The sequence below is a fragment of the Coloeus monedula genome, assembly GCF_965178545.1.
Source record: "Coloeus monedula genome assembly, chromosome: Z".
Classification (NCBI taxonomy): domain Eukaryota; kingdom Metazoa; phylum Chordata; class Aves; order Passeriformes; family Corvidae; genus Coloeus; species Coloeus monedula.
In genome coordinates, this window is record NC_138822.1 from 45,728,908 (window position 1) to 45,850,998 (window position 122,091).

At 39.8% G+C, this 122,091-nt stretch overlaps 1 protein-coding gene and 1 long non-coding RNA gene across 2 annotated transcripts; one reads left to right on the forward strand and one right to left on the reverse strand.

Moving 5' to 3' along the window:
- Window positions 1-13,950: 13,950 nt before the first annotated feature.
- Window positions 13,951-100,577, forward strand: DAPK1 (death associated protein kinase 1; the record flags this gene model as incomplete). The annotated part of the gene is made up of 26 exons (XM_082300902.1): window positions 13,951-14,018; window positions 14,427-14,573; window positions 56,746-56,967; window positions 67,455-67,593; window positions 69,448-69,577; window positions 69,863-69,911; window positions 70,056-70,082; window positions 70,641-70,793; window positions 70,934-70,979; window positions 72,645-72,734; window positions 73,142-73,234; window positions 74,805-74,924; window positions 75,857-75,955; window positions 76,753-76,851; window positions 78,016-78,114; window positions 79,503-79,700; window positions 80,686-80,883; window positions 84,205-84,303; window positions 87,047-87,124; window positions 89,172-89,394; window positions 91,770-91,958; window positions 93,757-93,954; window positions 96,082-96,220; window positions 97,116-97,236; window positions 98,561-98,749; window positions 99,345-100,577. Exons 2-26 carry the CDS (start codon window positions 14,512-14,514, stop codon window positions 100,575-100,577), a joined length of 4,293 nt encoding a protein of 1,430 aa, XP_082157028.1. The 5' UTR covers window positions 13,951-14,018; window positions 14,427-14,511.
- Window positions 100,578-105,272: 4,695 nt separating this feature from the next.
- On the reverse strand, window positions 105,273-112,499 carry LOC309585332. Its single transcript, XR_014227289.1, has 3 exons — window positions 112,407-112,499; window positions 107,065-107,312; window positions 105,273-105,380 (listed from the first exon to the last, which is right to left on the reverse strand). It is a non-coding gene; the product is annotated as an uncharacterized lncRNA (long non-coding RNA).
- Between the last annotated feature and the right edge of the window lie 9,592 nt (window positions 112,500-122,091).

The window sequence follows — 122,091 nt, forward strand, 5'->3', positions numbered from 1 at the left end:
AATGACAGAAGAGAAAATGAAATAAACAGAAATTTTTGGTTACCCTGTCTTGTCCTGCTTGGTCTCTCTGTGCAATAGTTGGCATTGTGGTAGATTATCATTTCATAGGAAAACTGTTAATGAAAGCATTTTCTCTTGCATAGAAGTTTCAGGGCCAAATGGAAATGTATCTTGACCAAAAGTTTTAAGACCAAGGAGTCATGCTGCCATTATTCTCCTACATAGACAGCATTGTATTCCTGTGTTGCTATGTAAGAGCAAATTTCAACACCACCTTCTATGTGTTTACCTGCCAAAGCAGAGGGTAGAAAAAGCCTCACTGCATCAATTTCACCCCTTTGCTTGCTTGGTAGGCCTGATTTAAAGCAAAATCTCTGTTCCCTAATCCTACTGCACTTGTGAGGGAGGAAGTAGAGATTGGTGAGGGGTGTGTAGACCTGAGGTTCCCTTCTCCAACCTGAGAAGCTCATAAGCAAAGCAAATCGCTTACTGTCAAGTGCTACAGGAATTTTCCTTCTCTTGACTTATGTTCTCCTGAGCAGTACTCACACTCCTGACTGGTGAGCACAAAGAAGAAGGCTAGCCATGTGGCTTTACACCGTGCAGGCACAATAACTCCTTAAATTCCTAAGAATATTCCTAAGAATAAGAATTCTTAGAAAAGCACATTTGGAAAGCATTGTTACAAGTGTTATATCTTTATTTTCTGTGGCATTGCAAAACCAAGCCTTTTCATTATTCAAGCTCAGCGTGCGCAAATGTCTGTACAGGCACCGAGCACAAAGTGGTTCCCACCACAGCAGACTCCCCGTGACTCACACTGAAGCTGGTAGGACCACTTTGCACTCCTTCTTTTCACTGCAGTGAGGAGTAGAAGGGCAGGACTCACATTGACAGTGGTTTTTATATAAACAAGTCTCAGAAACAAAGATCATCACTCATGGATGTTGCTATGATACCAGAATCATGTAGGCTCAGTGTCATTCAAGGGAGTGCAATCCCTGAATGTACTGTAGGGTTTCCTGCAGACAAAATTCCGGCGTTCATGCCGCAGTATTTATTAAAACCTACCAATCTAACAACATGTTCATTTACGGAACGCTAAACAATACTCAGTGCTGAAACAGAGTAGCTGCACTATATAATGTGGGTTATACCATTGTTTTGGAGTTAAAGACAAGAATGAGCATCCTATTTATCTTCTTTCTACCATGTTAAAGCTGTGATGCCACCCCACTTATTCCACCTTTTTTCCCCTGTTATAGTGGTGCTGTTGGGTAAGTGCACCACTATAATGGGATTTAAGTTTCAGATTGTCTTGTGGTCCTAGAAGAATTACACCTTTGTAAGGCAGACTAAATAATAGCTTTTAGTAGTCCAATAAAATGGTGGTGCTTGCTAATCCTTAGCATCTACTCCCAATCCCAATAGCTCAAAAACCAGCATTTAGGGGCAATTCCTATGGTGTTTAATAGGGAATGACAAGCTTTTGATGGAATGCTTAGAACAATCCAGAGAACACTATAACAGGGTAATGTAATTCTCCATTCACAGCTATTAGCTGCACTAAATTTCTATGGAATCTTACTGGTTTCTTCCTTATTCAATAAGACTTTTCCATGGAAAAAACCTGCACACTAACTGCAGCCTACACAGATACAAGGCAGAGTATATCGGTATTGTTTAATAGGAGGTAAAATTGCTACTGTTCTGTTACATACAAGGTGGGAGGTCTCTGCTGCATAAATTCTGAGCATTTGATATTCAACAAAAATCAGTTCATACTAAACACCATTTGTTTCAAAAAAAATTATAAGTTAGGCTTAACTAACAGCAACATAAAACTACTCCACATTATTCACAGAGGTCTCTAATGATTATCAGCCTTAGAAGCACACAAAGAGTGGATTTATGCCTGCCATATATTATTGCTTAGGGCATAATAATAGCACAGGTGAATTTAGGTGCTTGTGGTTAGTACTTAAAAAAAAAAGACAAGTACAACTCTGAAAAAAACAGCGTGAAGTTCTGTACAAACATATAGAAAAGCCATGCTCATTTTAAGCTCCATTAGCAACACAAAGGGATAGAGGAAGCTGATACTCCACTTGACAGTAGCAGCAGTGCCAAGGCTCACTCACATCAGAGGGTCTGGGGTTCCTGCCAGAGGGCTTGCCAGCAGGAAAACTGGTAGTGGTGTTGTGAGAACAAGAAGAGCAAATAAATAATAAAAGCAGATACCAGGCCAAAAAAGCACATGAGGTTGTCCCTGTTCTTTATGCAGTAAGAATTCTGAGACCAATTTTTCCTTCTTCAGTGTCATGGACGTATAATTCAGTGCCTTTCCATCCAGATAAGAGTGTTCCAGTTTCTGTGAGCAGTAATTATGTGGCAGAATTTTTGTCTGCTGGACAGAATCCTTTGATTGCAAATTCATAATTTTTAGGCAGGACACTTGAGGAGAGAGTAAAAATTGGTCTCAGAAAATTTCTCAGCAGCACTGGTCCTTGAAGATGTTTTTTCTGGACAAAGGTTGACAGATCTCAATTTGCCCTAAAAGGACTTCCCTCTTTGCTCTATATTTTCATCTCAGGACACCTAACACATGCTAAGGTTTGTTTGCGGCCTTGTTTGCCAACGAAGATGAGGAAGTGGATGCTCCAGAGCTGTCTGAGTAAGGTCAATGCCAACCACAGGTTTCTGTATTCAACAACCACAGATCCCTTTATGCAACTCAGGTCCCCAACAGCTTTCTGAAATGGTCCAAAGGTGAGCAATGCCTGCCAATCTAATCTGCTATAGATGTATGCTAAATATAGTGAAAATGTGGTACCTCAGTATTTCCACACCTCCCAGCCTCATAGGTGCTTCTAAACCAAGTTTTTAACAGAACAGCATCCTTGTCTCATCCTATTGGCACATTGGAGGGGAAAACCCCTTAGGGTCCTATCTCTGTGTTTAGCTTTGTATTCTGTCAAATTGAGTCCCTGATTCTTATTTGCTCTTCTCTGTTCTTGTTTTAATTTTGGATTTGATTTGTTTGTGTTTTGTACAAACTACTCATACAGAGAGAAATTGCTTTGTTTGAATCAGTGTCTCTTGCTGTAGGTGTGCTTCTTTTCTTCACTAAATTTGTATTTTAAGTATCAGTATTATTGTAGCTTGCAGAGGTTTTTGTTCACGGAGCTCAGAGTATCTCACAGCAGCAGCTACCTCTTTTGGAAGATCTGTGTCAGAAAAAAGGTGTGGAAAAAGATTGTTTTAATATTCTACAAAAAGCTTGCTGGTATTTCAAATACGTGATCAATCTAATGAAAAAAAATTACACCTGATGTAGAGCGAAAATAGCGTAAACATGAGTGCGCAATTGAAATTAACATAGTATCTGAGCAAAGAAACAGCAAATGTGATTTCCATAGTGCAGGCATTAGGAAAATAGAGTGAGATGAGGCCTAAAGTCATGAAATGAAGACGTCTCAAAGGGAAAACAGTGGAGCAGATCTCCGGTACAGGCTAATCCTTAGCTCATCTAGCTAGGAGATCACAATGCTCATTTAAACCCCGAAGAGGGAAAGAAACCCAGAACTAGCCACTCGTCCCTGTATCATCAGCTTGTCTCCAGCAGGCAGAGTGGTGAACCCAGGGCTTTGGCAGACACTGAGACACTGCTGGCACAAAGCCATGCAGTATTAATCTGGCCTTCTGACAAAAGGCTTTACTTCTTCCTTTAGAGGGGTGATTAGCACTGTTCCTTTATTTAATGTTACTGCAAAGCTATGACCTTTCTCACACAGAAAATGTAGAAAATTGTCTCCCCAAGCTCCTATTCACCATCTCAAGGTGCTGCAGTTCCTGAAGTGAAATGCTGCTGCCAGGGTGTCTTGTAATGGCTGTCAAAACCTACTTCAGTAGCTTTAACCAAAAGTAATTATTTTCATTAATTTTTTATCTGTACAGACTGGAAAATGGTGCCAGCCAAATCCTGACCTCAGTTACATCTTGTTATATCTGGAGGAACGCTTCCATTGCTGTAAAAGGAATGTATACTCTAAGTGGTCTATAGCCTGAACATCGAGAACATAAACAGGAATTTTGCTGTCACTTCACACCAAGTCAATAAAGCTAACACAACCATACTTTATTTCTTTTAAGAGAAATGTTAGTGGCCACAAACATTCATTTTTCATACTTACAAATATTCCTGTAACAATACAAATGAACAAAATACAAGCAAAGAGGGGAAAAGGGTTGTCAGAAATGTGATGTCTGCTTTTGTGATACTTTTGTATTGAATCCTATTAAAAAAAAAAAAAAAGAAAAAAGAAAAAAAAATCTGTTCTTTGTTGCCATAGCAATAGATTCCCAGGGTGAAATTATATCATACTGCCTTTCTTGTAGGTTTCTGCTATGTGTTATCACCACCCACTCTCCTTCATTACAGTCAATAATCAGCAAAACCTCCCCACCCCCAGCCTTTATTCATCTGCATGTTTTGGGGTGGAGGATGTACTAGTTATTGTTTTGGCAGGTGTAGAGAAGCCAAGTGAATTCTCAGTGTGCTGAGGAAGCACAGGATGTGCTGCCTGAAATGTTTCCAGTCCAGTCCCCTTTGACAACGCCTGTGAGCAGCCGTCCATCCGCAGTCTCATATCTCTTCTGCACATGCACTAACTGCTGGTGTCAGCTCTACAGCACTGTACTGTGTCTCTTGGGAGGGATGGGAACAAGCACCTACGCTAGCCTGGCACTGCCAAAACAATGTCAAATGTGAAGTAGAGCCCCGATTTTCTTAGGTAAAGTGCTGTTGCATTAACTCAGTGTGTCACCTTTCCCTTGCACCACAGCAACTTCAAAATTAACACCTCCATAGCAGACCAACAGGCCAAGAGGAGCTTGCAGAACACACTCCAAAGTCTGAACACTGGAACACAATGTAATCTAATTTTAACAGGCTTGTACCGGGAAAGAAAAAAAAAAAGCATCCTGGCTTCCATGTAATTATTCTGAAACAATGTACAATTTCCACTCTCACGCTCAGTATCTAGCCCTGCATTTAACTGTATGGATATTTCTCCAAGACTGGATTCACACATGCCTTTTCTTTAGCACTAAATCCCCCCAAGTCAAAGTAAGTGGTTAAGTTAAACAGTTGATTCATGTTACATACTGACCTTGTTTAAATTTTCCTGGTTCCATTACTTTAGAGGACCAAACCAATTTATCATACTAATTAACAGCAGATGAAGACCTAGCCCTGCATGACTTTCTGACATTTAATATTACAGAATAATTTTCACTTCATTTGAAATAGAGGTTAGTGTTCTCTGGTGTTTCTTCATGTTCTCACTACTCGCAAAAGGCAATGCAGCTGCAGATTTACTAAGGCCATTGAAGAGACAGAAGCTTCCTCCTTCCTCCTCCTCTGGTCCCAATCCTTTTCCATTACCACTCCTTTTGCTCCAGAGCCAGAGGTCCTGGTTGTACAGCTGAGTCACCAACCCACCCACGTCCCTCACTTGGATTCAATGCGGTCTCTCCCCTTGAGCAACATTCATCATGTTTTAAATAGTAATTTCTAGTATTTAATCTGAATTTCTTCATATGTCTTTGTTGTTCTTTCATGTACCCTCACTAGATTTTTCTCTCATTCGCAGACTGTACAATACCTTTGTTTTTTAAATACTGGTATGTAATGTTAAAAAAAAAAGAGAAAGAGAAAGAGAAAGAGAAAGAGAAAGAGAAAGAGAAAGAGAAAGAGAAAGAGAAAGAGAAAGAGAAAGAAAGAGAAAGAGAAAAAGAAAAAGAAAAAGAAAAAGAAAAAGAAAAAGAAAAAGAAAAAGAAAAAGAAAAAGAAAAAGAAAAAGAAAAAGAAAGAGAAAAAGAAAAAGAAAAAGAAAAAGAAAGAAAAAGAGAAAAAGAAAAAGAAAAAGGTGCTTTGAAAGTGCTTTGCACAGTATTATGCATTAGGCCTTTGCAACAGCCTGATAGCTGAAGGTCATGTCTGCATGACAGAACTATTTCTCCTTGCCTGTCAGTTAAATTAGTTGCTAAATATGGTTTCAGGTACAGGACACATCATTGTTAATGCATGTCTCTGTTAATTCAAGAATAAGATGTTTTGAATGCTTACTTCCCATTTAGTAATTCTTTGTGGATACAATGGTATCTATTTGACCATATGAATAGTGTATAATTTTTATAATGTGATTAGGAATTAATCATGACGCTACTTTTCTTCTGAGAATACTAGAATGACATTCTGTATTTTAATAGTGGACCCAATCTACTCCCTATGTCTTGAAGTTGGGGTGAGATTGTGGATTTGAAAAGCAGTCCCTTTATTTAAGCATGTAAGTTTGACTTTCACCCTTCATTCTACAGGATGCTGCACACTCAGGCGCTCTCCCAGCAGAATAATAAGAAACTCTCCAACCTGTACCTATGTAAGCGGTGTTTTACTCCACCAGATTAAGAGTTTTTGTTGTTATGTCTAGCATCTAGACCTCCAGACCTGCTTTGGTGAATCTGAGCTTCAGATTCCTGCAAGAAGTTCCCATGTTAATGGGGGACTGTGACAATCACTAATAAATAATAAAAAATATATTGGTTTTTGCAATACAGCAGTACCCCCACTTGTCAGACCTGTTCTGTTTGTAGTGGACAAGCCTCTAGGGTACATGGAGAAGGAAAATCCTGGACTCAGGATATAAAATCCTACTGGCACTGTTGAATATGTAGGTATATGGCTGCTGCTTTTCCTTTGAAAATTGTACAGAAAGAAAATAATCACTAAAATATAGAACAATATATTGAACCCATCCGTCCTAGTACCGGAACTCATTAAGTCACTTGTTCAGCTTTATTTGTGACACAATAATAAATCAATTTAAGGGATAAAATACTAAATTAATTGAAGTCATGCTGGAAAGGATTAATTCAGCTGAGTAAAATGGTTTTGACCCTCCTTTTAACACATTCTGAACTACACAACATGTGAAGTGCTCATTACTGGCCCTCAACATCACACATACAGACTGTCTTAATTTGGAAATTATTGTTTTGTCTCAGAGTCCTTCCTCCACCATTTTTACTCCCATCTTACCACCAGCAAAGAGGTGCTATGAGGTAAACTGCCAGACTCCCTGATCCTCAGCAGGCTGTTGTAACCATCCATAGCAAGGTAGGACATACTTACATTGTGTTACTTTGAACTAACAATGCAATGAGGGGAAATAAAGTGGAGGGGGAGGGTCTCGGGAAATAAAATTCTGCAGGCAATGGCTGAGCATCACAGCCAGTACCACTTATACCACCAGGTAAACTTCAAAATCAACCTCAGAAACCAGAATTTCATCAGGACAGACTTTTTCCTATACCACAGGAAACTTCAACTGACTTGATTAGAGTATTTGAACAACATACAGCATCTCTTCATCAGCTCTCCAAGGTTATGTGTCGTTTACATAACAGAAGCCTCTTGTAGTTTTTTTCCATATCCTTTGGCTTGATGAGTCTGCCAATTTGCAGAAGTTTAGTTGTGCTTCTGCCTAGGTCTCTGCATGGCATACACACACAGACAAAAGCACTTGGCACAATCAGAGTGTGTTGTGGGCAGTACCTGGGCAAAGGAATCACACACAGCAGAAACTGAGCACAAACTTCCAATTTCTCTCTTCAGAAATTAAGCACAATTGTTTTGTTGTCTGCTGTACATGTAAGCAAGATAGGCAGATGGAATGTATGAGCATGAAACATGCCAAACATGATTACTTTATCTCCCTAACATCCAGATGACAATTCTATACAACTCCTGTTTGTTGTAGATTCATGCTTAGGGTTGTTTTGTTTTCAGAAATGCCCAAATACACAGTGCAAATGCTGCAAAGCAGTCAAGCAGACAGCTTTTTTTTCATATGCCAATGATTGCACACATAGGCATTTCACAAATAGCTGGAGAGTGCTACTCCTTTAACACTCCACGTATAGCTTGTCAGGCTGCCAGGTAGCTGATGCATTCATCCCAGTTCATGATCTTCAAACTGCTGCCCCTGATTCCCCAGTATTTTGAGGAACCTGGATCATGTACTAATCCCACAAAAGAAGTCTCCCACACTTCTACCTTTAAATATCACCTGCTATATCTGTTCTGGTTTAGCACAGTTCAAGTCTTGTGTTAGGAGCTTTTCTCTAACAAAAATTCTGACAGGCACATGCAAGCACCAGTGTGAAGACAGAGTTTTGGATGAGTGTAGAGATTTTGAGATTCCCTTGGTAAATGTGCTTTCAAAACAGAAGACATAATAATGTTTCCTGTAGTAACAAGGTATTTAATGTGGACTCCACGGTGGTATATCTGTTATGCCAGACCTGCTGAGACAGGAAAAATCTGGGGCAGCAGTTAAAAGCATTAATGACTTTAAATCCAGATTTTCACAGTGCATCCTCAAAGGAAACACTATCATGTAGGTGTCTTGTCTCACAGTATCTGACGGAGACAGTCTTAGAGTCTAACTGGAACAAGGAGTTAAGTGTTAGGATAACATCTTTTTTCAGTCATCATCACCTGCTTCAAGTCTGATACCATGCAATTCACACAGATCATACAGACATTCTTCATGTATAGTTTAGTCATGTTTAGCTAAAAAAGAAAAAATATTTTCAGCAGCTAAATATGCATCCATGGTTTGGGGATTAAACCCTATATCCAGCCTGCAGTTCCAATGCCTTATCTGTGAAATGATTACATTAAACACTACTCAGCATTTATTTCTAAGGATAAGGTTATGACCACCACATTACAGTACTGTGCCAAAGGAATTTGAACCACAGGTGGCTTTGGCAGGCAACGAGCTAAGGCCACGTGTCAGCAAGCACATTTACCTTCTAACACCTGACATCAGCAGGAAAGTGGTGTGGGAAGTTTGGTGGATTATAGCACCAAAATAAACTGCCACAGGCACTATCCCACCAATCTCTTCTGCCCTTCACATGGTTCTAAAAATGGTTCTCATCTATGGTGAGTACATGGAGTACCTGTTCCACATCTACAAGCGTAGTTACTTCACCCCTAGTTGTTACAGAAGTGTAGGAAAGGATAATTAAAGGAACCAATATTTGCAAGTTATTTGGGGGGCATTGAATGAAAGTCATTATATAAATTTAAGTTCCCTTATTTACTTTTTTTTTAATGTATATGTGTACTTTGATTTCTTTGTTTCTGTACTGACTGGAATTGTAGAGCCTCTCTTACAAAAGGAAAAGAGAATAAATAGACAGAAAGATAGGACAGGAAATGCTGCCTCATCCTGTCATCCATTACCCCATGAAACTTACTGATCCGAGTAAATATGTTTTTGTTGTATCATATATTACTGATCGGTCTGATGAACTTTTATATTTCAAAGCTGAGTGGCAGGAAATCCAGTGCATATTGCGTAAAAGTTGTTGCAAAGCTCATTGTTTCATCACAGCAAGTGTTATAAAATTTATTATTAAACAAGCATATCACAATACTGAGATGCCAATCAAGTTCAAGGTTTATAGTGCAATATACTGTACAAATAAGTCCCTCAATGTCCCTGTAAATTTCTTGAAGTAGCATGGGAATTAAAAAGGATTTCCAGCAAGTGCTTTCTTGACTTCTTTCAAATGTAAGTTTAGAATATTTTTTGGCCTGATTGAAGAAAATTTATGAAACATGCAGTTACATATTTGATTGGTTTTGTTTTTGTAGTAAATCAAACTCTTTGAGCTCAGAATTAAAAACTCAGAAAAACAAAGGATTTAGTAATGCTACTTTAGTACATATATATTTTTGTGTTCCAGAATATGTAATCCTATATGCAACAAAAAGATGTACTATTAAAAGTTATATTTTAACTAAAGGTAAGAAAATACACATCTACCTTACTGAAATTATACATTAACACAGTCTTTGTCAAAATGTTTTGACTTGGAGTAAACATTCTTTTCAGAAAGAAACAGTTCTGCCAAAAATTTAAAATCAATCACTTGCAGATTATTTTCTCTTAAATAAACATACAATAACATAGAGACCAAACCTACATGTGAGAATTATTGTAACTTAAAGGAGTGTAATTGCTATTTAGCCCTGATTTTGGTTAGTGATTTTTCTTGGGTCATTTGTCAAAGGCTTTCATGGTCGTAGTTCAGCTTAAGGGAAAAAGATACATCCACCGCAAATGTGAGCCTTCCTGTTTCCATCAACAGCTTGAGTTTTTCAGTGGAGAAGAGCATGTGTTGGAGTATGTACGTGGTATGGGTCCCTGATGAATAAACACGAGTTGACAGATCCTAGGTTAGCTGTAAGTCTCTTGGGAGATGAAAAAGTTCTTTATGTTTTTTTTTTTTTTCTGAGGAACCAACATAAATACCTAGACAATAAAAGAGGCACTAATCATTCTGAGATGCTTTCAGACCAGTGATGATGATAATTTTCTATGAACTTTGCGTCTATGTGTCTTCCAAAATACATCAATTAAATGAATTTTTGCAATTTTAAACAATGTAGTGTTTTGTTTACTGATTGAAATGCTAAGGATTTATTTTTCCACCTAGAAAAACTTACTCTGCACCACTTAGCTGAGTCTAGTTATTGCACTAAAAGTACTGCCTTGTGAGGCTAGAGGTCCTAATTGTCAGCAGGACAATTTCAGGCCTTTGTGAGTCAGTGTTTTCAGTCCACTTTCTGAGTGATGCAAGACCTAATCACAAAAGTCACTGGCACAACTGGAGCAAAATTTCTAGGAAAAATGCTTTGAATTTACTAAAACTGAGTGGCTCTGTGACACCAACTGCCACCTTCCAATTATGATATCATCCCTGATGTCTATGATGGATAAGGAAGGGCAATTTTCGAGGGCAGTAACTAGACTGCTTTGTGAGAAACTAAAATAGGGATGAAAAAACTATGAATCAGCAGAGAGGATATCACACATAACGCAGGAAATTGCTTCTATAGTCATGTTGGAAACAAATGCTGATCTCTTGAAAACTATACATGGAAGAAATAATAGCCAGCCTAAGTAATTTATGTTCTTTGCCATAATTAGGGCCTTACGTTATTAGGAGAGACGTATTACCCGGATGTCAGAAAATAATCTGACAGTGATTTAAAAAAAGATTTATCCTGAAACAATACACTTAATATGCCTCCTTGTCTGTTAACTTAGTGTAGAAAAGGCTGTGTAGGCTCAGGAGCCAAGTGGCTGAAGAGTGCAATAAATCACTTGACTTGCAGAAACAATGTAGCTTTCTTTTCACTTAACACTGCTTGGGGATACACACACTCTGCAAATTTGATTCTTTGTAATATTTACTGAGAAACAGAACACTTGCTTTTCAGCACAACAAAATGGACATGAGACACTTTACGTTGTAATCTGGTAGGCACAAATCACTCCTTTGAAAACACATTTGTTGCTACTAATCTTGCTCCTGAGCCTCTTTGACACTGAAATAATCACTGTCACTCCTGATTTACAATGGTGTAAGTAAGGAGTTAATCTCACTTTAGTATTTCTGTTATATTACAATAAGTGAAAAAACCACACTGGCTTGAAATCATGGAACCATGAAATCATGAAGATTCTGCTACCAAGTTTATTAGGGCTGGATTTCATCCAATGTGCAATTAAACCTGTAAGCATAAACCACAATCACAATTGGTGAATTATATTTGAGAGCAATTTAAAATTATGTATTCCATTCACTGTATGTACAATCCAATACAATTCTCATGAAAGTCAATGACCATTTTGAGGGCACAGAAATGGGACTGGGTTTTCAACTAGACTACCTGTTACCAGACTGCAAGATGAGTGCCACCAGGAATGGGCAAGCCCTTAAAAAGTGGACTGCATCAGACAAAACAGATGACTACTTCTCTGAAGAAACAGGAAGAGTGCTTCTGTTGGCAAACCTCTTCTTTTGCGCCTGTTTATACCATGGCATGGATGTGCCATTGTGGCTGTCTTCACTCGAGTAGGACGACTCTGCCTCATGCGTACAACACGGTGACCTGTGCTGCTGCTGCTGCCACAAGAGTATTCAAACACAACTCTCAGGTCACTGAGGGGCCTGGACAACAGAATTCAGGCACCCCAAACCTAGATGGGCAGGTGACCATTGCAAGATTTCCACCTTCTAATACAGTTTTTTAATGAAAGGGAAAAGAGAAATGTTCAAGCAATTCCTTTTTCTGTTGTTCCTTTGCGTCTTGGTAATAATCTCAGTCATTATGTATTTATTCCAATGTGCATCTGCTTTATTTGAATCAATAGCAAAATTTCATTTGCTTCAGATGAAGCAGGGCTGGGACATAAAAGGTAACACTGAATTGCATGTTTGAGCACTGCTTGCAATATAAAGTACATAAAAGGTACAAAAACCATTACTCTTGTATGAGCTCAGGGCCCCCATAAAATATATCAAAATAAAGAAGTGAAAAACCTCTGAAGATTGAGTAGGGCTGGAGTGCTGGAATTTTCATGGGCTGGCTACACTGGTCATCCTCATTTTCAGCAAAGGAACAATCTCCAAAACCAAAAGGAACTTTTGAACCCGTACCCAGTGTTTGTTAAAAGCCTGGAGCTGTGTTGACAGCCTAAGCTGCGTGAGTCATGACTTTGAAAACCTGTTAAACATGTAGGAGATGGGCTGAAGAAAAGGCAGAGCATCCATACTCCTGCATCTTTGGTTATATATGAAAGAGGGGTGCATGGCTCTTAGTCTAAACTCAGGCTGAGATGCCACCATGCTGGCCTATTAGCAGGTTGCCTCATGTAACTTCACATCCAGCAAGCCATCGAAATACCGTCCCTTCAATTTACAGATGACCTCAGTGGAGGTGAAAAACCATTTCTGACACCTGCCCAAGGTCATGCTGTAACTCACTCAGAAAATATCAGAGATTCTGTACTTGTTGACCTGTACCTGAATGCTAGGCTCTTTCAAGTGCTAAATCAAGTAGGTGTGAAATCATATGAGTGCATTGAACTTCCTTTTACCTTTGATGAGCAATTCTCCATCTGAACACCTAAAAGTTCAGATGGAACTTAAAAGTTGCTCAGTTACCTGATATCATGCACCCTTTCAAGGCTGAACAAAATGGATGGGAGGAAAATAGAACTACTAGGAAAAACACTTGCCTCCAGAATATAATCAGTACTCAACTTGGCATGGCATCAATACACTACAGAAAACATAAAGCGCTGGGGAAGCTGAGCCGGAGAAGCAGCAGCAGCACTTAAGAGGACAGGAAACATCAAATATAAGGTGCAACACTATGTAGAGAGAGTAGACTGTATCTTGTATTTTAAAAATAAGAGAATACCTCCAAACAGCACGTAAGCATTTGCTTTCTGAGGTGCCTGAGAGTGCTGCCAGCGGCAGAGGCTCCCTTCTCCGTGCGGGCCGGGAACACTCGGTGTGCCCGGGGTGGGCGCGTGTGCCAGGCTACAGCTGCCCTTCTGAGATCGGAGCTGCTGGCGCGGCCCGGGGCTCCGCACGGGGCGAGCGCCGGGGTGGGGACCGCTTTTTTGGTAGAGCAGGGTGCCAGCAGCGGGTGGCAGCAGTCTCCAGCCTCTCAGATAGCCCGGCCCCAGCTCACCCTGCCCGGGGCGCGGGGCGGGCGGAGGCGCGGGCTGCGGGAGGGCGCGGCCGGCGGGCGCGCACACAATGGCCGTGCCGGGAGCCGCCCGCAGAGCCGCGCTGGGCGGGTCCCGCCACCGCGGGCTCGCCGTGCCGGGCCGTGCCGAGCGGGGAGGGGTGGGGCGGGCGCACCTGGCCGGGGCGAGCGGCGGCGGCGGCGGCGGCGGGGCAGGGGCGGGAGGCCGCGGCGAGGGGCGGAGGGCGGCGCGGCGGGCGGGCCGCTCCTCATTGGCCGCGCCGCGACTCCGCGAGTGCCTGCGCGCCGGCCGGGAGCGGCCGCGGCGCTGTCGCCGCTTCCCAGGGCGCGGAGCGGCGGGAGCCGCGGCAGCCGCAGGAGCGGCGGGAGGGTAAGCGGGTGGCGCCGCGCGAGCGGAGAACCGGTGCCGCTAGCCCCGGCCCGGCGGCGCGGAGGGCATCCCCCGCCTCGCCCGGCGTCGGGTTGCGGGGATGTCCGGGGGGGCTCCTGCCGCAGGCCTGGAGGCACGTCCCGGTTGACAGGGCAACGGAGCCACTGAGGAATGCAGCGGGCGGGCGGCTGGGCTCCGGTGGCCGCCAGGGCAGCTGGGGGCTGCCGCTGCCGGGGAAGGGGCGGGGGCGCCGGGAGCCGCTTTCTTCTCCCGGCGCTCGGGCAGGGGCAGGGGAGGTGCCCTTCGGCCCGCGGGTGCCGCTTCCTTCGCGGGTGAGGAGGGCGGGGAGCGCCCCCGGCGCCGGGAGGGACCGCAGGCAGGGGCGTTCACCTCCGCGCTCCTCCGCAGGGCGCGCAGCCGAGCGCGGGGCGGCTCCGGGGCGCTGGTGATGAGGGCGCCGAGCAGGGGCTGAAGCCGGCGGCGGGCGGCGACCATGACGGTGTTCCGGCAGGAGAACCTGGAGGAGCACTACGAGACGGGCGAGGACCTTGGCAGGTGGGTGCGGGCGGATGGAGCCGTGGCTGCTGAGCTCGGCGGGGCAAGGGGTGAGGACAGGCTCGCACCCGCGTTGCCATTCCACTTTGTCTGAGATGCCCGAAGATGGAAAAGGGCGTTGGATTTGAAGTTAGCGTGTCTTTGCCTTTTTAATACGGGTTTGATGAGATTTTTGGACAGGGACATTTCCTAAGTGGTGCCTGCTCAGCTCGACGCCCTCCCGGGTGCTGTGCGGCGCGTAGGGGCGAAGCTGCTGCCGGCGGCGCAGCTGTGGCACTGCGAGGCTCGCTGCTGTTCGCCGGGCGGGGAACTGGAAACGGGCTGGGCTGAAAGGAGAGAAGTTTGCATTGTTCATAGTGTGAAGGACTATGTTTGTAGTGCGTGTTGGGTTTTTCTTTAAGAACGGGATTAGAGAAGTGAGAGTAGTATTTTATCGATACTATTGTGGTGAAGATCGCTGTCTGAGCATCGCTGTTGGAGCTGGAAGTCGGATTAAGGGATGTGAGCAGAGTGCTGCAGATGCAGAGCTGCCTGCTTGAACCTTGATTCTTGAACGCTGTGTAGTTGTGAGCTCCTCCGAGCTCACACTATTAATCATGCCTTGTTTTTTCAGTGCTTTCCGTGTTTTAAAACTGTTTAAACACTGGATTGTGTTACATGAGAGTCCTTTTCCTCTTCTTTGCCCCTTCTAGAAGCCAATGGCATTCTAGCAAACCAACATGGCAGAATCCTTTTCAAGTGTTCATCTTGGTGATTTCAAAGCATAGGATCAGTGTTCAATTAACACAGGGCATTCAGTATACATGGAGCAGATGCTCCCATATCTACCTGCGCATACCTTTCCAGTGAAGTGTCCAGTCATAGCAAATGTTGTGAACGAGGTGCTTGAATAGGCAGGAACTTAGAAATATTTCATGATTTCTTAAAATCAAAAAATAACCAAAACACCCAACCCACAACTAACCAACCAACCAAGAAGCCCCCCACATTATAAGAAAGTTAATTGCACTGTATTTCCAATAAACTTCATCCCATTTATATACAAGTTTGTTGATGTGACTTTGGCAATAAATATGTACTTCTATTTCCACATAGTGTTCTGGGTTGGCATTTTCATACATCCAGAATGTGAAGTAATACTAATTTGCTGGATAACTTGATAGGAAGAAGTGTCATCATGCTAAAGCATAAGTTTGGATTTTGTGGTCTGTGGTGTTTTTTGGTTGGTTTTTTTTTTTTTGGTTTTTTTTTTTTTTTTTTTGGCATGTAATATTGTTTTATTTGATTTCCATTCTTTGTGACAAGAATACATAGTGTTCCAAAATCAGGTTTAGGTTTCTGGACTATTAAAAATAAAACCATTGTTGTACTTACAGGTACTGATAAATGATTGACTTTATAGAAGAAAATGAAGACACAGATATATTGTGGGGTTTTAAGGCTCTTCAGAGAGAAGACAATGTCAATATGCAAATTTAGAAAGTGTTAAGGTTTATGTAACTTCTCTTGTATTTTTTTTAAAGAGGGAGTGTCAGTGCAATGTTTGGTCCCTAATACATATTTATGAAATAGAGCAATTGCCCTTAGGCCAATTACATAAGAAATGTTTAAATATGTAGAGTTCTTTTCCAAATAAATGTTCTTTGCAAGTCACAAGCTCCAGAACACAGCAGTGGAGAGCAGGCATTTCATTTTTACAGTATGGGAAGTGCAAACACTGAAAACATTAGGTAGTAAAACAACAACCAAAAAACCCAGAACAAATGGAGGGTTTCAAATTTGTAGAGTGTTAGGTAATGGCATTCAGTTTAAAAATGGTATCTTCATTTGCTCACTTACCAACAGGGTATTACAACACTGAGGGGTTGATCCATCCAATGGCTATATAAGCTTGGCATGCAGTCTAAACTTGCCGAGTTTTATGAATTTTAAAGAATGTTAGAATCTACTCTAGTTTTCACTTGAAAAAGGGTAAAGGCATCTAAGAACCTCATCAATTTTATCTACATATGTGAGAAAATACCAGTGGATGGTTAAACATTGTGAAATGTTTGACAGGGCTTTTGCTTTAAAAATGGAATTTAGTTACTTAAAAGGGCCAAAGCTTTCACTTCAGCATCATTTTAAGAAACCAGGATTATCCCAGTGTGAAACGTTGGCATAAAACCGTAAGAGTAAGCAAACCTCAAGAGGGTTGTTGTATGGTTTATTTCAGTGGTGTTTTAAACTTGTTTTTGAACTTCAGTTTCTAGGGTTACACAAACTACTTTCTTGTAAATCTGTCACTTTCCATTCCTCACTACCCCTTAGCATGTTTCTGACGGTTAGGTTTACATATAAATGTAGTTACCCTGAGGCTCAAAACTCAAAAACCAGTGAATATTAAAAACACCGTTGACTTTAAAATTTCCTGTATTCATTTGGGCACACAAATTGTGAATTAATACTTCAAGCAATGATGAAAGTTTCCATTTTGCAAAATCAGCTGATTTTTCTCCTTCTCTTGGAAGAATGCTTTTACTTCTTCTTACTTAGCTGCAGGCATGAAACAAACAAGGTGAATTAATTAACAGGTGAGTTTTCATTGACAGAGTTGTGTTTGAATGAAAAGTTCCTAGGCCAACCTGCCTTTTGAGAAAGCTCAGTGAAGATGCAAATACTCAGGTATTTTAATAATCTGCACTGTTTTCCCTTGTAAATTATTTAAGTCTTTGTTACATTACAATACTTCTGACCGTCACTAGAATAAAAAGTCATTTGAATAAGAAAGGTGTGTTGAAGAAAGCAAATGGGCTGTGTAAATTAAATTTTTGATGGAAAGCAGTAAAGGAGGTTTAAGTATTGCTTAGCGTAAAACCTAGGGTTGTTGGAAATAAGGAGAAGGGGATGATGGTGTTCCTGGACCAAAAAAAAAAAAAAAGTGTTCTCTAGTTTTCTGATATTTTACCATGCTTTTGCAGAAAATGTAATAAACAATCACAGTCCTGTTACCGACATGTCTGAGTTTTGTTCTGGTCATTAGTTCATTTTCATTTATGTCTAGGGAGAATTAGAAAAAAGAAATTTGGGATTGTGAATATGGATAGAATCTTCCTTATTTATTTTTCTTGCCTGTACATGATTTCCTCTGACAAGTTCATGGCTGTTCAGGTTGGTTTATCTTGAGATTTTGTACCAAAGCAGTCTTGTGAGACTTATGGATCTAATGCTATCTTTAGAACATATAAGAAGATTTCTCTTGATTGATGTATGGTGCATTGCATACACTTTTTTTTGTTTTCCATCTTAGAGATTTGAAATTACATGTGTTACTTGTTCAGATGCAGGCTACTTGCAGATGCGTTAAATAATCATCTAACCATGAAGTTTCAAGGGGTGGTAAACATTATCATGGAAGAGCAACAAATTTGCTAAAAGCTATTTTGTCATTTTAATTCTGCCTGCAGTTGCAGGTGGTGTGACTGCGCATTTTAAATACCCTGCTGCAGTGTTTTTACTTCAGTCTGCCCAAAAGTCAGGAATTCAAGTTCAGCAGTATTAAAAACCTTACTATGGTGAGCAAGCAAGTAAAGACCTTCAAAGCACATGAAAGTTTTCAAAGTATGTTTTTACCTCCCATGACTGGCCTTACTTGGGAATTCATACAGTATATAGAAATGTGATGTTGCTTAAAAAATTTTAGGGAGAAGTAACTAAAGCTGTGTTATAAATACACACTGTGTTTGTCTGTGAGTTCCTGATTGTATAGACAGCTCCTTCTTCCTTCATCACCAACACCCACATTTGGTTTTTTTGGTTGTTTTATTTTCTTTCAAGCTTTCATGTGCTTTCTAAAAGAGATGCAGACTGCTATGGTAAAGTTTTGGAATTGAAGAATGGTATTTGCATTGCACTGTGGTTCACACTTTTTAGGTTCTTCTTGATTCAGAAAGTAGGAAGAGGTATCTAACAATTTTGAATGTTAAACTTATTTGGACCTGTTGGACTCACTAGGGGAACACTCGTAACTTGTTGAAGGAAAGCTACACTGAATCTTGCCAGTTTCAGAGACTGCTCTGTCTCTGCTTGGTAGCTCACTAAGCAGAGGTGCTAAGAGTAGAAAGCAGCAAGCTAACCCTGCTACCTAATGTACCCAATCGCTTTATCAGTTGTGAGAGAAAAATGCCTAGGATAACATGCTGAAGATGTTGATAACAGAGAATAGAGAGCTATGCAAGTATGTATTTACATTCTGTAAAATGTTCCTCTACCTTTCAGAGTTGAGTGAAAAAAGATTATTTTTTAATTTTTCCCTGGAAAATTATTTCCATAGTAAGCAAGGAATATATTCAAGGCTGAATATACAAATATATAAATATATATATGTGCATGAATGTATGTGTTTTTCGTTATTCAGATACCAGTTTTTGGTAGCACTGCTTTCTACAGCTGTGGAGGCTGCTTGTCATCTATCCAAACACCGTAACTGTAACTACATTGCACCTCTGTATTGGGAGAAAAGTAAAACCTCTGAAAAAAACCCAAATAAACTTGGATGGCAACCAGAATTTGACCTTTATGGCACTTTTCAGGCTTGACAACCTAAGCTAACCTTGCTGGCTATCTCATGTACTAAAATTGTGTCAGTATTATCAGGCTCTGTTGTGAGATTTATAGGATGTGAAACTCATTTCAGGTGATACTTCCTTTCAAAACAGTCACATTTAAAACCCTGACAACCATCTTTAATGATGTTATAGTGTAACATTTTTTCCTATGAATTATCAGAAAGTCGTGTGGGGGAAGGGAAGGAGCAATGTGAAAGATGGTGTCATAAGGCTAAAACTGTTGCATGTAAGCTATAAAATTCTTAACTGTGGTACATTGAAATTTCCAGTTTCTGTTTCCTTGGGTTTTCTTGCTGTAAGTTCATCTCCATTGCTCCATTTTAAGCCATTGTTAACCTTCCTTCTCATACAGCAGTTAAGTGGTTAAACTCTGAAGAAGCAGAAGGTGCAGACCTCTGCGGTGCCATTTCCTGTGTTATTCATACAGGCACGGTGATAAATATTGCAAGTATGTAATTCACTGTTTTTATAACTACTTTATTCAGATTTTAGTAGTACATGATAATTAATTAAATTGAGTGGACTATATAAGTTTTTCAGGGAAAAGGACCTCACCTCAGAAGGAACTCTGAAAATGTTCACAACAAAGCCCCTATTTGACCAGGAAACCTATTTGATTGATGCCTTTGTATGCTCTTTTGTTTTTATTTGAAGAATTGAAAGTTGTAGAATTCAAATTACATCAAATAACCCTTTCTGTGCTGGTTGTGAACCATGTACATGTTTTATCAGTCTTGTCAATCCTCAGAGGAGAAGTTGGTTGTTCCATGCTTTTCTGTAAGTCCTGGCTTTGGTGGCTGCATGGATATTGAAAAGGAAGGTTTCTTAACTGGAAAGCATGGTTGCAGAAATGATGCATCTCAAGTCACTTTGCCTTCCAGACATGCCTCAAAATGTTTCCTTTTCACAAATGCACAATAACCTGCAAGCTGCTGATGACGCAGGGTGCAAGAGCTGTCACCATACAGTGCCACTGGTGACAATTACTGCCGTATAAAATGTGCTGAGAGGTTTGCTTTGTGAAAAGCACAAGAAATGCTGATGCTTTTTTGGGTATAACTTGGTCCTGCTTACTTTATTTCTCTCTCTGGGGGAAAAGAAGGACTGCTTTGTATGTCTTTTAAAATACAGTGTAATAAAAACTACAGCTTGCTGATTATTCTGCAGTTTAAATGCACAAATCTTTGTAAATCTAAACTCATCAGGAAGCAGATAAAAATGCTTGTCTGATTTTTCTTCTAGCCAGGCTCAGTGAGGCATGATCAGTACCAGAGCAGGCATGTTAGGGGCGTGCTGAAACTTCAATCTGTCCTTCTGGGCTTTCCTTCTGTGCTTATGGGGTTTTTTTGGTGTTTGTTTTTTTTCCTCCCCATTTTCTCCCTTTACAGATGTTTGAGTATGTCAGTTTCTCTGCTGGAGTTACGTGTACTGAACAGAAGTTGGCCCTTTTAGCCTAGGAAGGGGAGGCTGACACTGCCTTTTCATGAGAGCTTTGTTCAAAGCTCAGGCTGCAGAGTTGGTGGTTGAAAGGATCAGTATCTCTTTCCTCTGCTGTGTGTTTCTGTGTAGGTTGTTTTGTTTCAGGCTGGGTTCCTTTTATTAATGTAGTGCTGCTGTCAAACAGGAAAAATACCCCACCTTATATCTAATTTATGGCAGGTGAATACTCTCAGATCAGCTGAAAGCACTGAACATAAACCGACAACAAGGATGTTTAAGCTGGAAATTAGGAGAACTGTGGGTGGTGCAACAGTTCTGGAGTAATCGTCACGAACGGTTGTTGCAGTTTGTCAGAGGTATTCAAAGCTGTACAAGGAGGAGATTGCGTGTTTCTTGTGAGACCCTGGCTTAATGTCCACGTGTCTTTCTGTTTTTAAATGGCTTGGTTAAAACAAACAAATTGTGCAACTTGTTGATACAACTTTATATTATGAAGAAATTATGCTGGTTAAAGCAGTGGCTCAGCAGCTTGTTTCCTGGATGGTAGTGGCTTTGTAGGAGCTCTGTCTCAAATAAAACTTGTTTCTCAAACTGTGTTTTGACCCCCTTGCAGGAAGATACGTGACACAAAGGAAGATTATACACTAAACCTGAACAGCATTCATTGACTTGCCACGCAGTATAGTAGGTCATACTTAACTGTGATGAGTTCATGGCTGAGATGGGTGAAGCTGAGAAAAGTGTAGACAAAGCCTAAAGATCTTCAAGCCTTTACTATTTTGTTGCATGTCTACCTTATGCAGTGAATTTTGGCATAACGTGTGAAATTTTGCAGAACTGGGTACAAAGTCCGGTGCCAAGCAGTCTAATATAGGTGATGTTGCTAAACTCTCAGATCTTGTCTAGGAGATGATACAGGAGGAGTGGAGCCTGCACATTTTGGTCAGTTGTTGGGTGACATTCCTCTTGCTTTTGGTCCTGTTATGGAACAGACTAATGACAGAGATGAGTTGTAGGGGCAGGTATGTCTCCATATCCTTGCAAACCTTGCTACATCCTCCTTCACATGTTACTTGCGGGTCTTGTCCCTTCATTTCAAAGAGATTGCTGCTGTCTTTTTCTAAAGTGAAGAACAGATGCTAAGCTAAGGTGGTGAAGCTGTGGAAAGAAGACTTTAGGCTTCAGTACATTTAGCTTGCACCACTATGCTTGGAGTGGTATGATATTCTTAATATGCTGGAAAAATTAAAATGATGGGTGAAACAAAGAAACTTTGGAAACTACATTTACATTCACAGATGATTCTGCAGGCTGGAATTGAAAGGCTGCTTGCCTCAAGGAAAATGACCTTATGGGACCTTTTGAAATGAGACCAGTCTGAACAGGGAATCTAAATTGTATCAAGATTTAGCTTGTAACATTAAAGGAAAGAATTGCATGATACTGTACTGGAAAAGGAGAAGGTTGATAAGGATACAGTCATTGTTGATATCTTAGATCAGTTTTAACACTCTCTTTCAATGTTTCCAGGCATATTGCAGTCCTTGAAGATGTCCTATTGTACTAGAAGTGCAGTATTATTGGCATGTCAGAGTTTTGTGGGTTTTTTTTGGTTGTGGCACACGTCCATGTTGGAGGGAATATCTTGTAATAGATGCATTTCACCCAGTCCCAGAATAGCTCACAGGGTTTAGGATTGCTGTAAAACACTACACTGAGTAATCCACATGGTGGTCTGCAGCCTTGTTCTCTTGATTTTAGAAGTTTAATTTCCTTCCCCTTATTCCCTCCTGTTTGTGCAAGCTGATGTGCCAAACCATTTCTGCTTCCAGAGGCAGTAGTGTTGAGGAGGAAGCATGGTTGTGTGGCTGCCCAGCCAACGTGGGTGCCTTGACCACCAGCAGCAGGGACCCTGTGCAGTGGTGTGCCACTCTACTAGAGCAAGTCTTCCCCAGTACCGTCTGCTTGCAGGTGCATGTCTCCATTTGTTATGAAGCTCAGATGGTCCTGCCTGTATTTAACAGAAAGGAAAATACCTTACTGGGTAGTCATGAACTTATGGGGAAATGTCCAAAGCTTTGGAAATTTCATAGTCAGTGTAAATTATAACTGTCTTTACATACTGATTGAAAGGTGTAGTTTGAGATTTTTGTTTTGAATTATGCAGAGGAGTGAGGTTTTGGAAAGAATAAAAATTACTTGGGGCAATAGCATTTGTCTGTGCACTTCTTGCCTAAACGGGATGCTAAGAGCCTGTAACTGAACCTGTGTACTGGAAATATTTTATTTCCGCTATGACTTTATTTGTCAGCAATTAATGGTGTGCTTCCAAATTTTCACAAGTTACTTGGAGTCCTGCTTTCTGCCTGGTATGTAAATTGGCTTCTGGGCCCTTGTACCTTTTCCTCAGTCTTCTCTCAAGTGTCAGTGGTTGTCCTAGCTTTAAGGTACTGGCTAGGTGTGCCTGTAGAAGTATGCACTTAGAGTACCTGCTTTCATGCCATGGGAACTGATAGCAGAGGGACGTTTTCCCCAGATCACAGTCTGTTGGACCTGTAGTGTTCTGAAGTTGTTATTCTTATGGGACAGAGAAAGGCTGTTCATTTTCTGGAATCTGGTGAGTTTTAACTGTCTGGTGCTTATAGAGAAGTGGTATGGAGACACTCATCTCTTCTCCCCTATTGTCTCTGCTGAAGTTTTTAGAGAAGAGGACTGAACTGCACTGCTGATATGGTATTTCGTAATCCTGTATTTCTAAAGGAGACTAAGAAAGCCAATTCATAAAACTTCAAATCATGTGTATCCTTTGTGGTGTGTGTTATTTGGCACTGTGCTTACTTTGCCTGGCTGTGTAGGTATAACTGAGTGCAGCTAACTTCTGTGTTTAGGGATAATGTTGTATTCTGATGTGGTTTACAATTAACTTATTCTGCCAGGTTAAATTATTCTGCCAAGTTTAGTGGGTGACAAGGTGTGGGTTTTCCCCCCTTGTGTTGGTTTTGCACAGCCTGGTTTTTGGTAGCAGGGGGCCACAGAGGTGGCTTCTGTGAGAAGCTGCTGGAAGCTTCCACCATGTCCAGCAGAGCCAATCTCTGACGGCTTTGAAGATGGACATGCTGCTGGCCAAAGCTGGGCCAATTAGAGAGATTGGTGACACCTCCGTGATAATGCATTTAAGAAGAAAATCAAAACAAAGTGCACAAGAGGAAGAGGTGAGAACATGTGAGGGAAACAACACGGCGACACCAAGGTCAGAGGAGGAGGGGGAGGAGGTGCTCCAGGTGCTGGAGCCGAGATTCTTCTGTGGGCCGTGGTGAAGACCATGGTGAAGCAGCTGGGCCCCTGCAGCCCATGGGGATCCACAGGGAATGCAGAGATCCATCCACAGCCCATGGGGATCCACAGGGAATGCAGAGATCCATCCACAGCCTGTGGGGGAGGTGCCTGTGCTGGAGCGGGTGGATGCCTGGAGGGGGCTGTGATCCAGTGGAAGACCCGGTGGAGAGAGGGGGTCCCTGCTTCCAGGCTGGAGCAGCCTGTCCTTGGAGGGCTGCACCCCGTGGAAAGAGAGACCCACGGTGCAGCAGTTTTGGGAGGACTGTTTGCCCATGGGGGGAGTTCACATTGCAGCAGTTTTGGGAGAACTGTTGCTTGTAAGATTGGAGCCACACTGGAGAAGTTCACAGAGAACTGTCTCCTGTGGGAGGGACTCCATGACGCAGCAGGGGAAGGATTTCTCTCCCTGCACAGCGGAAGAAAACCTTGGGTGACAAACTGACCAAACCCCCCCTGCCCTGTACCCTATGCTGTCAGTGGGAAGGAGAGAGGGGCTGGGGGAAAAAGGTGTTTTAAGGGCTTATTTTACTTCTCATTATCTTCCTCTGATTCTGTTAGCAATAAATTCACTTTGTATCTCTACATTGAGCCTGTTTTGCCCTTGAAGTGTTTTCTCCCAGTCCTTAACTCATGAATACTTCATTGATTTTTCTCTCCTTTGCCCAGCTGTGGCAGAGGAGGGTGAGTGAGTGACTTTCATGGGTGCCTGGTGTTTGGCCAGTGTCAAACCACAACACCTCTTTGTCCACAGGGGAAAATAATACGTGTGTGTGTGTCTTACTTGGGTCCTACAGCTTTGAGGCCAAGAACTCAACATTGAATAACTCCGTCAACAAGACTGGGAGTTTATTATTATATAAGAAAACAGTATATGAGAATCTTGAATGGTAACAAATTTTATCTTTCGATACCTCTCTTCTTGCTAACTCAGACTGCTTTGTTGGGACACTTGGCTCCTGTTACCTTTAAGGAAGCTGATGCAGATGTAATCCTAGAGATAGATATTTCAACTTCTCTCCTTCAGCTTTCTTTTTCTATTAGGGATTTTGTTTTGTTTGCTTTGGGTTTGTGTGCATGTGTTTGTGTTTTGTTGTGGTTTTTATTCCTTGCAAATACAGACTTCAAACATTTTGGTATGGAAGTGCTGACTTTGTTGGTATATTATCTGTCTGGCAGTATTTTCTTATCTCCATGAGCAGGGCCATCTGTGTAGAATTGCCATTGATTCCCTGGGAAAGGAAAGCACATCAGGGAATGGCTCAGTGCCTTATGTCTCATCTTTTCTCATGGCTTTTTATTTGAAAGGGCCTTCTGATACTATTTACTTCACATTCTTGCCTAAAAGAAGGATATCTCTTTTCCTGGTTTTGCTGCCAGGTCTAACATTAGGTGAAGAACAAACCATTCCAGATTCTATCTTGCAAAGCTGGTCTACTTCTGCAGCCTCTTTTGTTCCTCGAGAAAGAAACTTTTACATTACTGTTCCTCCTAAGGGTGTGTTAGTTCCTGGTCAGTGCTGCCCTGCCTGCCTGCAAGCCCACCCGGGGAGGCTAAGCCAGCCTAGTGCAAGGGTCAGAGAATGGGATGGTCCTGTTCCTCACCCAGTGAGCGGCATTCTCCTGTGCTAGCACTGGCACCATCGTGAGCACAGCCTGGAAGCGGGAGGGAATTAAGACTGAGCTCCCCAAACTGGGTCAACGTGGGCATGTCAGACAAGGATCAGTGCCAGCCGCCAGCACAGCATGGGAATGCATGGCCAGTGGGATGGGGAAGTCTCTGTTTGTGACAGTTACTGGCTCAGCCTACTAAAGCACGCTGTAAAGCCTGAGCCCTCTGTGCTCTGCATCAGCACCGTGCAGGTCTGGCCAGCTAAGACCTCGTGGAAGAGCTGCTCTGAACTGGGAAGCAAAACCTGACTGTGATTAACCCTGGACAATGAGACTGGTGACAGCACAGTCTGAGTATGTTTTCCTGTGGCAGCTGCCATAGGGTAGCCAGACAGGCCCTCCTTTGCTCAGGGGTCAGAGGGGACAACTTGGATTTTTTTTTTTTTTTTTTTTGGTGCTCTAAATTCTGAGGTGCCCATGCTTGTCTTTGAGAGTGAATAGCTGTGAATAAAAGCTGAAGATATGGGGAAGCAGACAATTACTTGGCTGTAAATAGTGGCTCATGAAACCATAATGTATATGAAAGTTACTAAGGCACTTAGCATGAGATTTGTGCTTGTGACACAAACTGCTTTGTTTGTAATGCTATATCATCTTTAAAAGCTGCCTTTAAGTCACAGAAAAGCAGTATTTTCATCACTGGCTTAAGTGATGTGTTTACAGCTCAGTGAGTTTCTTATATATTTAGCTAGCATCAAGTTAATAATTGGAGGAGAAAATCCAGAACTTTTCTACAGAAAAAATTACTCTGACATCCTCTGTGGAGCATAAGGAGGTTGTTTCTCCTTATGCTCTAATACTAAAAGGTTAGTGACACACCTGTGGGTTTTAGTGATTCTTCATACCTGGAAGAAATAGAAAGTAACCAAACTTTAAATCCTTTCCATGCCTTTAATATGTATAATTTCTAGGGAAAACTGATGTATAACCTGTTGGGAGCTTTGCAGTCCATCCTCACTCCTGCTCTTAGTGATTAGATTTCATCCTTTTTCTAGCAAATGTTTGACTGATCCATACACCATGACTGTATTAAATTATTTTTTTCAAGTATACTGAAAAAACCATTTTCTTACACTAGCATTGTTCAATGTATTTAGCAGGTGCAGCTGAGCTGTAAAGATGAGGAATTTCTGTGGGGTTTTTTTGTGGCCATTCAACACAGATACTTTCCAGAGTCAAAATCTGCATAGGAATGCTGCTTATAGGCACAGTGTTATTGCTCATTAAGATGATAGGTCATACACTACTAAACAGAGAATTTCTGAAAAGGTGAAATGAAGAAAGGCAGTTCGTTATGATGAAAGAGTGGATGAGACAAGTGAGGTCTGATAAGCATTATCACTAGACTTTTCTTCCCTAAGCTGAAGGACAAACAGCCCCTTAGGAATGTTTCAGAACCCGTTGCTGAAAAGAGAAGTGTGTAACTCAAAACACTAGTTATGAAACATCAGGAAGAACAGTCTTTATCATCACCAAAATCATATGTTTGTTCTGCTCTTATGTTTTAATATTCACACCAGTCTCCTGGTTTAAGATTTTATGAGCTAGTGATAACTGAACTTTTATAATCAGTTCTGAGTCAGAGTTACGTCACATGTGTCTTTAAACATTTAGCTAGATTAACTCATGATTTAATGTTAATTGCTGAGTTGGTTTACAAATTTCATGAAAAGCCCAAAAGAAGGGGAAAATGAAATACTAAATAACAGTAGAAGCATTAAGACTCTACTTAAGTGCTTGCAAGGTATAGTAAGTTCTGTATTTATATGGCTATGGTTAGGCATTGATTCTTAAAGTACCTGTATGTGTACATGTACTTTTTAATACCATGAATGGCAGTTGCTTGAAAATCTGTGGCTTTCTTGCTTTCTTTGCCTTATCTCCCCTTTTTTTTTTTTTTTGGCATTTTCCTTTATGTTATAGATGTAGTTATTACTTCAACTGCTTCCAAGTGTGAGTACTCAGCTTTTCATAGTATAAGATGTTTTCTGAAAAGGCTTTAGCAGATGTACATGTATTCAGACCAAATGGGTTTCTACAAGCTCTAGCCCAGGCATCATTAATAGGAAATGGCTGACATACAGCTGCCTTGGAAGTTTTGCAGCCATACGCATTCCTCCAGCTTATACATTAAATACCACTACATTTTGACATGGACTTCATATCAGTATTTTAAACTTCTGTGTCTATGAGTAGACTTTGGTTGTATTTGGAAGTATTTTCTTGAGTGCTGTCCAGCTCTTCACGTTTTGTAGTTTGATAATCTCTGGAGTACTTTTGTTAAGGCATTTGACGCACAGGAACATCTCCGTTTTCACTTTCGTGTTGTTTTTACCATCCTCAAGTTTTACCCAGAATCATACATTAAGACTACTGCTGTTCAGACTGAGTTCACTCTCACACTGATTGTGTTCATCTTACATTTGTCATGTCACCACATTCAGTGAGTTATTATTGTTCCCACTGTCACTGCAAAGGAGCAGCTCCAAATTCCTCTAGAAGGGGTCAGTACTTTTTGCCTTTTAGCAATGCACATGTCAAGATTAGTGACTCAGAAGTGTCCCTTGAGAGAGAACCAAGAATACCGAGATTCACTCAATCTAACGCTACATTTCCTTTTGTGAAAGTGGGAGAGACAGTGTGGTTGTGAAAGTGTGGTGTAGCACTACTTTTCTCTTTATGCTGGAAAGCTAAGAGCTCTTGAGCTTTGCAGTATTGCTTAGTGTCATGTTAAAAAGAAAAATTAAAAAAAAAAATTGAACATACCATGGAGAAGACTGTAAAAATGACTCTCAGCTTCTCAAACTGTCTGTGTAACGCCTGTGTGTCACATTGAACTATATTAGATAAACTTTAAAGTAAAATTTAATCCTATGATAAAATGAATTCTCAACAAGGAATGATGGAAAAATGTTTATCGCCTGAGCAGTGAAAAGTTTTACTGCACAGCCTTTAGATATTATGCTTTTGCTTACAAAAGAATAGCCAACAACTTTTTTTTTTGCACCTTCCTTCCCCCCAATAATGTAATTGCTGTTCTTACTAGGCAGTAACTGGATTGGACAGCATAAAAATAGTGTCTGACCATTACTCACTGTTTTGTGTAAAGTTTCAGCAACGTTGATAACTTGCATTTCTTGTCTTGTCTACTGGCACAGTGACAAGTATGCATGTTTGGTGTTACCCAGACTGTACAAGTGACTGCTGGATAGATAATATTAAACTGGAGACAGAGCTGAATTGTTTATATACATACAGGAAGCAGGGAAGGTTTTGTCTCTGCCTGTCTAGTGTTTGCCTCTCACCCACCTATTCAACCGTTCAAAGCACTAGAAAAAGCAGGAAAGAGAATTTAGTCTTTGGCTACTTCCAGAAAAATAGTTCTGTCAATTTCTTACAGCCATGTGTAAAGCTGATAGTATGTCTCTGTTTTGTATCTGCAGTAATCCATGGGTTTCCAGGAGAACAGAGTTATCAAACCTTCAGTAATGCTTCCAGCTTTTTCAGTGTGCCTCTTCCTCTGAACATCTGCTGTCAACATAGACCCAGAGTACTTTACTCATTCAAATTTGCATTCCAAAACTCAAATGTGAATATAAGAAAAAGAATCTGACGTCAGAATTCCTGCTTACACAAAAGAATCTGTTTTTTTAAAAAGAATTACAGAACTCTGTAAAAGCATGTAATATCTCTTTGTTCTAGTTAAAAGTAACAAAAATCTACTTATTTGCCTGACAACTAAGCCACATCAATCCATTGACAAAACAGTAATTTAGAATGAATAAGACAGTACTGGTGAGCACATGGATGTGAAGAAGTTCCTTTTTGTTTCTGTGTACAGCTTGTAACTTGGAACACTTTTTCTATTTGTACACAAGATGCCAGTTTTTCAGTGCCAAGAATGTTCCTTTCACACACTATAAAGTTCTAGCAACAGTGCAACTCCTCTTTCTGGCAAGGGCTTTGCATGTGCTTGAGAGTTAAATCCTTCTACTTCTTTTCTGCTTCATCTCCCCCGCATGCTTTCATTCCTAGACCTTCAGTTGCACTTAACTCATTTTCAAGAGCACAGTTTGACCTAATTGCTTAGCAGAGTATGATCATGGAGAAACCCATATATTGTCTGATAACCCTGTAGTCATTACTTCTTTAAAGTCATATGCTCCTTTGAAAGAAGACCGCTTTGACTGGAAGGAGGGCTGTGTGCTGGTGCTCTCTGTGGAGGATTTAGCACCTGCAAGACCTTTCCTTTCTCATTCTTTCATAGTCTGAAATACCATTGCCATGCCACCTTTTCTTCTTGAAAAACCCTATCCTTCTTGCTGCATAGCACTTCAGAAAGACAAACTCCTGAATCTCTGCCTGTGTTTCTGCACATTGTTTTTTATAAGGCTTATGTGCAGGCACCATGTAAATTTGAAACGCTCTCATGATTTGGACGTGGGTAACTGATAAGAGACCAGAAGTAAAAGTAAAGCAAGAGATGCAATAGCACCTATTAACCCCCTTGTTCTGAAAAGTTTCAAAGCACAGCAGCAAGCAAATGTAGGAGGAAGAGAGGGAGCATGATTGCCTCATGCCAGCAGTGCCTTCCTTAGCTGCACCTTGTTTCAAACCTTCAGGTCCCTTTTCAATACTGGTGGTACTTTCTGTCTAGCCCATCAGGGCGATGTCTAAAAAAACTTGAAGCTGTGTGCTGCTGTAGAGTGAAGCTTTCATCTGTTGAAACCAGTGTTACCTGCCCTTGTTCACTGCATTGATGACTGTGGGGCTACACTGTGAAGAGTCTCTTAGCGCACTTCTGGTTTAAGCTGTGTGTAATGGTAACATAAATGAGAGAGTCAAGTGAAGGAATGTTTTCTCTGCCTCCTTTGTAAGGCAGATGGAGATTGCTTTCAAGTTCCTTGTGTATGTCTATCTGTACTAAAACAAGCCACAAATTAAGTGGAGGCACAGGAGTTTTTCAATCTTATGGAGTAGCCTAGTGACAGGAAAATTCACTTGCTAAAATAAGACTTTCACTGTCAAGTGGGAAGTGTTTTAGGATTATTGAAGTTGATGATCTGCAAAGCATTGTGCAAGGAAGAACATCATTGTTTCCTAGCTGCTATTGGATTCATTTGCTAAATAAAATAATTGTGAGATACTAATTTTTATCTTTCCTTGGAGGATTGATTGTGCCTCTGTAGGAGATTTCATTGTGTGAATCCTGCAGAATTCAAAGCAGGAGCTTTGACTGGTAGCACTTAATAGTATCTTTTATGCTGTCATCAGGGCTGCTTTTTGCAGGGAAAAAGAAAGCTGAGGTGGGAGAGCTCTTCTGACTGTCACTTTCAATTGAAATCTAGTAAGCAAACAATATATATATTTTTTTTAATGTGTTCCAGTATTACAGTTTTTCTGTCTTTTTTGTAACTTCTTTTTAAAAAAGTTAGGGACAATGACTGCATTGTAAGTGTCATGTGTGTATTGCATGCCATGTCTTTTCAAATTAATATTATTCATTTTATACAATTCTGTTGGTCTGTAATTGATGCTATAAAGTTTACAGCCCATGGCCCTTGAGCATACAACATTAAGTACTCTTGTAGCAGGTCTTTTAGAAGTAATGAGAGGTAGAGGCAAGTGAGAATATATATGTGAGGGAGATGTGTTGCTGTTATCCCCAGAGAGACAGCGAAAATCACGACATACGTCCAGGTTGTAAGGTATGGCCGAAGTACCCTCATTTAATCACCCATAACCTTTACAACATGGTCTGCAAAAGAGAAATTACATGATTGGCCTATTGACCCACCGCCTCTCAAGGTGATAGGTTGAGCAGTAAGCCACCCATTTCCAAATATTATTCTCACAAGACAGAAAACAATTCTACTGTTCTCACAACAACCTGCAGGTGCAGAAATGGTTTACAGTTTCTCAAACTGTTGCCCATCCAGTTCTCATGAAACGAAAGCTTTCACAGAGAAGCTGTGAGAAGCTGGATTTCTGTAGCTTCTCTCTTATGACAAAGAATAGTTTCACCGGAAAATTCCTCTGCTCCTGCCTTTTAGCATCCACAGTGATGACTCCCTTTTTTACTTAAAAATAAAGGTGGAGGGGAAGAGGACTGTGTGCCTGTTTCTAGAGACATGCAGGATGTATGGCAGTTGTGTTTCTGTGCTTAGTTTTTCTTCCATTTTTACCCCACATGTAGATTGTACTGTTATTGGCATGTTTTGAGATGTCTAGTGTTTAGTCAGCTGCACAAAATTACTTAATAATGAAGTTCTGCTCCTTCGCTCAATTCTCCTGTTCATTTGGGAGGACTATGAATTTTTAAATGACTTTTAACATGTTTCATTTGAGCACAACTTTATCTGCTAAGTAATGTTATCTTTAATACTGTTTATGGCTGGCAGTTTTTCATAGATTGCCAAGCATGACCAGTAGCTGCCATAGAGAAAAAGAAGGCTCTTTGGAAACTGTTTTCCAGCTCAGTTAGACCTGGAACACTTGAAAAAGCAAGATAACATAATGTGATGTTTATTGGACTGAGAATTGAATCCACCCTGTAGGGAAGGGGATAAGGTTTATGGATATGGTTACTGTCACCTTGTTGGTAGTTATGAAACGTGCATGAGAGTGTTTGGGTTGTGGGTACCTGCATGGAGGTAGTTACTGCACGTTTCTCAGATACATGATGTAGCCTTATGCTGGCATGAGAGCAGGTTTGCTCTAGTTTTACTATAGGTATTTGTAATGGCTTGTCCTGTGTGGTGAGGAATAGGGTGCTTGCTTTAACAAAAGCAAAGAGCTGAAAGTTTCAGGTACTGCCTGGAGTGCTGGTCTTCACCTTAATTTTTCAGTAGCTTCCCTGTATTTCAAGATTGCACAGGGAAGAAACTGGTTAATCTTTGTAAAGCTCAGACCAGGTTGTTCAGTGCATTTGACAGTTTGTTTGAATGCGTAGCTTTTTTAAAATCAATTGTGTTCTACCCATTGTTCTTCCTTCTCTTTCTTCCTCCTTGAATTAAGGTTCAGTTGTTTCTGTACACCATCAGAAGCAACACATCACTGCCTTCTGGTCTGTGTTGGATGTTATCTTTGCTTACATTTGCTTTTTGCCCTCTGCACTTTGGCAGCTATCCAAACTCAACATGATATTCACTTCCTGCTGCCTGTTGGATGTTTTTCTTGACTTTAACTCCAAGTGTCAAAATGCACCATGCTGTCCTTAATCACTCAATAAACACACAGGAGCTGAGATTTTCCAGGATGTTGAAAGGTTGAAAACATCTTCAGGTTTAGTCTGAAAGTATCTTCTTTGCCTGTGCTGTGCTATTAGCCTATTATTATCTGCCTCAGAATGTTGGCTTATGTGATTACAAGCTCACCTTGGTACACGGTGAATTCTTGTCAGTTGACTTTTGTGGTTGCCTTTTTTTCTTAAAGTTATTATATCTGTTTTAACCAAAAGTTATTGGAATATAAAAAAAAAAATTTAAAAAATCCAAGTTCCCTCCCCCCCCCCCAACCCTCAACTTAAAAATCAGTCACAAAACAGTAATGAAGCTGGGATCATTATCATCAGAAGACATCTTACAGTGAATTTTTATGTCTATATTGATTTTTAAATTGCTAATTATTAATATTTATCTTGGTTATGCATATCTAACTGATGGAAAATTTCATTTCTCTGTAAACATTTAGAATTTTTATTCTGAAAATTGGACAGTAACTTTTTTTATAGGGTAGGAAGATGCTGAGAAAAGAATTTGTGTAAATATCTTAAAATTTTTCATATTCATATGCATTTCATATTTTTTACATGCTTTTGAGAGGTCTCTAAAGGTCCATTTACAATCTCTTCTTTGCCATTTGCAGTAGCTGCGTTGCTTTTAAGCAATGTTTGGGATGAGCATTTCATTGTGGTTTTGGTTAGAGGAGGTTACTCTGAGTCTGACTGAAGAACTATTTCAGAGATTGAGCTATAAAGTGGCCTTTGGATCTGCTCATAATGAAGCAATTCTTGAATTAATCACTTTTTTCCTTTGGAGACACCAAAGTCGGTCCTGCATACGACATCACTATTGTCTGTACAAGCTTTCCTGCTGAAGTTCCCAAGCATTCAAGCTGCACATCAATACTTCTATGAGATGAGAAGATGACATAGTAAAGGGGTATCTTTATTACATTTTGTATTTCTATTGGATTTCATGTTACAGGGACAGTTGTGGGGTTTGACTATTCTGCTCACTTGAAAAGGCCTCCACAGCCATTGCAAGGTGGCCCCTTTGTTTGTTTTCTGTGGAATTTGGGTATAACTTGTCAACAATGACAGTTGATGAAAATATGTGGAGTTGACTTTGTACTTTTTAACATAGGTGGTTTGATGCTACTGCTGTAAAATTAGTGTAACAAAGTGTAGTGTTTCCAGTTCTGTCCTCTCAGCTTCATAGTTCAGGGAGAAAATCATCTACAGGGAAGATTTTCTGACCTGTTTTGCATATTCTGTCAGTCTTAATTTAAAACCATGAGCGGATATTTGATTTTAGGTGATCCATCTCTGTAACTCTCCTATATAAAAAATCAAATTTAATGTTTCCATAATGGTATCCCAAATGTAGTGAACTAGCTATAATTCATTTCACTTTTGTTTCTTAACCTGAGAGTAATTAATTTTCTGTGGTTGGAAGAAACTGAGCAGCCTGGGCTGCAGTGACCATGCAATGGTGGAGTTTACAGTTCTAAGGGATACAGGTCAAGTAAAGGAGCCAAGTTAACCTCCTGAACTTCAGGAAAGCAGACTTCCAGCTCTTTAGGGAGATAGTCAGTGGACACTTCTGGGAGACTGCCCAGATGAACAAGGGAGTGGAACAGAGCTGGCAGATCTCTAAGGAAGTCTTCCACAGAGCACAAGAGCTGGCTAATCCCCAGGAGCAAGAAATAGGGCAAGGAAGGCAAGAGACCAGCATGGCCGAGTAGGGAACTAGTGGTCAAACTAAAGGGAATTAATCAAATGCAGAGGCAGTGGAAACAAGGACAGGTGAGCTGGAAAGAGCACAGCAATGAAGTTCAGTTGTGTAGGGATGGGGTGAGAAAGGCTGAGGTGTACTGTCCCTGATAAACAATGCTGGCAAACTGGTGAGAAAGGATGAGGAGAAGGCTGAGGTACTCAACAATTTTTTTGCCTCAATATTCAATGGCAACCTTCCTTCCTTCACCTCTTGAGTGTGTGGATAGCAGGACAGGGACTGAGGGAACAAAGTTGCTCCCACTATAAATAAAGATCTGGTTCTGGACCATCTGAGGAACCTAAACATACATAAATCCATGGGACCTGATGAGATGCACTCCAGAGTCCTAAGGGAATTGGCTGATGTAGTTGCAAAGCCACTCTTCATGATATTTGAAAAGTCATGGCAGTCAGGGGAAATCCAAGATGAGTGGAAAAGGGGAAGCATTGCACTCATCTTTAAAACGGGTAGAAAGGAGGACCCTAGGAACTACTGACCTGTTAGCATCATCTCTGTGCCTGGAAAGATCATGGAACAGATCCTCCTGGAATCTGTGCTAAGGTACATGGAGGACAGGGAAGTGACTCAAGCCAGCATGACTTTACCACGGGCAGGTTCTGCCTGACTAACCCAGTGGTCTTCTGTGATGGAGTGACTACATCAGTGGACAAGGGAAAGCCTACAGATATAATTTATCTGGACTTCTGTAAAGCCTTTGACCCCACAACATCCTTCTCTCTAAATTGGAGAGAAATGGATAAAAAACTGGTTGGAGGTGCTAATCCAGAGGATAGTGGTCAACGGGTCAGAGTCCCAATGGATATCATTGACAAGTGGTGTCTCTGGGGGTCCGCACTGGGACCAACTGTTATTTAACATCTTCATTAATGACACAAAGGAATCAAGAGCACCCTCAGCAAATTTGCAGGTGACATCAAGCTGAGTGGTGCTGTTGACACACCTGAAGAACAGGAGGCCATCCAGAGGCACATGGACAAGCTCAAGATCCAGGCCCATGGGAATCTCATGAGAGTTAACAAGACCAAGTGCAAGGCGCTGCACCTGGATCAGGGCAACCTCTGGTACCAACACAGGCTGGGGGATGAACAGATGGAGAGCAGCCCTGGGGAGAAGGACTTGGGGGTGTGTGGGCAGCAGGGCCAGGGAGGGGATTCTGCCCCTCTGCTCTGCTCTGGTGAGACCCCACCTGGAACACTGCATCCAGCTCTGGGGTCCCAGCATGGGAAGCACTTCAATCTTTTGGAGTCCAGAGGAGAGGAAAAGCAAGAGTTAGGATTGTTCAGCCTGGAGAAGGCTTTGGGGTGACCTAATTTCAGTCTTCCTGTACCTGAAGGGAGTCTACAAGAAAGATGGAGTGAGACTTTTTACAAAATCGTGTAGTGACAGGACAAGGGAGAATGGCCTCAAACTGAGAGAAGGTTTAGATTAGATACTAGGCACAAACTCTTTGCTGTGAGGGTGGTGAGGCACTGGAATAGGTTACCCAGAGAAGTTGTGGACGCCCCATCCCTGGAAGCGTTCAAGGCCAGGCTGGATGAGGCTCTGAGCAACCTGGTCTAGTGGGAGTTGTGCCTGCCAGTTTTAGGGGGCTTGGAGCTAAATGATCTTTAAAGTCCCTTCCAACTGAGGCCATTCTATGATTCTGTGACTTTTAGGAAGAGTACAAAGCAACATTGGCGTGAAGAACTTTAGCTCATTGCTATTTCATCCTAGGACATGTGGTAGCACTTCCTGCCATGCCTTGTGTGAACAGGGTTTGGGGTTTTCTTAATTATCTTTTAAGGTGAATCATTGAGCCTTAATGGTTAGAAGTAAATCTTATTTTGTGAGACCAGTTTAAGAAGAGATATGGCAACAGGAAGAAGTAGCTGGCCATGCAGGGGTTAAGTAGGGTATGCACCGATATTTTTGTACCAGCTTCACTTCTAGACAGAGAAGGAACATGTTAGAGGCCCTTTCCACAATGCCATATGCTGCAGAATTGTCACTGTGCTAGCAATCTAGCTCAACAAATGTTTATGATGCTAATATGAAAATTAATTCAACTGCATTGTGGAAAAATACTATTTTGGGAGGACTATGAGTGTAAAAATTATAAATTGATAATAAATTGCATAGAGAAGTCTCATATTGTTCTCAACAGTACTACTTTTTACACTAATTTTATGCACTCTCCTGATTTACTTTAGATATTTGTTTAATGTATGGCCTACATAGGCTTTAACTTTGGAGCAGATCTTTAAAATGCAAAAGAGCTACAATCAACCTATTTTTTGAAGTTCTGGTGGTACTACTCTGGTGGTGTTGACTGAAGTTTATTCCTTCTGCTAGTCATGTGGCAGGTGGGGAAAAGAGTCTCAGCATTATAGCATGCAAAATCATGTGAGGCCAGAAAAAGTGACTGTGTCATGGTGACTGCCTGGTTTCCATGTGATTGTCAGTTTCCTGTAGCATTTGCAGAAGAGGGCAGTGACCCTGTTCTTGCAGTTGTGAGAACACTGTGTCTGTGCTTAGGTAATGCTAGTGGTTCACATCTGCAGCCTGCTCAGCATGTTATCTTTCATGTGGGTGCCACTTCAAGCCCTTCTGTCATCTAGTTTAATCTTATTATGTTCCCATCTCTGATAAACTGTCTTCTTTTAGCCCCATGCTGAAATAGTTGTGTGCAGGGGTGTCTTACAGCTGGCTGGTACCTTTCGCCATGCAGTGGCTACTGCATTACATCTTCCAAAGGGACCTGGATTTTTGAGGAACCTTTGTTGGGAGGTGTTTATACTCATTGTTAAGTCAATTTATATTTGCATCTGTGACAAAGGTTGTGTCTGGCTGTTTGCAGCAATGCCTGTGCTTACCCTGTTCACTCTCAAGTGGAAGCCTAGACTCACACACGTATTGGGATTTCAGCTTGTTTACTCAAATGTTCTTTGCCTCAGAGTTTGAGATAAACTTTCTCTGATGCTGAAGTTTGGTTTGGTTTGTTTTTGGTGTTTTTATATCCATGCTTTGACAAAACTTTCAAAAAGAGCAATAAATATCTGCAGTTGTACATAGTGAATGCATTGAGAATGGCAGTGAATTTAAGCCTAAAGGCTGTTTATAAAACAGCTGAGACTCACTGGTGGTGTTGCCAAGACAATGAAAATTAATTCAGAAGCTTTTCTGACTCTGTGTGATTGTACAGTTTCAGAAAGGAAGGTGTTGGAGGATTCCCTATTCCATTTGACTGATTTTCATGTCAAGCCTACAAGTTGATTTTTGACTGCCAACTCTGCAGTAGTGTACTTGCAGCAGCTGAGCTGTACACTTGCAGCAGCTGAGCTCAGCTCTCTGCCTGTCACCACCAACACAGTATCACTTCTGCCAGCTAGACAGTCTTATGGTTACACTTGGAGTAACACCTGTGCAAACCCATTAATTGCTAGAAAAATTTCACTGCTGTCACTCTAGGAAACAGGAAGAGAGCAGTCTGTATTTTCTGGCAGTCTTTTTTTGTTTTGCCTCTGAAAACTCGTTTTCCTTCCGGCACATTGTTGGCGTTCAGCCACAACAAAGCTGTGAGGCCAAAGCAGCTCTTGCTGTGAGAGAAACACCTGACCTGTGAGGAGAAGGAAGAATTTGACATGCAACTGTTGCTCTGCAGATGCAAACTTAGGTGCCACCAGGTTTTCTGGGCAGTCTACCAAGATCATGAGTGTCTTCCATTAGTTTTTTTGTGGCTACCAAGGAGTAGCCACATGGCTGCTCACAGCTGGTCAGAGTAAATGTACTGCACAGGTTGCCATAACAAAGCGGTCTTTCCTACAGTGACAAACAGTCCATCCTGAATCATGAATTGCACGTCAGCACACTTGCCTTCCTGACATGTTGTGAGGCACTTTACTTCCAAGCACAAGACAGTCAAGGGCACTTAAGAGACCAAGACATTCTGGGAGCCTAGTCTTGCTTTCTTTGGGCAAATGGGGAATGTCTTTTTGGCTCCAGACTCCCAAACTACGTAACAACAAAGCTGATCCCCTGTTGTGGGAGGTGTGTGCCACCTGGCATTGAGGGCCGTGGTCTCAGTGGCCTGCTGCACCCTGGGCTTTTGCCAGCCAAATTCTTCATTGCATTCTGTGGTGCATGCTGGGCTCTCAGCAGTTGTCCCAGCAGGAGGGAGTGATCCAGAGGTGATACTGACCTTATCTGCGCATTGTCTCCCGTCCACCAGTCGCTGGACCTGCCTCAGGACTCCCAGCTCCGCCAGAGGGATGCTGCTTCATCAGTTCCTTATCATTGCAGGGAAGAAGCAACAATTTCTGGCATCTAGCATCTTGGAACTTTGTGAAATTGACTGAGCAGCCCAAGTAGTTTCAGAAACATGATGTTGTAGAGGGATAGCAGGATTCTGGTTTGAGTTTTGCATGCTGAATAGCTGAGAAGTCCAAAGTGGCGTTCAGGCAGGTTACTGAGACATTGTTAATAGGAAGGGAGCCATCCTGCAAAATACTGGGCTGTCTCCTGGCTTCGTGAAGCTACGTATGAGTGCTGACTTCCTGACAAGTAGCTTCTGGTGCCTTCTCCAGCTGGGCAGGAGAACCTTATGGGAGGTGAAACAAGGAGATGCTACTTGCCACGCTCTGTCTTCAGCAGCACAGGTTTTCTTACCCAGTATAATAAATCCTTCTTGAAAGACCTCTTTCCCTAGAATAAAAATGACTATTAAAATTTGTTGTTCTTCATCAAATTATTTTGCAAGGTCATTTGTGGCAAATGTACTACCACACTGGTCTCTTTCTGGTAGTTCCTCATTGACATTTCCCTGTGTAAAGAGCTAAGAGAAACCTCCCAACAGAGCGATTTTTTTTTTTTTTTTTTTTTTTTTTTTTTTTGACATTTTAACATGAAAAAGAACAAAATGAAGCTTGTCACCAGGGGAGAGCACATTGTGCTGGCCTCCCTGAGACAATTTGTATTGGACTGGAAAGCTGATGGCTGGCAGTAGGAAAGGCAGGCTGCTTACAGTAGTGGCACAGGGGGTCTGTGCAGAAAGCAGTCCAGAGGCACATGGTCGTCTGACTTAGTGCTTTTATTAGGGAGTTGGGCTTCTGTGAAAGAAGCAATAGCAGTCCCTGCTAAGGGAAACCCTGCTGCAGGTACTGTTTCAAGTAGATGAAACTTACACAGATAAACGTTGCTTAATGACAGAAAAAGGAAGGAAATGCATAAATGGGATTTGTGTTCTCAAGGCCAAAATAAAATGCCTTTGTGAACTGGGTTTGTTACAAATTCAGCAAAATTAATTACATCTTTGTTGGCACTAGTAGAGCTTGTGTAATTTCTATGTGTTTCCTTTGTTAAGGAGGCAACAGATACAAGAAAATTTTGGGAATATGTGCTGTTTAGTTTTCAAACTCTTAAGCTTAAAAGTCTGTGTCTAGAAAATCAAAGATCGAAGTAGGCTGTGGTTTGGGAAATGAAATATTTCAGGATTGTTTGTCTCTTATTTGCATGTGCACAACCATGTAGTAACTACAACAAATATATCTACCATAAAGCAGACTGTCAATTGTGGGCAACTTTTTTTTAGTTGGAATACCATATACTACAGGAACATCTGACCAAAGCTTTCCAAAGACAGCTTCAATGCAGAGCTAAAATCAACTAAAACTCCTTTATACCCTTCCAGCATGTCAAGAGTACTCATCTCTAAGCCTCTGAAATGTGTTACATAAAAAATTAATGCTTTCAGGAAGTGAATTAGTAGTTAATTTTTGAGGAAGTCATGACAGCAGAGGGTGCAGTGAAATATCTCTGGAAGGATGGAGAGGGAACTGATATGCAGAGGAAGTTCGTTGGAAGTGCTGAAATGCCACTGGGTGACTGGTTCTGCTTTTTTTCCAGGGCCTTGCTTATCTTCAGTCTGCATGCAGGGGGGTTCCTGAATAGAAGCAAGATGAGGAACTGAATCTAGGGACTCACTGCTGGCAGTAGCAATAGGAAAGAAGCTCACATCTCCTTGCTGATACCTAACTCTCAGGAGTGATGGACTTGGATACTGCTCTCTACAAGGGCGCCTTTTGTTTGAAACCTGTAATGAAAAGACCAGGTTTCTGGAAAAACATACTAATTGAAGCTCCATTTACAAAGTAATTTATGAATTCAAAAATCATTGCTTTGTTTTGGAGCTGTATTAGCAGACTCTATCTCTCCCCCAAATGTCCCCAGGTTACTGCACTTGCTTTATATCTGGTGCAGAATTGCTTGGCCGTAAAATATGAAGCACAAGGGTGGAGGGTGGAAAAGCCAGGTTATGTAAGTCACTTACAATTGTACAGTGCAGAATTCTACAGAAGTACATCTTGATTAAGGCCATAATTTCTAAAGTGCTTCCTGTAGTTTGTGCAGTCCTTTTCTTTCAGCCTTTAAAACGTGAAGAAAGGCTTTCAACTGCCCCCTGCAGTGACTGTTAAGCTGAAGTCCATGAGAATGTGTTTTTATTCTGATGCCTAACTCTTCACCTGAGTAGGAAGAGCTGAACCACTGAGAGCTGGAATTGATGCATTAGAATCTCTTGGAGACTGACTAAATTACTACAGAGAGTGAAACTTAGCAGTGATATTAGTGATTCTAAGTACACAACTGTTTGGATGACACGTCTCCTTAGTCAAAACCAAACACAGAAAAAATATCTCTATTTTGACAAAGAAGCTGAATTTTAGAAAACCACTTATTTTTAATAATGCTGATATGGACTTGCAACTTTTTTTTCCCCTTTCTTTCCAGTTGTATTAATTATCACTGCTAATATTCATTGAGCATGCTCCTTGCATTAATAAAAGTGTCTGCATTGGTTACAACAGTCTCCAGCCTTTCCTTCAATGTACTAGTTTTCTTAACTTTCATAAAGATCATCAAAGTAGGCATGTGAATTTCTGACTTCTTCAAAACACTGACTGCTGAAGTCAGAAGTCGAGGTGGTGTTTCGTCAGAGCTGACACAAAGGGGAGAGCTTCTGTGCACAGCATCCGGTTGCAAAGTGGGATGTCTTCATGCTCTAGCTTTATACTTTATATAAACTATCTCTAGAAATCACTTAATCCATTTCTCTGCTTCAAAAGAAGATCAGCTCAGCTGCCTGTAAATATAAAGAAAGGTTAATGCATAGCAGCACTAACACTGAAAAATGAAACGTTCAATACTCTTTTCTTAACTAAATGCATACTGGTAGCTTTTTTTATGATGAGTCAAAGTAAGTGCTTGTAGGCAGAAAACATGTTAAAAACCATGCAAGGAATATTTGATGTATTTTGAGAGAAAGTGTAGACTACTAAGAATCTGGAACACAAATGGATGGAATCCCAAAGCATGGTGGTAGTGTTGAGATTTTATTTCATGCAACAAAGAAGTTCAAATAGATGAATAATAAGGTGATGATGCATCTACTTCTCATATTAATTTGATGCAAGCTTTTTAATCTTCAGTGATCTGTTCTTATTTCTCATTTAAGTTCTGATAAAGTTAGATAATCAAACCTCCAAAAACTTGATGTTTTCCTGTCTTCTCAAATTCCATCTAGAAGTCTAACTGGAAACCTCGTTCTTGTTTCACAAGGAGCACTTATGCAAATAAAATGCGTTCTTAACCTGAGCCCATGTAATTATTCAGCAGTCATGCTCGAGATTTGCTGTCTCTCTAGCGCTGTACAACATCACTTCCAAATCCTACCAAAGGAAGAGAACACTGTGTTTTTAATGAAGTGAGCTGGTTTTGGCACCGATGATTTTCATCCATTAGTTTGAAAAGTATGCTGTGATTGTTGCTGTAGTGCAAAGTTCTAATAGAGTGTATTTCCACTTTAAACAAAACCAATATCAAAGTAATAGCAAGCAGCAATCTTCAGTTCAGCTTGTTTTAACATAAAGCCATGTAGATTGACTTGCTAGGTCATAAGCTCTATTTTTCCTTTAAGGAAAGGGGTTGGAGAGAGTTACAGGGATTTGGCTAGAAGTTTGCTATATAAAAAGAAAAATAAAATTCTTGTCACTGTCTTTTCTCCCCCCTCCAGCTATTGCATCTGTACTATGCTCTCACATTGGACAGCACACAACTGCTGCAGTCTTCTCTGTCTTCAGAGTTCGATCTAGATGCATGCAGTAAACCCAAGAAAAATTATTTTAGTGTGTTTTTGGATAATTGTGCCATTTAGTTCAGTTGTGGTGAGACTGTTGATAAAGAGAGGAAGTAAAAAAACCTAAAGCTAGCCTAAAGGAGTTATATGTGCCTCTTCAGAAGAATAGTGGATTGAAATTAGAAAAGAAATGTGAAACTTCAGACATAATAGAATTTCAGTGAGTGAAATATCTTGGCAAATACAGAAGCTTCAGATGGTTTGTACTTTAAATTGGGCAGTACTTAAAATGAACTGACTTGGACCCAAAAGCAAATGGGTAGGTAAATGTCCAAGAATTTCCCACTGAAATACTGTTGCTTAAGGAACAGAATTTTTTTTTTATACATGTGATATGGGGAGGATGGGGGGTGGGGAGGCAGATAGTTTCTATATTGACACTAGTTATACAGCAAGATTTGTAGATTAATCCTTTTGTCCATGTTGCAGATTGATACTGCATGTAACTGCATGATGTGCCGTCTGCCGCTTAACTGTTAAGTTAAACTTAGTCTTTCTGCATATATGCTTTTAAATTTATTTCATTAAAAGACTTCTAACAAGTGCAATTAAGCTATCTAAATAAAAGGGAGTAAATAACCTTGAAAGCAGCAGAATTATATTTTTAATGAGGTATGTAGAAGCTTCAAATTAATAACTCAAATTACTGTTTATTCCTTTTTTTTGTAGATTAAAGGCTTTGTTTAAAGCTGTGTGTGTTAACTTGAACATGCAATGAGTCCATCCATTTCATACATCCATAGCTGAGAACTTAATAGGTTCTGAAGAACTGTTTCTGTCCAAATACTGAATAAGCCCTACTGAGCATTAAAAGTATGTGAACATCATGTTTGGGATGCAGCACTCTCTTTAATCCAGAACAGAAGCATAATTGTCAGGGTGGTTTGGGTTTGGTTGGGGTTTTTTCAGTTATGTTTTTGGCATGCTTTTCCATTTTATTGCGAAGGTGAGCTAGGTAAATTGGAAGGAAAGCAAGTGTCAAGCAGAGAACATAGTATAGGTAGCAAGAGGGTGATTTGAAGAAGGGCATCTCTCCTGGGAGAGACTTTGTGGGGGGTACTGATTCATTTATTTAACTGAGCTTCAAGATCTGAGTACCTGGCCTCCCTGCTGGAGTCAGGTGAACGTGTAAGGACAGGAGGAGCAGTAAAGATGAGAGCAGAGGTGGAAGGAATGAGGAGAAATTTGTAATTTTTCCAAGCTTTGGACAACAATGGCTTGAAGACCGAGATTTAGTGAGGTACCAGAGAAGATGGACTTACTTGCAAGTGCTGAAGCTGCAGGTGAAGGTGGAGGTTATAAAAATCTGGAACTGAGATAACTGAGTGAGGAAAATAAATACAGGGAGCTGACACTGGTGAAAATCATGCGAAGGAAGGCTTTGTGTTGTATTAAAAGAGCACAGTGAATGGGATGAAGAGGACCGAAGGTGGTAAACACCAGAGATAAACAGCCAATGAAACCATACAGCTTTTATTCAAAAGTTAGTTTTAATAAAAAGTGAAAGGCAAACAAGTGGTGTTTCATTTGTATTGCAGAATTTTGACCAAGAAAGGCTACAAACCATAGAGCAAAAGAAATGGAGCACATTACACAGTGTCGGGTCAGTTGCCACAGCAGCCAGAGAGAACAAGTCTAGTGTATCCTATGGATTGTAACCAGGAAACCCAGTCACTACCACGGGGGGAGAAAGGACAAGAGAGTGAATACTAGAGGTGCTATGCTCCAAACTCTTCTGAATCTTGGACTTGTCAGGTTTTAGTTTTATTGATCCCTCTTTTATTGAATACGAAAATTATAAAGGTTATTTTTAATGTGATAAGAAATTTGAAGACAATTTGGGAAAACAGAAATTAAATTAATTTTACAATTATCTAAATGGAGGGAAATTGAGTCATTGGAAGTTTTTCATGAAAAATCAATAAAAATGTTAACCTGAATTTAAGACTAAATAATAAAGTATATAGGAACACAAAATTTAGGCAGCAATAAAGGTTAAGCTTAAGGACTGATGAGAGGATTAAAGATGCATCTTTCTTGCACAGCATTTTCTTCTGAGCAGGTGGTTTCCAAAGGATTTAGTGAAATTTCTGTTACATTAGTAAATCGTTACCTGCCAATTTGAGTTTATGGATGTTAACTCTCATTTAAAGTCCTGGTAAACATCATTGTCTAATATTTTTAAACAATTATGAAATGCCTTTATAAGCCTTGACTGTCTCACAATTACATGCTTTGTGTGGCAGTTCTGTTTAGATAGTAAATATTTGTTGAAATATGCATATATTGGAAAACAGAGATTTCCATTCTTTGCTGTAACTCCCATATTCTTCTTCCTCATTCTTTTGAACAAGAGTATCTTTAGAGATAAATTTGAGTTCAATGCAAATAAAGTCTTCAGAGGTGATGTTTTTATGATTTGTTTATATTAAATTTCCGATACATGTTTCTGTTTTAATGCTTTGTTGTAATTTAATATATTTGCCTTTATTTTGGCAATTGAAAGGGTCTTAAACATTAATAATGTTCATAGAATCATGCAATATGCTGAGTTGGAAATGACCTATCAGGATCATTGAATCATACTCCCGGGCCTGCACAAGACATCTGCAAGAAACACACCATATGCCTGAGGGTTGTCCAAATGCTTCTGGAGCTCTGTCAGGCTGGTGCTGTGACCACTGCCCTAGGGAGCCTGTTCCAGTGCCCAACCACCCTCCTGATACCTGACCTAAACCTGCCCTGATACAACTTCAGGCCATTCCCTTGGGTTCTGTCACTGGTCACCACAGAGAAGAGATCAGTGTCTGCCCCATCTCTTCTCCTCATGAGGAAGTTGAAGACTGCAATAAGGTCTGTCCTTAATCTTCTCCAGGCTGAACAGACCAAGTGACCTCAGCTCATCATTCAGCTCCCCCTCAAGGCCCTTCACCATCATCATAGCCCACATTTGGACACTCTCTAATAGCTGAATGTCTTTCTTATATTGTGGTTGAACATCATTTACTTGTTCCCGTTCTGTGCCAGGCTGTATACTGACAGAGAGAGTTGCAGCTGTTCAGCTTCAAAAAGAGAAGGTTCTGAGGGGACCTTACAGCAGCCTTTCAATACCTGAAGGGGGCCTAGAGGAAGGCTGGAGAGGGATTTTTCACAAGGGCATGTAGTGACAAAACAAGAGGAATGCTTTGAACTGACAGAAAGAATGCTTAAAAGTAGATATTAGGAAGAAATTCTTTACTGTGAGCGTAATGAGGCACTGGAACTGGTTGCCCAGAGAAGTTGTGAATGCCCTATCCATGGAAGTGCTCAATGCCAATTTGCATGGAGCTTTGTGCAGTCGGGTTTAGTGGGAGGTGTCCCTGCCTATTGCAGGTCAGTTGGAACTCAATCTTTAAGGTCCCTTCTAACCCAGCTGTTCTGTGGTTCTATTAATGTGTGATGCATCATGACTCAAATACTTACCTAAACATTCCTTTGAAGTGGTGAAGCAAACCACAATTCAGCCACAATTAAATACCAAGGAGGTGGACTACATAAGGAAAATACAAATAGCTTCTGTATTGAACTGTGAATCAACACAGACAGGTGACAGGGCAACCAAAACCACCAAACTGAAACGCAAAGAATAGATTTACTCCATTACCTCGCTGACTGGAGGATCCTGAAACAAGGCTGGGCAGCAGAGACACACAGAATGAGGGCACCGGCACTGTCAGGCTCAGTCCAATCCTAGCGGGCAGCAGGGCTGCTGCTGTGCCCGTTTATCCAGGGCCTGCGCATGCGGAGTTCAGCACCGTGCTGTGATCTCCCGGGGCTTTTTATGGTCTCTGCTTTGATCTCTCTCCCAACAGGGAGCTCAAGCATGTCTGGGATAGGGTCTACAAGTCTCTGTAAACACCTATGTTATCTCTACACAGAAATTCTACTTCTTCAAACTATCTATCATCCAGATAGAGGATAAACAGCAGTAGGTTAAACATATGGTTTCCCACATTGTTATTCTCCAGGCCTTGGCACTCACATCTTGAGCAAGTCCACCATCTTCCTTGCCATTCTTTCTCTTTTAACCCCTTCCTCTGAACACAAGCAGAACTTATATCACTGTTTGTTCAAGTGTTTTCATAACTTCTTTCACATTGAATCACACATCTCTGAATTTACTTTTCATAATTCCTTCCACTCTTCTCCCCATCCCAAGGTCCCATGCCAACGCTTGGGAATCACACTGAGCAGATATACATGTAGCTACATGGGGAGAATTGGTGTAACGCAGTCAGAACACCGAATTTCACTGAAATCCTGTTCAGTTTCAAGCTGTGAATTGAAACAGAGCCATTTTTAAAAGGAAAAAAATGTGAAGGCACTCTCCTTGGGTAAAAGAGAGGATTGCATTCTTATCTGGTTACATAGCAGCCATACTTGGCAAGGGCTTTGCATTAGCCTTCAGACAAACTACACCAGCAGGATGGAAATATTACAGGCATTTTGACTTTTAATTTCTTTTTCATGGTGCTATGTTTCTAATTAAAACCCTTTTCAAGGACAGAAACTCATTTACTTCTTATGATAAAATATATCAAATATCTGTTCACTTCACAATATAGTGTGTATAAAACAAAACATCATCCATTCATATTTTTTATCGTGTTTTTAAAATCCTCATATAGTAGTGCATATTTATATGTACGCAGAGAGTGGCTGAAACGCTTGGTTCTACTTCATGAAATTCAGCCTAATCATCGCGAGACTGCATTTTTTTCTAAGCTTCTTATTTCTAAATGCGAAGAATTATTCAGTCATCTGCAGTTGATGTTTACTGCCAAATTGCTGATACACAGGAACCACTTTCCCTCATCTCTGCATGATGGACTGTACTAGTTAATAACTGCTTTTCAGCTCAAAAACAGGTGTGTGCATGCATTCACGCTCCAACAGTTTAGCTTGTTTGACATTAAGTATGTTGGAAAAACTTTATCGTGGTTCTCTTAGTAGAATAAGAAAGTCCCAAGCAGATCGGCCCCTTTCCTTTGGGTTGGAAAGTTGTACAGGCATGCTTGGTCTTACTCTCAACATAGAGCACGGTACATAGCTGTCTTTCTTCATCCCCTCTTCTCTGAGTCACCAGAGCCATCTGATTAATCTGCTCCTGCTTAACTAATTGCTGTACTGAGGAGCTGTGTTCAGTGAGATGCGATCTTGACCAAATCCAGAAATGGATAGACGGTCTCCATAGGGAGCTTTGGCAATGACAGGCACTTGCCTTTTTAGATGTGTGGCACAGAAAGCAGTTTAATTCTATGATAAACCATCCTCACAGTAAGGAATTAAAACACTTTGTAGAAGTCAGTACTGCATACACATGCATATCTGTACACAGACAAAGTAATAGTCTTCTGTCTTCTCATCTCTTTCTCTCTCCTCCTCCCCACCTCCAATATAACTATTCTTCTAAAATTTTCCATACACTACTTGGAACAATACAATGCATTTAAGAATTAATAATAAACAACAGTAAAAAATGTGTATTTTTCTGAGATACCTTATTTAGATCTGTCATACATTTTTTTATCATGCTGTTATGTCCTCCCTTAGGACTACTGGCTCTTCTGGGTATCTGAGAAAACAGTGAAGAAAATCACTTTTCTGTAGGCTTACCAAACATCTAGAGGAGTCTGTTAGCAAAATAATGAAATTACAGAAATCGGCAGAGCAACAGAAACCTACAATTTCATCAGTGTTGTGTGCTGAGGTTGACAGCACAAGAGGATTTCTGCAGGAGATAAATACATAGCTAAAAGGCATGATGATGTATTTTTAAATTAACCAAACCACAAAAATATGAGGCCCAAGCTTTAAAATGCTGGAGAAAAGAATAGATTGGACAAATGCTCTACTTCTCCGTGTCTGTTTTCAGCTGTAATAGAGTTAGTTTTCTTCTTAGGAACTTAGTAGCTCGCACAGTGCTGTGGTTTGGATTTAGCCTGAGGATAATGTTGGTAACACACTGAGGTTTCAGTTGCTGCTCAGTAGTGACTACCCTAAGGCAAAGACTTTTCAGCTTCCCATGCTCTGCCAGCTAGCAGGTGCACAAGAAGCTGGGAGGGTCTGCTCAGCCACGACAGCTGACCCAAACTGGCCAAAGGAATATTCCATACAATGAAAATCATAGCCAGTATATAATCCAGGGAGAGTTTTTCCATAAGAGAGGAGCAGTCACTGCTGGGGGATGGATTTGGGCATTGGTGAGTGTGTGCTGAGCAGTTGTATTGTGCACTGCTTCCCTCTCTTGGGTTTTACTCCTCTCTCTCTCTCTCACCCTCTCCTTTCCATTGCTATTGTTATTGTGATTGGTATTATTAGTTTTTTTTTTTTTTTTTTACATCATTGCAGCTATTAAACCGTTCTTATCTTAACCCTTGAGCTTCAAATTTTTTTCCTTATTCTCCTCCCCTTCACACCATGGAGGGGCTGGGAAGTGGTACTTGATTTCCAGCTGGGGTTAAATCACAGCACCATAATTCTTTATTTTCTGGTCCATCATGCAATCTGACTTCAGTTGCACAAAGTTGTGGTAGGTAGTTTAGTCTATAAATACTCTTAAAAACTGAACTTACCCCACTGCTTCTTACACTGCTTTGAAAACTCAAATTCTGACTGCTTCATGTGGTCATCTGTTATGGATACGATCAAAGTGCTTCTACAAATTTAATTAAAAAGATAACAGTTACACTGTTCCAACTGTCTTTGAATAGGTAGTACAACAGAAGTTCTAATTGATCTGTAGAGATGAGAAAAGTATCTAAATAAATTATACAGTAATAACAGAGTTCATTTTGAAAGTTGGGGGGGGTTTTGCTTAAAATATTATGTAAAGGAAGAAATTTTTTTTATACTTCATGTATTTTGGTAAAACAACTTTAAATGAAATATTTGATGTATTCATAGTGAAGGATAATCAAACTTAGAATCACATACATTGAGTCACTATGGTGGAAATCACAGTACTTTTGGAACTTTTGGGAAAAAAGTTATTCTAAGTCAAAAATAAAGAAAAATCATTTAAAAGATGTGGAGTTTAGAAGTGTGTAAATTCATCTGTGCATAACAAGGAATTTGGAAATTGGGAATTATCAGAACTCAAAAATACCAGGTGTCAATACATTTGCGTTTTTTATAAATCTGATTTTCCCCTTTGCTTCCCCTTCCATGCTGTTGTTCTTTTTGTCTTTGCTGCTCTTCCAAAATAATTCTAAGTAAAGTGTATCAGCATGAATTATATTGATGGGTGTAAATTGCAACTTTGTTTTAACCCCGCATCTGTTGGAAATGTACTGCACAATTGCCCAACACAATTACTTTCCTGCCTGTATAGTTGCAGCACTCAACTTTTTATAGTTTTTACAGTCAAGTCTCGTTTTCTATACTAGTAGTACTTGAAAAAGCCAGTTCTTAACAGTGATCTCTGTGGTCCACCATCAGATTCCAGCTGGTTTATTCTTCTGCTTAGTCACTCACATACAATTCGAGGAGTATTTTTTCTTTAGCTTAAATGCTGTATCATGTTCAACTCCTCTTTTTTTGCTTTAATACTGCATTTTTCATTTGACTCCCAAAAATACTACTTCTGTTACGCTATGGCCACCATGCCGGTTCCTGTAACAAGTGTTTATGTGCAGCCTGAAACAAGTTTATGGTGATCAATAGGCTTCAGGTGCTTCCAGCTCCTTCTCCTACCAGGTATATAGATGCTATTCCTTCATATTACCAAGTAGTCAAGTACTTTGAGTGCTGCCACTTGGACTCAGTGTGGACTGTGAAAATGCATTTGCTCACCACGACCACAGAGCAGACACCTCCACTACCAATTGAAAGGTGTGTGTCTGTGTCAGCACTGGAAGTGCAAACTTGTTACTTATATTGAAAACTGCTTTTTCAGAGCTGTTAAAATTGAAAAATATAGATATAAATAGACTAATAATTATATATTATATTATTATATATATAATAATCTATAGATATAAATAGACTGTTCAGTGTCCATGTGTCTTTCCTGGATCTTTCAGCTGTCCTGTGATGTTCTCATCTTCATATTCTTTGTTATTTCTTTTCAGAGCTCTCCAGTACTTGGAGAGCTGGCAGATAAATAGCATTTCTAGCATTCTCTCAGCTTCTGTGCTAGAGAATTAAACACTGTGGGGCAAGAGAAGGAGCACAAATATGGTGAGCACTGTACTCTGACTTTCCTACTTTCAGAGTCTAAACAAATATGGTAGGACCTCATCAGTCAGTCCTGCAGCCATTCCTCACCTGCCTGTACTGTTTAGTTTACTGCAAAATTAAAAATGTGATTTGGGAAAAGAGCCTTTATGTTCTACAACATTCCCTCTGTGGGAAAAAGAAGATAAGTGCATGCATACTTAGAGAAACTGCCTGAAAAGAAGCCTTGTTTTAGACTATCCCAGTTTCTTTATCTGCCAAGATAAATGAAGATTTTTTTTTCTTGCACGCAGAATGCTGGTAGCTGACACTAAAGCTGCTATTCCATACAACAGTATTCTAAGACAACAGGTTGTCTTTTTAGTGTGCTACTCATGAAAGACAACTGCTCCCCAGTCGCATTTTCATGTAGTACTCTATTATCCTGTCAACCAAGACTTACCCCAATTTTGCAAGACCATAAAGAAGAGAGAGGAAGGCAGAGAAAAAGTTTGTGTCCAAACTGTCTTTGCAGCAAAGCTGAAAATATTATTTTTCTTTCTTTGGAAGGTAGAGAGGGACTTAATGTAGCTATAGCCCTTCAGAGTTTGTGGACAAGTCTTCCTCTTCTTTGGAAAATCTTGGATACTGCTGCCTCACCAGCAAGTCTCGGGAGAGCATAGCAGAAGCAGGTCAGATGCCTTTGGTGACAGACAGGGCTAATGGATAGCTGTGGTTACTGATGGAGCTGACTGATGCTGGGATGCTTCTGGGGCTGCACATCCCCTGCTCCACTGGTCTTCCCTGCAGCAGATCTCTGAGGAAAGACAGAAGTGTGTACAGTATGCTAGTAGGTGTTCTGTTGGAGAAAACAAGTAGTTCCCTCGTTAAGTTGCAGTTTCTTTCACAGGCTAATCTAATAGTATTACGTAAATCTCTTTCTGTTGGATTAGCATAATTTTAAAAAGGGAAGTAGTCAAACAAATAGTAGAAGTAGTTGAATCTCAGTACATTGTGTTTTCAGAGTTCTGTACTGAACACCAAATTTTTAAATAGGAAAAAAGTGCCTGCATGTCAGAAACATACTCAAGCATCCTATTACTCTGATGGCAATTTAATGCCTTTTCCTTACTCCTATTTCCCACTCCCATTAAACTTCGGAATGCAGAAGATGGCATGAAAAATCGCCCCATTCTTGGCCTGTTGTGGCAATAACTACTAGAAAATTGGTCCCTGGCAGTTACTGGGACAGTTGACCAACTCTCTGTCCAGCTTAGAACTCTTTCAATGGTTTCTTGGGGCAAGAATTTTACTCCCCACAGAAGAAACTAGCCAGGAAGGGCTGGAGCAGACCGCTGGGAGTGGGAGGGAATACAGGGTGTCAGCCACCCCTAATTGCTGTCATCATCCTTGTGGAAAAAATGAAAGGACTTTTTTGTGTTTTCCCTTTGATTCTAAACCAGCTGTCTCTGAATTTAAAACATTCCTTAATTCATGCTAATGAGTAGTTGTTTTGTGATCCCATTAAGCCAGGACCAATAAAGGTTGACATATAGGTGTTTTATTGGTGCTTCCATCCCATATCTGCATAACTTTTGCTTATACATATATTTATTTTAAAGGGCAGTGTGTCTCATGATGTAAAAAGGATGCAGAAAAGTCATGATTAGGTAATGGGTAAGTACTTGTTCTGAAGTGAGTCTGAAAAATCACTGGATGTGGAGGTATGCCAAGTGTCCCAAAAAGAGCAGGTTTAGGGTAGTAATTAAGTGCTGCTTGAGTAAGAATTACAAGATCACAAAACAAATTACTATTATTAGCAGAAGTATTTGTTCTTACATCAAGCTGTCATCCTGCCTTGCTGTTTAACCTGATTCTGCCACGTGGAAAAAAATGATGTCAGATACTTTATTAAATGTGAATTTGTGATTTACTTAGGGGAGAGAGTGCAGGGTGGTTGGTGTAATTTTCTCCTAAAACGGCAGTCATTTTTTGACTCCATGCACTTTAAATCTAACCTACAAAAGCAAGAGATCTTAAAAAACTAAAGGGCTTTTCTGGCTTTGAAGATGCTGTATGAATGAATGCTGAATCTGAAAATTTGGGATCTGTGGGAGGATATTACTGGATATTCTATGAATGTTATATGCCTGTTCAAAGCTGGTTTATACCAGCTTGTTGCTGCAGTTCTACAAGGGGAAGCCCAGTAAATACCCTTTGATTTATACATCTCCTCTGCTTTTAAAACAGGAGTTTAGAGAGAGTTGTAAAATGGTGTGGCTTAGGGATCCCAGGCATGAAACAGCCCCTTTGATTGCAGCTGAAGTGTGATCTGCGTGTACAGTGTTTAATAATAAACAGCTAATTGTGCAGTTATGTGCTGAATAAATACCACAACAGCAACAATAAGAAGGTTATTTGGTGTATAACTGACACTTACTCAAGATACTTGTTAGTTGATAACTTTCTTGCAATCTTAAGCAGTGTCACAGATTTTTGGAGCCTCACATCCTATTAACTGTGGATGAGACCAGTCTTTAAAGTTATGTGGTTTTAAACAATGTAGTGGACTTCTGCTAACACTTTTATATTGAATAGTGATAGATCAGGGCATCCTTCCAACAGGTTGTTGTGGACAGAAAATAGTGAAAGACTGAAAAAACAAATTGTATATCTCAGAAGAGAAAGAGAGAGGAGATCTACTTGTCTTACGCACCCCCCTTTGTTCCAGTAGGTCAACCTCATGCTGTAACATCACAGTTGACTCATTGCCAAAATAAGATTAAACAGTCTTAGCCTTAAAGGCATCAGAAGCATGAAATGGCTTTGGGGAATGATGTAATTCAGATATGAATAATACCATGGAAAAATCATCAGCACAGACAACTCTTAATCCCCACCAACTTTTATAATTAAATCTTCTCAGATATCAGAATATATTGTATGTCTGTGTAGTTCAGATTTATGTTTTTGCTTTTTTACTCCAGAGCTGATGTTAGATGTAATTTTGGTTTTAATATTATATTTTGGGGTTGGTTGTTTCCGGGTTTGTTTAATTTGTATTGTAGGGTCTGGGGGTGGGACGGGGGTGTTAGGGGTTGGGTTGGGGGGAGGGTTGTTTCTTTTTTGTTTTGTTTTGTAGATTTTCTATAATGCAGTAGCTTTTGCTAAACTTACAGACTGAGCATTGGTAAGAAAGTGGTTAACCATGCAGCATTCAAGCCTGTGGATGAATCCTAAGCAGAAATATTTTTCTTCCTATATCAGGCATCTAGACTTCTAGCCTGAAAGCTTTTGACTTCCTTGTAGTCCATGAGCTTGAGTTTGGAGTTGTGATGGTGTCTACATCTGTCTACTGCTCCACTTTGTAGTGTCTCTGAAGCTGTGAATTTTCTGGGAAACTGACTGCTTTTTAAATAAAACTTTGTATCTCTGTGGAGATGTGCGTGCTGTGGGGGAGAGTGTGAGACGATCACTTGCTTTTCCCCCTGGGAGCAAGAGCCACAAAGGCTGTGTTTTCAATTCAGCTGTGAAAATACCTCTACTCTGGCAGTCCAAAATTGCTCATACCTTGGAGATCAAACTCAGAGGCACTGTTGCAGGAAACGTTTTTGCAAAATTGGACTGAATCAGGCAGAAAAGGCTGGTGAACCTTAGGACATCTTGTCTAGCTCTCTGCTGCCAGTTTAGGCTGACACAGGTATTCCAGTGGTCTTTCCCTTTCAGTCACATATGATTGTCTTACGTGTTAAAGAGCATCTCTGATTACACTAGCAGTCTGAGTCCAGGCAAGTGAAGCAGGTCTTCAAGCCTGTGTGTGACAGAGGATATGGTGTGATCTGAAGCACTGCTCTGTCCACTGCAGTTTGTAATAATATTGTGGGGGTCCCCATATGGTAAATCCGATCCTTGAAAACTTTGTGTGGAATTGGGAGCAGGTGGAATTTAAGGCAAAGTTATTTTTCACACACATAACATCTTCTCACAAGTTCATGAATTGATTTCATTAAACAGTGAAGAATGAAACTTGAATGGTGATCATAATACTGGAATAAATATAAACCTCGGCTTAAGACTGTTGACTTAAGACTTCTCTCAAAGCTTACTTCTCTCACTACCCATGGCTGTATTCAAAGGTTTCCCAGGTGGTGGTGCCTACTCTATAGTGTCTTTCTAGGAGTTCATAGGAGAGGTCCTGTCTTTGCCCTGCCTTCTATGAGTGACAGTCATTTAGCCTTGCCCAACTGCAGTACCCAGTTCAAGTTTGTCACTCAGGATACTGTGTAGGGTCAGAGTAGTAATGGTGGCATGAAATGAGTAGATCTGAATGTTATACAGGTGTTTGAGTAGTCAAATCTACTAGGGCTAGCTCTGTTCTAAGTCTGGTTTAAAGAACAGCTTTTCTTCAGTTAACAGCGTGGGCTAGCTTTGAAAACTGTTCTCATTAGTATCATTCTGTAATTCTATGATTCCTTCATATGGTGAAAAAAGCAGGAGCAGAATTTCTAGAGAATCCTCAGCGAGAGATTAGGGAAACTTAAAAGAAAAACCAGTTTTAGAAATCCTGTTCTTGCTTTAACTCAACATTGGACTCCTGGAGATACTGATCTAGATCAGCATGTACATCTAGCAATAGCAGGCTTGTACATCAGTGATAGTGTGCTGGAGTCAGCAGCTTCCTGGAGTTTCTTCTGGTTTGTAAGACAAACACAGGTTTTTGTTTCTCAATGCCTCAGTACTCTTCTCATCTTCGAACTTGTATTTAACAGGATGATACAGTAACAGTTGATGCTTTGAGAGGCTACCTAAATACAGACTAGACAAGAATAAGGGAATAAAGGTAGGTATTTATTTGAAGGGCCTTAAAATGTACCCCCTGGGGAGCCAGAGGCTATTGCCAAAATGGACCCCAATGTGGACGACAGGTCACGAGTTCTTCACACCTTTATAGGTTTGGTTCATTTGCATATCAGGGTTAATTCTCCAATTAAAGCTTCAGTTTAATGATGTAATTTCCCCTCAGCTTGCCCCGCCCTTTAGAGGCTTTTGGTTTACTTATTTTGGGCCCAGGACAGTCTGAGTGTCCTTGGAGAACAGGCCTGGAGAGGCTTTGTTATGTCTACCTGGCATGAGAGAGCAGAAGTTAGCAGCCTACAAGAAACTTCAGAGTTACACACTAGGCAGTACAGGATTTGAAAAATATGAAAGTTAAAACCTAAAGCACCACAATAATTCTTGATACTACTGTATTTAGTCAGTGCTTTAAAAATCTAAAGCAGTGTCATGAAACTGTTTTGTTTTAAAAACTTTTTAAAAAACAAACTTGAGGATAGAATAAAGTGAATATTGACAAATCATATAGATTGTAAGAAAATACAAATTCTCCCACGTGCAGAAGGAAAAATGCTCAACATGCATATGGAAGGAGAAATCCAGAAACCATTACTTTTGTCCAGTAATCCCCAGTAATCAAAAATCCAGTGGTCCTCACTGATAAGGTGTTACCTTTTGCTTACAGACATGGTGAAATGTGTACATTTGTGTGATACAAAAGCCATATATTAAATTACCTTTCCTGTCTCGTCTAGGTTTTTTTCAGATATTGTTCTAGATGGCATAAAAAGGGGCAATATACTTTAGTCAAGCAGAATTAAAAGCTGATTTCCCCCACCACAGTAAACAGGCTTCTCTTAACTCTGAATTTTCTTGAACTGAACAGTCATCATCTATTTTTTTTAGTGGGCAGTTTGCCGTAGTGAAAAAATGCCGGGAGAAAAGCACCGGTCAGCAGTTTGCAGCAAAATTCATCAAGAAAAGGAGAACGAAATCCAGCCGCCGTGGAGTGAGCCGGGAAGACATCGAGCGAGAAGTTGGCATACTAAAAGAGATTCGACATCCTAATGTGATTACACTTCATGACGTCTATGAGAACAAAACAGATGTCATTCTTATTCTGGAACTGTAAGTAACTCTAGAGACCCATGAAGGAGTAGCAGAATATTTGTTTCTTTGTTTTTCAAAAACAGACACTTTGAGAATTGCAGTGATTTAATGGAAGTTCCTTATCATCCCAAAAGAAAATAGACAATAGCCTTAGAAATCTTCATTTCTAAGTCAGTGTTGTAGCTTCCTGATTTCTACATATATTTTTCACTCTGAATGCACTACAAAGTTTTAAAGAAATAATCAGCATCTTTAGGATTTTTTTTTTCTGATTGTTACTTTAATCACTGTTGGTGTTACAGATCCAGAAGAATAGCCTGGAACTAAATAAATTGATTTGAAGATAAGAGCAGAGAAAAATAGAGATTCCAAGTGAAGATTAATTTAGCAAATTTTACTGTGTTCTATATTGGTGTAAAGTAGCCTCAGTGAATGCTTTTTCTCTTTTTCTAATGCACATAGAACAGAATTTTCCCAGTTCTCTCTTGCTGAAATGAGAACTGAACTTTAACATTGTTTCATACTGGTTTAGTTCCCAATTTTTCATCCAATGTCATTGCTAATAGGGTGAAGTAAATATGTCAGCAGAGACTACTTCTGCATTTTTTCAAGTCTGGCTTCCAGTTCCTCAAAGACTGCAATTGTAGGAGCTAAACGTTATTCACTTGTTAAGAGTTTGTCAGTGCCTTCTGCTGGAATGTGCATGTCTTTATAGATTGCATGCCTGGCACTTTATTATTGCCATACTTGTTCTGTATTGGTTAACCATGCTTTACAGTTAGTATTTCATGCCAGCAGAAGTCTTGGTACCAGAATCTTTGTGCCTTTTTCATGGCTGTTCATGTGTTTTTTCTTGTGTAGGTTATGTCTTTCTGTTTACTAGCTTTGATAAATGGTATTTCCACTTACCTTATAAAGATACTTCAGTTTTGCATGGTTTCAGTAACCTGTAGGTTTACAGTATAGATTTGAAAAGAAACCTGGGAAGTAACTTTTGGAGTTACTTCTTTTCTATGGTCTATATATGCATGATAATACTTTGTTATGTTTATGCAAACATATTTTTATACTTCTAGTCCAGCATATGATGGTTTATTGTAATAGTTGTAGTCTGGCTTGGTTTTTTAGTTCCAGTTGTACACACTTGCATTAATTTGCCAGATTTGGATAATTTAAACAAGTCTTTTTTTCCAAACTAAATTATCATCCTGTATAACATAGAAGTTCTTTATATTCTTACTGCTTCTGGGTTTTGCTCAGAATTCTTTGAAGTGTGATGTGAATACATGGCAAAATTAGTGTGATGCTTCTTCCTCTCCCCACTTGATACTAAGTCTCACGTTCTCTTGCCCTATAATCTTACTGTCAGAGTATTGTTGCTTCTGCAGCTCTTCTGCTCTGTAATCTGTCCAGATGAAATCAGGCCAGTGTCTGTACTTGAAAGCTGTGAGGGAGACTTGGTAATCAAAACAGTGGTAGGAGAAATGGGACTATTCCACCCACCCCCACTTTGCACATGGAATGGGAGCCCTTTTGGCAGAAGGGTTGCTGTGTGTGTCAGTATGTCCCCACTACTGTCCATTGAGCAGAAGAATGACAATCTGCATATTTCATAAACTTGATGGCATGAAGCTCAGCAAATTATTTGCATTGCAATTTAGGTAATTGTTTTGTGAGGCCAGCAATCCATATGTTGTTTCAATCAGAGATTTTTTTTTTTTCACTTTTCCAAACTGCTTTATGAGGCTTTCAAGTTGAAGAAGTGCTATTTTGGATATGACAAAGGTAATGCATTTATTTATTTAGACAGTTGAAGAGGAAAAGATGACATTAGCAATCGCTTTGTAAACTTGAATATGCTAACTGCTACAAAGTTTTGTAGTTCTCAAAATCACCATGATGTTACATAAAGCTATTGAAAGGACAGGATTGTCATTTTAATCGCATGCTTAGGCATTAAATATGTAATCCTTTTTCTCTAATGTTCTAATATTCACATTTTGCCTAGGGACCTACCCTCTTGACAGTCTTTGTTCTTACAGAACAGTTTCATACGAACAGAGGTAAAGCTGCGATCTCATTAAATAACCTGTTTTGCTATCCTCAGAATCTATCCTAAGTGTCCATTTTCCATTCTGATTAGAACATAGTATATCTCCTGGCACTTGTGTTCTGTTCTGACTACAATAATGAGGCAGTATACCACACAGAGACACAATTTTGTATAACTGAGCAATTGCAGCTGCCCTTTTGTTGCCATGTGTCAACATGCACAGTCCCAGGGCAACAGGGTCTATGGCCTGTTCACTATTGATTTTTATTTTCTGCTTCAGCAAGAGCTTTGCCATATTACGTACAGCCTCCTAGACATTTTTCTGCCTTACTAAATGGCGGTTTCTTAGAGGTAAGCAATTGACTGGAGAAGGGGGAATGGCATCAAACTGAAAGATGGTAGACTCAGATTGGATATTAAGAAATTCTTTACAGTGAGTGTGGTGAGGCACTGGAGCAGGTTGCCCAGAGAAGTTCTGGATCTCCATTCCTGGAAGGGCTCAAGTCCAGGCTGGATGGAGCTCTGAGCAATGTGTTCTAGTGGGAGGTGACCCTGCCCATGGCAGGGGAATTGGAACTTGATGATCTTTGAGGTCCCTTCCAACACAAACCATTCTATGATTCTATTCAAGGTCATGATTTATATGCAGGAATATGTGGGCAGTTGGTTAATTATTGCAATGGCAAGGTAGGTCCTCACAGCACGGAATACAAAACAGAGTGGCTATATCCACATAGGTGTTTGGAATTTTTTCTTTCAACTACCTTATATCAGGAAACTGATCTACCAAAAAACCCAAGTTCTATGAAACATTTAATTTATGAAACTTTTAAAACCAAACCCTTCCTTAAAAGATTCAGCAGCCATGCACAAGCATGAGATGTCCTTGAAGAGCCTTACTTAATTGCAGTCTTTTGGTATATTTAGAGCATTCAGACATATTTTCATAACTCTCGGTCTTAGGTGTCTCCTTTCTTGACTTGGAAATAACCTTTTAAATTCCCACTCTGTGAACTCTGTCATCGTCTTGAAAGGAGTCTTATGCATATTACATACAAACTGGAAACCACTGTCTTTTCCTCATCTAACTTAAAACCTTAATAGTTTTCTTATTTTTCCTTTTATCACACAAATAATGGAATTAGTCAGAATTTCACAGTACTTTTTTCTATCCAGCTGCAGCAATTAGAGTCTGTTATATGTTAGCAGTACTAAGTTATTTCTAGTGAGCTCTGCTGAAGCCATCATTTTTTTCAGGCTTCGCAGGCTAGAAAACACAGATGTCTCTGCACAGTGATAATTATTTTTTTCCTCAAGCATGTTTTGCACCTACTTGGTTCCCCTTTTTCTGGCCTTGGATGCATAATTTCTGTCTTCCATTTTATTTTCTCTTTCACTTTATTATGTCTTTATTTAGACTGCAGACATAAACTATACTAATTTTTTGGTTCTTTGTGGTACCTTGGTTATGGTTTATTGCTGCAACACAACGAATAAATATTTTCATCCTATATTCTATAGTATTTTCTTAGAATTCACAAAAACAATGCAGGTAGTCTCTTTTTTAAAAATGTCTTGATAGCAATACCTGACTCCTTTCACTTGGAAGCTGTGGATGGAGTTAGGTTTTCATACTTTTCTCTGCAAAGAACATAACTTCATTTCTGAATTTGAAAGCTTAAGATGGTTAGCTTTTGTCACATGGTTCTGAGTGATGATTATCTGTTTTACATATTTTTAATAAATAGAAAGCTTTGAAAGTACTAGAGTGAAATGACATTAACTTAGAAGCATTTGTACGTTAAATACTAGGATTTATGCTTCATTTGAAAGCATAAACTTTCTTTTAAACTTAGTCCTATGCACCCCATTGTCTCCAAGTTTCTACTTTGTTGGTAGCTTCATATTACTAACCAAAACAGGACAGTGCAAGGAGAGGATGAGACATCCCTGTATAAAAAATTATGACCATTTCATTAGTTGATCATTGAAGAGTAAATAAGGGCAAATAATTATGAGCTCTTTAAATTCCTCTTCTATCTTATTGGGGCTTTAATTTAACTGTTTACAGTTATGCTCTGGAAGAGAGTTATAGCCTGTCTTCCAGAGAAGCTTGAAGTCGTCACAGGGTTTCTTTATTTTTCAGTTGTCTTTTGGCTGACATACCTCTGAGATTTTTGTTAATTTTACCTGTAAGTAAATAAGAAAGTTATTCTCCAGTAGCTTTGCACCAAAATTTGAAAGGAGGATTAAATATTTTGTGCTTCTGGGATGTAACAAGAGGTTAGAAAACCCTGTGACACTAATTTGTAGATCTTGTGCCCCCTTTGGATTTCAGAATCCTGGATTCCAGGCCCACAGATAGATGCACAGAGAATACGTAGCCAGGTTAGAACAAAGGCTTGACAGGGCTGAAAGAACAGGCTCAGAGCCTATGTGACTCTGCCACACACTGAGCACATCTTGAAGGGAGAGTTGGTTTCTATGTGCTGCAGTCCCTGAGCAAAATGCTTGTCCCTCTTGTTTGCTAAACCTGAATGCTCCTCATCCATTAAATCTGAATGTTGTGGATGAGATCAAAATACTAAGGCACTCTGCTGGGCCAAAGTAACCAGCTGCTGTATCCAGATTCCAGGCACTTAAGGAACTTCAGTGATGGAAACCTATATACCAGCAGTGTTTGGGTGCAGGAAAGATTCACAGGAGTGTTCAGGCTTCCCCCTTAGTGGGACTTAACTGCTTAAGTTATAGTCCAGGTTTTGATATGTGTGTTCTGGCTGGGCAATGAGGCCAATGCTTCTTGTTCAGTATAATTGAAGAATTTAGGCACACTAAAGAGAGGATTTCGTGACAGTCAGTGTCTCTAATAGAAGCTGGACAAATGAAAATGAAAAGGCATGGTGATGCTGTAACATGTCTTTGTTTTACTGATAGCTAGATAAATTGAAATGCAGTGTTGTTCAGCCAGTCGGTAGTTTAATGAGCTAGCAGCCCTGTTCTGCTCTTTCAAAATGTTTGGTACACTTTGTACTTCTGAGGAGTGGGTTGGTAACTGCACAATTCATAAAGGCAGTGAAATGAAGTCAAATGTAAACCCTCTTATTCTTACATAAAAAGAAGTAATAATATATGAATCTAGTCTTGGGCTGACAACTGCGTAACTGGCTGTCATACAATACACATTTGACCACAGAACAGGAAAAACATTTCTTTTACAAGCTGACAGAATAAATGTTTGGACTAGAGAAGAATTTAGATAATTTATCAAATTGATTCTGTTTTAAAACTGGAATAAATTGATGGCGTGCTTCTTTAACTTAGTTTATGTTGTTTTGAAATCTAAGCAAGATAAATGTTTCTTCAAGGGGCTTGGGCCTAGATTTTGGGGTTTGTTTTTAGATTTTTAAATCCATTAGAAATCCTTAGATAATAATTAATTATCATGTAGGTGCTATTGCATAATAAGCAGTGTGATCATAGCATATGACTGAGTCATTAAGAGGTGACCACGCTGACTTTGAAGGTTAATTGATTCTAAGTTCCCTGGGTAGGTTCCCATAATGACTTCCTCTGAGATCTGGCGATAGTTCTGTTTCATGGTTAAGAAAGCCTGGCAATTTGCAAAAGCACTATCCAGAAATCTTTTTTCCATGGGCGTGATGTATTTTCTTTCCCAGAGGGAGGTGTGTGGGTTGCAATCACATCTGTCAGCCTTCCTTTGGGAAGGCTGGGAAATGCTTTTACCACTATTGCATTTTATAAGAAAGAATGAAGTCAACTGAAAGCTTTAATTTACTTCTCTCATTTCAGGAAAGCTAGCACTTCTGCCTAGAAATATCAGTGAAATAACACATACCAGATTTGCTCTTAGTGAAAATGTTTATACAAAATACTTCTAAAAACATGTGCTCTGCTACTTTAAAACAATATAAAAGGTCATGCTATAACAATTAAAATAGATTTACTCAGCGCTTATGACTTTCTGTGTTATACATGGTCAATAGTACATTAGAATTAGGTAGGACTAAGATGTGACTGCCGTAAAGCACAATTTTATTGAACATGATATTTGAACAACATATTATGACTGCAAAATTATTACTTCATTTAATGTAAACAGAAAGTTTTTATACAGCAACGCTAAAATATGAATGCTTTAAAGGAAAACAGTATGTGAAGATGAACATGGAGGCTTTGCAGTCGTAAAGGAATTTAGCTGTGACTTAACTTGTAATCAAGTTTCTCTGTCAATCTGAATGGGTATAGGTTGCTGTCCATCCTCTACTTACTAGTATTTTGGCAGTTAGAGTTGTCTTAGGGCACAGAGGAACGGGTCAGGAAGCTGTCTGGTAATTCCTCCCAGCAAACAGAGGAATGGAACAGAACGAAGCTCTGTGCTTCCTGGGGATACCGGGTAGAGACACTTCACAGTCCTGTACAGGAAGAAGCACTGGTGCTTGGTGAACCTCTAGCCTCCACTCCCTTCAGAAAGCATCTTTCTCCATCTGGTGGTTGGGGGCAGCAGTCTTTTAGATGTTGGCTGTGTGGGCTGCTCTGTAGAGGACCAAAGGTGGGCTGGGAGCAAGTTTGTGTGGCTTGGGAAACCCATGCAGTGGTCTGGTTTCAGTCAGGTGTCAGCAGAGAGTTTGTGCATCAGCAACCCCAAAGCCAATTTAGAAACAAGGGCCCGTTGTAATGGAGGTGGAAACAGTGTACTTGGTAGAAGATGATGTTCAAAAAGACCAGCTGAAAGGGCTGATGTATGGAATTACCTGTGCTTTCTTCTTTAGATTAACACTGTTTCTGTGTGTGAGATGGGATGTACACAGGTTCCTTGGTGGTATGGGGCTCTGCTTGCCTTCTGGTTCCACTCTTAAAGGTGACTCTGGGTTACTAAAATGTGCAATGTTTGTGTATTGTGGGACTGTGTTACACTGGCTGAGGCACAGGACTAGACTTGAAAACTCAACAGCATTTTAGGACACTTGTGAAGGCTGCAGTAGCTTACACAGCCAGTGTCTTTACTGGCTTCTTCTAACCCATTTCTTCATCTGTAATATCTGGAAGTCTAGTCAAGATCATCTAGTTATTCTACATATATAATCCAATTACAAAATCTGTGAAACCATGCTCTGCTGATAAATCTGAGGACATTGTAATTCAGTCAATTAATTGTGGAAGTCAAACTTATAAAGGATGTTGAGTGGGGACCTGTATTAACCCTCCATGACTCACTTGAAGATTGCCTTGCAGTGATACAATGGATTTTTGTGTGCCCATGGTAGTACAGCTTAATATCAGACCTTCCTGAGTCAGCAAAATGGTAAGGAATAAGTAGTCTCCTGAAGAGCATGAAGAGGAAGCTGAAAAACACAACCTCCCATGGGGACATGGGTCACTGCCTTACATGTGTGAGAAGGGCCTCTTTAGAGGTTGCTGGGTGCAGAGGGACCTTTCTGGGAAGCCAGGTGTTTCTGAGCTTCCAGGTGAAGCTTTTTATGCATGCTAGTATAACCTTTTACTCATCATTGCTATAAAAACCCTTTTCTCTCATGCCTTATGTCCCTACCAGTAGAAGTAAACAGCAGGAGCAGCTAGATGGGCACTGTGCTTGCCAGCTATGGCAGCACACCAGGGGAGAACACGGGTTTCTGAGCTCGCCCCCACAGCTGAGGAGTTACCAGCAGGAGAATTCACAGTGGCCCCCTCTCTGAGGTGAACCCACGCAGGATCTCCTCCTAGACATCAAGAGTGAGATGTGTAATATGAGGGGGCACACCAAAGTCCCACAGACCAGAGGTACAGCTCCTTCTGGAACAACACTTTGAGTGCATTACAGCCCATCCCTCCTCACTCGCCTACTCATTCAGCAAGAGCTGCCAAGTCACTTAGGGTGGCAGTACTTAAGAATCACACAAAGAAGCACACAACAGATTGGAAAAATCTACCACTTTTTCTAATGAACTTACAGTTTTAAAAAAGAAAAAAACATTTCGAGCTTCTTTGACCCTCAGTTTCGAGATTTGCAAGCACTAGGTATATTACCTGTGAAATACAGATAACATTTTACTGCACACAATTACAAGGCTTATGATATGTCATTAAAGAAATGTCACTACAATTAACCTGTAGCAAAGACAGTAGTACTCAGCAGTACAGAATCTGAATAATTCCAGATAAAGAGAAGCTGAAGAGGCTCTTTCCATTTTACAAATGCAGATATCTCTAAAAGTTGCAAACCTTGGGAATTAAATCTTTCTTTTGGTTCTATAAGGAATGTGTATAATCAGTGATAATCATAGATGACTATTAAGTCATCTTTAAAATACCAACAGGAGTAAGAGCGAGCTTTACCGGCCATAAAGCATGACACCACCTGTGTGACACTGTCACAGTCTGAGACTGCAGGGCGGGCAGCACAGTACTTGGAGAGGGCATTGCTGCAAATGCCTGCCTGAGTGCTTCTCTTGTATTTGTGATTGCTGATGACTGACTTAAGCACCAGCAGGAGCTTTTGCTGTTTCACAGGGTTTTGAGCTGGGTAAAAAGCAGGACCAGATGCAGTCTTTTGGTGCAGTCTTACAGGCTCTTCCTCAGCTGAGGATCCATCTTCTCTGGTTCCCCAAACTGCAATAGCTAGCCCAGTGCCAAACCATGCTGAAGGCATTCAGGTGATGGGTTTTGCTGTGGCTGCTGTAGCCACAGTTAGTCTGCCTGCTCCATGTGGCATGGCTGTGCTCCAGTTTACAGCCTCTCAACAACTGCAGCCAAAATCCACTTGTAAACACATGGAAGCAAGCTTCACGTGATGCTAAGGCCTTTAGTCCAATAACTGGAAATGAATGTCACCGTTCAGTGCAGTGCTGCAGAGATACAGACGTTAGCCTGAAAATACTTTCTTTTTTTTTTTAATTCAGAAGCAAACAATCAGAGAATATGCATGTGTGTCCATTTGTAAGATGCTTCTGACCAGTCTCTGTAAAATAACAAGTTGGATTTAATCATTAGGAACTCCATCTTAATGTCTCTACAACCACAAAAATTTATTAAAATGACCTTGTCCTTCCAGTCTATAATTCTTATATTTTAATGGCACTTTGTTTCAATAATTGCTTTCATGCAGAAAATATTACAAGACAAATAATACCCAAAACAATACTCTCATTATTGTCTAGGCAGCTCAATGAAAGCTTCAAGAACTCATTAAAATACACTTTTCATGCAATTTGCATTACAATAATGCAGATCAAGTCTCTTAAAAAGTAGACATGATAAAGAAGTCAAATGTATTTCCAGAAATTTGCCCAAACTATTTGCCTATTGTTATATGTTAATTGCTGCCTCATGTTTCATAATCAGAACTTTAAATTGTGAACAGATTTTTTTTTTCCCCTGCAGAAAAGCAATAAAAATTAGGGTGCACTTTCTGAATTTGTTTAATATCATTACAATGCAAATTACAGGGGGTACTATGACCATTTTTTGCAATCTGTAAGGCATTTCTAAGTAATACCCCTGCTTTCACAGATGGGAAAAGTATTTTGCCACAGTGAGCAGTCATCTCCTTATATGTCCTTCAGCTGAAAGGTGTTTTTCTTTTATTTAGGAATAGCTGTAGTTCTGTTTCTTATCACTTCAGTATCTCTTTATGCTGTTGACTGAGTCACGAGCTGCTTGACGGAGCTGAGAAGAGGGTCATCTTCTCTTTATTCTTCTCTGTCTCTCAAATGGAAAAATCTAGATGTGCTTATGTACCCTCTCATACCTCTTTTCTTTCTGCTGTGCAGCTAGAACACTTACTAGAAACAGTCTTAAGGGCTTTTCATTGTAGAAAAAGTTAGAGTACAAATACATGTTAGAGTACAAATACAATATAGGTGCTGCTTGTAATACAGTATTCAAAGAACAGAAAATATTTTTGAATAGTTGAATGCTCTGAGGAGTTTAGAAACTAAATAGTAGGACAGCTGCCAATAGATATTTCAAAATAAGCTTTAAATTTTGTATTTTTCAATGAGGGTGTAGAAATCTAATGTTTTACTGATATGAGCCAATTCATGTTTTATTTTCTAGCTAATGTAATGTGCTATTAAAACATTGGTATGTTTTGAGTCTCGTTACTTCATATTTAATTTTATTCTTTTAAATGTGCATAGAGAGTAGGAGGCCTTTACTTCATTTAAATTCAGATACTGTCAAACATGTTTGTTTGGGTTTTCTAAACTTTTTTTGGTCTAAAAGTAAGACTCTTTTTACCATATTCTTTTCAGGGGGAGGGAGGGAATAACTAACTCTTTTGGGTGTTGAATTAAGTAATTTTCATCATCTTTTCTGATATTTGCAACCTTTGAAGCATCTGGATCCTTGTCAAGGCTGGTTTGAGGACAGCTATGCTAAAAGGAACCCACTGGTTAAAACAAGCTTGTCAATAACTCTGCTTCTGTTCTCCAAGTGTTGCAGGTGGGGAGCTCTTCGACTTCTTAGCTGAAAAAGAATCTCTCACAGAGGAGGAAGCTACAGAATTTCTCAAGCAGATACTTAATGGTGTTCAGTATCTCCACTCTCTGCAAATTGCCCACTTTGATCTTAAGGTGTGTTGAACAGATGAAAACAGCTGTAAGCAATATCCATTAAAGCCCTCTGTAATTCTAGCCACAAATCAGTCATCATGCAGATCTTGGCCACAGTTTTGTTTTGCTAGCTTATGTAGATAGGGGAAAGCTCAGCCATTGGAAAGAAGTTACTGAACTGTAAATAGTTCCCGTCTGTTCCTAACATAAGATTCTTCCGGGGAAATGGCAACTTCTGACAAAACTAAACCATTCTGAGAAAACAAACCTGAAGTAAAAATGAGGACGGTGATTTTTATTTTTTTTTTTAAATGTAAATGGGATCTGGGCGAAACATTCTTTTTTAATTCCGGGGGGGGGGGTGGTTGGCACTTGATTGAAACTGCACTAAGTACAAGGATTGTTGTGGAGCAGGCAGCAGATTCTTTCCTCTTCTGTCTTTTTCCCTTTTGTGGCTTTTTTGTTCGTTTTCAGAAAAGCTGTTAATTGCATCCTTTTGGTAATGAAAGCAGAGCTTTTTGTATTTAAACTCAGCAACTGCTTTTTAATGTTTCAATTTCAGGATCTTCCCACCCCCCCCCCCTAAGATTTTTTTTTCAAAGGTAGACAACTAAACATTCCCTGAAGCCTGCTGAAATGGGCAGCTATGTCTATAAGAGAAAAAGGAGGCATGATTATTTCATTACAATTGAAATATGGTTCAGAAAGGGGGATGAGGTAGGGAAGGGAATGGATTTCAGGGTAAGCATACCTTTTCCAGTTTCATCCTTATCACCTCAGTAATATATTTGGTCTTTGTATGACAGTCAGCAAGAAAAAAAATTGTAAAGCTAGAAAGGAATGTATTTTTTAGAGTATGAAATGTGAATTTTTGCCAATGTGTTTGTAATTGAACAAGTCATCCTTGGATACACTAGATACCAAAAATTTGTGTGTTAAAGTGAGCAGCAATGTGCAGACCAATAAATATGCAATAGAAATGCAGGAAGGAAATAAAGAAAATTACTTTTGCACGTATCAGGTCCTGTAATTGGGAAAGAAAGGTGAAAGAAGGGTGATAATGAAGAGCTGTCCTTAATGACTCCAGAAGCCCTTAACACTCTGAATAGATGGATGTAGGTACAGGACCTCTTCAGAGCACACCAGCTTATGGACGACAGGATATGGAGTCTAAGTAGCTGGTTCTGTGTGCTCGCAAAGTGATGCAGTGTAGAAACAGGACCCTTTGCTGATAATCCTGACATTTCGTCTTCTTTGTTCTGGTTTTGCAGAGCTTTGGTGTAAAGTAATATAAAGTCCATATTTCAAAATAAGCTAGAAAAGATGGAGAACCTTCTCTTTTTCCTTTTTTTTTTAAGTGTGTTGAGCCTTAAAATCTGGGAGCTGGACCACTCCAGAAGTTTCCCTGGAACACCCAAAAGCAAGAAGATACACCTCCCTGATTGCTTACGTGGTGTGAAAGAAACCTCTTTCAGGGACTATAGTTTATAGCAGTTTGTTTCCTGCAAGCTCCCAGCAGTGCTGGAATGGCTGTAGCACAGGGCATGTCACCTTTACTGGGGACAGTGTGTTTCTCTTAGGGTCAGTGCACATGAAAACTGCAATTGTGATATCTACAAGAAGTAAAATCTTGGCCTTGTGGAAATCACAGCGCTTCCATATGAACATGAAATCCTAATTTACGGTAGTGAACTTCTAGCATATGATAGATCATAATAGGAAAAGACAGGATTTTTCCACCTCAAACACAATTCAGGGATCTAAAGAAGGTAAGGAGAAATGTTCAGTGGATGAAATGTTCAGCTGAAGAATACTGGTCCACAGTTCGTACCTATGTGTAATCTCTCTTTCTTTCCCCCTTCCTCCTTCTCAAAGCCTGAAAACATAATGTTGTTGGACAGGAATGTACCGAAGCCTCGAATCAAGATTATTGACTTTGGTTTGGCACACAAAATTGACTTTGGAAATGAATTCAAAAACATCTTCGGAACGCCAGAGTTTGTTGGTAAGAAAACTGTTGTTTCTTCAAACTATTCTTTTTCAGTCTGTGAAACAGTATTAGTGGCTTATCTTGGCTTGGCTGATTTACAGATTTTGAAATTTTTTGTGTAATTTGTGACATTTTGAAATTTAAATAAGCAATTTGTAGTATTTGATTTCAAATTAGACTTGCATTAAGGTGTTTTTATCTATCAGCATCTTAGCTTATTATCTCTGACATACATAGACTCAGAGTGAGACTTACATCTGTTCTTTGACTAGGTACTTATCTTGCTGCTTTTTCCTTTAGCTCCTGAAATAGTAAATTATGAGCCTCTTGGTCTTGAAGCAGATATGTGGTAAGTTATTGGATCTTACTTGAAATAAGTCTCTCATGATTATGCTTATGTTCTAACCTTTTTTTTCTCTCCTCTCTCTCTCTTTCCATCTATTTTCCTCTCCTCTCCCTCATCCTTTTTCTGTTTGTTTTACCTTCAATCCAGGAGCATTGGTGTAATAACTTATATTCTGTAAGTACCAAAATCTATGGGTGTTTCTTGAAAATGCTGTTGTTTTTTAATTCTGATTCTATCCTCTGGGGTTTTGGTCATGTCTGTACAAATAATACCATTCTGATTGCACATCATGATTCAAGTTGTATGATCGTGAAAGCAGTAGTTTAATTATTGAAAGAATTGCCATTAATCAGCATTGATGTAGCATGGAAACTGTCTTCAAATCTGTAGATGATGTTCCTACAACTATATCTTAACCAGTATTCTTTGAAATTACAGCACAGTTTTTTGCCCTGCTACATCACATCTTCGTAAAAGTACATTTGCAGCATTAAAACAGAAAAGAAAAATGTTATTTCCTTCTGTTATTTGATCTTAGAGGGTTGAAGCAGCAGTGCTACAACATGTAATAAGAGGAATGTACTATCTTTCTTGCAGTCTAAGTGGTGAAAGTACATTTGCAGCATTAAAACAGAAAAGAAAAATGTTATTTCCTTCTGTTATTTGATCTTAGAGGGTTGAAGCAGCAGTGCTACAACATGTAATAAGAGGAATGTACTATCTTTCTTGCAGTCTAAGTGGTGCATCTCCATTTCTTGGAGAAACCAAACAGGAAACGTTGGCAAATGTGTCTGCTGTGAATTATGAATTTGAAGAAGAATTCTTTAGTAATACCAGTGCCCTAGCTAAAGACTTTATACGAAGACTTCTAGTCAAGGATCCAAAGTGAGTTGTTTTTCTTGTGTGTGGCAGTTACATCTCTAATATCTCAAATTACATTATATTTTGAGATGTTAGTTTAATAAACATAAAACAGTATGTATTTTTTAATATCTGAAACAGTTCTATCTTTTATTCTCTTAAAGGAAAAGAATGACTATTCAAGACAGTTTGCTGCATCCTTGGATCAAGGTTAGCATGCCATTCATTCTCTGTTGTCCTGCTTTTAATCATTCTTCATTTCATACTTTTCAAGTTCCTTAACGTGGAAAATTGTCATAATTGTTTAATGTAACTTACTGTTTTGGAAAGTTGTCTGTATGAAAGCTAACATATGCAGAATGTGGGCTTCATTAATATCCGCTCTGTGTGAGTTAGCAGTTGGGAAGTAGCCCACTATGGGAATTAAACTCATGCTCAGACAGAGAAGCTGATCTTCAGAGAGCATTGCCCTGACAAAGATACAGTCTCTGAAACCAGTCCAATTCCCACTAATTTTTCTTCTTCTAATGCCCTTATTTAGACTGGGAAAAAAGAGTAATCTCTCTTCTGTCCTTTCCTTTTAGACTGAAGAGAGCAGTTGATGTGGGTTGGTGGTCCACTTCCTTCTTCAGTGTTTCAGTGTTTGGTTTGGATTGACCCGTTGTGAAGCTGCTAGGTTGAGAGGGAGAAAATGGCACCTATCATTCTTCTTAATGTGTGTACTAGTACCTGGCAGTTAATTTTTTTAATTCCATATCACATTCTGATTATGAGCAGTAAACCCATTCAGTGCCATTGATTTCCCAGTATGTGGGGATGCTCATTGGGTATCTGATCCCATTCCACTTCCCAGAGAATCAGTTGGCAGAATATTTACCTGTGCCACAACTGCTTCAGTTCACAGTACAACATCTGAGGGCAGGCATTTCTACATCAATTTGCCAAACTACAAATTTGACCATGCTTTGCTGACTTTTTGCTGAGGTAATCTGAAATAGTTGAAATGTGTGGAACATACTGACATGATATTTTAAACCACTAAAGCAAGCAAGGTTGTCTCTCTTGGACCAAGGTCCACACTCATGCAAAGTGACAGGTTGTTTTGTATCCTATTATTTTGTTTTATACCTTAATTTCCAGGCATTTGATTCCCACTTCACTGGTCATATCCTCTTTTCCCCTTTTCCACCACTATCTTCACCTGCATTTCCATGGCAGGGAAGGTTGAAACTATTTCCTTTCTAACTCAAGCCTTTCCATGATCTGTGGTATATATATATATATCTCCATAAAAATTATTTTAAGAATGGGATCATAAGATGCAAAATTTGGTATGCTTCACTAGTCATTAGGACTTAGTTTTAGCCTATGAAAAATTTGAAAGGATGCAGGCTTAGAGCTTGCTGCACTGGTAGGTGGGATGTGATTTTGTTTGGGGAGGGGGTAATTGTTCAGCAGCATCCAGGTAAATACACTGAGACTATAACAAAGATTGTCTGCATTTAAAATCAGTCAGGAAATCTTCCCAGAAAACAGGATTTATCTTGGAAATCAAATGCCTCTATCAGGGAGGGAGGTGAAGGACGAGGCTGAATGTTCTGATGTTTGAAGGGGTATTTTGTTTAAAATGTAGAAGCACGTTTTGGTATTGCTTTCTTAGGTCTGGATTTCCCTTATGGCATTTTCTTAAGAAATTTCATCTCTATGCCACACTAGACTGTGAATATTAAAATTATGTGCTTACAATTACTGTATTATTACAGTATGATTGCAGTACTATTATTATGTAAGTGGAAGTCATCGCTGAGGGACAGAGTCTTACCTGCAGAAATGGTGGGATATTTTAGAATGGCTTTGTTTTCTTTTTGCTTATAGCCGAAAGACACCCAGCAAGCACTCAGCAGAAAAGCTTCTGCAGTGAATATGGAGAAATTCAAAAAGTTTGCAGCACGACGAAAATGGAAAGTAAGTCATTCAATGACACATCAAAATGTTGGTGACATACAAATGAAGTAGCATTGCCTGTTCCAGGGAAAGGTCAGTGCATTTAAGAGTGGAAAAGAAGAAAGAAGAAACAAAATCTTCTGTCGCTGGGAATAAATTAAGTGCTTGAGTATGGTAGTATGGGAGAGGACTTCTTTGTTAATGATATGCATACAAATGCTTGTGTGTGGATGGTTTGCTTTGTGCTTCTGCTGGATTATAAATAACAAAAGAAGTTGAAGATTCAAATTCCATATAAAAAGGAGATGGGGGTGTTGAAGTCAAAATTCACATTGTTTAGCCAAGTCCTTTAAAATCTCTGCAATAACATCCTATCAGAATTTTCTAATTTTTTTACATATAGCTTTTTTCTTATTATTTTCATAAAGCAATCAGTGCGCTTAATTTCCTTGTGCCAAAGATTATCAAGATCTTTCTTGTCCAGAAGTAGCATGAGTGTCGCTAGAAGTGATGATACTCTGGTAAGTGTATATATATTTAGAATGCTTGATCATATATGAACTTCGCCAGTTTCTAACTAGCAGAAATATTAGGCTCTTGAAAATTTGCATAAGTAACTAATCTCATAAGAAGATTTTAAGACTACAGAGGGCAGTTATCCATAGTTTGATCTTCTGCATCTTGAAACTTTGAAATTGAACTTATCATGCTGAGGCTGATAGCTGGTGTCAAAAATTTGTTTCTTGATTTTGAAGTTTGACTCATGAGGATTTTTTTGTACTGTAACAATTATATGGTGAAAAAGTGTCATCTGAATTTTACTCATCATTTACATCATCATTGTGTAGACTAAAATAATATTCCTTATATTCCACTTTTTTCCACCGAACATCCAAAATCATTGAGACCCTCTTAGATCCAGTGAATGCTAGACAGCAGTGTCTCAACAAGCAGTTATTTAAGGAGGAGACTTTAGAGTTGGCCAGTATTCAGTTTGTGGTGTTAGATACGACTAGAGTTGAGTAGTTAGGAGTAATTGCTCTATGTTTTGTAATTGCAAATGCTTGTAAATCCAAAAGCATTCTTCTTAGCTTACTCTACAATTTTTAATACATGCTTCACAAATTCCCTGTGATCAGCAAGGAATGTGTGTTAATATGCTTAGAGCTGGGGAATATCATCTTTTCTGTGCATTAATAGGATCAAACTTCAAAAATTCTGCAAAGCCCTTTTTATGCATTCAGTCTTCCCTCCTGTGCAACTCCATGCTCATGTTTCCACTTATTCTCCTCTTATCTTTTGGCTTCTGTGCTCTTTGTTCTCCTCCTCTTGTTCTCCTTTCCCTACCCACCCCACCCCCCACCTCAGCTATCTGTATGCCTTTTAACACTGGATCAGCATTTCACACCTGTGTTCCAGCAGAAAGGATCATAGCCCACTGTTAGTGTCCTAAAAAAATCTGAAACCTCAGAAGAGAGGAGTTAAGAGCAATCCAAATAATGGGCTCTGTGAATTCCAGTTCTTTGAAATTCTAGTGCATAGGAGAAAAATAAAGTTACACTTGCAGAGATATCTAGGCTCATTACTTGCGTTCTAGATTTTTAACTGATCCATTTGAATAGATGAAAGCTTGGGCCAAAGTACCTCTCCTGTGCCATATTTCTGGATGGCACAAAACCTGATACTTCAGTTGGTATTAGTGAGCCTCTTCACATAGAACTAATTTCATTTTAGGCAAGTATTGCTTCAATTGAAACCTATCATCTATTTTTCCTATGAGGAAAAAAAAATACACCTAACAAAAGAATTCTATGTGGAATCTCAGTGAGTAATAGGTTTGTGTGTGAAGAAGAGGGAAGCATATTTTACTAGGAAAAGGGGGGGGGGGGGTTGGTGTGGGTTTTCAAATAACATACATACATGCTAGCTATATGCTTCATGGAGGATTACAACTTGCAGCTGAAGCACTCTTTTACAAAAATAATATTTCAAAAAAATTAGGTTTTCTTTTTTTTTGATGTCTTGGCAGCTGTTTAGATAGGGATTTTTCTTAAAGCTAACAATTTTTCTTCTTTCGCATTTAATTGCAAGGACGAGGAAGATTCTTTTGTGATGAAAGCTATTATTCATGCCATCAATGATGACAATGTTCCTGGATTACAGCACCTTCTGGGATCTCTGACAAATTATGATGTCAATCAACCCAACAAGGTAGTGTGGGTCTGTGTTGAGGTGTGAGGTGTGTGGGGGACTAGCTATCACCCTGTTGGGTAGAGCAGTGTGGCTGTAAAATAGAAATGTAACACCTGAAATGAAGACAAGGGAATGGGAAGTAATTCTGCCTTTTTTCTAGGAGAAATTTTAATGTGCTTTGTGTTCAGTCTTCTCAAGATACATTAAAATGGAGCCCAAAATGGGATTTTTTTGCCTAGGCCTTTCAAATGTATAGCTCAAATGTATTGTCAGGAACAGTGATGTACGAAATAATCAGCCTTTGCTCTCAGTTGCAGTTCTTGTTTCTTGTGGCAGATGAGGATGGCAGAATACCTAGGAATAACCAGACTGCCAAAACTGACTTTACAAAGCATTGTTAGAAACAGAAGTTGCAAACTGCAGAGTTGCAAGTTGTCACACTTTTTTGCATGGTTATAGTGACCTTCATTACCAAGTACTTTCAGAAATATTCGTGAAGAGCAGTAGAGAAGTGAAATGTATGTTATTTTACTGTGATGGGGTCTTGAACCATTTAAGAAATCACTGTATTTTTTGTTTTAATGGGCAGTCCAACTTAACTTTCCAAAATGTTGCTGATGGCATGTGTCTGAGATGGTGTGGTAGCTGCAAAGAGATTGCAAAGGGGGACGTTCTTGCCAAATGAGGCTAATGAGAGCCTAACATTAGTATTCTTGATTTAAAAAGCATAAATTTACTGTGTGATATATCATAAATTCATCTCAAAAATACAGAAAATGGCAATAAATTTTTTTGAATAAAGGGATAAATTATTTTCATACAATATTTCCTGAAGACTTAATTTGAAAGTGGAAATCCAGAAATGCTATTTGATACCTGCCTTCTATTCCACTGTTTTCTTAATCCTTCAAAAATTAATTTTATCATTCTTGCTTGTATTTCACTGTTAGCATGGAACACCTCCACTACTGATTGCTGCCGGCTGTGGAAACATTCAGATGCTTCAGTTGCTTTTAAAGCGTGGATCTCGTATTGATGTTCAAGATAAGGTTGGAGTTCTGCTTTGTCAACTGCTCTTTTTAAGTTTTTTTTGTACAGTTAGCAGGAGACAAGTAGTTCAGACCAAGCGGTATTGGAAATTAAAAACTACTCTGAGCTGTAGATCCTGTTTTCTGTCTTCACAGCAAAAACATAAAAGCAAGTCTTTAGCAATTTCCTTTGTTATTAGTACATATCCTCTGATTTTCATCACTTTATTAGCTGAAATAATTTGAATGATACTAATCTTAAAATGTAGTTCACGCTTACAAAACCACATCAATTAGTTCAAATTAGTGATTGCCCTAAAACACAATGGTGAACTTTATTTAATATAGAATGATAAATGAATATTTTAGCCATGGGGAATATTGCAACTAAAATTCATATTTGATGGAGGATGTGCTTTGCAACAAGCTTTATTTCCAAATGTGCTGTAACAATTAATTTATAACGAGCTTGAAGAACTGTCTGCTTCTCCATCTAATATATGGTAAAGTAAGCAGAAGAAAGGTTTTTATCTCATGACTGTTCTTTCCAAAGAACTCCCTAACAAGGGAGAAGAGGATTAATCTTGCAAAGAGCTAGTAATCCTGTTAATCATCCTTGCACAGAGAGGTTTTTGTTGTCACTGTCGGTATGTGGGGTTGTTCAACCAATTTTAATTTTTTTTTTTAAGTGTTCATATAAGTTTGAGTACCCTTTCAGTGTGTCTGTGTACAGCTAAGTGCACATATACCTCAGCTGAAAATCTGGAATCAGGATTTTAACTTGGTCAATAACATCTGAAATGAAATATTTTTCACAGGCTGGATCTAATGCAATCTATTGGGCTTCACGACATGGTCATGTAGAAACGCTGAAATTTCTCAGTGATAATGAATGTCCTTTGGATATTAAGGATAAGGTAAGAAAATAACTCCTTTTTCACACAGAGGGCCTTTTCCTATAACTTTATCTTAGCAAAGAGAGGGTATTTCAATTGGAATAGTTTTCAGCTGTGCCATAATTCCAAAATTTGACTGGCTTTTTTAGTGTGGTTTTCTAAGTTGACACATAGGGCCATGATAACAGAGCTTTGAAGTAGCTGGATGTACTGATTATTTTCTTGACAAATGTTAGCCAAGTGTGCATGTTAAATGTGGTGAGTACATGGTGGGTAGGTGGGGAAGTACAAACCTAAATTAATTTTCACTTGAAGACTTGATTTCTCATTGGAACTCAGGATGAAATCGTGATTTGGTTTTTCATTCCTCTTGATTGAAAATCACATTCGTCTGACAAGTAAATTTGACTGTTATTAAGTTGAGTATAAGGAAGCCTAACAATTCATAGCTGATGAGCACTTACCTTGTCTTCAGCAATGTTATTTGAGCAACATATGCCCTAGAAACTAGTTGGCTGTTAAATTTTTATACTGTAGCAATGATTTTATACTGGCCAAAGCTCCAGTACAGAAGCAATTATACTTGTGAAACACAGTTTGCTTTGTTGAGGGAACTAATGCAAGGCAAGGTACAGTAGGAAAATTGTTGTTTGACTCCTGATAAGGCTACTAGGTAAGAGGTTACTCCCTTAATAAAAATACCGGTTCTGCTTTATGTCATTTCAAAGCAGAAAGTGTTGCAAATAGTTAGACATAGTAACCAAAGTGTGCCAGGGTACACAAAGGTGTTAGGCCAGCTCTTCATACTTGAATGTACAGGGCGGGGAGGGGTGCGTATGGAACTATTATGAATAGAAATGGGTCATCTGTTTCAACACAATGCACACACAGCTTCCTCCTCATATTGCTCAGAAATCCCATTTTGGCTGTGATCTGGAACAAATAAAGCAGGAAAATAAGTTCTGGAAAGAGAAAGCCTTTGAAGAAATAACCTACCTGCCAGGTGTTGGTGTGTCTGACACGTACAACCAGTTTGTAAGCTCTGCTGACGGAGCTGTGTGGCTGGGCTACGGAGAGGGAGGAGTATCCTGTGCAGGATTCAAGGCATTCAGGCTGTACATGGTGTACAGGCAGTGTGTATCAGGGGGTGACACATTACATTGGCATGTTCTCCTGTAATTGCAGTCCGGGGAGACCGCTCTCCACGTGGCAGCTCGGTATGGGCATGTGGATGTGGTTCAGTTTCTCTGTAGCATTGGCTCCAATCCAAACTTTCAAGACAAGGTGAGTCATGAGCACTGTCTGCATTTTTTCAACAAATAAGGCTTTATATAAGTGGTCAGAACATCAAGTCTCGCCTTTAGCCTCTAGCATGTTTGCAAACGAGAATTACGGAGGTTTTGATAGCTCTTAACAGATAAAGACTGTGAAAAACTGCAAGAACCAGCCTGTGCTATAAAACACAGGTTCTCTCAAAAATGAAAGCTTAAAGATGGAGAAACAACTCCATGAAGCTGTGGATGGTGGCGTGTGCTCTGTGAGTTCAGCTGAAGATTTTTATTAGTTTTTGCCTTGAATTCTGCTTGGTTTTAGCAGTCACAGAACTCTTCTGCAGTGTCAAGGACTCATTTTTGAAAATGAGAGGCCTCAGGAGGGTTTCTTTAAAGGTCTGAACTCTTGCAAGAAAACAAGGAAGAAAAGGCTTAATAGAAAAAGAAAATCCATTATTTGACTCTGTATGCGAGTTCCACAAGCCTCCCCAAGTGCTGCGTCCTCTAGGACTTCCATTTTATTGTTTGAGCAGCCCTAGTCTGAGGGAGGACAGAACATGTTCTTTGTCTATTTCTTTACACTCAGATTTTTACAGAAACTGTGAATACAGTCCAAGTCCTCTGCTACTATCAGCCTCAATTGTCTCCTCTTTGATATTTGCCAGGTACAGAAAGGATATCCTATTTCTTAGAATTTGATAGAGCTGGTTCTTTAGTGGGTTTTAATTCTCTCTGCTTTTTCAGTGGGCTACTTTCAGCATGTTTTTATGAAACATTTGTGGTTTTTAATGGTGTTCCACATAACTGCTCTGACATACAGTGAATTGAAGTTGAATGTTTTGAAGTTTCCTGGGTTCAAGCAAAAAGCAAATTAGTACTTCAGTCGCAACTGAACTCCAAATGCAAACAGTTTCAAAGGTTTGTTGTGATGTGTCTTTAAAGGACTCAGGTTTCTGAGTACCTTCATTCCTAGAACACTGGGATATGCTTCTGAACACGGTAAGCAGAGTGACCTGCCTCAAATTGCAAGTCTAGTGGGATTTGCATCTCTGTGGTGATCGATCTGTTTTAAACACTGGATTAGTCTCAGCACACAGGATATAGAAGTTGTTTGTGAACAAGGGTCTGTTTTCAAGTGAGAGAACGAAGACAGCCTCAGGAGCACAGATAGATTTAAAGTAGTATTGCTGACACACAAGGTACCATAACCACTTGTATGTCAGCTGAAGTTATTCTTGCTTTTAGAATGTCAGCTTTAGAAATTACAACATCTTTTTATAGGACTTACTTAGTAGACTGTCTTTTTTTTTTTTCCATACCATCTTTTTGTCTTTTTAAGTAGGGGAATTGTTCTTCCTTGAGTTTGGTTCAGTATTATTTTTTGATTTTCCATGTCAATAGGAAGAAGAAACCCCACTGCATTGCGCTGCTTGGCACGGCTACTACTCTGTTGCCAGAGCACTCTGTGAAGCAGGCTGCAATGTGAACATTAAAAACAAAGAAGGGGAGACCCCACTCCTGACGGCATCTGCTAGGGGTTACCATGATATTGTGGAATGCTTGGCAGAACACAGGGCTGACCTTCATGCAACAGACAAGGTTAGTTATGTCCGGAGACCACAGGGACGTATCTCTCAATTGCTTCATTTGAGTGCTGCAAGTCAGCATTGTTTCCACAATGCAAATTTTCATAGCAGTTTGCACAGAGACCATTGATGGCTGCAATAGTCTTTAAAGTTGTCCACTCATGATTATTGTTCCATGATTGGCTTTTTGCTGATCCATTATTTCCTTCTCAGTTATCATCTCATGAGTAACGCTCTTTGAAAAATGGCAGGAACATCAGGTTCTGTAATTTGCAACAAGCTGTTAACTTCAGAGAAAAAGATGGATTTGCTGTTGGTCTTTGATTCCTATGGGTTGGATAAATCACACCCATTTCCAATAAGAACTATTTAAAAATATGACTCTAGTTGATTCAGAATCAGTTTTTGTCTTTCATGATGTAATACAAATAAATAAATTTGGAATTTCATTGCTTGTATTTTTGGCGTGGCTGGCCTTTTCACTACCTTTATTGCTAATATTAACAAAATAGTTATTAAAGTAAGTTCAGAAAAAGGTTTTCTAAAATAATTAAATTGTTTTTTCCAGTTACATTGTCTCTTTAAGTTGTTCCATAGAGAGAAAGCTCTATCTTTAAAGTTACTGATCACAAAGCAGATTGCATGACTTTTGCATAACTAACTTCTGTCTAGTAAACACTAGAGTTTGCACTATTCAGCTGGTTGTTACAGTTGATCACTGTCCTGCCTCCTAGGAAAGCTGTTAGAAGAGAATGTGTATTTGTATTTCATCTGTTCCACTGCAAAGACCAGTGGCTTAATAGAAATTTGCTTTCATCTCATGGATTATTTGTTTTGACAGATATGGTGCATCTCCCTACCTCCACCTTCAAATTAAAAACTATTGTGATCCTTGAAGCAAGGAGATGCACCCTGTTACTTGAGATGATTGTGACTTTGCTAAATGTTTTGATTTTTAGCATTATTGATCTCACTTACAAGCTGTCTTTTGATTTCAGGATGGTCATATAGCCCTGCACCTTGCTGTAAGAAGATGTCAAATAGAAGTAGTTAAAACTCTCATCAGTCAAGGATGTTTTGTAGATTTCCAAGACAGACATGGCAACACTCCCTTACATGTGGCCTGCAAAGATGGGAATGTGCCTATTGTGATGGCTCTCTGTGAAGCAAGTTGTAGTTTGGATGTCACTAATAAGGTAAATGGAATATGGATGCTGAACTACGTTGTTTATTAGCTCACCTGTTGCATTCGATGACCTTTTCAAATTCTCTAATATGAAAAAGTCTTTTCTTTGATTCTTCTATCTCTTAAAGTGGCCAAAAGCAAAGTATTAAATTACTCACCTCACAGAATTACCAAAGTTTGTTTCGGTTGAATAGATTATTAAAGATACATGAAGGAAGAACCCAGATGAATTATCACAGTATATTTTGCCAACCTTCTTCCCTAGCCATATAGCTTTGCTTTATGCAGATTACATCTAGGTGCAAAAGAATAGACGAAATGCATTGCAGCTGGCTTTGATTTCATATGTAACATTAATTCATATGTTATACACAGAATTGAAGACTGGTACATTTTCTGCTACAATGTTGTAACTCTAAAAGTGTTGATTGCAATGATTATTGGTAGATGAATGGCAGCTAAAAATGCAAATAATCTGTAGTTGGTGTAAGCACTTTCCAAAAAGAATATTTCATTACCTGTCCCTTAATTTCGAGACACTAGTTCCTTTTTTTTGCTTCTGTTGTGCTCATGCTGCAGTGTATGAGATAACTAAACATAATGCCCTACGGGCTTATGTTATGGCTTTTCTCCTAAAGATCTTTAAGAGAAAAGTGAGCTGTTTCAGGAAACTTTGTTTGGATAGTTTGAATACGTCAAGATCAGCCACTGAACTCTGCTGACAGACTGTGGTGCTTAGGGCTTGATATTTAGCTCTGACTGTCGTCCTCTGCCCTATTTAAGTTTTATATATGCCACAAAGTTTGAAAGTTACTTATAGGAATCTTTATGTCACTATCTGCAATTTATTTGATTCAGGTATTTTAGCTTCTTCATGTTTTTTTCTGGTAAAGTACATATTCTAGCAATAATACTTTGCTAGTTAGCACTTCTATTTATTACCAAAGCACTTACATTGTATTAGCCAGGTAAAGAAAATTATCATGTTTTTTGGCATGAGGATTGTCCAGTGCAATCACTTTTGGTTTCAACAATAAAATCATCAACTGTCAAACGAAAAAAATTAAAACAATGAGCTCCTCTGCTTCTCATTTTAAATCTGATTGAGCAGGCAATGAAATCCAGATCCAAAGATAAGAGCACATTTTAGTGGAGTTAATGGACTACGAGGCTGTCACCCTCTTTCCTAATGGAGAATGCTGAACTGGGATCACCACCAGCATGCTGTAGAAAAAATAATCAGCCTTCAAATATTCAGTGGCTGTGAGAACATGGTTACAGAAGCTATGGTTGTAGTTATTGTTTTGTTAATCTTTTAGGAGTAATGTATCCTGCGGAGAATTTTAGAGTGCCCTTTATTTGAATGGTGACCCTGAGTGTTATCAAATAGAGAATCTTAATTTCTACCTCTCGTCTTCAGAAGCAAACCCTGTATTAACAGAGCATTAACAAAATTACCTGCTGTCCTTCGTCCAAACTTCTGGCTTTGTTCCACATACATGTAATACTGATTGAAGTCACTGTTTGTTTCTTTCACAGATTCAGCACAGTAGAACATAACATGCATTTATTTAGAATCATAGAATCACAGAAGCATTTAGGTTGAAAAATAACTACAATATCAGAGTCCAGCCATTCACCCAGCACTGTGAAGTCTACCACTAAACCATGTCCCTAAGTGCCACATCTATATGACTTAAATACCTCCAGAAATGGTCACTCCACCACTTCCCTGAGCAGCCCATTCCAGTGCTTGACAACCCTTTTTGTGAAGAAATTTTTCCTGATAGCCAATCTAAATCTCCTCTGGCACAACTTGAGGCCATTTCCTGTAGTCCTATCACTTGTTTCATGGCAGAATAAACCAGCCCCCAGCTCACTACACCCTCCTTTTAGGCAGTTGTAGAGATTGACTAGGCCTCTCCCAAGCCTCCTTTTCTCCAGGCCAAACACCCCCAGCTCCCTCAGCTGCTCCTGATAGGATTTGTGCTCCAGACCTTTCACCATCTCCATTCCCTTTTTCTGGCCATGCTTCAGCACCTCAATGTCCTTCTTGTCATGAGGAGCCAAAAACTGGAGGTGTGGCCTGACCAGTGCCGAGTACAGGGGGACAATCGCTGCCCTGGACCTGCTGGCCACACTGTCTGTAATACAAGCAGGATGCTACTTGAGTTGAGGTGTTGGGTTTGGAGGAGCCTGAGCATCTTTTCACCTTCCAGTTGTCAGAAATTTAGTTGGCTTTGCTCTCAAATGCTCTTTCAAGAAGTAGTTTTATGAGTTTGTTTCTGACTGTAGACAGGAAGAACAGTATTGAAAGCCTAAAAATGTGAAGTAATAGTAGCAGAGATAATACCAGCAGAGAATAAATTGTAATTTTTTTAACAGTAGCTCTGAACATGAAAACAGAAGAGAACGTCATGAGGACCTGTTGTCAGTGAAGAGACTCATGGAAAAAAGAAAAAATTGGGAAAGCAATACTGTACAGCCCTTCCCTCTTCCCTGAAAAAATATAATACTTCATGCTGACTTCTTTCATTCATTCCTTTTATTTCTTTGGATGAAAGGGGGAGACTGCAGATATGTAATCTTCAGTAGTACTTGGATTGAAATAGAACCCAGAGTTCTAAAGGTTAAGGAATTAGTGTTGTTCATATTTAATTAAGTAAAAAGGCAATTAAATTTTCTGGAATTCAAAAGACATTCTCAAATATAGCCAAAAAAACTAAAGAATTCCACCACAGTTGTGAAGGATTTGGCTATAAAATTGTTTCCCCATTTTTTAAATAGTCTTCTAGCCTTTGTTTTTAATTGCACTTTCAGCAGTTGTGCTTAAGCTGCTATCAAAAGTACTTTTTCTTGCAGTTTTTGTATCACAGTGTCCCTCAGTGGTAGGGAGGAGAAGAGAGATCCAACGGGCAGGAATTGTGCAGCAAGATTCCTTTATTTAATTATTTTACAAACTCCTTTATAGACTTTTTTCTTCATAGTCTAATTGGACAAAGGATCAGCCACCCCTTGGGGTGATTGGCTAAAATCCTAAAACATCCATTGTCAAAATATTTTTCTACTGTACCATAAACAAAGCTTGGCAAGGCCGCAGGTGTTCATAGCTTATAGAATTCTGCTAATATCTTCCGTGAGAGAGAAAAGTATCTCACAGGAGTGGAAAGAAGCAAGAGAAATTCTTGCTAGCTGCATATGGTATCCACATTTTTGCAAAACCTTTTCTGTGTATCAGTATGTATAATCGTGTAATACGTTTGATTATTAGTCATAAAATTTGAAGTGAAGTTCTTTGACTAATGTAATGACACTTCTTTCCTCATGTTAGTATGGAAGAACACCTTTACACCTGGCAGCAAACAATGGCATTCTTGACATTGTCCGGTTCCTGTGTCTTACCGGTGCCAATGTAGAAGCATTAACCTCTGTAAGTATTGAGAGATGCTGTTCTTCTTCTTTTATGCATGATAGTAGAAAACAAACTCAGAGACAGGTGTAGGAAAAGGACATTACGTTTTGAAATTAGAAAAAAAAGGCTGTTGTATGTTATACAATGGGAGTGGTATTTGTTATATCTCTCATGTCTACTTGTTCCCTTCTTGCAACTGAATTTGGAGCTGATTACGGTACAGTACAGCTACCACTTCATCTACCTAATAATTTCTTCACCTAAGAATTACTTGTATCATTATGTTTTCTATAAGCACAATGAGTCACTGTCATTAAGATTTATGTCATTTCACATCACATTTGAGAAATGTACAAATACATTGTACGTATCTTAAATATTTTTCTTGCATTAAGGGGTTAAAAATTTCTGGTTTTATGGTGGGAGTTGTGTGGTTTAATGGATGAGTGAACTAGCATGCAAATATCCTTGTAAACTAAATCATTCATGTCAGATCGGCCAGCACCACTGCTTCCAGTTAGTAACACTGAAGGCATTTTCATTCTCAGTAAGGTGAGAAGCATCCTCCTAATGACATATCCACAGCAGGACTGAAGTGTCCTTCGTCATGCACACGATAAATTATAGACATCATACACACAATTACATGTGTTTTGAACAAACTAACCACGTTTTATATTCAGATCCAGTGGATCGTTTTACATTGCTACTCATTGTAACCAATGTATTCTGCTTAGAAATAACTATTGCTCTGTATGAGGAAGACATGTTGTATTAGATTTTAGTTGAGTCCTCAATTTTCAGAGTTCTTTCCCTAAGCAATTTTTCCTGAGATGGCTGAAAGAGAGAGGAAAAAGGAGAAAACTTCTGTATCGTTTGCTTTACCCATTTGGTAGAAAATACAAAATTTTATGTTGTTTTCCTCAGATTTAGTACTGCAGTTTTTTCTTTTAAGCACAGATCTTATGTAGCAGGAGAATGCCAATAAACTTGGAGTTGTGGCTTAAACAAGTTTAGCACCTAATTGCTTTTTGATAGCTATTGGATTGTATATTGCCATGTCCCCTATTAATAATAATGAAATGTGCATGCAGTGGACTCGGTAGGATGCTCTACAGATTTCCTTTGTCGCCTGTTTTTTGTCTTTTTTGTCTGTTCATTACATCCCACTGTGTATATGTACTTGCACTACTATGTACTGTAGAGATGAGATAAAATGAAAGGGTGGTGGGGGAATTCTTGAGCTGTTGCTCTTCGTTTATGGCAAGACAGCTGTGTTGGTATAATTGCCCATGTGGACACTGTCCTTCCAAGATAAAGGTACATTTTGTCTTTTTAGTTTAGGTCAGTTTGAAGGACATAGCAAAATAAATAGTGCTGATACTAAATCTAGTAGGAGTAGTAGACTGAATATATGGAACCATCCATTATTCCAACAGTGTGGTGGCAGAGAGAAGGAAAAAGGAGGAGGGGACCAGAGGAACTTGCATGTTGTGATTTTAATATTTCAGTTTTGCATTGGTTTGCTAGAGGGATATTAAACTGTTCTGAAAACTTTATTAACAGCTCTTTCTGAGCCAGTGCAGTAGAATTAATAGCCTTTTTCTTCTTTCACTGGACATTTCTGAGGAGCTAACTTTTCCAACCCCATTAAGTAACTTGGCTGTATTATGAAGTCCTTGCTTCCTTTCTGGGATAAAGCCCATTTTATGACTAGTTTGATTTTTAATTTGATTGCATGGATGGTGTTAAGTGACCTTAGAAAACCTTCCACTCCTGGAGTATCCAATCATTTCAAATGTTTGAAAATTGCCCCAAAAAATCTGTTGTGCTTACATGCTAACTGGCACCATGTTGGATTCTCCTCATGGAAGTTTCTAAACCAACTTTAAAATTGTCAGATAGAGTAAAAATTTTGGATGTAGGTACTTGCAAATGCCACTTGAACTCAGGATCAGCTCTTGCAGGCTTTCTGATCTGCAACATAGGGAGCCAGTCAGCAATTTTGATGAAATATTACCAGTAGGTGTAAAATACGCTTTCATGGATCCTGTAACCAAGCCCTTTTCATATGTCAGCTTTGCTTACATATTACTTACTATACCAGTGTGTAGATACTCTGTACTTTTCAGGAAAGCTTGAATAGGAAAATAACTTGCTATCTTGCTTGTGGATGTATTTTCTAATTCTCTTATCTGAGATAGTGAAATAAGCTAAGTACTCCTTAATTAGTTACCTCTTACCAAAATTTAAAGCAATACAATAGCATAATGTAGCTGTAAGAGTCAAAGTAGTGGGCAATTTTTCTTTTAGTGTTTTTAATATTAAACTGCTGATCTGTAAAACATAGATAACTAAATGACAAGACCATAATGCTGAAGGCAGCTTTGCTTCTCCTTTTAAACTCGCTGATGCAATTTAAACTGCATCCCTTACAAATTTCTTGCTTTCTGGAATCCTCCAGTGGCTGATACGCCACTGTCAGTCTTTATCCATTGGTAAACAACCACTCACTTGCTATTCATGTGAGTCAATATGCTGATGTGTCCCTTCTTTGTGAACTTTTAAATCTATTCAGTGGACAATATCTAGAAATCACTATCATCCTCTAATTGGTGAGAAGAGAAATTGAATTCAAGGGGAGGAGTGTTGATTTTGCTCTCAGACTCTGAATTCAAAGTATCTTGCTACAGTGGCATCCAGATGCCCATCTGTAAAAGAAAAAGGAAGGAACTGCTGCTAATAATTTGTGTTTTAACAGGACGGGAAAACAGCAGAAGATCTCGCCAGAGCAGAGCAGCATGAGCATGTAGCCAGTCTGCTCGCAAGACTTAAAAAGGTTGGGAATGCATGAATTTTAACTGTGGTTTTCATCAAAGCTATTCTAAAAGCTGTTGCAAAATTCCTTACTGCAATGGTGTCTTTTTTTTCTTTTTCCTTTTTATATTTTTAATTTTAAATTATGCTAGCAATTAAAGCAAATATGTGCATATTAAAGAAGCTGGCTAAGCTAGTCTGCACCACTGATTTATATCTATCAGTCTCTGACAGTGCCTAGCAAAGCATCTAAGGTGTTTATTTAAAAAAAACCTATTAAGAATTAGCACATCCCCCCAAGATGACTTATTTCCTCACCATCACCATTTCACTTAGATTAAGGTTATGAAGGAGGGGGGGTTTGTGCCCCTTATGAAAATGTTAATACCGTATGGAAAAGTTGCATAAGTTCTCAATGTCATCTTTTAATTCTGCTGTTTCAGTATATCCAAATGTCTTGCCAACTAGAACAAAAAGCTGACCTGGGCTTGTTGTGAGGCGGTGTGTCTGACACATCTGATACAGACTGATTAGTCAGATAGGCAGCATCACTCATGCTGGGAAGCTTGAGTGGCTACTTGCCTGGAGATTACAGGCAAGAGCCAGACCAATTAAAATAATCCTGTTACAATTATAATGTTGAGTCTATGATTGGAGAAACTGAAATAAATTACCATTTCTGTTGCTAGTAGAAGATGGTGCACACCATGTATTGCCAAGGTGGAAGTAGAATCATGTCCTTTAGGCCTGCCAACAAATCTATACTTCCTAGGATTGTAAACTACATATGTGTGAAGATGTGAGAAAGTGTAAAGTTCAGACATCCTTTGCAATGACAGCTTTTGTAAATGTTTGTCATAATAGGCTCCATTTTGCATAGTTACATCCCCACACCAAACTCTTATCTCTTGTGTCTGCATGCAGGCAGGTAAATTTGTGATTCAGTCATGATGTAAATATGAAAATAATACAAATTGACCTAGAACAAAAGAAGAAGGTCAGATAGATGTATTTTGAAAGAAATATTAGTAAACTGTAATTCACTTTTTGATAGTGGAATATACACTGCTGAAGGTCTGTCTCTATATATGTAGGGAAAATGCATGGTGATCATAAACTTCATTAGACTATACTTTGTGACAGAGAATCTGATCAATTGAAATTTAAAAATTTTATCTAACCACTGAAAATATTCTAGTACTACTTAAAATGGTCAGTATAATCTAGTACAGAACATACCTTACACTTATTTTTGGTGCTTGTGAAGTATTTTGCCTCTAATACAGACAGATGAAGAACCTACTATCATAGTGGCTCTTGTGGAGGATTCAGTATTAGCTGTAACAGTGCAGTGTTACTAAATAAATGCTTGCTGGTGAGGAGGGAACTAAATTGTATGCACAACTGTTTCTGTCAAACTTCTCAGCTCAGTTGCTGCATGCTTATAATTCGGGGGGCTCATCCTATGTGTAAATTAGGCGCAAATGCAGAACAACAGAGCCTCTCTCTCAGCTCCAAACGGGGAAATGAAGAAAGGGAAGATGAATCTACTAGTTACTTTGCTCTCCCACTTCTCTGCTTTCTCCTTGTTTCCTTAAAATTCACCCAACCATGAGAAGCACAGAAGAAGTTTATGTAAAGAAGAGAAGAAATGCACACTGAATTGTTGTATTGCTCAGGTGATAGGTGTCACAGCAAAATTCTTCAGTGCTGCATGTATACTCTGTAAGCGTATGTATATTGGTTAACCTTCTGAGACTGCTGGGCTAGGAGTATGGGTACTGAAAGAGGCTAGTTTTGATGCCTTTGCCCTCTCCACTGGCGGTCAGAAGAATTCCATTCTGATTCCATCACTGATGTTGAGCCTGAAGATGTGCAGTTTTCATGAAATATCAAGGTGGCTCCTGAGAGTGAGCACAGAACCATCCTGTCTGCCAGTCCAGTAACTGATGGCTTGCATGATGAACACCAGTCTGGCAAGAAAGTGTATCTAAACCCCATGTTGAATGTGTTGGGAGGCAGACGTTCCCTGCCACATGTTGTGATTTCTTCTTCATGTTGAATTTTAGGATACGCACCGGGGGCTTTTTATCCAGCAGTTGAGGCACACACAGAATCCACAGCCCCGGATCAAACTGAAGTTGTTTGGACACTCCGGTGCTGGGAAAACCACCCTTGTGGAGTCTCTGAAGTGTGGCCTGTTACGAAGCTTTTTCCGAAGACGTAGGCCTAGGCTCTCCTCCACAAACTCCAGCAGATTCCCCCCATCCCCTTTGTCTTCCAAACCTTCAGGTATGGTTTTGAGCCATAATGTTCATATGAGAAAAGAGTTTCCTCTTAATCTCTAAGCTCCTAAGAAAAAGCTGTTGGCTGCACTGCAAAAGACAGGACAGCCTTAGCATGTAAGAAACAAAAGAAAAGGGGAGAGGGATTGACTTCTCTGTGCATAGGCTTGTACCTAAAGTAGAAGAAGAGGACCAGCACGTGTGAAGAATATATGAGTAGTTAAGGTTTTGTTTGCTTACACGCTGCATAAGTGAACTTGCAGAGTGGAGGACAGGACTTGTAAACACTGCTTTTTATTTTTCACAAAAAGTCCTAGGCTGCAAACATCAGTGTCATTAATAGCTTCTTTTTTGCTAGAGGAACTTCAATAAGCACTGCAAAATTGAAACAGTTGCTGCATCTTTATGTGATTTTGAAGTAATAGCAGGATTCAGAGCTGCTTCTGATGCCTTGGAGTGCTTTTCCTTAAGGTACAGGATGAATTAGCCCAGTTAGAGGTGTCTAAAATTGTCTCCAAACAAGGTGAAAATAAATGAAAGCTTTCTTAACTGAAGTAAATGTTTGCAAATATTAGGGAATAGATTGCTCATGTAGAATCAGTTGGCGTGTGCAAAGTGGGAAGAGCTACAAGGTGTGGAGAAGCTAGCTAAGTTTACACCTGAGCATGTGCCCACTTTTGGAAGGACCCACAGGGGTACAGTGGAAAGACCAGTGAACTGTTTGTCCAGGTCCCTTTTCTAATGCTGGGAGCCTACACAATGTACACAAGCTAAGCATGTTGAGGAGCTCAAGTTTAAATTGATGTTTAGAAGTGGTCTTACTGTGTAAGTTTTAGATGGGGCCAGGCTTGCCTTTAAAAAAAAAAAAAGCCTTTTGGATAATACTTGCAGGTTTGGATTTTGTTCATAATTTTTAAGTAATGTTAGAACAGTGCTAGTAGTAGTTTTCATCTCTGCTTTCTCTCAACTCACCTGAGGAAGCTCTAGAGCATTCACAGAGTGGCTTGGCAAGGCAAGATCCATGCCACAGAGATTGTTATTGCATTTGATGTTTACTTAACACAAGGGCTTCACATCTGTGATAACAGAAAGAAGAACTTGATTAAATTAACCAATTAAAAGTTCTTGATTTATTTATCTTAATTTACTGTGTCATACAAAGGGGGATAAATCACTCAAGGAATATCAGTTCCTGGAGGCAGTACAGGAAGGTTTTGACTGAAGAAAGATTTTTTTGTGGTAGTTTGTAACAGAACCAAAGGAGAGGTGTTATGTGCTCACACCATCATAAAATCAGAAAGACTGCCAGTCACATAGGCAAATCAGTGTAGAAATAAAGGTGAATTTGAAGCATGCCCTTGAAAAGAGCTTACCTAGATATAAAGCCAGAAAGTTGTGCAGTCCTACACATACAAAGCTACTCTGGTGTTATTTTAACATTTGGAGGTTTGGTTTTTGCTTCTTTCAGTATATGTTCTTTTGGGATGTAAATCATTATATAGCATGTAAATTATGTTATGGGTTGAGTGACATAATCAGAAAAATATTTAAATCAGCACAATTTGATCCATACTTGATGACATGATTTGTTTATGTGTTTGTTTAAATTCTGTAAAAATAGGTGTGCGAATTCACCAAATATTTATTTACAAGAGCCCAAAGATTTAAAATATTACATTAGGAGATCAAACATGAAACTATAATTTTACAGCTAACAGGTAATATCTTTGTATTGTAAAACCCAAATATTAGAATTTGCTAACTAGTGGAGGAAGGAAATTTTTATCCACTAGATGGTGCAAGTCAGTTTAAAAGCTCTTTTGTTTCTCATTTGCACTCTGGGAATCTGAATAAACATGAAATTAAAAAATTGCTTATTAGTAAAGTAGTTTTGGTTAAGGGTCTGCTTTTCTCCCCCACCACCCCAGAGACACTTGTTACACAGTGATACTTTTTTATACTTTTACAGGAATCAATAATAGGAATATGTGACATTTCCGTGCCAATAATAATAGGTCATGCAATGAAATTGTAGCCCTTACCTAAAAAAAAAAAAAAAAAAGGCAATATATCTTTGCAACATAGAACTTTAATTATTGAAACCTTTCATACCCATAAAATTCAGTCTTTCTCTATGCTTCCCACTCAGAGGTATATCTGTTAATGGACATAAGTGCTTTATAGGCTCATTCTAATATTTTCCTTTTAATCATTCAGAATAAGGATGTAGTTGTGTATGCCCACAGCTTCATAGACATCTCCTTTCTTTGAAGAGCACTTTGGGTTTTTTAATCTGCTTTTATGGCTTGCATACTTGTTTTGAAGTGATCTGGTTGTGATTTTCACATGGTTTGTAATCTCATTTTCCTTTCCCTGACCCAGTTTCAGTGAGTATTACAAATCTTTATCCCGGTTGTGAAAATGTCAGCGTGAGAAGCCGTAGTATGATGTTTGAGCCAGGCCTGACCAAAGGCGTGTTAGAAACTTTCGTATCACCTGCTCATCACTCTCACTTCTCTTCTGATGACCAGTCCACCAAGGCCATTGACATCCAGAATGCCTGCTTGCATGGTAAGAAGAGCCCTGGGCTGGGATGCTTTAGTGCTGCAGGACAGTTAATGCCATTTTACTTGTTTTTTAAAATAAAAATGGGGGGAAAAGTCTGACTTGGTATAGTAGTGACTGTGTTTGACAATTCAATGCTGGTGGGATATAATTTGTTTAAGGAGAAAGTAAATCTGCCTGAAGTTCTGTAGCTGCTGTAATATACATTTTAATCACTCATGTCACATCTTTATAGTATTATGTAGAAACTTTTTTGAGGTAAGTGGAAGAGTAGAAAAGAGGGATTGGTATGACAGGAGCAGGCTGGCAAAGTAGCCAACCGTACTACTAGTATGAAGGCTTCTTCACTTATACTAAATGTCATCTGGAGATTTTATCAGATTTAGTCTGGCCCATTTAGTCCTCACCATTTAACTATATTCCCAGCTATGCAAAGGACATACTGTTTTCACCCCATGACATGGCTGGAGCATATTTGGTGAGCCCTGGAACTCATCAGTTATTGTGAGTGGAGCTTCTGATTTTATTTCTTTTTTTGCAAGGAAGCTAACTGCTCTGCAGTTGAAGCCAGTTAGCAGTAAGAGGGGTCAGTCACAGAAGGTGTTGTAAGTACACACATGGCTTTTGACTCTGAGATCACACAAGTGGTGCTTATACTCCACCAGCCATACTAATCATCATTTATATAGGTGTTCAAATCTCTTCTTCATAAGGAAAATGTTTTGTGTGCCTTAGCAGCTGCAATTTTGAAGTTGAGTTAGTATTAATCAAGAGTTTATTTTGGAGACAGAAACCTGCTTATGAGTGCACAGTAATGAAATGAAATGACAAAACAATTATCCTAGATGCTGAAGAATTTGCCAAGTAGCTAAAGCTTGTTCTTTGTGCAGGCTAATTTCTTCCTTCAGTATAATTTGAAACCCAGTCAAATTTTGCAGTGAAACAGAGTTGTGCCACAGACTCTCAGAAGGACTTTCTTTTCTTTCTCTGTGCTGTCTTGATACAGAATAAAGTGTACACACAGGTGACCTCTGAATAGCTGTACTCATAACAGCAGGTTGGAGTTTTCTGACTTCTCTCCTTCTAGAATTTTGAGGTGCATCTTAATCACAGTCTGTTTAATTAGAGGTAGTACAAGTGTGGCAGACATCAGTCACCCTAATCAGATGGTGCATCTGGGAACTGCAGCATACTAGCACTTTTCTCACCCAAAGCTAAAGGAGGTGGCAAAAAGAAGCATGGAGATCTTGGGATCCTTACCATGGCGATTGTTCAGCCCTGATTTACCAACACAATGCGAATAATAAAATTCAGCAAAGCAAAGTGGCTTCTTTGAGAATGTGCTTCAGCAGTTTCTGAAATTAGTGGTGGCACGTTAAGAAGAAAAATTAATAAAAATATTAAGCTTTTTTGAGGTGAACAGGAAAAGAATGGGAGCCATTATTTTTAATTTTCAAGGCAATTACAAGATCTGCTGCTGTTGTTCAAGGCAAAGCTCAATTTAATTGCATAAGACTGCATGCATTTAACACAGTTGCTTACATATGGCATCCAGCTAAATGTCCTAGAGAAGGAATGTGAGAGAGGAACAGATTTTGAGGGTCCAACTGCTAAGCCTCTGAAACTGACTGAAACTTGTTCCCTTTGATCATGATTGCATTTTCAGTCTTGCTTTCTCACATGCATACAGTTTATCTTTGCAAAAGTTTAAATCAGATTAACTGTTTTGTTTGTCTTTCCATAGCCAGATGTTTCATGCTTACTGGTGAAGTGTGATCTCTTCATCTGTTTGTCTGTTTTTCAGGAGTTGGTGATTTCAGCATCTGGGAATTCTCTGGGAACCCTGTGTACTTCTGCTGTTACGATTATTTTGCTGCCAATGATCACACTGCAATTCACATAGTGCTTTTTAGTCTTGAGGAGCCTTATGAAATCCAATTAAACCAAGTGACCTTTTGGCTCAATTTCCTGAAATCATTGGTCCCAGTTGAGGAGCCAATAGGTATGTTCCTCTGCCTGTTAATGAAGTATTGAGGTCTGTAGAATAAAGCTTCTGTGCAACTGTGTACATCATCTGTGTTGGGTGTCTTCATCCCCACGTATTCAAACAAACTTTACATAAGGTTTCTTGGAAAAAGGGAATTTAAATGTGGAAGAAGCTGGAAGAGTTGCATACACCACTTAGTTCAATTAAAACAGGTCGCAAAGTACAGTGCATATCTTGTGGCACTGGGGATTTACATTTGTACATGGCAGATGAAGTTTTATGCCAGATAAGCTGCCAAGAGAGGGTTGCAACCATTCAAAACACAAAAAAAAAAAAAACAAAAAAGTTTAGACACACTGCTTAAATTCCTCTTATATCTAGCCCCCAATTAGCAGTGTTTTCAGCATAAATTAGTCTTGTCAGTGACAACAGAACAGGAACAGTACTATGAAACAGCATTACCCTTCAGTATGTGCAACTTTCATGTGTTTAACTAGAGTTATATTTGGACTTCAAATATGATAACTTTCTGGTGCTGATGCACAGAAATCAATATTTCTTGTAAATTTCACATATTCTTCAATTTTGCACAGGTTTTAAGTAATTTTACTTGTTTTATATTCAGGCTTACTGAAAGTTACTTGGCGGGCAAACAAATTAACATTTAGTAACATTTTTCTTAAAAGGTCTGGTAATTCAGGTGTATATACAGTAACTTGTAACTTGTTTGCATTTGTATCTGAGTATTGGTCTGCAGACTGTGACAGTTTCTTGGACTAACACACTTCTGACACATGTCTTGGTTCCATGATCTGAAAGATTATTCCAGCCAGTGGATCTAACTCAGCACTAAAGGACATTTGTAACAACGCTAGAGATTCACCAGACAAATGTATTAAATACTTAACATTGTGCAAAGAGTTGTTTTGTCTCGCTTTCTGTGTTCTGCTTGTTTCTGTACGCATTATCTCAGGCACACAATGAGCCAAGGCCAACCCTTGGTCTTCAGTTCAGGCATCGGCATGCTTTTATTTTCTATTTTAGATTAAATTACAAGGTTACTAATATCAGCATTTGGATCTAACCAACAATAAATTACCTGTGAAAGTTAAAGCTCAGAAATTTGCAAAAAGGTATCAAAGCTGCAAATACATCTAATTTGCAATTGCTGAAAGCTTTTCACAGCTCCTCACTCTAGCAAGGAAACATAGTTCTTGGTTCAACAGAGTCAGAATCTCAGTTAATTTTTTCTTCTTGCTTATCTGATTATCAGCATTATTCAGCTACTTCACTTAAAAAAAAAGATAATTACAAAACACTTGCTATGCAGAGATTTGGGGAATTGTGGCTTTTTATGAATTAAAAGATTGTGTAAGCTCTTAGTTGATGAGAACGGAGCAGTGATGTAAGCATATTTCTCACATGTGAAGATTTTTTAAGGCTAGAAGAGCAGGATTAGGTGTACTGGCTCTTAAAATTAGTCTAATGATGTCTTTCCTTTTCTGGAATATGAGTTTAAGAAAAGATTGAAAACTCTGTGTTCCATACTGTCACCTCATTCATGCCATTTGTATCTTTCTTTCTTTCTCATTCTTTTTCATGGTTTCTGCCAGGCTTTCCTACTTAACTCTCACTTAAGTGAGAGGTCATTGTTTGTGTAAGTACTGCAAAATAGCATTCATATCAACATATGAATATTGTAGACATTTTGTGTTCTTACAATCCTTTTTTCTGCACCTGTAGTATAAAGGACCATCCAAAGATTATGCAAAACCCTTTCAAGAAGCTGTTGTTTCTAATTATTTTTTCCTCATGCTGTCATAGTTTGTAGTTAGTAGCAATATCATTAGTGCTATTGATTATTGTTTTTATTAAACCAATAAAGTACCACAATATAAATGTATCTGATGTTATTCAAATAGTCTAGCTATTAAAATTGGGCCTTATATAGACAGTCCTATAAGCAGATAACTGCCAGAGCACCGGCAGCTACACTGTTAATGGCTGTGCTTAGAGTTGGTAAATCACTACAAAAGTGATTGGTATGAAAAATGTAAAATGCATTTCTGCTTTTCTGGCTCAGTATCAGCCATCTCCGTAGGCATGCCTCATAGTGAGGGAGTCCTCTTGTTTCTCTTCTAGCATTTGGTGGGAAGCTGAAGAGTCCCCTGCGTGTTGTTTTGGTTGCCACACATGCTGACATAGTGAATCTGCCTCGGCCTGTTGGGGGAGAGTTCTGGTATGACAAAGACATCTCCTTGTTGAAGGAAATTAGGAACAGGTAAGTGGGAAGTATATTTATACATAGCACTTAAACATGCTAATTGGAAAGAAAAAATACTAAAATGCATTGGAATATGTAAAAGGTTTTCATATGGCTTTATGACATTATGGTATTTTGAATAAGTTCAGGAAGCCTATATTGTGCTAAAATTGAAACATACACCAATAGTACAGTGAGTAAGCTGCCCTGAGCTAAAATGAGCCCAGTGGTGTCAAAATTAATTGTAGCATAGGCAGTCTCACCCTGTAAACACTGGGCTATATCCAAAGACCCATTCCAGCCTTCCATCTAACATCTTGGTGCTCAGGTTTTGCCCTGGTCTCAGAAAAGTAGACAGTTTGCAGCTAAAAACTCTGGATGCAAAAGAGAAAACTTTATCAGAGAACTACCCTTAGCTCTGAACTGATGTAGGATAGGTATGAAAAAAACTTAAATGAGGCCTGGAAGTACTCTACAAACCCTACATGGTTTGCAAAAAGCTGGACTTTATGGAGTCACACAATGTGACAAGGTCATCCAAGAGGTATCTAGAAGTTAGGGAAACTTCTAGAATTCTTCAGCAAATGTCTGGAGCATTTGCTAATGGTAGATGGAAATAGGGAATTTTTCATGAACATACTATTGTTTAAAGTAACAATACCTTATATGCAGAGTGGGAAATGCAGAGCATTTAAGTGGGAACACTGGGTGTGAGAAACCATCCAAACCCGTGAGTATAGACACTTGTCTGGGTTGTACAAGAAACAGATGTAGGAATTCCAGCACAATGCAGGGGGAGAGGGGAGGAAGGCAGGAGGGGCAGTATCTTAATCAATTGAAAAGACTGAAGTACAATTGTATTAAGAAATAAACCGGATTTGGGGCTAAGTTAATAAGAATTTTTTTCTTTTAGATTTGGAAATGATTTGCAAATTTCAGAAAAGTTATTTGTCCTGGATGCTGGAGCATCTGGGTCTAAAGATATGAAGCTTCTTCGAAATCATTTGCAAGAAACAAGAAGCCAGATAATTTCTGTAAGTAGTGCCCTATGGTCTGGGTTGGATCAGCCAAAATGTGAACATCTTCTGTAATAATCTTCTGTAAATTTCAAACTTGGAACAATGAAGCATACAGAAACCACTGTTGTTCCAATTTTCTATCAGCATACTTGACAGGTCTTGTGATAAACAAACCCTTGAAATCAAAGATTCAGTCAGTATTTAGAAAATAGTAGCTGTTTTGACCAGGTGACCAAAATACTCTCTGTTGAAAGGAAACAATTTGAGATTTCAGTTCAGTCATAATTTTCTTTTTTGATTGGCAGCTATTGGATTCCAGCATTTTTTTAAATCAGCATAGTATTATAGAGAAACAGAGAAACATATTATAAATATATTTCAGGAAAGTAAGTTTTTCATTAAAAACCCACCAGACTAGAACAGTTTTCTCAACTGTTAGAAAGACAATTGCAAATATAGATATGTAAACTGAATCTGTATTAATTTTTGACTGCATTTTTAAATTGAAAAACACTGCTTTCAGTTGTATCTGTATGTGTAGGTATATGCATATGAGACTAAAGGTAAAGTGTAGCCAGGGTTTGATATTATCACCATGAATCCATGGAGACTTCCATACTAAGAACGACCAAGTCAAAATTTTTGTAGCCTGTGCTAAATGGATTAATATTATGTTACACACCAACAAGATTTTCTGCAGCTACTTTGGAAATGCATTTTTTTTGTAATTGATTAAGAGTGTATGTATTACTGAGTTAATTCTGTGGGTTGAGGAAAATACTTGGATTTATGCAAGATTCAGCCTATTTTACATTCCTGATGGTCTCTTGATTTTATAAGCTTTTCTTCTCTACAAAAACGTTATTTTAGCTATGGTCACTAGCTTGAAATCTGAAGGGGTTTACTGCATAAGAAGTGGAGGCTGTGGCTTGAGAATGTGGGAAGAAGGCATCAGTGAAGTCTAAGGCAATCAGTACATCAAAGTACCATTTTTGCTTCTTATTTAGTACCCCACTGTCTCATCTTTTAAGTAAATTGGTACTGTACAGATATTGATGAGCACAGATTCTAAATAAATCCTGATAATTCAAGAAATAAACATTAATTTACAGATCTATGAGGGCAACTCATGGTGATATTGGGAAAACTTGCTTTTTTCAGTGAAAAACTGGTTTCTGCAATTCACTTTTTTAAGGAAAGGTAGATAGACTTTATGGCAAGAGAATGCCAGATGAAAGAGTAAGGGTCCAGCACAAAGGAACTCTTTAGATCCATTAGACCTCCATTAAAAAAAAATAGTACACTATTCTCAAATGGATGTTTTCTGTGCTTTTCTAAGACTTGCCCACCTATGACTCACCTGTGTGAAAAAATAATCTCCACACTGCCTTCATGGAGAAAAATTAATGGACCCAACCAGCTGATGTCCTTGCAGCAGTTTGTTTATGATGTACAGGAACATCTTAATCCCCTAGCAAACGAAAATGACCTACGGCATATTGCACAGCAGTTGCATAGCATAGGAGAAGTAAGTATTTTTATCTAAATTCCATCTCTTTATTTGCAAGATATTGTTCTGGTAGAATATTGCTTTATGAGTTTAAGCAGATGTCTAAAGTTGTTTGGTTTTTTTCTCTTCCTCTTAAGACATAAGTAGAGACTGCTTATTAACGCTTTCTGTTATCATTATGTCTTGTGGCTTCTATTTTGTTCAACATAACCTCTTTGAGACAGGAATAATTAGTTTATTGCTACAGTTGTAAGAATATAAAATACCCAGAAAGGATCACTATGTTATCACCTTCAAGTGTTCACTGCATATGAGAGATTTATATGTGTCCATTAGAAATTGAATAGTAGGATAACAGCTTTGCATAAACAGCTTGCAAGGCATGACTAGGCTTTCCAGCTGTTAGGTTCTAATGGTTTCATTACTAGTGGAAAACAACAGCAAAATCTGTTTTTTGTTCTGAGTACTTGCCATATATTTAAATGCACTGTTTGCTTTTTCCTGTGAGCAGTGTTAATCAAGTTATGGGGTCAGTCTGTTAGGAAGGCAAGAACTTCGGCTATTATTTTGTACTTCACAAGATATAAACAGTAACTTTCATATTTATAAACAGATTAACATTATGCAGAGTGAAACTGTCCAAGATGTTGTGCTTCTGGATCCTCGCTGGCTCTGTTCTAATGTTCTTGGAAAAATCCTGTCAGTGGAGAACCCAAAAGCCCTCCATCACTATAGAGGTCGGTACACTATAGAGGACATCCAGCGTCTGGTGACAGATAGTGACGTGGAAGAACTGATACAGATTTTGGATGCCATGGATATTTGTGCAAGGGACCTTAGCAGTGGAGCAATGGTGGATATTCCTGCTCTCATAAAGACTGACAATCTCCACAGGTCTTGGACAGATGAGGAGGATGAAGTGCTGATTTATGGTGGTGTTCGAATAGTTCCTGTGGAACATCTTACCCCATTTCCTTGTGGAATTTTTCATAAAGTTCAGGTGAATCTCTGCCGGTGGATTCATCAGCAGAGCACAGAGGGGGATGCTGATATACGTTTGTGGGTAAACGGATCAAAGATTATGAATCGTGGAGCTGAGCTTTTAGTGCTGCTGGTCAACCATGGGCAGGGTATAGAGGTTCAAGTTAGAGGACTGGAAACAGAGAAGATCAAGTGCTGTTTACTTCTGGATTCTGTGTGCAGCACCATTGATAACTTAATAGCCACAACCTTACCAGGTCTTCTGACTGGGAAATATTACCTTAGTCCTCAGCAGCTGAGGGAACATCATGAGCCAGTAATGGTCTACCAGCCTAGAGACTTTTTCCGTGCACAGAGTCAAAAGGAGACATCATTAACTAACACTATGGGGGGATATAAAGAGAGCTTTAGCAGTATACTTTGTTTTGGGTGTCTTGATGTTTACTCCCAGGGAAGCCTAGGAATGGATATCCATGTTTCTGATCTGAATCTACTCACCAGGAGAAAACTAAGCCGACTTTTGGATCCACCTGATCCAATGGGCAAAGATTGGTGCCTTCTGGCCATGAACCTGGGCCTCCCTGATCTTGTTGCAAAGTACAATACAAATAATGGAACACAAAATTACTTTCTCTCAAGCCCAGTTCATGCCCTTCTGCAGGAATGGAGTAATGCACCTGACAGCACTGTAGGCATACTAATGTCTAAACTGAGGGAATTAGGTCGCAGAGATGCAGCAGATTTCTTACTGAAGGCATCTTCTGTATTCAAAATTAATTTAGATGCTAATGGTCAAGAGGCTTATGCTTCCAGTTGCAACAGTGGCACATCTTATAACTCGATTAGTTCTGTAGTGTCACGGTAAGAGGAGGTGTTTTGCATGGGCATCCTTTCAAAGCGCAGAAAGGATAAAAGATACTGCATAAAAGTTACAGTGCATACTAATTTATGAGATTTTGGATCAAAGGATCCTTCTCTGGCACCACCTTTTTTGTTCATAAACTTTCTACTCCTAACTGTGAATTGTTGCTCTTTATTAAAAAGACTGCTGTACTTCTGGTGGTTTAAAACTATTTCTGATAGAGAATGTGCTGCTTAATACTGCCATTTCAACTGGAAAGTCTTAACTTTTGGATTATGTACTGCAACTGTTTTATACAATTCTCCCCATAAAAGGTAGGGGGAGAGGAATAGCACATAGTACCTTTTATGAGTGTTTCTTACATTTGTTTTTTTCCCTTCCACTGTGTCCTCTGCTTAACATTTTTTTATATTTGTAAGGAGAGAAATCCACCATTTGTGGTCAATATGACCAAATTTAAGCGCATTGTTTTTAGCTGAAAAAGTGAGTGCCTTTTGCAGAAGGGAGAGTGCAGTTGATTTGAATGAACCTGCTGGAGTTTAAAGAACATGCTACCTCTGTTTCACTTAAATTGTCTGCATGCTTATCATTGCAAGTGGTGCTTGCCTGTTAATTTTTCCTGCACTTCTAAGACATTGGTGATGACTCATGCAGAGCATTCTTGTGCCAGTACTATACATATAGACATGTGATACCTAATCAACTTCAATTACAGTCAAATCATAATGTGAAAATCTCTTAAACTTGCCAATTATCATGCTTCGTTATTTCCATGCACCTCAGGTAAAAGCTCATATCATTATAGAGTTCAAAAACCACAAGTGTTGAATACTGCAGAATAATATTGTCTAGCTGTCAGTTGTAATTTGTGTATAACAAAGGTTTTCTACTATTAGATCCTGCATTACTTACTTCCTGTACTTGAAAACTTTGATGGGGATAAAAAAAAAAAAGGAAGCAAGGTTTCTTGCAGTGATAACTTTAAAATTGATATGAGGGAATATGACCCATTCTCTGTTCTAAAAAGCATGTAATTTTCATGGTGCGATATGTGTTTGTTTATATATATTGTATGTATATATATTAAGACTATTTTTTCCCTAATCTTACAATGTAGTAAATTTTAAAGGATTTTTCTACAAATAAACTGTTGCTTGTTGCATCCTTGTTGATCACATTGTGTTGATGAAGGGTATCAAAACTTCTCTTTTTTTTCAGTCACAATTGTGGAGAGGCAATGCCTGCCATCTGAAGTTCTGGGAACCTCCTGTTTGACTTCAGGGGGATTTCTTAGTAAGCTGCAGGAATGTTTATGTTTTTTTTTTTTTTTTTTTTACTGCAGAGGTGGTCCCTGTGCATGCAGAGAGATCTGCATTCGTTTCAGCAAATGGCAAGCCGAAGCAGTTTGCTACATAGCTTTTCCTTTGTGGTTTTTCATAATGGAAACCAACACAGCAAATGTGAGACTGTCATCAGGAATCCTCCAGATAATACTGTGCTGCAGAGGGAGAGGACACTTGTGCTGCAACAATGGTCCTTTACATTAAATATCCCCTCATCACACAAGGGACTGTGCTGGTGCTGCTTATTTAAAATCTCAGCATCACTCCCTGATAGCTGCACAGTCTTGGTATGGCACTCTATGCAGGCAGCTTAGCACAATACCTCTGCCCTGTGTATGCTGCAAAGGATTTAAGCAAGGTCTTCTTAAAATGCTAGTTGCTGTTTCCCCCTGCCTTTCCTTGCCTATTTTACCCTTACTTCATTAAATCTTTCCCCAGGTCCCGGCTATTGCTGGGCTCTATAGTTAACCATTCTTTTAAAGTCTAGTCCTCAGTAAGAAGTATAGTTTATGAGCAGTCCTACCCTGAGCTGTCTGTGTTTTGATATTCTGCCACTGACAAACTGTGTTCACAATCTCCCACCGCTGCTCAAAGCAGATCAGTGCAGAGCCCAGCTCCATGCAGCCTGTGTGTACCTCTGTCAATTAATGGCCACTATCATACTTCACCTTCCAGCTGTAGACATTTTTAGTACTTTTGTCAGATTCTGATAAGTGGAGGGGTCTTTCTCATGTCAAAAAACTTACTGGGTTTCTACCTGAAAAGGTTCCTCCCCTGCCCACCTCCCCAGATGCTTTATGCGCACTTGAGATGCTTGGTCAACTTACCAACACTGATTAACTACTCCTTTTGCTTTCTTTTTGTTTTTCCCTTCCCAACAGCATGTTCCTCACGGTTTCTTGCTTCCATTTACTGTAAAATGCAGCCCTGGGAGTATAAATTACTTAGTGGACTCTATGATGAACCTTTGACTAGCAGTCACAGCCTATTGCATCATTTACAGGTTTTGTGGTAAATAGTCTCAGGAAAGTGAATCACAGTCATAGGATAGCTTTGGATTCCTTTCTTATAAATCCTGTGCTACTGACCAAGAAAAGACTAATTTTTTTCCTAGATGACAATTTGGGGATTAAAAAAAAGGCTAACCAAGTGTTACAATCCCTTCTGTCGCTTCACTTTTATTAATTCCATGTTTTATTTTGTGAATGCAACTAGAAGGAGAACTTCATTCTACAGTTTTAAGAAATGTGTTTAAAAAATGCACAGATCCTGCCCTGACTCACTCCAAAAATGGAGAAAATGCAGGTCTTTGAAAGGTCAAAAAAATTCAGTCATATGTGTACAGAGTGTATAGTTTATGCAAGGAACATGGTAAGCTTAGCTCCTGACAGTGAAATAACTGAAGCTGGATACTAACCATCTTTGTAGCTTCAGACAAGAGCTGCAGAAACATAACCTTGAGGATAAAGCAATGAGTGACAATTTTAATTTTGTCTTCAAAATCCATAATGTAGACAAACTCTCAAGTTTGCTGCTCAAGGCCAAGATGCATTACAGATTACCTTGCAGTTTAGAAAAGTATTCTACTGACACCCAGATTCAAATTTTGAAGAAATTTTCAGAAGAAGATAGGGAAGAAGCGAACACCTTGGTGCAGGCCATTTTTCCAATGATTTCTCCCCAGCATGCAGCAGCATGCATCGAATAAAAGAAGTGCCTCACGTTGCTATTTTTATTGCGTGTTACTAGTTGTACTGTCTTTGTAAGTTTTGTTGCTGACCTGACTGGTGAGTTTGGAAAGTCACAAGAGATCAGTGGCTACATGCAAATGATTTGCTAACCTGAATAGTGAGTTTGGAAAGCCACAAAAGATCAGTGGTTACATGCAAATGATTTTAAGGTGGGCCAAGGGCATCCAGACGTGGCCTCGAGTGGAGGTGGATATATATGACTTCTCACCTTAAAAGGGTGAGGAGACAAGGGTAAGATGGAGACAGCCACAGGTTTTAGGATCTTTGGAATTCAAGTGATTGAGAAAGACTTATGAAACTACAAGAGTTTAGAAATTCCCGAATGTCACATGCTTGGCAGAGCCAGGAGGTTCAGAAAGGAGCCAGTTTCCTAAATAGTCAGGTCTTTACAGAGAGCAACAGTGAAGTTGTTAGAGCTGGCTGTGCTGCAAGCCAATTCCAGGTCCTAAACCTCTGTTGTCTGTGTTCCTCCCTCAAAGGAGAAATTACCTCCTTAATTAATTGCAACCTTTTTACTGCAGAGATGCTGTGTTGCAGCATCGTTGTTTAAAACAGGTGCCTCGATTTGAGTTGCATCACTATTCCAGCTTTGCCAATGAAATGGGGAGTAATGCCCAAGTTGTAACTCTAAAGAACGTAAATGAAGCATGCTGTTGGCTAAGTCTGAGGAGATGGAGCAGTACATCTTTGAAGGTGGCCTGAAAGCACTCTGCAAAATATTAAAATTTATTTCCATTTGATTTTTTATTTGTTAAGCTCAGTCCACTGGGTCACACACACACACAAAAAGACATCGAAAGTTCATTCCTGTTTCTTTTCAGGCACTGTCTGACTCAGAAGACAAGGTAATGGGTGGAAAAGAGAAAGAAAATCAGTTTTCAACAGCTCCTAAGGTACTTGCTTTCCAAAAGGGTTACAGCCAACCCACTCAGACTTTGCAGGTTAAAGTATTTGGGTCTTCAGAAGTCAGATGAGCGGTATATAGAAGAGAACTGATGGTATTCCTCTGTATGGAACAGTGGGACCCATCAGCTATGCTGCCTCAAAGCCAGATGAGGATCTCAGTGGACCTGGTTCGGTTTTGCATTAAAGAAGCTGACCTAGCATTTTTGCACTACCCAGACTACTTTGGGTGAGGTCCAGATCCAGCACATGCATATTTAAAGATCATTTTTCAGAAAGCAATTATGTTGCTGAGTCAGTTGGATGTATCTTAAAATTCACTGGCCTGTCCCGAGAGAAGGCAAACCTGGACCATCTTGCCCAAACTCTGGCTCCTGCTGACACCAAGCCTAGGACACTTACACTGCCAATATGCACTCACATACCCTAGGCAGAGAGGAAAACTAAGAAGAATTCAGAGCAGGGTGATAAGGGGTCTCACACAGGAGCGAATGCTTGAACATGCTGCACATCTCACATGGATTTCTTGGCAAAGAGATGCTGACAGCCTGAGCCCACACATACTTCTCCTGCAGAAATGTAGCACCTGCTGCAATGGTGCAATGCATTTCTGGTGGCTCTGTGTCCAGGCTCATGAATCCACACTCTGTTGGATCTGCAGGATTCAGAGTGCAGCTCGGTGAGGTCTCTTCCCTATGGAGTCAGGCATGGTCACAGTTGAGTGTAACACACCTGGAGAAGCTCTGGGCTACACGTTGGAAATATTGTCAGGATGCTTCTGCTGCACCTCAGCAATTGAAGCTGGAGGGCTGTGGGAGAGGGTTGGAATTTGCATGAGTAAGGACTAAGTGAGACATCAGCATGTGGTGCACAGGGAGGGGAGGCTGAAGTTGTACTTTTCAAGAAAACTGCTGCCAGAGAAACGTGGGAGAGAGGGGAGGGCTCTTGGCGTTAGAGGGGTTAGACTGCTGATGTTAAAAGACGGCATGCATATGACTCTTTGAGTCATCTTGTGCTTCACTTTTTGTGTTGCTCATTGCATTGCAAAATCTACTTTTTTAGCCTGGCCACTAAGAAGTATAGTTTGACTAGTCTATTTCCCATGAAAGATGAATCAGCCTCAATTTCAGACCCCCTACACAAGACTGCTTACAAGTCAAAATAGATGTAGCAATCAGCTAAGCAAAAGGAGCGCAAAGAGAAGGTCAGCAGTGAATCCTGCTATCACTAAATTTACCTACAAAGCACTATAGCTTTGCATCATTTTTAGGTCTTTCTATTGGTTGCAAGTGTGAGAAAAAAAATACTCTGCAGAGTGCTGACTGTACTCAATTACTGCTAAGCCAAAACTTCTATTACTGGAAAAATAAAGGGTACAAGTCTGGAATTTTGTGCCAAAGGCAATGTGTCAGTGCGTATGAAAGCCAGGGTCAGGTCCAGGTGAGTTGGTTTGGAAAGTCCTACTTTCCTAAGCCTATAGTATGGATTATTTCATCATTCCTAAGGTATATCTCTGCAGAAGAAGCAGGAAAGATATTTCTTTAGAGGTGTTTCCCAATAACGCCTGATAGCTAGGACTAGACTCAGATTTGGTTATACTTAAGAAATTAGCCACCATCCTCTACAACTAGAACACTTCAAATGAAAATTTTCTACAGACCCCTGCATTTTATGTTGGCAGCTGGAGAATGTTGTAACAATTAACCTGGAAAACATTGAAGGACGTGAGTCACCGTAACCAAATTAGCATCAGATAGGATGGGCTAAATTTCCTCATTTGCTCGGTCAGAAGGAAATATCACTTGCAGTTGCTAGACCTGGTAGTCAAGTACCAGTACTGGTTTCAGAGGAAACTTAAGGCCTCACCTGAAGTATCAATCTGCTTACAGAGGTTCAGAAAGGAGCTGCATGAATGTTTAAACTGATGGATTAACACAGTTTCCATGTAGGCTTCAAGAACTGAATCAAGGTCCAAAGCTTGCAAGTGCTACTGGGAAGAGGAGGATCTCCAGGCCTTTTTATCCCAGGTAATAACACCTGGATAAGAAGTGTTTTGCAAAGCACTTTACTGCTACCATCCCAGGAAAATACAGAAAGGAACCTCATCTATTGGTGTGAATTTGGGTCTACAGGACAGATATTAATGGATGAATACAAAGGTACCATGTGACTTCCCATTTGCCATTCATTCTCCAAGACATACTGTGGGTTCGTACTAAGCAAAACAGGGAGAATATTTTTCAGCAGAAGGTGAAGCAGAGTTACAGGAAGAACTACTTCCCCAGCTGTGACTTAGCACCATGCAGTTGTCCTATTTCTTACTATCATGGCTAGGAAAGTGCTACAGAACTCCCACAGCCACCAAAGAAAAGCATGCCAGGGAGAAATTCTGGCTTTTTTTATACATTCTTCTTCAGTAAGGATGTTCAGTTATTTAAACATTCAGTCTTCCGTGCTAGCATAGTATTTTCACAATTCCCTTACCAGACCCACCTTTCTGCTTTAAATTACTCACTGCAGGGAAGAATGCCACATCACTCATGAAATGCTGTCTGTGGCACCAGGTGAGCCAGGCGTTGCACGGAAGGAGAGCACAGGTCAAAGCGAATGCATGGGGTGGTTGTTAGATAAACATGATGGTCCCAGGGCCTCTTTCTACCATCACTTCAACCATGTACCCAACTCCAGCAAAATTCAGCTGTGCAGTGTGGATATGATCTCTGAATTTCCCATGGATATACCTGTAAATACCAAAAATGGCATCTGGTGAAGAGAATAGAGGTGCAACTGTTTTATGTTTTTCTTTATGGTGTGCTAGACTTAAAGCATTTTTCACATTCCACCAGTGAGCTCAAGAGCAGACTTCATAATTACAAAGGGATCTCACTAAACTCAAGTTTGATGTTCATGTGTATTTGTACAACTGCATTAAGCACTAAGGGGAGCATTTCTGACTCTTTCAGTGTTCATTGGACTATACCTTTTCATTTCCAGAAGTGAAGCCAATTTATATAAAATTGCTAGAAGCCACTTTTCAGCAAATATTTATCATTGTCATCTCTGATGCACATTGTTTTTAGGATGTTGTTTCAATGAAATCTCCAAAAGAAAAGTTTTCTCCAATGGAAAAACACAATCTTTGGCAGAAATTTTCCATAATCTCCTAAGAGAAACTTCTGCCAACTGTTACTTTGACTGGTAAGTTAAGTAATATCCAAATTGTTTTTGTTGTTAGAAGAATTAGTTTCAAAATCTAGTAGAAAAAACTCCTGTAATCCACTATCAATCTGGAACCACAAGTCCTTTTTACACATCTACATAGCAATACCACAGCATAGTCCTGACTTCAGTGTGCCTTTGCATTACAGACAGAAGTTGTTGTGGTTTAACACCAACAAGAAATTAAACCCAAATAAACCACTCCCTTATCCCCAAAACTACCAGTAAGGGAGGGACAAAAGCAGAGGCTATGGGCTGAGATAACAATTTTCTCAATGCAAAAAGCAATGGAATAAGAAACGCACAATAACAACAAAATGAATACAAAAAGTATACAAAGAGACAGGGTGTTTTACCCACAAAAATGTATTCACCCTCAGGAACACAAACAAGATGGCGGACCCCAGACAAAGGCAATATGGCAACCTTCCCCCGCCCTGCACCTGCCAAGAACAAGGGCCAAGAGGATGGCGGGGCTCCCACAGGCAGTGTTTCCCAACACCTGACCTCTGGAGAGGGGGAGGCAAAATGACACCCTTCTGCTAGGGTGCCTGGGTTTTCCTGCCGAAGCCACGATGTGGGAGGTGTACAGGAACAACCTGGCCAGGCCCCCTGCAGCGCTCAGTCAGGCCCCTCCCTGCCACCCGGGCAGGGTGAAGGAAGGCTATTACCGCAGGCCTGGGCCCTAGGGTATATCACCGTGTCCCGCAGCCATAGGGAGGAGGAGGAGAGAAGATCCAGCAGGCAGGAATTGTGCAGCAAGACTGATTGATTTAAATATTTTACAAACTGTTTTATAGACTTTTTTTTTCATAGTCTAATTGGACAAAGGATCAGCCACCCCTTGGGGTGATTGGCTAAAATCCTAAAACATCCATTGTCAAAATATTTTTCTACTATACCATAAACAAGACTTTTCAAGGTTGCAGGTGGCTTGGTTGTTTACATACCCTGCTACCTCTTCTGTAAGAGAGAAAAGTCTCTCACGGACTTAGAAAATAGCAAGAAAATCCTTGCTAGCAGCATTTTTGTATCTACAGAAGGCCACCTTCCCTAACAGGAATTTACAGCCCTGCATCCACGCATACACAGCAGGTACGAAGACTGTTATGCCACTGCAACCTTATTATTAACATCCACCAGGCCCAGAGCCACATTTTGCATGAACTAAAGCCAATTTCCATTTGTAGCTTGGAGAAACTGATCTGCAGACCTAATCACAGCCAACTCAGGGGCTTACATTTCTCTGCCTGTGCTGAGGTTAACCTCAAAAAGTAAAGTGTGCAAACAGTGCTAATGACAATTTTGGGAAGCAGTAGGATCAGGTGCAAATACAGTAATTTCAGTTGTAACAAGGAGCTGTTTGTATTCTTTTTCTGCAACTTCCAGTTTTAAAATTTATCTGCCAAGTCAATTCATTTGTCTTTTTCAAATCTAGAAAATGAAATGAAGTATGGAAATCTTGTAGTGTAAGTGATTTTGGCTATATTGTGAAACAAGACAACTAAGAAATTGGGCTGGAATTGCTCAATGTAAACATTGTCCAAGAGCAGTCTTTCACACCAAGAGAGAAACTGATTTCTGCCTCCTCTGCTTGGTACAAGTGTTTCCTGTGTATGCCCAAGCAAAAGACTTCCTACTGTGGACCAGAGGGTGCTCCCCAACACTTAAAAATCCCAGCTGGAGACACACTGTGTCATGTTCGTAATTCAGGCAAGGCCTTCATTACCACTGCCAACAACAGGGATTTCTTGAGTGCTCTGTTGCCATCAGGCAGGGTGTGGTGCAAGGTTATTAAACATCCTCTGCCACTTAGTTTTCATCTGACACATGCTTAATTGTGAGGATGTCCTTCCTCTTATTAGTGTTTGAATCAGTCCCACAGTTGATGAGAAATGTTGGCTAAATCATGTTATACAGTAAAAAGTATTTAAAGCCACAGCCATAGTATTATGGAAAAGGCAAGTTCAGATGACATGTTATCTCCTCACATTTCTCAGCATTAGCCAGGAAGAGCACTGTCGTATTCCTGATGGGCAGAGATGCAGTAGTTGACATGACAAAGGGACTGGCCTGGATGCCCCTGTGGAGGGAGGAGGGCTGCAGTGTAAGCCATAAGTAAGGGAGACTTTATTCAATGTTCTCTGTCATCTCCTGCTATTTCTATTAATTATATGGAAGGAGACTGGTGATAAAGGTAGAATGGGAATGTGAAAAAGAAGGAGATGTGTGAAATGAGTGGGTTTTGACCTTGTCAAATGGTTGGGAATATTATTTACTAGTAGATGTTGATCGAAGGTGCAGTGTTCAGATGCCAAGGACTGAAATTAGAGTCTAGGGTCAAAAAAAGGATGATGTTCTTGCACAAGGAACAAGTTCCACAAGCTGTATCATAAATAGCATAGTCCTTCCTTCCAGCTTTTAGTCCATCAAATTACAGAGACAGTTTCAAATCTGAGAAACCAAATGTGCTCCTCCTAACCTCTGCTCCCTGAAGCCTACCTGTGATTGCCAGCTCCAACAAACCAAGTAATAAAACACTTTGAGGAGTGGGAATGGAATAATTAAGTGTTGAAACAATCAGACTAGAAAACAGCATTCACCTTTGCGACACATCTACACTGCTTTCTGCAGGGAGCAGAGACAGTTTTAAATGGCAGCTGGAGGCAATGACAAGTCCTCTTCGTTACTCACCATGATGCAGAGAGTCTTGGGAATGGGAGGCCCTCGTTTATCTGTAGTCAAGGTAAACAAGGCACCTGGAAAATAAGCCACTCTTTCTAAAGCCAGCCCATGTTCTGGTATGGTTTCCTGGAGAGCCCTGTATGTCCAGTTCTGACAGAGTCCCTTTAGATTGATTGCAAGAGGGAGTCTAATTCTGCCAGCTTAGTAAATGCTCTGTTCAGCTTACCTAAACTGGCTTGTAAAAGAAGCATGGTTAGAGGTTAGTGGGAAACTGTAAACAAAACTAAGCATGTAGCAGCTAACATAACTACAGGGTTGAGGCAGAGAGGAGCAGGTGCTCTTCTGGATGATAGCCACAGTTCAAAGCCTTAGTCCATGTGTTTTGATCGGGAGACTGCTGGCAACTGATCAACAAATGTGACCAAGGCTGACATCTCCTGTTTGGAGGGTAGTTGGTGTGTGAGAGTGCATGTGTGTTTACAGCTAGAGTCAGGACAGATGACAGGGGTTAGGTACTCTGTTGCAGCAACTTCTGTACTTCTCATGTTTTGCTTTTATTTACTTTTCAGTTTTACTTTAGTCCAGAATATTTTGGCAAAAATGGAGAGAGAGTAATAGAGAGTTTATATCTGATATGTACATGCTAGGCTAGGTGTATTAGATTCTGGTTGGTGTGAATCTCTGCCTAGCTTGCCACAGAAGAGATTTTAACCAAGTTCTGCCATTAGTCAGCCCTCTAGTCTCAACACTGTAAATTTTGATGGTCCATATTTCCTGAGCTTCTTAAACTAATCTAAAGCCGTGTTTCACTAAAAGGGAAAGACCTGTCCTGTCCACCCTTGCTTTTCAGTCTTTCACACTAGTACCTGGAATGCTCAGCCAGTTCAGCTCACTCATCCAGCAGGAAGCTGTCACTTGGCTTTTGAGAGCATTGTTTGCAGCCCAATGAACTTGCTGCTACAGCTTAGAGCAGAAATGAGAATTGACAGAAGAGGGAGGGGCCAGAATGTCTCTTTTTCAGCACTAATCCTGGTTCAAATCAGCCTGAATTGCTTGATAAACCACATCCATATATAGTTTCAAACTCTGTAAAGGTGTGACTCCAGTATTTGTTTTAGCTAAAAGTATTTCCATAAGCTCTGGTTAAACTGTCTAGATGACAGCGGCCCTTGGCAGAAACTAAAACAGTCCTCTACTCACCACTTCCAGGGAAACAGCAACTATCCCAAATGCAGAAACACTAGCAGATGTGAGCTGGGAGAGTTTGTACTATGGAGAATGTTTAACCAGAAAGGCAAGCCCTGAGACCAACAGCACCTGTTCTGGAGAGGACAGCACAGTAAATGCAGCACTGTGGGATTGACCTCTCCTGACTCAGTGCCCTCCCTTCAGTACTAGGTTACTCCTGTTAGCAAATATAGAGTGACATCCACAGCCCTTTCCTTCTCTCCTCAGGCTGTCTGGGTACAGCTAATTCTGGTTCATCTGGTGATGAAGGCACAGTTAGTACTGAAGAAAGGAAAAGGAAGTTTGCTGTGCTCCTGCCTGTGCCACAGTGGCACTGCTGAAGTCACAGAGTCCATCCTTGACCCAGCCCTCTGTGGTGTGCTGACAGTTTATAGTCCTGCCCTGCCTGCAAGGGCTGGGATGCAGTTCAGCTCAGGCAATGTTTCTAAAACTAGTTCAAGTCTCAGTGCTGCAAAAGCTCTTGAGCTTTCAAAAGACCATTACTTTTGCTAAGTTCCTAAGAGCTGTATAGGGTATGCTGGTCCTCCAGCCCTGTCACAGAGGTGCAGATGTAAGCCATTACCCATCTCAACAGGACCTGGGCTTTACATGCTGCAACAAAACAAGAACTGGGAGGAGAGAGGCTTGATAGAGGTGTGGATGGAAAGGCACAGAACATGAAGAAGAAATGTGGTACTACTCACCATTAAACATTTTTGAGCAAAACTCAAACATTAGTGTGTCATCTGTCCCACTTCATCTCTTTCATCACACCCATCAGATATTTTCAGTCTATTGGCTTTTGGATTTGTTGCTTTCCTTTCAGTCTGAAAAGAAAGGGGAAAAAATGCATGCTTTTATAGATAGGCAGCAGCTGCTGCAAATGTTGCTTCCTAAACCAATATAATGAGCAAGGTTAATTTTAAATTCAAAGTACAATTACAAAGCAAGACTCAATTTTCCATTTCTTGCACACCCAATACCACTGATGATTTCAAGACCTGAGTCTACATGACTCTGTCTGGGAAAACATTAATAAAACAAGCCAACAAATCATGCCAGTTCTGTCAGTGAGTCAGAAAGCATTTTCCTGTATTTGAAAAAACCCTGATGAATTTAAGGGCTGTTCTGTGATCCTGCTTCTGAAGAATGGTCTTCATTTAATCTGTTCGCTCTTCACCCTCAAAGAAGCAGGGCTTGCCATGCTGTGGCTGGCACATGGCCCCAGTTGTCTGCAGGGGCCATGCTCCAGAAACAGCCTTGCAAGAAAGGCACCACCCTGAAGCTAGAGCAGCGGTATCAGCTTGGACCCGGATACCAGGTCAAGTGTGACCAAGGATTAAGGCATTGCTTTTGGATGGTGGGTTTCCCAGGTATTGCAGCTGGATACCAGACTGTGGACAATATCGCAGCTAAACTGTTTCTGTAGATCAGGGTGAACTCTGAGTGGTCCACGTTTTCTCACTGAAGAAGTTACAGCACCCCTCACCATTTGACCCGGCTCGCTGGGAAGCGGGTATTTTTTGTGTAACAGTATCAGCTGCAGACTTATCAATGATGCAGCCTCCTCACAATTCTCCCTGTTCCAGGATGTTTTCTGCACCGTGGGGAAGATTTGCAGATTGGGAAATCACACTTCATGTGACTGGAGGATGGTATTCATTTTTACAACTTCCAGAGTCTTTGAGTCTCTAAGTAGTACATGTATTAAAAAGGAGTACAGAAAGCTATTTATAATTCTATTTCCCTGTATGTTTTGTCTTTTATTTACTGTGTATGGAAACTGCATTAATTTATCAGGGCTTTGGAAATACGTATTTTTGAATTATTTCCTCTTCGTGTATAAAGCAAATGTACAGACTCATCAAAATAAATAAGTACAAAGGACTGGGCTGTGCTATGGAGAAAAGCTGTACAGTTCTGGACAGGCAAAAGATCTGTCGTTGCTTCAGATGTGGGTAACAGTGGCCTTTACGCCTGCTTCCAAAGTGCAGAGGTATTACCGCAGGCCTGGGCCCTAGGGTATATCACTGTGTCCCGCAGCCATAGGGAGAAGGAGGAGGAGGAGAAGATCCAGCAGGCAGGAATTGTGCAGCAAGACTGATTGATTTAATTATTTTACAAACTGTTTTATAGACTTTTTTCTTCATAGTCTAATTGGACAAAGGATCAGCCACCCCTTGGGGTGATTGGCTAAAATCCTAAAACATCCATTGTCAAAATATTTTTCTACTATACCATAAACAAGACTTTTCAAGGTTGCAGGTGGCTTGGTTGTTTACATTCCCTGCTACCTCTTCTGTGAGAGAGAAAAGTCTCTCACGGACTTAGAAAATAGCAAGAAAATCCTTGCTAGCAACATTTTTGTATCTACACAGAGGTACAACTTTTACCTCTCCAACAATTAAAAAAATACACTAGCTAGGAGATGAGATGAATGTGCATTGACTTAAAAGACAGAAACCTGAAATGGAAATGAAGAGAAACAAAAATTCCTTCAAGTGGAAAATTAGAGACAGGTGAGAAGGGCAAAATGTAAGCAAGCAGGTTTCCCACAGTCAGCAATTCTTCCAGGCTTTATATTAGTCATTTTTCTGTTTTAAAAACTGGGGCTTCTTTCTTATTTTTTCCTGCTTAAATGTTTAAGGGTGTTTTCTTTAAACGGTTCAAAACTAACTTCAATAGTTGAGTACAGGGAAAAACCAAGAGAATGTGTAGTGCTAAGCAGAGGAGTCACCCAACCAGCCTCTGTGAAGATACTTCCCTGCACAAGTATTTTATGTAGGAAAAACCACTAAGTACCTTTGAGGACTAAAATGAGAAGTCCAAATGTTGAAGATTTTGATGGAAGCAAAGATCTTCTTGGAGGAAATAATCTGTAGACTCTCCCTTTCCTGATCTCATTTTCCCCTGCTAAGACAGCCAGTACGTTTTCACTAACTAGGTTTTTATCAATATTATTAGGGCAGGAGAGGGAGTACAGTCCCAAATTCTGAAGCTGAGTTTCTGTAAAGAAATAGGAACCTGGCTTTTTGACTCCCTCAAAAGAGCTGTTTTTGCAGTGTTACAACATGCAACTCTCGCTGGTGTCCACTGGAATTTGATGAGTTTCTAAAAGCTGCCTTTCAACAATAACCAGGCATACAAAGCATCTGTGATGTCTTCCTGGCTGTAGCAATTTGTTTATCAGTAGTACAGAGAGAATAACATGCCTGTATCTCTCTGTAAGGAGGCTTCCAGGAGCTGCCTGCAGCTTACAGATGCAGACAGACACTGTTGCTGGCTCTCTAGCATAGACAGAGGTAAGAAAGTTCAGTCATGTCATCAAGGAAGAGTGGAAGGCATTGTAAGGGACTTTCTGAGAGCATTCTCAAAGGGCTCTAATGTGGTATATGCCAGCTAAGAGTTTCTTGCAATTGCAATTGTCACATAAAAGAGAAGAGAGACTGCAACTGAATAGAGACAGGCAACTGTGCAAACCCTAGTCTGTTGTGAGTCAGTTACAAGCAGCATGCATCTGGCAGTGTAAAGATGCTTCCAGCCACCTCTTACACAAGTCCTGCTCTAAGTAAATGCAGTCCTAGAGCCAAGAGCAGCTTTGACACTTGCTTGCTTGCTCATTATTAAACATTAGAATAGTATTTGCTGGTGCTTCTATCCTAAAAGTCATCCAGACTAGAACTGCAGGTGCTGCACTTTGGTATGAATCATAGCGTAAATATTGCCACAGTCACTGCTTGTCACAAACAGGTTTATTTCAAAATGACCATTGCCACATTCCTCCTTTGTCTGGCTGTTCTACAATTCTTCCTCGATTCCTGTCAGCACACTTGCCGCTGGGAGGTGAGAGGAATGGTCTTTTTTTTATCCCTCATCACCCTTGGAGGCACAATCTGTACAATTCACCCGTGAAAGAGGGTGAGGGCTCTCTCATCTGACCATTCCATAAGATAAACAAATATGCTGATTTCACACAGTCTTTTTTTTTTTTTTTTTTTTTTTTTTGCAATATAACCACAAATCTATTACATCCGATTTCCTGCACAGCCTGTGTGCAATGCACTCTGGTAAAATAAGGGGAGGTGTCTGGTGCAGGGAGATCCTGGAGTGCACTGCTGCACTGACTCAAGTCTGCCTGGGGACACAGCATTGCACAATCGTCAAACTGCATAGCACAACTTGCCCTGACCCCATCTCCTCCCCTCTCTCACCTCCAGTCTGTCTGTACAGGGGCTTCTGGGGAGATAGAGAGGGCATTGCAGCAGGAGGGACACATCTCTCATCAGACCTTCAGCCATCCCACTGTCCTTTTGCAACATCGTGCCTTCAGGCTATCTGTCAGCCTGAGGGTAAGAATTCGGTAAACAAGAGCACAAATCAAAAACCAACATTGTGACCTATTTAATGGGAAAAAGACTATGTCAACCCAAGCTACTGGCAAAACTTGTTTCATTGCTATAGCTGCTAGCCAAGTAAGTCATGTGTGGGCACATGCATTTGAAGTCACCATGCTAGCAGGGCTCCTGCTCCACACTTTTAAATGTCCTTGTAAAGGCTTGGTTGGATGGGAATGTATCTAGGCACATGCTATTTCTGCAGCAGCAAGAAGAGTCTGGGAGTTGTTTCTCAAAGGGAAAGCATAATGCCTTTCTTGATCAAGCAGTCTGGGTACTGTATGGGTACCATGTGAGTGGTGTGTGGTTGTCCCAAAGAAGGCACTATGGAGGACACTGTTCTCCACTCCATCTTCTGCTGCATGCTTTCAGTTACCTCCTTCATGTAGACAGATAGCTGGGCAACAACTTGAGAAGAAGCCAAGCAAAGGTTTGCAGGGATGTTTACAGCACAGGGGATGACTTTTTAGTCAAAGAGAAGGGGGAGAGGCAACAAACCAAACACATCTATTCCAGTCTGAGGAAGCTCCAAAGAAATCAAATTGTTCCAGTGACAAAAAAAACCTCTGCAGAGATGGTAAGACAAGAAAGCATAAAGCAAGGCTCAAGGACAAGTGGGGAAAAAAAGAAAAAAAGGCCATAACAAGGCCTCTGTAACACGGCAGCTTTGATCTTCTGCCCTAACCCTGCTAGTTTCCATGTACAAGTAATGTGACTGCTAATCTTCTGCTAATCTTATCTCTGAGTAGCATAGCTTCATCAACTCTGCCTGAAGAAAATGCTCAGCTTGTGATGCTTAGAACATTCTCCTCCACACATCAATAAACACACATATTGCTCTCCACAGTGCAAATAACTTTTAACAGAAGAAACCAGGAGGGATTGGAGGAGATTCCTTCTGTCATGAAACACATGGTATACAAACAGCAACACCACCACCATAGATTCACTGTATTCAAGCCCTCAGTTTGGACCCTTTGGACACTGGAGATACATATATATAAATATAACTATGAAATATTGCTTTAACACTTGTACAGGTGTGAAACAAAACACTAATGATCCTTATATACTTCATTGCAGAAAGTAACCCTGGAAAAAACTGCAGTGTGGTCTTCACAGTAGCTTTGGGGAAGGAAGAAAATTTCTTAACAGTTCCACTTGGCCTCCATAGCATAACATTCGCTTACACAACTCTGAGAAATTTGTTAATTTCTCAAGTCAGGTGTCAAAAAATGTCAAGTTACTCTCCATTTAGTCCTCTGAGAAATACTGTCTTAAATTATACACTCTTCAAAAGACACTTCATTCAGTAGAGTGCATTTATGTGCCCTATAATTAGTTTTTTATTTTAGTCTTCCTGAAATTTAGTGCTACAGTGCTGGGAAAAAAAATGATGCAGTGCATTACAAGTGCATAAAAGACTTAGTGTTATCAGCTATTCCCTGAGCAGAAAAAATTAATTCTTCCATCCCACTGAAGCAGACAACTTAGGTGTTTAGGGCTTAGTCCTGCAAAAATTTTAAAGTGTGTGTGTGTAGTTTATTCATGTGAGTGAATTGACAGAATTATATGAGACCACCTCTCTGGATAATAATACAAGGCATGCGTTTTTTTCAGAACTGGCATGACTGGAGGTTCCAGCCATTTGTTGAAGAAATGCCATCTATAGAAATGGGATAGCGTTCTATTTTTAAAATGTGTACTGAATAATGGACTACTCAGGCAATGTATTGACCTTTTGTGATGATTCTTTCATCCTAACTGCTTTTCTAAGATGCTTTCTTAGGAAAACAATTGATGTTTATTATCATTGTTGGTTCCTGTTACTGATGAGAAGCACATTGTCACACCTTACTTGGCAGTCACAGGACGCTCAATTTTTAGTGATTTCGCTTACCCCAGAACACTTCACCTAATTAGAAACAGTCAAACGGAAAAGCAAAATTCATCCTGTCTTTGCCTCCTCCTTTGTCTGTAGGATGCCTGCTTGCAGTACAAAGTCTTGAGCTCTGTAGACAAGGATATTGCACTGCCTGTTTGCTTCAACACACTTCACTTTCTTTACAGAAGAAGCACAGGTAGGAATTGCTCTTCTTAGCTACAATTCATCATTCCAAGAATCTACCAGGCTTCAGTAATAACACAGAGGTAGCTGTGGGATCTTCCACAAGTAAATGAGACAGCAGCTGTGGAGATAGATGTCAACATGGATGGCAGAAGAAGTAGTGTGAGGGCAGAACCAATGAATTTTCATTATTGTTGGGGCTCTCTTTTGTCTCCTATTCATTCTTTTCTCTCTGTATCTCTTCCCATCACTGAGCAAGTGAATGCTGTGCCACAGATTGAAGCTGTAGATGCTCAGATTGGGGAACACTGCAGTGCAGCTGCCAAGCACTGGTTTATGGCAGCTGTAATCTCCCTGGCTTTCCCCCAGCAGAGGCTCTGGTTTGGTTTTCTTCTCTCCTATCAAAAAGCTGCCTTCCAGGAAAGTTGGAGATTTCTCCCTTTCACATCTGACTTGTGGTGGCTAATGTCTTCAAAAGATATAGCAGGGAAATAGACACGTGGATGACATGGTGCCCTAGGTCTGATATTCTCTAGGGGGAAAAAACAAACAGAAGGTACTGATGGTCTGACTAAGGGAGTGGGAGCAGGACAAGTGTGAATCTCACCATTTATTCTGCATTGCCTACCTAGTGGAACGCTTACTCGCACACTTTCAGCTCAGCCTACATAAGGATGCATGGTAAGACACTGTGTGCTTCACTATGATTCATGTGAAACTTGAATATTTTCTTGAATTCAAAAGCTGTTTGAGAAATGTGAGGTAACTCTAGTGGTTCCCAGAACCAGTGGGAGAGAGGAACAAAATGGAAACATGGGGAAAACAGGCAACAAGCATGTGAATTATGCATATACACAACTGCAAGTACATAACTGAAGGTAAGGATAAGGTTGTCCAGGGACCTGAGGATAAAACTGTTCCTTCATGATATTTCTCCCTTGCTTAGGATTCATAAAGAGCCACTCACAGCCCTACTATCTGCAGTCTTATAAAAAAAACACTCACTGCACCCTGCAGCTGAGCATCTGTGAACTATGCTCTAGTATGTGAGAACAAGTAAGAAGTATCCTCTTAGACTTCTCTGCGTGAGGAGGAGAACAGCAAAAAGTCAGCCAAGACCTCACCGGTCCATGATATTTCTAGACTGCTATTTTCTCCTTCAAGCCTGTAGTTAATTCAGGATGCAGAACTACATCTGAGCTGAATTGAATTACAAATCATTGATGAATTCTTGTTGTCTTTCCAGTGTTTTGCATAAAAGAAATGGTTCAGGCCCTTTTCAAAGAACATATTAGCAATTTATCATTAAAAAAAAAATCAGTTTGAGAATTGGTTTTCATCTTCTGCCACTAAAGTTTGGGCAGTGCTGCAGTGACATATATGCTGATTTGTAATCCCAAAAAATTTGTTTCTGCAACCAGGCTCTAGCTAGGAAAACATGTAGAAACAAGTCTTGACAGCTGTGTGAAGGTTTTACAGAGACACTGGTCCTGAATTATTTTCAGGCTTGATCCCTTATTCCCTCACAGGTCTTGGTTAACAAAGCATTGTTAGTTAATGTTTGTGGAAGAGGAAGGTATTTAAACAATGCAAAATAGTGCCTTTAGTAGTGATACCATTACAGTGAGGTATTTTATTATCTCTTTTTTATTTTGTTTTGATTATCTTCAGTCAAGATCTAGCCAAAACCATACAATGTGCATTAACTCAATATCTAGGGTGGCTGCTGACCTCTGCTTCTCTCAAAGGATAGTGATAAGGTAAGGCTAACACTTAATGAAATCAAATTTTACAGAGTGAATGGTCTTGGTGATAAAGCTTAGGGGCAGGGGGGAGGAAGAACTTATTTTTTGCTGGTTTTATTTTGAAGAATTTGAGGCATAAAAGAGCATATAAAGGACTATGAACTGACTTGATGGATGTAAGAGAAAAGTTGTGGGAAACGTTAAAAAATCCCATATATTCTGCTTAAGCCATCTATGAGTCACTTCTAGCAACTCTGTCCTTTGTCTGTCTTAATTTTCACTCTGCATGAGGAGCCAGAAGTACACAACCTTAGTCATCTGAGGGAAGATTAGGAGAAAGACTACTGGCAGCAGAGGGGCCCACGTCTGAGGAGATGAACTTCTATCTCACGGAGGTTACCACAGGAGGAGCAAACAACCTCAGTGGCACTGGATTTGTACAGGATCATCAGACAGGCACAAAGCTTCCCTCGAGTCCAGGTGAAAAGGACATGTTATAGAGCTAAAACATGAAGATACATCCATGCTAGACATTCTGGTACCATTTAAAACATGTTTATATCAATTCCAGTTTGAAAGCTAACATGAAAAGCCAGACAGTTGTCTAAGTCAGAATTTTCTAAACTATTTCTTAAAGACATTTTTGATGACTCTTTGATTTAATGTTTCCAGTCCCCTTCAGACAAACAAGGCAACTGAAGACTTGCAAGCTGGGCAATAGGCAGTGTAGTTCTTAAATGTGGCCAAATACAGAAAGAAAATTTGCACTGAAACCTGCAGCAAGGAAAGCCTTTGTTAACAGACACGGTAGCTGGAGCAGACTGCATTCACCCTGGCAAAGCCCTTAAACACAGCCTCTGTTTTGAGCAGTTATTTGTTTAGCCAAAAAACAAAGTCCTTAAAAAAAAAGTCAGCTGGGGGAGAGGAAACAGCCAGCAGTCTGTTTGGATTGTAGTGTGTGCTCAAGTGTCTGCCCTTCATGCTAATGGGATGGCTTGGGACCACTATCAGGGGGCAGTAGAGCAGAAGGCAACCCAGGTACACAGCATCGGGAAAGCTGCTGAACAAAGGGGTTTCACCACATTTCCAGCCATGGGCAAAGGCCAAAGTTTTGCATTAAATCATGGATATGGTCAGTAATGAGTTGTTTGCAGGCCGGTGTGTAAAATAGCTTACTTAGCTAATATCCAAGTCTGACTTTGAGCAATAGAGCTCAGGGAGGGAGGTATCTACAGGTAGAGGACACTGACATGTGAGTGGTGAGGCTTGGCTTGAGCAGGTCCCAATATTAGGCAGCTGGGCCACAGTCCAGCACAGCTGTAAGCTACTGTAGGCTGGTGCCACAACCACTCCAGGTCAGCCCACTTTTCTGGTAATGCACACACACCAAAGGATAGCCTGCTACAAGAGCAGAGGAAAACTCTGGTGACAAGGATGAGAACTGTTTGTATGAATATTGTGTCAGTCATTCACTGTGCTCTTCTTCAAGCCCAAGGGCAAGGTCTAGTAAAATCCCTGTGGATGTTTCCATATGGAGCAAGAGGAAATTGCACAAGCTTATATATAGCTGCTCATGAGACAAGTTTAAGAAGCAGAGTTCAGCCCTCAGCTCTACAGCTGCTGCACTATGTATGGCCTTGTCACGGAGCCATCAAGACACTGCTGTGATGTGAAACAGTTTCCTAAAATATCTTGTTTCATGCTGGCCACTAACTAAATCAGCTTCACCTCATATCCAGCTGAATGTCCTCTTGCACACACTCACTTTCAGTGGCAAATGAACAACCAGTGCAGAAGTCACTTGCCTTCTGCTGTGCTGTCCTGAAGCTTGTGGCATACATTTAGGATGCCTCATAGGCTGAGGCTGATCAAAGGAGAGAGCAAAAGAAATTCTGCTCTACTGATAGTGAGAAGATTCCAATCAAGAAGGTCCTTGGTGGCCATAAAAGTTCTATAAAAGACCTGGTGTAGTGTGTCTGCCACAGGGATTAAGCAGTTATTATAATATTTGAAATTATAATGTAAATCTGACAGCATTTGCCAGCCTCCTGGGGATCAGTGGGCTGAGAATGCTTCAAGTGAATCTCAGAGACAGACAGGACAATGCTCATGTCACTCATTTATATCATATATGTGTTAGTGTTCCCCAAACTAGGTAACCCTTGCATTTATCTAGACTGGT